General features: G+C 25.3%; 5 protein-coding genes and 7 long non-coding RNA genes across 18 annotated transcripts; 6 read left to right on the top strand and 6 right to left on the bottom strand.

Moving 5' to 3' along the window:
* Nucleotides 1-5,278: 5,278 nt before the first annotated feature.
* Nucleotides 5,279-6,586, bottom strand: LOC113551618. The gene is made up of 4 exons (XM_026954008.1): nt 6,293-6,586; nt 5,700-6,080; nt 5,515-5,583; nt 5,279-5,431 (listed from the first exon to the last, which is right to left on the bottom strand). The coding sequence occupies exons 1-4, from the start codon at nt 6,584-6,586 to the stop codon at nt 5,279-5,281; spliced, it is 897 nt and encodes a 298-aa protein (XP_026809809.1).
* A 2,778-nt stretch (nt 6,587-9,364) lies between these two features.
* Nucleotides 9,365-10,662, top strand: LOC113549786. The gene is made up of 3 exons (XR_003404962.1): nt 9,365-9,455; nt 9,536-9,683; nt 10,545-10,662. It is a non-coding gene; the product is annotated as an uncharacterized LOC113549786 (long non-coding RNA).
* Nucleotides 10,663-15,081: 4,419 nt separating this feature from the next.
* On the bottom strand, nt 15,082-16,526 carry LOC113549787. Its single transcript, XR_003404963.1, has 3 exons — nt 16,379-16,526; nt 16,162-16,308; nt 15,082-15,200 (listed from the first exon to the last, which is right to left on the bottom strand). It is a non-coding gene; the product is annotated as an uncharacterized LOC113549787 (long non-coding RNA).
* A 1,034-nt stretch (nt 16,527-17,560) lies between these two features.
* Nucleotides 17,561-18,562, top strand: LOC113551697. Its single transcript, XM_026954134.1, has 3 exons — nt 17,561-17,725; nt 17,794-17,940; nt 18,445-18,562. Exons 1-3 carry the CDS (start codon nt 17,561-17,563, stop codon nt 18,451-18,453), a joined length of 321 nt encoding a protein of 106 aa, XP_026809935.1. The 3' UTR covers nt 18,454-18,562.
* Nucleotides 18,563-21,321: 2,759 nt separating this feature from the next.
* Nucleotides 21,322-22,499, bottom strand: LOC113550235. The gene is made up of 3 exons (XR_003405008.1): nt 22,482-22,499; nt 22,242-22,396; nt 21,322-21,460 (listed from the first exon to the last, which is right to left on the bottom strand). It is a non-coding gene; the product is annotated as an uncharacterized LOC113550235 (long non-coding RNA).
* A 3,133-nt stretch (nt 22,500-25,632) lies between these two features.
* Nucleotides 25,633-26,449, top strand: LOC113549963. Its single transcript, XR_003404978.2, has 3 exons — nt 25,633-25,690; nt 25,769-25,916; nt 26,313-26,449. It is a non-coding gene; the product is annotated as an uncharacterized LOC113549963 (long non-coding RNA).
* Nucleotides 26,450-29,255: 2,806 nt separating this feature from the next.
* On the bottom strand, nt 29,256-30,351 carry LOC113550061. Its single transcript, XR_003404994.1, has 3 exons — nt 30,247-30,351; nt 30,028-30,175; nt 29,256-29,388 (listed from the first exon to the last, which is right to left on the bottom strand). It is a non-coding gene; the product is annotated as an uncharacterized LOC113550061 (long non-coding RNA).
* Nucleotides 30,352-31,753: 1,402 nt separating this feature from the next.
* On the top strand, nt 31,754-32,540 carry LOC113549678. The gene is made up of 3 exons (XR_003404943.1): nt 31,754-31,793; nt 31,873-32,020; nt 32,399-32,540. It is a non-coding gene; the product is annotated as an uncharacterized LOC113549678 (long non-coding RNA).
* A 5,967-nt stretch (nt 32,541-38,507) lies between these two features.
* Nucleotides 38,508-39,470, top strand: LOC113549677. Its single transcript, XR_003404942.1, has 3 exons — nt 38,508-38,581; nt 38,660-38,807; nt 39,345-39,470. It is a non-coding gene; the product is annotated as an uncharacterized LOC113549677 (long non-coding RNA).
* Nucleotides 39,471-51,480: 12,010 nt separating this feature from the next.
* On the bottom strand, nt 51,481-74,626 carry LOC113550062 (CCR4-NOT transcription complex subunit 1-like). 5 transcript variants are annotated; one of them, XM_026951672.1, is made up of 42 exons: nt 73,830-74,626; nt 67,852-68,067; nt 67,586-67,760; nt 67,393-67,497; nt 67,163-67,323; nt 65,931-66,227; nt 65,653-65,838; nt 65,461-65,588; nt 65,164-65,404; nt 64,991-65,101; nt 64,770-64,928; nt 64,585-64,700; nt 64,099-64,358; nt 63,813-64,028; nt 63,575-63,753; nt 62,677-62,801; nt 62,419-62,611; nt 62,086-62,295; nt 61,878-62,021; nt 61,611-61,790; nt 61,317-61,544; nt 61,103-61,237; nt 58,608-58,767; nt 56,304-56,572; nt 56,074-56,214; nt 55,858-56,013; nt 55,650-55,790; nt 55,306-55,521; nt 55,047-55,244; nt 54,822-54,973; nt 54,485-54,760; nt 54,281-54,395; nt 54,074-54,202; nt 53,763-53,999; nt 53,553-53,699; nt 53,274-53,408; nt 52,872-53,075; nt 52,658-52,813; nt 52,347-52,599; nt 52,128-52,260; nt 51,897-52,031; nt 51,481-51,709 (listed from the first exon to the last, which is right to left on the bottom strand). In XM_026951672.1, the coding sequence occupies exons 1-42, from the start codon at nt 73,929-73,931 to the stop codon at nt 51,625-51,627; spliced, it is 7,305 nt and encodes a 2,434-aa protein (XP_026807473.1). In that variant the 5' UTR covers nt 73,932-74,626; the 3' UTR covers nt 51,481-51,624. The 5 variants fall into 5 exon arrangements, with proteins under 5 accessions (XP_026807473.1, XP_026807471.1, XP_026807469.1 ...); XM_026951670.1 differs by having other exon boundaries at nt 52,872-53,117; XM_026951668.1 differs by having other exon boundaries at nt 52,872-53,117; nt 63,813-64,019; nt 67,586-67,781.
* On the top strand, nt 73,619-77,145 carry LOC113550064 (3-hydroxyacyl-CoA dehydrogenase type-2-like). 3 transcript variants are annotated; one of them, XM_026951675.1, is made up of 3 exons: nt 74,846-75,142; nt 76,229-76,506; nt 76,600-77,145. In XM_026951675.1, the coding sequence occupies exons 2-3, from the start codon at nt 76,248-76,250 to the stop codon at nt 77,010-77,012; spliced, it is 672 nt and encodes a 223-aa protein (XP_026807476.1). In that variant the 5' UTR covers nt 74,846-75,142; nt 76,229-76,247; the 3' UTR covers nt 77,013-77,145. The 3 variants fall into 3 exon arrangements, with proteins under 3 accessions (XP_026807475.1, XP_026807474.1, XP_026807476.1); XM_026951674.1 differs by lacking the exon at nt 74,846-75,142 and adding an exon at nt 73,619-73,641 and having other exon boundaries at nt 76,268-77,138; XM_026951673.1 differs by having other exon boundaries at nt 74,842-75,142; nt 76,229-77,122.
* Nucleotides 77,146-79,515: 2,370 nt separating this feature from the next.
* On the bottom strand, nt 79,516-104,567 carry LOC113549758 (lysosomal-trafficking regulator). Its single transcript, XM_026951223.1, has 46 exons — nt 104,436-104,567; nt 104,098-104,222; nt 103,862-103,950; nt 97,447-97,597; nt 96,411-96,685; nt 94,209-96,343; nt 94,043-94,138; nt 93,203-93,360; nt 92,982-93,115; nt 92,505-92,615; nt 92,266-92,429; nt 92,078-92,193; nt 91,843-92,008; nt 91,620-91,787; nt 91,296-91,549; nt 90,873-91,235; nt 90,699-90,777; nt 90,211-90,401; nt 89,964-90,137; nt 89,587-89,868; nt 89,260-89,515; nt 89,079-89,185; nt 88,707-88,925; nt 88,423-88,629; nt 88,039-88,356; nt 87,764-87,967; nt 87,486-87,690; nt 87,244-87,420; nt 87,008-87,164; nt 84,891-85,029; nt 83,894-84,141; nt 83,454-83,675; nt 83,265-83,377; nt 82,988-83,199; nt 82,784-82,927; nt 82,480-82,724; nt 82,301-82,367; nt 82,098-82,229; nt 81,787-82,028; nt 81,408-81,709; nt 81,169-81,338; nt 80,860-81,083; nt 80,293-80,494; nt 80,011-80,228; nt 79,871-79,942; nt 79,516-79,808 (listed from the first exon to the last, which is right to left on the bottom strand). Exons 1-46 carry the CDS (start codon nt 104,455-104,457, stop codon nt 79,682-79,684), a joined length of 10,182 nt encoding a protein of 3,393 aa, XP_026807024.1. The 5' UTR covers nt 104,458-104,567; the 3' UTR covers nt 79,516-79,681.
* Between the last annotated feature and the right edge of the window lie 2,484 nt (nt 104,568-107,051).

Genomic DNA, 107,051 nt, shown 5'->3' on the forward strand with positions numbered 1-107,051 from the left:
TAATACATTCAAACGATAATAGTGGTTTATCAGAATTCAATAAAATATAATCAAAGTTACATGAAATATTTTACATTTCGTTAATTAACATTTTCTATACATTGTGATTAGTGATATTTTCAAAATATTTAAAGTAATTAAATTATTGTTTACAATACAATCATATTCATCTGTAAAGTAGTAGTGACAAAACTCATTCGATCAATCTAAAAACCAAAAAGAATAATTTAAAATAAGATAAGCTCACAAATCAAACACAATTTTTAATTTTTAAAGCTCTAATCTAATGTTTGATCACTTTTTTCACCGTTAATGTTTAAATCTCATCAACAATGTTTAAATAAAATGAAAATCACAGTGTTATTAAATAAGTGTAAGGTAGTAAAATGATGGGACACATAAAAACATTAACTATTAATTTATTATTATTTACATACTATATATTGAATATTGGTAGAAAAGAACTTACAAAATTCTAAAAATAATTTTTAAAAACCTCTTTTTCCGTGACGTGACCAATTTCGTATAAAATTATAACATTTACTATTTTCATCAATAATAATATGATAGCACGTGCAAAATAATATTGATAATAAGAAAAACATTCCCTAAATAGTCCCTAGAGAATAAAATATGACTGTATATGGTTTTAATGATTTCACAAAATATATTTCCCACAATAAATGAAACATTTGCCGGCAAACCATAAATTGATCTATTGACATCGTTCTATTGACGAGCGTTCTATAACTTCCAAATACATATTTCTGAGTGTACCTACTTATTGTTGATTTTCTTTCCTGAATGTTTTCATTAATTATGTTCATCATCCACTGAATGTATAATATTAGTAGTATATATTCATAAAATGAACCATATTGGCAAACATATCATATCATATATATATATCATACATATCCATAAAACCTAAAATGTATAATATAACGTCACGACCGTGAAAGATGCAACAATCCCTATTTTTGTGTGCAGTAGTAAATGACAAATAGACGAAAAACGTTTATGTTTACTAGTTACAACCTTTAAAAAATGTTTGTCTAGATATGCTAAAAAATCGAAGTATGTAGCAAAATTGGCTGTAGTTTATACTACCAACACGGCAACACCGCATATCAAAAAACCACTAATAAAATTATTTAATACTGATCTCACACTCATAATCGCTTTATTTATATTTTAAAATTAAGTGGAAAAAAAATCTTATTTTTGACCAATGCTTAAATTAACTGAATTCAAACTACCATTTTGATTGATTTAATACACGGAATTGCTTAATATTTTGACAAGGAAATGAAAATGACTATTATGAAAAGTCGTTGAAATAAAAATCAAATATTTATGATAGTTTCATACTCATAGTTTGTTGTAATTATTTAAGACAAATAAAAAAAATATCAGTTTGAGTCCTTGTGGTTAATAATTTGTAATCGTTTTTGATTTTAACTAAATTAAAAATATTGTTTTAAAAAAATGAATGAATTTTCATAAATTTTATTGAAATTGATAACGAATAACATTTGCAAAACAATTATTGATTTATGTTTATGTGTCTACATTCATAAATAATTAACACTCGTTATAACAATTATACTTATAAGTTATTACTTAATATGTTTTATTAAATTATGTATAGTCGGGCTCATGAAAAGTAAGCGCAGGTGAAGTTTTGTGGTGGTATTAGAAATAAACGATATTCACTTATCAGAAAAAACAGTACCTAAATATAAACACAATTAATTCTATAACAGTAATATGTATAATGTAGGCCATATACCGTATGGTATCAACAAGGTCCATTCAAGAATCACCTTTCAAGTAATTCGATTTATGATTTTTCCTCAGATGAAAGGACTGGAACAAAGTGATTCACAAATATTTTCACACTTATAGTCTGTTATAACTCTTTATAAAACAAATAAAAAAAAAGTCATTTTGAGTCTTCATGTTTAATAATTTTTTACCGTTGCTGGTTTTAACTAAATTAAAAATATTGTTTTTAATAAATAGATATCATTACAATTGAAATTGACAATGAATATTATTTTTAAAACATATATTGATGTTTATTTATCTATATATTTGAGCATTGACACTCTACTATACGTCTTGATAAATTATATTATATTATTTATTTTTTTTTTATTTATTCTTCAAGAAGATATAGTAGGGGTTTACGAAAAGCGAGTGCTGTTGGAGTTCAAATATTGACAGAACTTAATTTGCCTGGGTTCCTATAATTTTGTGGTAGAATTTTTCTATTGTCGCGTGACGCCACGCCACGCCGTGCTGACCGTCTGTTAAATTCTTCCTGTAATATTTAAAATAATTTCATTATTTTTTTTTTTTTAATGTTCCATTTCCTATGTATTTTAATAAAATGCGAGGTTAACCGTAAAAATGATTCTACATTTCAATTTTAATAAAAGCACACCTGCGCAAGTGTCTGATAATCCGTAATTTAAAATTTAAATTGGGAACTCTTGAATCAGCACTGTTTTTTTGTGAAACCAGCCCATAGTTTATGATAAAAAAGCAATCTACAACCTAACAATCAGGCTAAGATTTGTGGGTTGGATTTGACCATAGCTGGTTACAGAATTGGCTCTGTGTATACCCTTGGTTAAAATTAGTAGAACATGCTAAGATTGTTTAGGTTTTGGGGGATAGACAATAATCTGCAGCACTGTGATCATATAAGAGTGAGTATTGTGAAATCGGAAAATAATCAATATTCCTCAAATCTACTCATATTCCTATTGCTTATATGTTTCCTAACCAGATACGAGTATGATATTGTTGTATATGATTTCTTAAGTTTTTTATATGCATGATTTTTAAGTTTATGTATTGTATGATTGTGTATTTCATGTTTTTTGTATTGGCAGATGTATGCTTTTAATTTATATGACTATTTTTATGAAAAATCTAGCTTAAATGATAGTGTCCACATTTCAACCCATAAAGTGATAACTGAAATTCAGGGACTGGAACCGTACTGAAAAGAACCGGTTTTGGAACCGGAACAACACCGAAATCCTAATTTAAATTAATTTAAAAACCGGAACCTTACCGGAACCGTTACTTTTTTGTAAAGGTTTTTTACGATTAATTTCGGTTTTTAATAGAGTAAATAGTATACTATAGATATATTATGTGGTGATAATAAATAAAAAGTTGGTGATATTTTAAAATTTCAAATACCGAATATTGATACAATAAGTGATAATTAGTAAATAATACATATATTACATAACATTTAAAGTATAAACTAGGTATAAAAATTAAGAAAACAAACAAAAAGGGTTATTTAAAACAGGATTATGTTTAATGTACATAACATAAATAGCGTTTAGTAATTGTTTTACTTATTTAATCTTTTTCTTTAACTTAAACAATTAGTAGGATATCTGGTTGAAAATTGGTATTGACCTATCATAATTGATGCCATTTGACACTACTAATATTTTATAATATTTTTTAAAATATCGACACAACAAAGTTTTTTTTAACAGAAGTATAAAACCAAAATAGGAAACGTATTTTTCTTTTTTTAGGAATCGAAAAAAACTTCGAAACTGAAATTTTAATTTTTTAGGAACCTAACCGAAACCGGAATCGTAAAATCATTAAGGGTCCAGTCCTTGAATTGAATACGCCATCTATCGACACGATGGGTAACACTGCCTTTTAGATTAGTATGTTTATTAATTCATATCACTAGTGGTGACAGTGTTTGTTATGCCTAAATGTAATAAACTACGATAGTTTGAATAATTTTATCGTTACAACATACCTAAGAAATGTAATTAATATTACCAAAATATTATACAAAGACAACAACAATCTCACATGGAAACATAATCTTATAAAATATCATATTACAAATAATTATTTTATTTAAATCATACAAAATGGGGGATAACAACCATCTCGACACTCTTTATGACAAGTCACGATGTAAATCCACGTAAATACACAAACTGATCAAGCTCTGCATAGTTTATACTGTTTATATAAACAAATTTTTGTTGGCGGTGGTTGAGTAATGCTAATGTGTCGGCCACCACATAATCAGTCATATACTCATATGTATGTCTGTTGTGGAATGAAAACTCATCATACACAAGTGGGACAACTTAGCTACTGACCAACGTTCTTAATATGAATAGACTCTATACAAAATTTTCAAAAATAGTAATAGTTATTCCGAGTTTAAAAAAAATATCTTAATGCAAAATCTAATTTAAAAAAATAAAAACCACGGCTGTCACACAGAGCTTAAAACTAATCTTACTACATAGTTTAATGCAGTAATCCCCCGTAATTCAGCCACTGCTCCTCTTTCGTTTAACATTTTCATCATAGACTCGACCGGAATATTTTTAGGGACATAGTAAAATTTTAAATTTGTGTGGGTATATATTTTGTTATCACAATATTCGAAATCATGATAATATAATTTGTTGTAATAGTGAAATTAAAAATATGTTTGTACCACTACAACAAATTTATTAATTTATTCATCTAACAAAAATTTGCTGCAAAATATAATATGTACTTTAATTATGGACATTAATAGTTTTATTATTTATAAATATATCATTTCATATGTATATACGTCGTGTTCATTCAATATTAAAATAAGCGGACCTGAACCAGCAGGCTCGTGAAAAAATATAGTCATTGACGAATTCAAAAATATGGGAAATAGAAGAATTCATTTATAATACTTTAATTAAAATTATTACATTATTAAGTTTATAAAATATAATATTATGTATATACAATTTTTTTTTTAATAAACAATGTTTTTTTTTTTTTATAAGTATTGCGTTTTTTTTATATATAGTTTTATTTATACCATTTTATTTTTACCTTCAAAAGTATATGTCTAGAAATTAGCACATAAATATTGTGTGCACATACAACTTGATTCTATTTAAATAGTTATTAATTTACAATAAGAATTTATATTAATGTGTTCAAAAAAAAAATGGTTAAAAATAAAAATATATTTTTAAAACTAGTGGCTGATACATGAATCTAAGATTCGAATTATGTTGGTATTGTATACAATTGATAATTTATTATTAAATTTAAATTTAAAATATAAATTATATTGACCAGCTCTGTAACTAAGTGAACTTGATATATACTATAGATACCGGTTATTATATTTATAAATGTTTCAATAGTCCGATAATTAAAAAAATATAGAAGTTAGCTACATTTTTACTATACTTATTAATTATAACTCTCCTTATTTTTTATTTAATTTGAACAGAGTTTGAATCACTAAGTATGCAAAAGCTTTGTTTGATAAAATAAGTAGTTGTCTTGGATTAATCTGACATATTCCATATAGCTCAAAGTGATAGTATTCGTGCAATCTTCGTAGTATAAAAAATTTTATCTTAATAAAAATAAAATTATCCTATATTAGTAATTTATTTAAGATGTATTAGTTCATAGTTGAAGTAAAAACATTAGTTATACCTGACGTTTTATTCGAGGATTGTTTTCTATAATGGATCGTTTATGTAAGACAAGACTCATACGATTTATCTGAAAACCAAAAAAAAATACTTTGAAATAAAATAAAAACACTAATTTTATTTACTTATTCATATAACATTATATGTGTTTAAACAAAATGAATAATAAAAATATTTTATAATTACCTCTTTTTCTGTGGCATGACCAATTCCATATAATACCATAATATTGATAAGCCTTGTCAATATTGATATGATGGCATATAAAAACTCACCTTCGATGTAAATGTTTCTCGAAAATATTACATGATAATAAAGTGTTAATATGATTTGACAGATGTTTGACGCGATAAAACTCACTACAGCTGATAAACCGTATATAGATCTATTTATATCTTTTAAGCATTCAACAACTTCCAAATGCATATCCCTTAATGTACATACACTTGACCCTTTTTCCAGAATTTGTTCATTTATCATGTATACCATCCACTGTATGTATAATATCAGTAGTATATATTCATAAAATGCAAAGCATTGACAAAAACTTGCGGCGACCATATTGACCTGAAAATATGCATTAGTTAATTAATAGAAGTTTTTTCCATGTTTTAAACATATTTTTTTTTAAATTAATAACTGTAAATAATAGTTTTAAACATTCAACAGATAAACAAGATACAATACTTACGTCAGACTAACAACAAACAATTTACTTAATGATTTATTTCGTCTGTAACATATTAGTATCTAATATTGTATAATATGTTTATAATTACCGGGGTTAACAATGATTGTACGACTTGAAAATAATTTCGTTTAATAGTTACGACCAAATGTATATTGAATCCTATACAATTTAAAATAATTCCAATAATGAAAAGCCAATTCATTTTTACTTTCATTGGTCTGACCACATTTAGTTGTATCAATATTTCGTGAATCGTTTCTAGTTTAGACAAAACCACAAACAGTTTATTATCAATAAATAAGCGCCACACGTGGGAAATGACTTGTCCAATGTATATTAATTCAAAACAACTGATCAGAACTACTGACGTAGTATCTAACATCTCAGGATCGAAACGCATCGCCTATAAAACATAATTTCATATTATTATTTATGTATTATTTTATCAGATAATAATAATAATGCACATTTATATTATTGACTAAATTATTCAAATTATTAATACTACCGGTGTGATTTAATAAATTTTCATTTTCACGTGGGATTTAAAAAATAACCTAAAAGGCTTACAAAAATGTCACCTAGTAGTGAAATCGACTGGACTTAAATGAAGTGTGTTATGTCCACATTCGAGGAAGATATATTATTTCGTTATTTCCACAGTATGAAAAAAAAAATCAAAATTGAATAAAATAATTTATAATAATTATACTAAAAAAAATATAGTATGGTATTCAACATTTAGAACAATCGGCTTATGTGTTATATAATAACACGTCCGCTGTAATATATTACTATCAAACTATTAAAATTACAATAAAGTTATGAATAATTATTTCTTACTATTTCATTTCCATCGTAGATTGTTTTTAAACCACAAAAAATAAATGTGCACCGCAATAAATAGAATAACACTATCGTCTTAAAATTTCTCTGATGGTAGTTAATACTACCTAAACCGCAAATCAAAAAAATCCGATTAAAATCATTTAATATATGACGCACACTCATAACTGGTCGTAATCTTCCAATTTTGCAATGCTAAATGTTAATTAATAATAATATATAACAGTATTATAAAATAATCTAATGTATATGACTGTTCCTGATTTTTACCGGTTAACATAGTTAACAGATTGACTGCCACGCTAAAACTATAAGATTATTATCGATATGTAAGTTCTAATTATCCGACTGTATACTATTACTATCAGGCCTTGGAGGGTCTTCAAACCCTACGATTTGAATTAAATTCTATTCCGCGTAGGGTTCTAAGAATCGTTAAAATACATAGTTTTATATAGAAAAATACTTGAAAATTCTTTGAAACGGTTTTATAAAACCAATATTGTCCTGTGATATTTTTAATGTAAATCAAAAATTTAAATACAAGAATTCATGAAAAATGATCATGGCGATCTCATGAAAGTTATTTTCAGGTCATTAAATTCATCCTAAATGACAGTCAACTTGTTAATACTATTTAACCAATATATTTACGCAATAATTCGACTTGGAAATAATAATGTATATTAAAAAAAATAAGTTTTAAGTGGATAAAAAATACATGCTATAATTGAGTAAATATATGTTTACCTCTCATACTTGGCTATATAAATTAATATAATGATATTATTATAGCACTTATTGTTGATCATTTTTAGTAGTATTATTGTTCATAATATTTCAATAGATTTTAATCATGACTCACGAGAACAAAATGTATAAACATAACTATGTAACTATTACTAAGTAACTATAATTTTAGTGTTAAACAAATATATTTTTATTCTAAAAAATATAAATTTAAGATAACACAATATAATTTAGAAAAATGTTTATAATTTAAATGAGAGGAAAATGTTTTATACAAACTAATATAACTCCAATGAGTAGTATTCTCTGTTTTAATATAAATGCATAAATAATTCAATCGTAAGTTCAACCAAACTATGTATCTGAACTTATATCTGTTTTCAACCTCATCTGTTCTCCTAATAATTCTAAAAAAAAACTCAATACATCGAATCTATCAAAAACTCTTTCTTTTGAATTATATTTTTTTTTAATTAAGAGTAAAAAGATAGCCTAGGCTCATACTGGTTATAATGGAATTTTATGTTTTTTTGTACATACTTACCATACAAAACCATAGAAACTATTTAAATTTAATTACTCACTAATATAATATATTGTGGCCCTTTATTTTAAAAAATCAATTTTTATATCAACCCAATTATAAAAAAGTAATATAATAATAATAATATTATAATTATACAATTTAATTTGTATGTGTAGTTAAATATACGTGTAATTTTGGGTAGGTAATCATGGTGTACCGATTTAAATTTATTAATTTATTAATTTACATATATATATATATATATATATTTCAAAGTTAGCAGATATTTTTAGGTAAAATTTTTAATTTTCAAATGTAGTTTCACTAAAATATATAATATAAATTTACTTCAGAAATAATTACCAAAATAAATTTTTTTACTTCAAAATTCAAAATTGAATTTCATTAAGTAATAAAAACATAAGAAACATTGTATTACAAATTTCAAGCATTCTGATATTACACACATTTTTATCCAGTTTTATAGAAAAAAATCTTATCAACAATTCTAAGCAAATCAAATTTGGTTATTATCCGATGGTTTTAACCATAGTTTAAATTAAAAAAATTTTCAAACTATAAAATTATAAAAATTTTTCTTAGTCGTTTTGATTTATGAAATTATTGGTATTGTATTAAGCTATATATTATATGTCTGTTAAAAATCACAAGTGTTTTATTACCATAAATAAAAGTTATTTAATAAAAGAAATTATAAGATTCAAAATCACTGAAAATTAGTACTTTTACAAATTGTATTTATCTTATTTTGTGTGCGGTTACTATATTGTGCACACATTTTTTTCACTATAATATATCATTTTAAGCAACGCTGAATAAAAAAAAATATAATATTATATAGGTACAGGATGTATGAAATTAAAAATTTAAATTACATGTATTTCATGAAACTCGAAAACTATGTACAATTCATGTTTTAATCTATATTCTGTACAGTGTATATTATAATATTTTAATTTTCAAATAAATGATCGACACAATATAACAATGATCCAATGATCACGCCACACTGTGGCCCCACTTTAGACTGATCGGCAGAAGTGTATATAAAGACGTCCGAGATCTCCATTCCGGCATAACACATCTTTTTGTGCACATTTATTCTTTGGTGAGTATACTAACAACGGTTATAGTTTTATTTTGATTTAAAACATATAATATTTTATTTTGTATTTTTTAACTTTGTAGTTTTCACTTTAATCCTCAAAAATCAAACAACAAATCAAAAATGGGCGCTGAAAAAGTATCCATGAACATCGTTGTCGTCGGACAAGTCCAATCTGCCAAGGCCGTCAAAACCGTCGCCAAGGCCACACCATCCACCAACCAACTCATTGTGAGTACATAATATTATAAGTATTTTATATAACTTTAAAATTCATTCTGATATCTATATATATATATACATATTGTTAAAAATTATTGGATATATTTTATCAATATTGTATTTATTTATATGTACATTGTTCTAATTAATGCATTTCAAAATAATTGTTGGAAATATAAACACGACAATTTATATTATAAGCTTTCGATATGATTTTGTTTAAATCTGATGAATTTAATAGCTTAAAATTTATTATCAAATAAACAGCAAATTTAAATGATTGAGTATATTAATTTTAAATTTATATTTATTTTGTCAATACCATCTTCATGTGCCTATATATTATAATGAGCAATATTATTAATTGTATTGTTAAAACGTAAACTTTTTCGTTTTAGAATAAATTTGATTTTTATTTTTTTATTTTTCAATTAATAATTCAAGAATTAATTTACTTATCTGTTGTACTTTTTATAAATAATTTTTTAAATAAATTATATAACTTTTTTTTAACTAAACTAATTACAACTATTACTATTTTATCAATTTTTTCCGTACAAAATAATTGATAAATTTGGTTTAAAAAAATATATTTAAAATAAAAAAATGTTTGAGTTATTCAAATACAATTAATTACAATTTTTTTTTTTTAAAGATATGTCTATTCAATTTAAATTTAAAAATTTTGATTAGAACAATTAAATTTTCATTTTATTTATTTATTATTTTTACCGCAGAAATGTTATTACTTTATTACACCTATATAATTTAAATTATAATTATATGATTTAAAATTATATATTATTTTTCTTGTATACAATGTTAATGAATATTATAATTGATTTGTATTTTTTTTTTGTTTTGTTTCAGAGCTGTTAATTTATGTAGTTCATACACCTCAAACTCAAAAATGTCATAGCCCTAACAATGTAATATGAAACAATCATTTTGATATTGACACCATAAAATAAAACAGTCTCTTCCAATATTTAATATTGCTATTTTTATTTTATCCATAGACCTTATACTTAATTTTATTTCAGCTATATTTATATAATTTTTAATGTTTCATTAATAATTACTTAACTGCACATTATATGTGTATTGAACTCGTATCTCAATCTGGTTCACTTTCAGACGTTTGATAACTTACATTGATTTTATTTCAATATTAATAATAAATTTGATCCTCGTGTTGTTCAAAAATAAATAATTGCCATATTTTTTGATAATAGATGCCAAATTAAAAACAATGAAAAATTTACTTAAAACCATCCATAGATCTATAATTTTATAAATTAGTTAAAAATCAGTATTTTTATTGCAATCTGTTAAATTCCATCGATCTGACTAAATTTAGACATATGTTGTTTACATTTTTCGTGAATTAATTTAAATTTTATCAATACTGTGAATAGTGTATAATCAAAATATATATACGCTAAAAACAAAAATAAATTAAAATATCGTAGGTATGTATAAAATATAATCTAATGGGTATAGCAATATTTATTTTACTAATATATCTAAAATTGTAAAGACACAATATTTCTCATAAGTTTTTCTATGCACGAGAACAAAAATAAAATTTACTGGAAAATCACACATTATTTTTTTATGACCACTTAATTCGTCAAAAACAAGAATATTTACAAATTATTTTGTTTTTTATTATATTTAAACAAACAAGACCCTATTCACATTTTTGTTACAAAATATGTATTTACAAAAAAAAATATTTTCGACAAAAATCAAACAAAATAATTTAATTACACCAAATGTGTAATGGATCATCGCTCGCTTGCATTGCTTTTTGTTTTGTTTTTGACATTCTTAATAATTTTAATACATTTAATTATTTTCAGGGGCGATCTAGCCAGGTGTGCTAGTGTCCCGCGACGGATTCCTAATTTAGCGGGACTCTCGTCTAATGATTTATCATTGAATTTAATTTATAAATTCAACTTAATTATATAATGATAGCTACACTCAACATTTATTATAATAGAGCAGGTTAAATTTCCAGATTTTATATATACATACATATAAGTAGATTTTCTTGAAATAATAATAATTTCAAGTGAAATCAGTGACTATTAACAGATTACAAATATTACAATTGAAGAATATTTCTGATACATTTTTTATTTAATTTAAACAGAATTTTTTCAGAATTATTAAATAAGCAAATGATTTGTTTAATAAAATAAGCAGTTGTCTTAGATTAATCTTACATATTCCATACAGCTCAAAACGATAGTGTTCATGCAATCTTCGTAATATAAAAAACTTGATCTTGATAAAAATAATTATTCTATATAATTAAAAAATCGAATACAAATCACGTATAGTAAATACATTAATTATACCTGACGTTTTATTTAGGGTTATCTAGGGTTTCTTTCAATTACGGACCGTTGATGTAAAACAAAACTCATTCGATTAATCTAAAAATCAAACCGAATATTTAATCTTTATAGCTATAATATCTATACATAAATCTCTTTAAAAATATGTATATAAGATTATGATCATAGTTTTATTAAATAAGTTGTAGGTAATAACATTATTGGTAACAATGGAAATATTTACTATTGATTAAACAAGTATTAAATATTAATCAAAAATTTAAAAAAAAAAAAATTTATTTTATAAAATTCTAATAATAATATTAAAAAACCTCTTTTTCCGTGATGTAACCAAATCCATATAACATTATTACATTGACTGTTTTCATTAATACTGCTATGATAACAAGTACAAAATAATAACGCTCCTTAATATTATAGTCTCTAGGAAATAACAAATGACTATATATGGTTTCAATGAATTATGGATCGTTTTTTATCGAAAAATACACGCCATATAATTGATATGAATTTTCCAATCATCATCAACTCGTAACAGCTAATAATTATTAACGATGTAACTTTTTTAATATCTATAAAATAAAATTGCATATATACATCTTATGGTTATCTGTACATTGCAATATTATGTAAATATTATAAATTAAATTTAAACATTTCATAAATGATCACTAATTATATTCATTCAACTATATGTATTTACGAGATTTTATATAATAATGTTGTGTCAAATAAATAATTGGTCTACTGAAATATAATTTATATAGCCTACTTACATACACTTCAAAAAGATATTGTGTAAAAATAAATATTGATATTAACATTATTTAAAATTTAGCTATAAAATATCAAGAATTTATAACAAATACTCTAAAAATAATGAATATAATAACATTATATTAGTGTTATACCTAACATAACGGAGTAAGAAATCAACATCCGTTAACAAATTTAATCTAATATTCTATTTGAAATTATAAACATTTTTTCAACGTATCGTCATATAAAACTATTTAAATAAAATTAATAATTGTCATTCCCATAAGTTGAAGTCATAGATTACATAGAAACCAACACAAATTAATAGATATCGTAAAAATCAGATTTGTCTTAAAATTTTGTTGGCTATAGTTTATACTACCAGCGCCGCATACCAAAAACCACTATTTAAATTATTTAATACTGATCTCAAACTCATAATTGCTTTATTTATATTTTAAAATTAAGTAAAAAAAAAATCTAGTTTGTGACTAATGTTTAAAGTAACTGAATTCAAACTACTATTTTAATTGATTTAATACATGGAAATGCTTAATATTCTGACAAGGAAATGAAAATGACTATTAAGAAAAGTCGTTGAAATAATAAAAATCAAATATTGATGAGTTAAATATATGCACAAATTAATTATGGCTATTATAGTTAGAATTGTTGTTTCACAGATAGTTTCACACTCAATCTGTTGAAATTATTTATAAGACAAATAAAAAAAATGTCATTTTGATTCCTTGTGATTAATAATTTGTAACTGTTGCTAATTTTAACTAAATTAAAAATATTGTTCTAAATTAATTAACATAATTTCACATGAAATTAATACTGAATATTATTTTCAAAACATATATTAATGTCAATTTATATATAAGTATTTATAATTGATACTCGTTGAACCCATTATACTTATTACTTAGCAAGTTATATTGCATTATGCAGTACTTCTAGTTGAATCATATATACTTAATAAATAATTCTATACTCAATACACAGCATGTATTCCTAAAAGTAAATTAAATGAATTTACTAGAAATATCAAAAAACATATCGTGAAATAGACAGACCGTCTCCGCTTATAACTATAGTAAATACTTAAAAAATGTAAAATTTTTATTTTTTCTGGCTCCAACGAACTCTTTCAATTTGTGAATGTGGTCCGAGAGTCCAAAAAGATAGCCGATCACTGATCTAGTAGAATAAATTGCTAGTTCATAATTTGATTCGCACGCACAGATAAATACTTGAAAAGTTTTTTATTATTTTTTTTTTAAGTGCATATTTATACAATTTTAAAGTTTGTTGAGTAAAATATGGTATAGTTAAGAAACATCAAATAGTTAAACGAATTTCTCAATTTTATACTACTAAAATGATATTTTTTTATTGATAAATTATTCACTATAATTAACCAGTTTATTCAATATAAAAATTAAATCTCTAAAATTAACCGTTCGCTCCTCTCCCCCCCTGTTATCTTAGTCTAGACCCACCCCTAACTATCAAGCTATGTAACATTGTCAAGTGATCGGGAAACCGTTGCTTTTAAGTTATAATCATTTTAAGTTTTAATTTTTTTTACAGCATAACTTAAATAGCTATATAATATATTATATTTATATAGTTTTACCACAGAAATAGTAGAAAAATATCTATGGAAATATTCATGTTTCGTTGCATTTGATCAATGTCTTCATTTTAATATTTTTGTTAACTTATTAATTATTATGTATAAATTATTTTTAAATCGTTGATACAAGAAAACAATAAAAAATAAAATATGTTAATATGTGAATATTCATTTTTTTACAACATCCTTTCGCAATTTTAGTCCTATAAAATACAAGCAACATTTCCAAAATACAAAACGCTTTGGAAGGTTAATTTCAAAGTATTCTCTAAACATTAAACATATTTTTCAATTGAATATTATTCAATTTAATAAACTGTAATATAGGTTATAGGTTGTTACTTATTACTTACGATACAACGTAATTTAATAATACCTACACAATTACAATTAGTTGTATAATTATTTTTAATTTCATAATGTGTGTCTTTTTTAAACTACGACTAAAATATAATCGTGTGCATTTGATTTCTTTTTCATTTTTTTTCTTATTTCAGGATTTTAAATTGTTTATACCTAAAGTTGTTAAAAACATAGCATATATATATAAATAAACCTTAAATTTAAAATGCAACAACACAATTTTCACTAAACTAAGATTCTAACATTTAAGGTTATAAATAATGAACCAAACAAGTTAAATATCAGGAAAGTCTTATTTATTTTGTTGTAGCAATACATATTATAAAAAATATGTTTTGTTTGGGCTATGGCATTTTTGAGTTTGTAACGGATGAACTACATAATTTAACAGTTCTGAAACAAAACAAATAATAATATATTAATACTTAATTAATAATTATTTTTTAATTGTCAACTGACGTAAAAAACAAATAAAATTTATATTAAAATTAATATTATACAGTAGCATAATATTTAATATATTATGTAATTATATTTATGATCCTAACTCCACTAAACTCTAAAATAATATACTTTTATGAAATTTTATTTTAATAATATGAAATTAAAAATAGGCTAATCGTAAATATATCCAAGCCCGTAACAAGCTACTATATGTATTATGTATAGCTAAACACATCGTACGTCACTAAAGTTATTATAATATAATTATTATTATTTCTTATAATATGTTGTATAAGATGTTATATTAATATGCCTTCAAAAATTTCATAAATAATTTATAATATTAAAGTGTATACAATATTTTTTATAAGCATATAGTATAGTACTAAAAATATTAATCAACGAGAATTCCGTTTAAAAAAGAAAAAATTAAAATCTATAATACAAATATTATATAATTGAAATTAAATATAGAATTATTTAAGAAGAGAGCAATGGAAATTGAAGAAACGTATGAAACAAATCAAAAGAAAGAATATTGCTATTATCGTATTTTTCAAAATATTCAATCAAATAATTTAAAATTACAGTAATAAAAAAATATAACGTGAAATACCTATGAATTTATAAATTTTAATTTTCCCATTTTGAATAAGTTATTTAGATATTCACCATCAATTGGCTAGTTGCTACACCAGGAAATTTATAAAATGTATAATATAAATTGTCATGTTTATATTTCCAATAATTTTTTTTTAAATGCATTAATTAAAACAGTATAAAAAAATGATCTAACGGAATCTTAAAGCTGTACGTATATCTGAATATATCCAATAATTTTAAACAATATACACAGGTATCAAACTGGATTTTAAAATTATATAAAATACTTATAATATTATGTACTCACCATGAGTTGGTTGGTGGCTGGTGTGGCCTTGGCGACGGATTTGACAGCCTTGGCAGATTGGACTTGTCCTACGACAACGATGTTCATGGATACTTTTTCAGCGCCCATTTTTGATTTTTATTTGGTATTCGTGGAGTTAAGTGAAGACTGAAATTAAATACATAAATTTTGTTAATTCCATATGAAACTAATTCACTTGTTATCGTTAAGTACTCACCAAATAATATATTTGCACAAAAAAATGTGTTATGCTTAGTCGAAGTTCTCAAACGTCTTTTATATACTAGTGATTACTGCTATAAAAATAGATGAGTTTAGTGGCATGATATTTTCACAGTCCTTGAATAATTATAGTTATAACCTAATACACCATAAATATTAAATACATTATGAGTGGAGTGGTACAAAGTGGCGTGATCGTATTAATCTGATAAAAAATTGTGTTTTTGTTTTTTTTGTTTACAAACAAAATATAGAAAATGATGTCCCACTCTATGTCGTAATCATATTGCAAGGATTAAAGTTTAAAATTGTACTTTAACTAATTTAATTATAGAAACATTGCCTAATGGTAAGATAATACATAATATAACTAATTATGGAAAAATGTTAACAACGAACGTAATATTAATAATTAATATTAAAAATATTAAAATTTTAATAGATTGGAATAAGCTGAATTAAACCGCTCATTGTTATAATAATAACTATTAATCTAGTATGCAATTTGCTTAATTTAAATGTATGTATAAGCTAATAGACAATTAATTATATTAAGCAAAATAAGAATCCATTGCAAAAATATTTTTGCTAAAATAAAAAACTAACAATTACAAATTCTTTTTATTGAAATGCGTATTTTTAATTTCAAATTGTTATTGCACTAGTATAGATTGCATTTACTTATATACAATTTTTATGTGTTGTTTAACATTATGATTGTATTAAGTATAGTTCTTCCCATCAAAATGGGTTATTATACGTTATATTCTAAATAAATAAGAATCTTTGATTGATATTTTATGCTTAAATAATAATATATAATTAAAATTTAATATAAATTAAAATAGACTAATACGTTAATGCAATAAATAATATAATTTTTGTATAGAAACGTGTTAATAAATGCCAATATGTCATGGTTATTGTGTATCTTTACAACAATCCTAATCGGTCATTTTTTTTTTTTTTTAATCTTATTATGCCTCTTCGTCAAAGCAAAATTAGGGTTAACATAAAAAACTAAGTATTTTACATATTATATTACTTCTAAAAATGCATTGTTAAAGGATAATCCCATTTTTAAGGGATATATTATATAGTAAAACGTTTTATAATAGTTTTCTTTTAGTTGAAAATATAGGAAAATGCATATAATAGTTCCATACAAAAGACGTTTATGCAAGTTTATCTTAACCGACTAATCAGCCAATCGCTGAAAGCGCGCACTGTGAAACGATCACGCCACTATATAGCCCCACTTTCGTCGTTAATCGAGTGTATAAAAAGGCGTCCGAATGCTTTAGTCCAACATAACACATTTTTTGTGCAATTCTATTCATTGGTAAGTACGAAATAACAATTATTCGTTTGAGTTATAATTAACTAAGTGTATATGTTTATTTTTTACAGTTTTCACTTTATTCAACAAAAACCAACCAAAAACCAAAAATGGGCGCTGAAAAAGTAACCATGAACATCGTTGTCGTAGGACAAGTCCAATCTGCCAAGGCTGTCAAATCCGTCGCCAAGGCCACACCAGCCACCAGCCAATTGATGGTGAGTACAACATTTAATTCAATTAATCTCGCATAGATATTTAATTTTAAACAATTATGATTCTAAAATATAATTGATTTGATGTAAATAATTTTTTTTATGTATACTTTCATCAACTTATTAATTAAAATTGTACATTGTTTACATTTTTTTTTTATATATTTTTATAAGTAGGTACAAGGGTGTAAAATAAGTAATTATATATAATAAATGTGACAATTGGTTTTGTTATTATTCAATAGAACTTTAATAAATTTTAAATTTTATTTCACCAATAATAAATTTAAATTATTGAACGTTCAAATTAAATAAAACCCTTGTACCTAACTATTTAAAAATTTTAAATAATGAATCACTATGAGTAAAATTAAAAACTAATATGTATGATGGATACATACTGATAGAACTAAAAAAAAAATTGTAAAACATATTATTATTGTTTATTACTTTAAAATTAAATTATACTCGTATATTTATTATCAGCTTCTTTTTGCATTGTTTCAGAACTGTTAATTCATCATGACTATCAATCTCAACTTCAATCATGCCATAGCTCAAACAGTACATTGTAATATGTATTGACATTGCAAAATAAATAAATAGATTCCGTTTTTTTTTTTAATTCGTTTATTTTTAATTTATACAACTATATTAATTCCTTCTTCACTAGCTAAAACTATATATTTTGAACTAAAAATATATGCATATGACGCACCATGCATACAAAATGTCAAGATTACTTGATAACCTAACTGAAAGAGTTAGGAATTACTAGTAACAAATGTAGATGGTAAGATAATTAAGCGTTTAAGTATTTATTGTATATATATTTATTAATTATACTATAAACATTCCTAACAAAAAACAAAACAACACAATACACTAGCTGTAGAATATATTTCCGTATAATTGGGCTCCCGACATTTTTGATACATAAAAATGTGCTTATATTTCACAGAAAATTGCACATTGAATTTTAGTACGTGCAAATAAATTTATTTTTAAAATTCTATTAGCCAAAATTGAAACCATGGGGTATAACTGAATGACGTTGGCCCTCTCTATAATTTTTTTTAACCTATAATATTTTATTAATAATATATAATATACCTATTAATATTTATATTATCAGGTATATTTAAACAACATTATAGATGCTGTTTATATTAAATATGAATTATTTCTATACTGAAATACCATTTTATAAACATATGATTGATATGATTGATGATAAATAATAACTTACTAATACCTAATACACAAAACATATTATTCATAAAAATAGTCTTAATTTAAGTCGATAAATTATTAACACATATACACCAACAGAACATTTTAGATATAAATATAATTTATATTGCATAATACATAGAATTCAAAACATTATTTATAGTGTACTTACCTCGGGTATTTGTACAAATATTTATTTAAAGCATTAATTTCAGTTTTCACAAATGTTTAATTAATAATTTTAACCCATCAATTTATAAATTAACTATAAACATTTTAATATTTTATCTATATAAGTAAATTATTAAAAATTATTATCACTATTTTATCATGACGATAATGCGAATAATATCATGTATGAACAAAAATTTGTGTATTAGATACTTAATTATTTAAAATGTACTATACTTTAGTACAAATATTTTGACAATAAAAAAAATTAAATGTGTATGGTGTTGACTTAAAAATAAATTAAACGATATTAGCATATATCTACTTCTTGGTCGAAAACGACCCAACCACATGTGAATCATATGAAGTGGATTTTATCGTCAAACACATCTCAACTGAATGAAAAAATTTAAAAACTTAAGAAATAAATACCACATACCAATATATGGCATAACCGTTAGAAGATAAAGTATTTTTATTAAATTGTTGTGGTGATAATACGTTTTCTATAGTATATGTTAGATACTAAACTTAAAAAATAAAAAAATCAACCGTGATTTTAAAGAATTATCTTAACCATAACATAACTAGGGCAAGAGCAGTAAAATAAGATATCGGTTATCAAAACCAAGATTGAAACCAACAATTATTTAAACAGTAATTAAAACCGAACTCGTTTCTATATTTTTATTTTTAATAGTAGTTCAGAGTCGTTATCTCAAGTTTTTTCGGATGTCTTAAATTTCAAGCAGGCCATTTGAAAATTTCACCAAGTCACATAAAAATAGATATACCTACGTACATTATCCTGCTTTCAACGTGTTTCATAGATCAATGACTGCATCATTATAAATAGTAAAAATTAATTTAAAAACAAAAATATAATAAAAGAATTTATTAATTTACCAGTGAAAACCAGTAATTGAAGCTTACGTATAAAGTTTGAAAAAGCCAATTGCAGCAGTAAAAATAAATAATAATTATAATATTTACATTTATATTTATAACTTCTGTATAAGCAAAATTTGAAAATTCTCATGAAAAAATAAATATTTTATTTTGAATTTTAATAAGCGAATATCTGCGATTTTTTAGATGAGTAAATACATCTACAGCTACTTCTATATTGATATTGTAAACTTCTTATTTTTCTAAATCAATTATCATAAGTAATAATTAGATAAATTAATAGATCGTTTAATATTTTATCATCCATGGTAGTGCGTACATTTTACTTTACTATTTTATGAAATTTAAAGGTGAAAATGTGAAATATTTTTACAAAATTATAACTAACATACTGCCATTAAAATTGTTAAAATAATATTTACCTAGTATTGGATTTAAATGGTCTTAAATTATGATAGTAATGAAAATCATAATAATTGTATAACTTATTAATGTCTGGGATTTGAATTTAAACTGCATTAATATTATTAATATTAAATTATTTAGCTTCAGTGTCTTTTCGGATTTTTGCATTAAGATAATTTTTAGTGAAATAGTAAGATATTTTTTTATATATATTTATGGAACAAACCTAGTAGGTACATGTAATACGTATATATAAACGAATATTCGGTTAAAAGATTATTTTTTAAATTTTGCCACAATTCAAACAAATTCAAATGTTTAGTTGAGGGTAGATATTGTTTTCTTACTGGTTACTAACATCAAACCTCTAGAGGTATTTACAAAATTTCCCTAATAAGATTTGATATTTAAACATTTTGTATGCGAAAGATAGTTTATAATAGTTAAATATGAATCCAAATAAAAAGACATAGCTGTAAAAGATATATGTTTTTAATAATCAGTTTTAAAAATTAGAAGACTTTTATTTTAGTATTTAAACCAGAGAACTAAATATAACATAACATTATTTTTTGTTTCTAACTTTTATTCTAAAATAAAATCGTAAAAAGTAAAATTTCTGATAAAAAAAATATATAAACCATTAGCTTAGTATAGAAAAATCTGATTTATTTTATGGTATTGAAATTAGTCCATGAATTATTTATAAGTAGGTACAATTATACATTGTATTATTATTTGTGTTGAATATGACATTTTTGAGTTTGTGAAGTTCAGTAGATGAATTTTACGTGACTTAACAGATCTGAAAAAAAATAAAATAAGTCAATCAATTTTCATCGATATGGTGCTTTGGTTTTAATATCAAATACTCCCAAATCAATAGAAGAGAATAATTATACAACGACTGCTAATCAAATGACAATTCAGCGTCAACATCGCTCAACCAACAGTCAAAATAACGCAAAATAAAAAATTTAATAATATCAGCCAAAATAATTAAAAACACAATAAAAAAGGTAGCTTTTTGAAAAAAAATAATAAAATAAATATTGTTATTATTTTTATAATTTAATGGAAGCACAACAAACAATATTAAAATAATTTGTTTATAATTTATAAGTTATTTATTATCGTTATATTTTTAATATTAATATGTTATCAAGTTAAATGTAATACATTTTAGAATATTTAAAAAAAATTATAGTTTTGGGACTCATCATAAATATTTCATGTTTAATGTATAAGCAGTTAAAATTGTTGATAAAAACTAAGACGTTATATTATATTATATTTAAATAAATTAAACTCAATAGAATATTATATTACAATTAAATGTTTTTGTAACAGCAATTATATTGTTATATACTTTCAAGTAACAAACTATTAATATTATTAAAGGCACAAAACTAAAATTTTAAATTAAAATAATTAAGCATAAACATTAATGAAACTAATTTAGTATGTAAAAAATTGACACTTATGGTAAATAAATATTAAAACACGATTGAAACATTATAATATAGATTTCAAAATTCTTTCCAATCAATTAAAAATTAAAGAAGTATATGCATGTAAGTACTCACTATCAATAACTGCAAGTTGGAAGCTGAAGTGGCATTGGCTACGGTTAAAACGGCCTTAGCAGATTGAACTTGTCCGACGACAACGATGTTCATGGATACTCTTTCAGCGCCCATTTTTGATTTGTTGCTTGGTATTTTTAAGAGTTTAGTGAAAACTGCAAATTAAAATGTTTATTAATCAAAAGTATATTAAATTAATATACTAAATGTTATCGTTAAATTGGTGTTATTCGTACTTACTGAAGAATATATCTGCACAATACAATGAGTTATGCCAGAGTCAAGCATTCGGATGCCTTTTTATACAATCACGATTACTGCATATGATATATTATGATGTGTGGCAATATGGTGGCGTGATAATATTTTAACGATTATTTGTGTACAAATCCACAGTAAACTTTTTATTAAGATAAAACAACAAAGGACAACGAGAAAAGTGTTTTTATCTAGTTGCCAAAAAAATATTCAATTTAAATATCAAAATTTTAGTCAATATACCATAATTTTAAACTTAAAACAATAAAAAGTTAAACAATAAATAAATTCATTGAGATGATTATTATTTTTATTTCTTTGAAACTTAATTAATGTGTAAATAAATTTAGATAAATTTAAAATGTAAATTTATTGTCATATCAAAATAACATAACATAATAACAAATATTGATATCGAAACTTATTTATATTTAAAATTTTATTTTAATAAAATTGCAAATTTATTTGATAGAAATCTAGAAAAGTTATTATGAATAACTTTTAACTTGTATGAAACTCTATTAAAAAATATTAACTAAATTATTCAATAAAGTTAGCGTCTGCCTATTGTTTTTTAATTAATTTTTTTTATTTGTAAAAAAATGTATCATAATTATACTTGCAATACTACAATAATTTATAACACTATAACAGTGATAACTGTCAGGAACAGAGATATTATGAGCTACAAAAAAATTGCAACCGCTTTCGCAGATATTAAATGATCATATTTAATTTTCTGCACCAATAATTTCCACTATGTATAAGACAGAAATCATTTTTTTATTCAGTATGTGTTCTTGATATTTTTATTGTATTATTATAAAATAATTATAAATACATTTAAAATTATGAAATAACTAATGACAAAAATATACATTGTATCTATTATCTATAATACGAATAGTTTATAGTTGACATGAATTACGAATTACATATTTAAACGCGTATAAAAATAATATACACAAAATAATAAAATAATATATTATATTTAAACATTCCAACATTCGACCACGTAAAATTCCATTGAGCTAAATAAATCAAATGTCACCAAGTTACATTCATATATATTTGTCATTATGCTTTTATAATTTTCTGTTAGATAAAATATGTCAGTTATTATTATACGTGACAAAACAATAAACCATAATTGCCATTCGGTTGTTTTACATTATATTTTGTTGTGTAAACCAAACAAAATAAAAAAAGTTTTCTCAAATTCTGCTGATTGGAAATTTAGAATTCCAATGAACTGCAAATCAAGCTTATATACTATATATATATAGAGTGTAATATACATACGAGTATACACTCTCCAAAGGTTAGGTATATTAATAATACTATGTAATATACTGTATAAACGCTGTTGTATTCTTATAGGTAAGATACCTAGTTCGTAATTATTGCACCGTTGGGGAAAAGTTATGCAAAATTGTTGAGTATTAATATTCCGTCGAACTTTGTGTAATAAACAAAACTTATTAATTGACTTTTAAATTGTTTTCATTTGCATTTTATTTATGTTCCGAACTGCTGCTCGTATTCGCGCATCGTCTTATTAAACACTTTAAAGTTTTCAACAGTTGTGTTTATTTTTATTTATATTGATAGTACAACGGACTCAAGTTTTCCCGGACTTAACATGCATTAGCGTTCAACTACAACGGGCTATCCACGGGTAATCGTGTAACATAATTCATGTTCAATTCACTTAATAGCTATATTTCAGTAGGGTATGTACTTCAGAAGGCTCCTCATATTCAACTTTTTTTAATGACTAGAAGAAAATTTGTTCCCGGACTATTATCCTAACAATACGAAAAGACACACGTCTTTTTTAGTTTGTATTCAAAAGTTTTAATGCCTAATAATAAAATATTATATAAATTGATAATAATAGTTAAGAGGACATCGTTCCCGCGTATATTGTATGGCATAATATGTCCACGGCTACTGGATATCACTTCAATATTATCCGATATTATAGAACATTATTTTAATTTTTTTCGTTTACGTTATCACAGACCATGGTTTAAACTAAAAGGTTCATAATGATATAGCGAACAATAACTCGTCAATTATCCGCGAATAATGTTGCGATGAAATAATAATAATAACTTAGTAGAAATAATAATAACTCTCTATCTTCGCCACAAGCTCCATAAGTTTACAGAGGGTAGGTTAATCAATCTGTAACTAATCATATAATATCTAATGTGTAATGATTGTTTATGTATACATTTTTCAATAAAAATTAAATAGATAAATTACGTGTGATATAACTGATATAAGGGGCAGTGTACGAACTTATGTAACCACATCGCCGGTTATTTGAAAATAGAATAAATACATTTTCCTGTTATGGTTATGTCATAGGATGCAGAATGCAAAAATTATAGTGAATTGATGCTGAATGTAGTCATTGTAATGGCAACAATAATCAATATGACTTTAAGTCTAAAAAATTGAAATTTAGATTTTGTTTTATAGATTTTAATAACTTTAATATTGTACTATAATAATAATGTATTATCTAATACTATTTAAATTCTTTACATAATAATGTAGGTAAATTAGTTGTTTAAAAAAATTACATTCTGCCAATATCAAAATAAAATTTAAATTTACATTAACACTCGATAGTAATATAAATAATATTTTACGTTTCACAAGCATGTTTAACTTTAAGAAGTAGATTACATATAATTTTTACTAAGTATTGTGTGTTTATAATGGTATTATAAGTTATTACAATTTTAAAACAATATGGGTGTTAGGGCCGAAAATAATTTAAAACCATGAATACATCACACACCAGTGATTGTACGCAACACAAAAAAACATTGTTACAAGTGTGTTATATTTGCACATAATCACGCATTACTACTACAGACCCTTTTTTAATTTTCAATTATAATCATTTATTTTCTGAAGTAATTTTGAAAGCTATTTATATTATTTATTTTCCAAGAATACTTTAAAAAGTCAAAATTTTAAATCAAAAAATGTTGAGAAGCTAAACACAATACGCGTATTAAATATAATAATTTGAAATTAAGCAATCGTCACAATATTATAATGATCACGCCACGTTACCGTCCCACTTTAAACTGGTCGGCGGGAGTGTATATAAAGGCGTCCGAGATCTCCATTCCGGCATAACACATCTTTTTGTGCACATTTATTCTTTGGTGAGTATACTAACAACGATTATAGTTTTAATTTGATTTAAAATTAATAATATTTTATTTTGTATTTTTAACTTGCAGTTTTCACTTTAATCTCCAAAAACCAACCAACAAATCAAAAATGGGCGCTGAAAAAGTATCCATGAACATCGTTGTCGTCGGACAAGTCCAATCTGCCAAAGCCGTCAAAACCGTCGCCAAAGCCACACCATCCACCAACCAACTCATGGTGAGTACATAATATTATATATATTTTATATAACTTTAAAATCCAGTCTGATACCTGTGTATATTGTTTAAAATTATTGAATATATTTTATCAATATCATAGATATTTATACGTACAGCTTTAAAACTCCGTTTGATAATTTTTGTTCAACTGTTTTAATTAATGCATTTCAAAAAAATTATTAGAAATATAAACATGTCAATTTATACACAGTATAGTAGTCCTCAGAGTCTTCTGAAGTATTTAAATGCAAATTCTTTTCATAGATAACAATATATAGTATAATATTTTTTCGTAATATTTTATACTCTACAAATTATACGATAATTATTATTAAATTATTATATTATTATTAAAATAATAATTTTAATTGATTTGTTTATTATTTTGTTTTAGAACTGTTAATTCATGTACTCCGTTCATCAAAAACTCAAAAATGCCATAGCCCAAGCAGTACAATAATATATTAATATATTAATATGTAATTCATATAAGTATTGATACCGGATAATAAATCAATCATTTCCGATATACATGACTGTTTTGTCTTATTTTTTTTAAACTTTACCTGTTTCAATTCCTTTACTGACTTTTAGTATTGATTTGTGATATTTTAATCATAAGGTGGTACCATATATAATCATATCATTATACCTAATATCCATTTTGTGTCATATTATTAATATGATCGACATGAATATTTGAGTAACAAGTTTATTACATATTTGATATAACACGATATCATCTTTTGAATTTTTTGGTATATAAATTATTATAATATTGAAGCAAAAAGGTTTTATACATTAAAATGACAAATGTATAATAGATCTAAATAAAGTATTTCTAACCAAAATATTTACATTACATTATTAAAATTTAAAGTATTTATTTATTTTACATAGTATTTGGTCATTAATTTGATGATCAGAGTTATATTTAGATAGTATTGGTTTGAAATCAATGAACTTTATTTTGAAATTAACTAAAACATTATATTATGTATTCTAAATTGTACATAAAGTTAGATTTTAATAACTGATGTTGTATTATAGAAAATACATCTTATTTTTTTCACAATTTTTGTAAGGTATTCTTATTATTTTTTACGTTACATATGAAAATTTGGAACATAGGTATTAAAATATCGATTCAATATATTAGCATTTGTGATGGTTACATTTTTACGATTCTAATATTTTAACATTATTTTCTTTAATAAGAATAAGGAGCAACTTTATTTATTTTTTTAATTAATATTTTAGTGTTAAAATATTAGTTTGTAAAGACATAAACAAAAATGACATTAGTCCACAGATCTTTATAACACTACCATATTGTTAATTTGATTGATATGAGTTTGCATGTAAATAGGAAAAGTTAACAGAAATAAAATTTAGTGTCAATCCGTAAACTATTATCGCGCATACAAATAATATCGTTTGTTATACACTAAGAACTAATATTTTTTTACCACAATAATAAATAACATAACTACGAAATCAACTTTGAGAGACTTGCCACATCCTCGGTCCATCGTGGAGTACGCTGCAGATTTTTAAATAATAAATATTATTGTATTGTGACAAACACTTGAAAAAACCGAGAAACAATTCTGTCGCACAATGTTGCCTCTGTAATCGTTTTCACGGTAATATTGAATTTATTCTACTTGAAACCTATCGACTCGGATGGGGTTACTTTTTCTACGTGTATAAGGAATGCCACGACACTTGCTAAGTAACACCTGATTAAGGTTATAGATACTAACGAATATTTTATTTGTGTTCAATGTCTGAATTTACCTATTCTTTATTTTGTTATAGTTTAATAACATTTTTTGCGAGGCCTTAAAACTTTTACATAATATTTCGTATATTATTATATTTTAATCACACAATAATGTTTTCAAATGCATTTTTTTCACAAAAATAAATTAATTTACTTAATAGCAATTTTAAAAAACATTAAATAAAAATATTTAATATGTTTTAGTGATACAATAATATATACCTAGGCTAATAGGTATTTTCCGCACAGAATTGTTTTTCGTATACAATGATATATCATTGATTTCAAATTGAATGCATTCACACAGTGATCCGCTCAAAATCTACCATACAGGCTTAGAGCAGAAGAATAGCCATTTTCCCAACTTGTTGAACAGTTATTTTATTCTCAAAAGCTTATAGGTAAAATAATAGAACTATTATTCTAAATAAATTAAAATATAATTTGAATTACATTAAATTTATTTTATAAAATATGAAGCCTAAATGAATTTATTCAAAAATATGCAAATAAGTAATAACATATAAGTGATAATTTTAACATTAGAATCTACACATTATGAAACATACAAAATATTCTTAGCAAATCAAATATATGAAAAAAATATTCTTAAATACAAGCATACAATCATTGCCCCCATGATAAGTATGCAATATTGTTGTATTTTGATTAGTATTGGTTTTTTGAAAAAAAAATTTTATTTTTTTTTTACAATAAGCTATTATTATTATTATTATTATTATTATTATTATGATTGTTTAATATTAAATAATATTAATTAAATAAAAGACCGAGTTCAGTCATAACCTAGAAGGCTAGAAATATTCAATTTGGAATATTATGTTATCAAATAGCCCTTGCATATTCTATGTCAGACACTCAGACGTTAATATTTAAGATAAAAATATACATGTCTTCAATACTTTATAAATAAATTACAAAAATTCATTACCTTGTTGAAAATGTTTAAGTATAGTTTAAGTAGATATTATAATTATAACTAAGGATTGGCCGGTTCTTATAAAGTTATCGCTTCCGGCTCCAATATCCCTTCAGTTCTCAATACCGGGTTCTTCTTTAAAATTAAGAATAGTAATTATTTAGTATATACTTTATAATACTAGAATTTATAAAGAATTTAAATTGTTATTAATTAAACCAGAATAATAATTAATATTTAAATGTATAACATTATTTTACCACGGTATTCAGTTCATTAAAAAATTAGAAATAATTAATAAATAATAATAAGTAATAACAATTAACAATGACAATATAAAGTTTATGAAAAACTTTATTGAAACATTGTCTAAGAACCGGTGCCGATAAAAATAAAGAACCGATGGAACCGAAGAACCGAGAACCGGAACCGGCCCATCCCAGGTTATAACTAAACAATACACATGTGTATATACCGCTATTACGATATGTATACAAAATACTGCACACTATTATATTTTTATAATTTTAATCGTTCATTAAAATGTTAACTATGGCTCATAAATTATGTTATGAACATACAATTTCTGAAGCGAAAAAAAAACAAACGAGTTAATTGACAGAAGAGACTGATTTATTTTTTAATGTCAATACACAATTTTATAACTTGTTATAGAACTCTGAACTGTTTGGGCTATGTCATTTTTGAGTTTAATATTGATGTAGGCTTTTAGAATTAACAGTTCTGAAACAAAACAAAATAAATTCAATTAATATAATATAACAGTAAATAATCTTGGTAGACTTGAATAATAAATTATATTATGATTAAGAAAGAAATAGCCTAGTATCAGTTTGATGAAGTACAAATTAGATATTTTTATAGTAAAAACTAAAAGGTTAATCTTATTAATCTATAGTGAAAAAAAATTTTATATTTATTTTGATAAATGTTCGTTTACTAAGTATGTTTAAGAATTTTTTTGAAAATTTTACTAGAAGATAAATCTTTTTAATAAGTATTATGATTAGAAATGTTATGAAACAGGTAGCTTATCTATATTAAACCGATATATATGCATTTGACAAACAATGTATCAGAAGAATATTTAAAAATATAAATACACTTATAATTAAACTATAATTGAACATTAAGAAATATAATAAAAAAACAATAAATTGTATATAGTGTACGATATACGCGAAACGATAATTATTTTGGCTAATGAATTGATAACATTGTCAAAAATTAAATAAATATACTAGTCTGCACATATACGCCACACTAAAATAGGTTTAAAATAGATTAGTAATATAAATTCGGAAAAAATTCAATTCAGCCGTATTTTGAATTATTTAAATCACAGAATATTATGAACTTTACCATCAATTGGTTGATGGCTGCGGTGGCTTTGGCGACCGATTTGATGGCCTTGGCAGATTGGACTTGTCCGACGACAACGATGTTCATTGTTACTTTTTCAGCGCCCATTTTTGGTTTTTTTATTTGTTTTCGTGAAACGAAGTGAAGGCTAAAAGTATAAATAAAAAATATAAAATACAATTAATTTATATTAAATTAAATAAATATTATCATACTCACTAAAGATTAGATTTTCACAAAACTTGAGTTATGCCAGATTGAAGCACTAGTACTGCCTTTTATACACTAGCGATTTCTATTTAACATGAAGCAGCGTGATGGTGGCGTGATTATTAAAAGCCTCGATTTTGGTGATTAACCGTTAAAACGCTTAGAGGTGATTCACGTACGCTACAATATATTGTACGTTAGAAATGTCATGATTATTTTAAATCTTAATATTTGACTTAAAATACATCAACTATTGTAAAAATGTGATCAAATAGAAATTTAATTACCATGAAAACTCTTATTTAAATCTAATTCTAAATGATACTAAATTATTGATAATTATTTTTGGAAATTGAGTTCTAATTATTGTAATATAAATTGTTTAATGTCTACTTGTTACTACCAAGTACCAATATTCGAAGTGGTTATCAAAAAATTATGATTTAAATTTTGAAGTATGGTTTCATTAAAAATTTGGCTCACCACCTATAAGTATTAATAAAATAATAACTAATAGTTCGTAACATAACAATTATTCTAATATTCTATTCAAAATTCAAACATATGTACAACTTAAGTAATATTATGTATTAATGTTTTTAATATTATTACAATTTAAGAATATTCCTACAATTCTGTACAATCAAATCAAAATGAATTAATCAGTTAAATTATTATACATAACTACATTTATATAAACTAATTATTGTGTATAACTACATCAACCATGTTCACTGCATGCAACAGCAGATAGCTTAAATTTTAAAAAATATTATTAATTCAAATAAATATAAACCTGTTTTCTGTACCATACTTTAATACTATACGTATCTGTCTATCATATTTATCAATTAAACTATTAATAGACAATAGTGCCTAGATGAAATACATTTTTGGAAAACTATTGTGATAGATTTTACCGTATTTATTACATACGAAAACGTGAAATACAGATATAACCTTCACCATTTTAAATAAACTTTAGAAAACCATAAAAATAACGAACAATTAAATTTTATTGGAATTAGATGATTTTAATATCATAGTTAGGTATTGATAAACAAAAATTTCAATAGATAGAATCACGATTTTAATTAGCATATTATTATATCATATTACAATTTTTGTGAAATTTTGTTCTATGATTAACAAATTGTATTGGATGTATTAATTATTTTATATACAAAGCATTTAAAGCCATAGAAATTTAAAAAAATATTTTATAAGAATGATGTACACTTTTAATTAAGTAATAATCTATTTTTGGATTGGATGTAATACCTTTATACCAAAGATAATTTATATATTATACTTAGGTTGAACTAGATTTAAATTTAAAAATTTTAATTTGACACATTCTATAAATTTTGAAAACTATGCGCAATACACATTTTGATCGTTCGGTATACAGTTATTTGCAAATTATTTATTTGAAATATCACAATTATCACGCCACGCTGCCGCCCCACTTTAAACTAGTCAGCGGGAGTGTATATAAAGGCGTCCGAGATCTCCATTCCGGCATAACACATCTTTTTGTGCACATTTATTCTTTGGTGAGTATACTAACAACGATTATAGTTTTAATTTGATTTAAAATTAATAATATTTTATTTTGTATTTTTAACCTTGTAGTTTTCACTTTAATCCTCAAAAACCAAACAACAAATCAAAAATGGGCGCTGAAAAAGTATCCATGAACATCGTTGTCGTCGGACAAGTCCAATCTGCCAAAGCCGTCAAAACCGTCGCCAAGGCCACACCATCCACCAACCAACTCATGGTGAGTACATAATATAATAAGTATTTTATATAACTTTAAAATCAATTCTGATACCTGTGTATATTGTTTAAAATTATTGAATATATTTTATCAATATCATAGATATTTATACGTACAGCTTTAAACTCCGTTTGATAATTTTTGTTCAACTGTTTTAATTAATGCATTTCAAAAAAATTAAATTTTTGTTATATTGTGTACTATATAACACAATAATAGTCTTTTGAAGTATTTAAATTTAAATTATTTTCATAGGTAACAATATATAGTATATTATATTTTTATAGTATTTATAATAAATTATGCGTTAGTTAATATTAAATTATTTTTATTATTAAAACAATGATTTTAATTAATTTGTTTATTACTTTGTTTCAGAACTGTTAATTCGTGTACTCCATTCATCTAAAACTTAAAAATGCCATAGCCCAAGCAGTACAATAGTATATTAATATATTAATATGTAAATCATATAAATATTGACACCGAATAATAAATCAATCATTTCCGATGTACATAACTGTTTGTCTTATTTTTTTAAATTTTACCCGTTTTCAATGACCTTAGTATTGATCTGTGATATTTTAATCATAAGGTTGTATCATATATAATTACATCGTTGTACCTAATATGACTGTGAAATCTTGAAGTTTGTTTTAGGTGCGACCTATATAATAATATAAAATTATAATAATTAAATGTATATACGTATATACGTAATATTCATATAATTGTTTTAAAGTTATAAGAACCGTTATAACAGAAGCATAACTATTATCATAATGCTTAATACTCTTTTTATGTTTTTTACATAAAGATTCGTCTTCGGAAACAATTTGTCCAATTTTACGTTTCACCTATATTTATAATAAAAAATTACAAAAAATGAATGTGTATCATGATATTATTATAGATGTTTTATATGAACTTGAAAAAGATGATTTGTGTGTGCTTCGGTGAAATCACTAACTTCATATTCTGTTTCCATCTCATCCTTCAAAACGCGATGAAGTAATCAATGTTTTAATAATTTAATACTGTAGAATATTTATTACGAATAATACATACATCGAATTCTAAATAAAAAATTGCTTCAAAAGAGTAATATTTTTGACAAACTGGTTCCTCGTCATAAATCAAAATCATATAATTGCTTCAAAAAAAGTACAAATTGCATTATAAAATATATTCTTAAAATATTAAAAAATGTATAATTGTTATTTATTTTATTACAAACATGATAGACATTTACAAATTATAAAATAAAAATTTTGTTTACAGTATCCAATAATTTAAATATATTATTTTTCTGAATTAAAATTTATAATTATGTACATTTCTAAATTGTGTTCCTTAAAATTATATCGTCGCTTACTTAAAATATGTTTATAGAAAGAAAATGATCTTTCAACATGGTTATTAGCTCATATTTAAAACAATTCAAAAAATATGGTGTTATGTTTATATCTAAATTAGGTAACATTGAAATTACCTACCTAACCTCAGAGTAACTGTTTTAAATCCATCATTTTTGTCTAATACATAAGTAAATTTATCTTTTATTATTTTTTCATAAGGACCGGGAATATTTATTAGTATATTTTCAATTTCACTAAATATTTTTAAACTATTGAGTAATTGGCTATTTGATTCTTCTAAATTTGTGAGTTATGTGGTTAACTCGGATAAATGTAACTTTAAAAATGCCAAACCACATTTCACTACATTATTATTTACTAACGATTTTAATTTACCAACACTAATGACATCATCGTCTAAATTTTCTACTAAATTTTTAAAAATGATTTGAAATTGATTTGTATATTTAATTACGTAAAGTATACAAAATTGCAAAAAATTGTAACATAAAATTAAATAGAAAGACTGTAATTAATACAAATTGTCTACATATTTGATCAGATTCGAATTATTTGATGATGCAAATAATTTGCAATATCAATTAAATCCGGTCTTTAATTATAATATATTGTTATTATATTATAATATAATAACAATAATGGAATGCATCGTACCATTTCTGTGCGTGTGTGTGTTCGGTATTACATATTTTGTGACCAGTAGGCGAAGAAAACAGTAACCACTTGTCCGTTTGTGCACGTTAAAAATGCATGCGTGTGGCTGAACATGGACCGAAAGAGACTTGTTACAGACAAACAGACAGACGTGTTCGATAGTCTATACGATATTATATTATTACATAATATGCATTATTGTTTTAATCCTCTAGAGCATTATAATACACATTACACTATATTATGTGTATATTATAATATTTAGTGTATATACTATAATACACATATAGACGTACCTAATATTTTGTGTGTGTGTGTGTGTGTGTGTGTGTGTACAGCAAAACGCCACGATCGTAAAATCAGCAGCATCACATAATATGCCACAGCTGTCCAAATTATTATTATTATTTATTTATTTCAGCCAAAAATGAATTACAATTATATGATAACAATAAGGAAATTATTACATTAATAATACATTAATAATAGCTGATACGTATACCAACTGAGCTAAGCTCGTATCTAATATACGGAGTTCTTATAATAGTAAAATTATTAAATAGGATATTTGTACAATTAAAGATACGAATTAATTAATAATATTATACAGTAATCAAAAATTTCATGAAACATATTTTAGTAACAAATTTAACATATACACATTCGGATAAGATATTGTAATTATTATACATATTCACTTTTTAATATTTAATTTATACACACATTCTCATCTAGTCCATTAACTATTATATTTATAGCCTTTTTTATTTGAATTTCATTAACTATATCATTGGTTTTCACATAAACTTGTTATTAGACTCTTCGCATCGTTACTTAAATCGTATAAATTGTGTAAAGAATGAATTATTAAGTGAGTTCACACCCCCATTTTAACATTTATCTACAGGTATTACACATTATTTTTTTCTAACCAATTTCGCATAACGGCACCGTTGCCTGTAGGCAATCAAATAAAAACATTTGAAATTGTACGTGGTAGTTGTTAAAATACGAAAGCGTAGGTACGACCTTGCCAGACGATTTCATTAAAGTTCTATAAGCGATGGCATGAGAACTAAATTACCTTTACGAATGAAAGTGACTCGAAAAGACTCGACAGTATATCTTATGCGAATAAGTAAATACACTTTTGTGTTTTATGAGTACAATAATCCGTATTCCATACACAACAACACATAAGTCTTAACAAAATGTAAAATTTTAGATGCAAAAATAATGTTTACCTGTCTAATAACATTGTTGTTAAAACTAGTCTAGTACGAATAGTTTTAAAAATAGGTGGAACTTATTGCTTTGAAACATGTACACATCAATAAAAAAAGAAATAAAAGTAATATAGAGTTGCACCTTGCATATTATTAAAGTATAATTTATCATAATATTATGGTCCATCAATCATACGATTCGATAACGGCGATAAGTACGATGCCGTAAATTAGAACATCGCCCACAACACATCAAAGCAATTAATGTACAATTATAATGGTACGAGACTCAAAGTCCGTTTCAATGGACGATAACAGTATTAATAAGTAATTTAATATAATTATATTATATTAATTTGTTTTTATTTTAGGCATATCATTTAACTATATAATTATATCTGATAACTGCATGTACCTAATAATATTTAATGATCATTAGTCTCACCTACCTATACACTTTTCAAATATAGTCCATGTAAATTGATAATTAGGTGTTTCGTTTTTAAATAACACTTTGAACATAATATCATTCGACCCATCCGAATCAAGTGCGGTAGATATAAATTACAAACCATAACAACCGAATAACACGCGAGATTTATTTTTGGTACACGCGAGTTACGTGCGAGCATTAATGATAAATTGATAACTATTATAATATTACAAGTTTTTATTTTATATCCTCATATATAATCGTATATTATTATGATGGAATTGTATAGTACAAACATAAAATTATTGTCATAAAAAATTACAAGACGCAATAGACAAAGAAAACTTCATAAGAGATGTCCTGATGGATAAATATAATAATATATAAAAATAATATAAACATTGCATTAACTTCTAAGAATAGTTATACATTTATTATTATTACTACAAAATATATTATGTTTGCTCAGCAAACAATTTGCATACTATAATCATTACACATCAATATAATATGTTATAATATACAGTATTATAATGTGTAAGATTTTCAAAAATTAACTTTATTAGCTGACAATCTTGACTCTTAAATCTGAAAAAGTTTGAAGCAAAATTTTATTATAGTATATTATAATATAAAAATCAAGCATGCCACACACAATTCAGTTGTTAATTTTAAAAACCAAGATTGCAATTTAGTTTCCAATAAAAAAATTTTCAGACAAATTTAAGTTTTAGCATGCTACTCAAATGCAGACATATAATCAGCAAACTTTTTCGATAGATATTTTATTATACTTCTGAGTTTTCCACGACATGGATATGCACAATTTAACTCATTATAAATCATAAAAATAATCCATTATTTTCTATGTATAATATAATCAATAACAATATTATTTAATTATCGTTATTCTGTATTCATAATCAAACACTATGTTTCTCTCCGTCTTGGTAAGAACATTTTCAAACAAAGATTTAAACCATTTTTATATAATATACTGTATGTTTGTATCAATATATTAATATCACAAAGTTCAATCCTGGTCACGTCAAATCGAGTGTCAGAGTTTGTTAAACTGCATAATATACATCTAAGCTTGAAAATCGTTTACACGGCTATTTAATATGCATATTGCATAATACGAAGTGTTAAGTGATAGTTATACTCTGAAGGCTAAGTGATGTTTAAAAATTGTCTGTGTACAAAAGAACCAAAAATCAGATTGCTATTGTTGTATATAAATGCAGTCTAAGCATAGGCAGAAATTTGTGCATCGAAAATTTGTGAGCTACATGTATATACCGTTCACATCATTGTTCTCTTCGATTGCGGCTTATAAAAAACCAGATACTGATATAATATTATAATATAATGCTTTGTACACGAAAATATTTAAAAAAAAAAAACTCGTAGGTAGTGTCATATTATAAATACTAAATTAAATATCTAATAATGACATATAAATACTTCGATCAAATTATATTTTATTAAAAAAAAAAATTTTTAGTTGCAATAACACTATTTATTCCTTTACAAGATAATTGATTTCATAATAATCATTTCAACAGTATAATATTATTAATTATTATATTTTCCACCAATTCCATGACAAGGGGTTATAATAACCCTTACACAAAATGGGCGCAATAATCAAAAAATGAAAAAATTTCCATTAGTTGATTTTTGCACTAAGCCGACAATAATATGTTTGAAAAATATATGTTCAATTGAATTTTTGCTCAAATAAATTTTTGTTTCAAATAATATAATTTATTATTAGAAAAATATATTATTATGTAAATTATTTAAATTATTTAAAAGTAAAAAAATGTTCGTATAAATTCATATCATCAAGTTAAAAGTTTAAATTGTATACAATGCCTCTTAAAAACTCAATGTTATTTCGATCACTATTTTTAAATCTTAAAACAATATTTTTGATTATTATTAGTGTTGTTTTCAAGATACCTTAATAATTTTTGTAATTCTGCCTTGAATAAATTGTTCGTTTAAGCTTTCGTTCTGGTTCTGAATTTTTTGAAGAAATGTTATGAATTTATGTTTAGATATCAACCTAGTGCAATATTATACTATAAAATATTAAGTTTATACGTTATATTAATTTTAAAATTACATATTTAAATGATTATGTCAAGATTCAATGATATAAGTAATGCGTGATAATTCTACGTGTCTTTCACTGTTTAACGGTCTAATAATCGGATATATACTAGGGAATACATTATGGATATCTTAATATCTATATCAATATAAAATTTGCAACTTTTCGAACAGTAATTTTATTTATTCGAACAAAAATTCATTCCAACACATTTTTGAACACAAACCGACAACTTTTTGAGTATGTAAGAATTCGCAATGCACATAACATAATAGACTCATGGATATTGGATATTATTCCGTATATTATTATAACAATAATTTATATTTTAACACAAGTATATTACTTTTAGTCAAAATTTTAATATATATATATATATCAATAAAAACTTTATAAATTATGAGTTATTAAATTGTGTGTACAAAGAAAAATAGTCCTCGATATTAGTTTTACACAAATCAAAGAGGCTATTACTTATTCTTATAAAATAAAATATGTTGAAAAATACTATAAATTGGATGTGTATTTAAATTAATGTTTAAATAAATTTTTAAATCATTATAAATCATCTCAAAGAGATATGCGTTTTGTATATTATAATGATTTGTAAATAAGCAATCGTCACAATATTATAGTGATCACGCCACGCTGCCGCCCCACTTTAAACTGGTCAGCGGGAGTGTATATAAAGGCGTCCGAGATCTCCATTCCGGCATAACACATCTTTTTGTGCACATTTATTCTTTGGTGAGTATACTAACAACGATTATAGTTTTAATTTTATTTAAAACTAATAATATTTTATTTTGTATTTTTAACTTGCAGTTTTCACTTTAATCTCCAAAAACCAACCAACAAATCAAAAATGGGCGCTGAAAAAGTATCCATGAACATCGTTGTTGTCGGACAAGTCCAATCTGCCAAGGCCGTCAAAACCGTCGCCAAGGCCACACCAGCAACCAACCAACTCATGGTGAGTACATATTATTATAAGTTATTAAATACAACTTTAAAAGTACAATTTTATTCAATTATTTTAATCAATACGTTTCAAAATTTGTTTGAAAATACAAATTTTTTATCTTACAAAGTAAATGACTAAAAATATTTTCACAATTATTTTTATTATATTAATTAATTTCATTTTCAAATAAAATAATAAAATCATTTTATTTTAAAAACAATGTTCACATGAAAATCTCATTATGACAATAAATTAACATTAGGTAACGTCAAACTATTTGAATATGAACTTATAACTTATAAATTATATAAATATTATAACTATTATATTTCAAATTATTATTTATTTTTTTGCTATATTGTACTTTAAAACACAATAATGTATTTAAATGTAAATTCTTTTCATAGGTAGCAATATAATGTAGTACCTATATTATCTTTTCGTAATATTTTATACTCTACAAATTATACGATAATTAATATTAAATTATTATTATTATAATAAATTATAATAATTTTAATTGATTTGTTTATTTTTTTGTTTCAGAACTGTTAATCCGTGTACTTCGTTCATTCCAAACTTAAAAATGCCATAGCTCAAACAGTACAATAATATGTAATTCATATAAGTATTGACACCGAAAAATAAATCAGTCATTTCCGATACACATAACTGTTTTGTTTTATTTTTTTAATCTTTACCTGTTTCAATGCCCTTAGAATTTATCTACGATAGTAACAAATTTATTACATACTTGATATCACACGATATCATCTTTTAATATTTTGTTGTATGTAGATTATTATAATAGTGACGCAAAAAGGTTTTATACATTAATGACAAATGTATAATAGATTCGACTAAAGTGTACCAGGTTTTTGGTTTTTTACCAAAATGTTTACATTACATTATTAACATTTTAAATATTATATTTATTTTACATATTATTCGGTCGTTAACCTTGATGATCAGTTATAATTAGACAATATTTGTCTGAGATCGATGAACTTTATTCTGAAACTAATTAAAATATTATTATGTTTTCAACTAGCATTTACAACCATTTGGCTTACTAAAAAATATTTTTCTCTAAAGATTTTAATTACTTATTTGTCATAATACAATAAAATATAAATCAAAGAAATATTTTGCCATAATATATATTTACACATTACACTGTAGTCTGCATGCTATGATAATTTCAAAATGGTTGAATCACTGCTATCTTAATCTACGATAAGTTGGTAGTTAAATACTAATTAAAAATAATATAATAATTAAGGTATTAATAAAATAACGGTTATAAATGAAACTTCGTTGTGGCTCAAAATCATTATTCATACATTAGAAAAAAATTGTATAATGATTTATCATTGAATGTGACACTATCATTAAACAGACCTACACGATTAAGAACTATGTGATAGTGTTCGTGCAATCTTCGTAGTATAAATCTCAATCTGAAAACTAAAAATGTTATTTAAAATAAGGTGAATATATACATCAAACACAATATTGTATTTTTATATTCAAATCTAATGTACAATCAACTGTTATATATTTTATTTCTTACCAAAAATGTTTATACAAAATATATTACATAATATTATAGTAAGTAAGCTTTTGATAATAACATTATGGTACCTATGACAACATTTAAAATTAATTTATTACTATGGCGCATACTTAAGTATCTAAGTTTTAAATATTGGTCGAAAAGAAGCGAAAAATAACTTCATAACTTAAATAATTCTAATAATATAATACATAAAAACTTATTTTCCGTGATATGGCCAATCCTGTATAATATAATAGGATTGGTTGTTTTGAATAATACAAATTTTATAGAAAGTACAAAATAACTATATCATTGGTATAGGTTCTAGGAAATAATATATAATATATTGAACTATTTATTTCACCAAAATTTGTTGTAATAAAAACAAAATAGCCGGTAAACCAAATATTGATCTATTGACTTCTTTTATGCATTCTACAAATTCTAAATACATAATATATCTGAATGTACATAAGCGTGATCTTCTTTCCGGAATTTTTTCGTTCATCATTCACGCCATTCAAGAAATGTATTTAAAAAAACAGTTGCAAACATTTGAAACCTAAAATTATATTATATTTGGTACATCACCGGCAGTCGTCAAACTACATACTTTTTAAAAAAAAGTCATCATTCAAATCCGTACACTTTTATACATCAATTCCGTACAGTTTTCTCAAAATCAAACCTAATCACACACGCTTATATATCAATAACGCACACGTTTATCTAAATTTACATTATATTTTAGTACCGCAAACCAGTTAATCATATTTTAATCTAAACCACAAAATCATAAAAATATAATTTTAAGGATTATCCGCAGATTGCTATACCTGCTACTACATTTTTTTTCTCGAAATCAATTTCCTAACTTTGCTAATTACATAATGGATAATTATACTGAGACCAATAATTTTTTACGAGTATTTAATCAAAAATGAATTTATCTAATATCAATCAAAAATATTTTTTGTTTTTAAAACAAATTTATTTTTTTGATTTTTTAATTTTTAATCGAACTATGGAATTTTAAATACTTAAAATGCCCACTATAAATCCCATTGAAAGCTTAAAAAAATATATATAAAATAGATAATATTCTTATCCTTAAGTTTCAGTATAAGTAAATATGATATTTCATTCGTATAATAGCCTTATAGCTAACAACACAAAATTGGTGTGCATTTGTGGCATGGGACCAACAAAATAAATTTATATTGCGTTTTTTTAAAGTATAGAAATGAATTACTATAATACATATAATAACATTTAACGTGTATATTTTATATTATTATTATTATTATTATTATTATTATTAAATTAATATTGGGTTAGAGAACTTTTAGTTTAAAACAAAATATGAGCATTGTCATAAAATATATAGGATTTATAGAATTATATTTTTATCCAAATTACGCCATACCACTCCATTTTATCCCAACTATCCTTACAAAAGACGTCTTATATAGATTTCCATTTTGACATAACAAATCTTTTTCAGCTGAGTCTTATTTTTTCGAGTATTAAAGAATGTGAACTGCTGTTTTCTCTACAGTTTTTTACTGCTAAATAATTTGCAACCATTAGTAATTTTGACAAAATTTTAACTACAAACGTTCATAAAAAATGAATGTGTACCAATAAATATTTTTTTTATCATAGGAAGAAAAACTTAAATTTTTAAATCTTAGAAATAATAACAAAATTACATGTATCTATATTTCAATACTTAATAAATTATATTACTAATCTAGCTACGTTTTTTTTCGTATAGGTATGTTTATTACCGTGGAACAAACTCGTACCAGTCGTATACCTGATTCAAATTCGATTTAAATGTTGGTAAAAACTGTTTGTTTAAAGATTCAAAACGTCAGTGACTCGTATTAGTGAAAATTCTAAAAATACTTCCAACTTTGGGCTGTCATCTTGTTGTTGATGCTGTTAATCGTTTTCTCCTATTTTTATTGTCCCTACACTTAAAATTAGTTTAACAAAGTATAATTACATATACGTTGTCACAATTATTTATTAAAGAATTTTCAAAAAACCACTCGTTTTTAAAATAAGATAAAGTCCAAGTATATTAAAAGATGTGTAATATGACATGCAAGAGTGATACGAAAGGCCTGTTAAAGTTAAAACCTCTCATCTTTTGCGTGCATGGTTTTCAGCATATTATAAATTTTAACTCGGACAATTATATTTTTTTTTGTGGTTATTTTTCAAGTTCTATTCTCATAATGTTATTTAATATTATTTTCATAGCATTGTGTGGTATACTTTTTTTAACTCGCCAATATTAACACTTTTAAGATTCCAATTGAAACCTTGACAAATATGATGTGCATTACTTTTTCAGGAATATTTGCTGTTACTTCAGATTTATTCGATAGTTAGAAATGTTTGAAAAGTTTTTAGTATATAGTATTTCACATCCAAAAGATTGTTTTTTAATTTCTTTATTGCTTTAAAACTTATAATTTGACATAAGTATTCAAAACTTATGACAAATTGTTACCTATACGTTAATTTTCCGGTATCAAATTTACTCATTTAGGAAAATACACAGAAAACCTAAATTATACAAACACATTTCAACAATGTATTGTAGAGTTACCGCAAAAAGTAATGATTGCCAATAATATACAGATTATAATATCATGACAATTATTATTATATAATTTATTTTACCAGCATAATATTTTCACAAAAACTTAAACTCCTAACTCAATGTAATCAGTTATCACTTATACCCTATTAATCTGAATATATGATGAATCACGCCTTACTACATCACTCGACTAATCTTATTAGCTTTTTTAAACATCTTTAAAGCAATTAGCAAACCTTTCTTTAATTCATCATAACACAATTTCGTGTAAGTCAACTATTTGGTAAGTGTCTACGTCAGTCAATAAAATATATCATTTTTTTTTTTTGATATACCGTTTATCAAATTTTTATCTTATGAACTTTAATAAATAAATCTTAAATATTTATAGAATAAAACTCCCGTTGTATTGACTAGTATTTTAATTTAATTTCATAAATTTTCTCTATTTTTCGTCTATCACAGTACAAGTTTTCAACACTTTTAAGTTCTAATATTTCCAAGTCAACAAAACGTTTGACATTAAAATATATTTTTTTTACACAATTCGTTAGACAGCGCATTGTATAGACAATATAGGTACATTACTGTGCAGAAAACATCAATTTTATACATTAAGACATAGTCCTGCCAATGTAAGGCTAGGTTAGGTTACTATAATCCTACCTTTCAGAACACCTACAATTAGTTATACTATTCAATATTTAAGTAATTTAAATAAGTGTTATCAGGTATTCCTCAAAGTAATCGTCTAGGACATCTACTGTTTCGTTTTATATATTTATAAATTCTGTCTGTTCAGTCATTTCTCCAGACCGGATTCTGGTATTTACTGATAACATATAAATATATATATATTTCATATAATGAATGCTGTAAAATAGATAAAACGGTACGACGCACTGTGAGTGAAATACGAATTCTATCTGGTCAAAAATAATAATTTTAACAATCGTTTTGATTGCTAATCTATACGAATATTCATACCCAGGTTCTCAGTGATAGTAAATACAGCACTATCGATATAACAGTCATTACTATCATTAAGTCTGCCAGCAATAAGCTCGGTTTAATGCCATTAGTTTTTTGAATTCTGTAAACTGTATTATTTATATTTGTACGTTCTAATGCGTTACACGCGTTGTAAGCATTAAATGCCGATCATTCAGAAAAATAATTTTCAAATATTTATTATTAAAATATATGAGTCTATGTGGACTGTAGAAAGTATGATAATCTTTATTTTGATTAAGACATAATATAAATATATAAACCTAAATATATGTAATTTACTATATGATATACTAATTATTACTTCCTGAACATCGCCAATAGAATAATTGATGTTTATTTTATACAAAAGTAAGCGCAAAAAGATAACACTATTACATGGAACGGAATGGGAAACAAATCGAAAAAAAATCGCTGATATACGTGACGATTATCGATAAATTCAGACGGCCTTACCGGATGGTGTTTCCGGTGTTAATAAGAGAAATGTGATCTTGTGGGTCAGCAGCAGAGCCGTTGACACTCGCCGTTCGGCGTATAGTGGTAAAATATACGTACGTGTCTGTGTTGTATATATAATACAGCCAAGAGGACGTGCAATACGCTTAAACGAAGACACGTAACGTTGATAAATGTTCTGCTGCAATGACCTTTGAATATTGTCCTCGTCATGAATTCTTTCACAGACCACTACGCGGGCATGATATATCTTCGCAGCCGATCGTCCGGGTCTTGCCACGCGTCCGTCGTATGTCCGTTGATTTATACCACAGTCTACTCGATGTATATGTGGTTATCGGATAATGTTATTTTATATCATCAGTCGTAGTGTGGTTGTATGCACTTAAACAAGCGATGCAGTTGCGTAAAGATTAGGAACTTTTTAGAGCATCGATAATAGCACTTACACATATTATTGTAAAAAGTATAAAAATCATGCTACAATAAGTTCGTTGTATATTATTTACAATTAATAATTCTATTATTTCGTCGAACTGTTTTTAAAGCATCTTCAAAATAAATTTAAAACCCAATTATTAGGTTCTTAAAATTAAAAATATACTCTAAAATATCCTTAAGATATTCTCTTTATAATCTATACACTGGTAAAATATGCTCATTTTTAATTAAATTTTAAACATTTATATTTGCATTTACCGTCCATTAATTCCATATAATAGAATAATACTTGAAAACAATAATTGCATATCAATATACCATTACTTTGGTAAATTATTTAAATTCAATCGCATTTAAAACAATGAAACAATCTAAAATTAATCTAAAATAACAAACAAATTATTGAGCAATTTATATTTTTTTTTTCATTTTTAAATTAAAACATGGTTTTTTACAACTTAAGAAATAAATAAGTATGCATGATTTTTATAAATAATAATACAACATATATACCAACTCAATATAAAATGAAGGCTAAATATTCTCAGTTCTTTAAAATATGATTTAATATACAAAATAAATTTTTCCTGATCTATTTATATACATATTAAACATTTCTGATTGAGATACACATATGATTGATAAACAGAGTACCTATGACCTATCACATTATTCTAATATTTTGGTGTTAAAAAATCATTATAATCTTAAAATATCCAAGATTGTTTGTGTCCAAATAGACATGATAAACTTATATTAAATAATCATTGAATCGTTGTATACGAAAAATTATTCTGAGCGGAGACAACGTATTAATCTCTATTCTCTACTATTCTCTTTAGAATATTATATCATTTGTTTGCATCATTGTTAATAATATAATAAGTTTAATTAATTTTAAAATAATGATTGAATATTATCAATCGTTTTAATAATAAAACAATATATTATAATATTATATTATTATCATTGACGTATAAACCAATACTAACTTAGATTAAAACTTACAATCAATTCAATTTAAACTAAATATTTTGAAAAACATAAATTGCGTATAAAATAATAATACACTTGGTCAATTATTGTAAAAATATTACAAGTCCCTATGACTAAAATGTATATTTTTTAATTATTTAATTTTAAATTTGAATTACTATTTACAAAAAAAAAAAAAATGAATACATACATGAAGGTATAAATTAAAATTCTATCACAATATAAATATTAGAATTTAATTGTTTATATTTTTTTTTTGAACATAACCTATATCAAGTTTAACATAATAGTTTACATTTTTCGTATTGGTATTGTATTATTTAGTCAATAATGGGTATACTATGTTTAACGCTATATAGTTCCGTAGTTCTGTTATGCGTCAAATAACGTTATACAAACAAGCCACTCGATATACCATTTCTTGATGAGAAATCGATTATTTAATTGTAGGTATGTATGATTTATTATAATGAGAGTATCTTTACGAACCACTCGATAATAGCGTATACTATAAGATATATATTATATGTACATAATAACGGAAAAAGGGAAAATAATTTAGATTTTTACGTGGAAGTTTTTTAGAGATATTATTGCATGTAATGGTATTGTTGAAAATAATGCGAAGTGTTTGTTTTTATATACACTTTTTATGGACATGACATGTAAATTCGGGGCATAACTGTTTTCCGTTGAAATAATGACCCTCGCCCGTTATCATCAAGACCGTTTTCCACCAAAGGTTATATTCTAATTTCCACAAAAAAAAAATAATAAATTATTTAAGATATTTTTTGATAAACCATTATATCAGTTATGTACAGTGGCGTACTCACGGGGGGAGTCATGGGGTTTAACCCCCCCACCATTGGCCGTATTTTTTTATATCTATTTCATATGTTTATCACAATATAATATTTTTTTACTAACAATATCACGATTATTGATTAAGTGATTAAATTAATATAATAAATAAAAATAAAATTAATAATTGATTATTGATTTTACTGATTATAATATAGTAAATTGGGTCTAATTTCTGGTGGTGCAGAGGCATATTGTCAACCTATAATTTCCACCACACCAATAATCCAACTTCCTAAGTAAAATCCTTCCCTATAAACTATATATTTTCCCATAATATATTTCTTTAAATAATAAATACATTTTGAATTATTTTAGCAGTAAAACCTTTATTATCATAATATTAATAAAAAAAATAGTCAAAAATGTTTTTATATTTATTTTAAGTTGATATTACATCCTCTTTCCGCAGTTCCCAAATCGAATTCATCAATTACATGGTCCAAATTAATATTATTCTTTTTTTTTTATCTGCAAAGTAACTAAGCTAATAAGCCTTTCTTGTCCCGTAGTCGTTCTAAAGTAAGTTTTTAACCTCTTTAGACAAGAAAAAGATCTTTCGCAACCTGCTGTATGAGTAGGTATTGTTAGGAATATTTTTAATGTCGCTGGAAAACCTTTTTGAATGTAATTTTGTTTTATGTATTCTATTTTTGATTCTAATTTGTCAGGTACTGAATTATTGCCATATTTTTGATTTTACTATTTTAGAATATAGATAGAATAATAATTTTGGTAATGCCTATTACATGCACGAAATTTATAATTTTGTATCTATTTATATATTATTATATATTTCAATGATTTTCTGCCTTCTGGTGGTGCAAAAACATACCTTTGCACAACCACATTTTAGATGTGGTGGTGCAAGTGCTGCATTTGCACCACCCAGCTTATGCCACTGACGTTCAAAATTATACTATTTACGAAATAAACTAGTATCCGTACATGGATAACTAAGTACTTTTTACATTTAAACTTAGATATCACACTATTGCTATTTGCTTTAACCGCATTTACCACAGAATAGGTGAAATAGTATAGATGTGTTTCTTGTTGCTTTGCTTTTCTTTATTTCAGTTAGACATGTTAGAATGTAATGCACCTGTTGAAGTTGGACCAACAAATGATATAGGTTTCTTTATAAATCGAAGCTTATCTGATATTTAAAAAAACATAGTGAGTGCATTTGTCACTGATAAATTTAATCACATATTATTTTCAAATGTTTTTATTTAAAAAAATTAAATAAATTAAAAATCTGTATAACTTAATTTAAGTTACTTAATGTACATAACATTTTTTAAGGTTTTAAATAACTTATGGACACACTACCAGTAAATTATGATTTTCCAATATTAAATATGAACTCTAAAAGAAACCTGAAATCTGTTAAATTATTTTAGAGCCGTCTTAATACAAGATCTATAAAGAAGATCTTTATAGATTTTGGTCTTAATGGACTCACAATGCTATCAATTCATGGAGATGTGCCTCTAACAGCTGAGGAAGTGGTGGACGATCTGGCAAAAAAGCCCAGAAAATTAGACTTTTTTTTATAATGTGGTGCTAATAAATATATAATTTTTTTTAAATAGTACAAAATTTATAATTAGTATGACTACAGGGAGTGTGGGGGCAGAGCCCCCCACTTTTGTATTCTAGTAAATTTTCAGAGCCCCCCCCATTGAAAATTCCTGAGAACGCTACTGGTTATATATCCCACGTAATTTATTTTTTTTTTTTTTTTTAAAAATCATACATAAATTATTACAGATTAGATATTATGATAACATGATTAGTTACTGCAGATTTGATTAACCTACCTCCTGTAAGCTTATGCAACTTGTGGCGGAGATGGAGTTATTACTACTAAATTATTATTATTTCATCGCAACGTTATCCACGGATAATTGATGAGTTGGCATTGTTCGCTATATCAGTCTGAACCTGTCAATTTATACCACCCGTCTGGAAAAATGCTCAAGCACCTACCTACCTACATAATATAGTGTTTAAGCAAACTTAACGTTCATTTCTATTATTTTTTTTTCATTTCTTTTAATCTAAATAATAGACAATAGTCCTATAATCCCTCTATTATTTAATATTTTTATGAATACCACAGTATGCATGTCCTCATATATCGACCACATTCGTAGTAAAGCTTTAGATGTAAGATAATTTAAGGTTTATTAAGCAAATTCAACAAACTTCGATTTATCTGGTTGTCTTCTTAAATCCGCTCAGTTCTCGAAGATGATGCTGTTATGTGGTCACCATATGTACAGGGGTACAGCCATCGATATACGTCAGAACGGTTGGGTCTAAAACCGATTTTTGGACTTTATCAGTTACCGTCTAAAAATCATCATCCGCAACATGACTACAGTCCGATTAGTCAGGTTTTTAAACTTAATTCTTTGAATGATAGACAAAGAATATTTGGAAATATTCAAAAATTAATTGAAGGCAATGCTGAATATTGATGTCCCGGGAATATTTGATGATTTATTAGCAGCATCCGATCGCTTTGCTAATGATAACAATACTTTTATTTGATTTTTTTACTACTGACAAAATTTAGTCAGTAAATTCAATACATTTACTTCTTTATATAATTATTAATTTTGGTTTTAGTGGGCAATCTAAACTAAATATGTTATTATGTTAAATTATATCCGATAAGCTAGGTACTATAATGAGGAAGTATATAGTAATCAAAAGTTGCAAAACTTTATTCTAAACTACAGTGGAATACAAAAGAAAATTCTCAGCAATTCCTTTTATACAAGTTGTATAATTAAGTAATATTCAAAACAATCACACATGGGATAGCTAGGAATATATTTCTTAAAGTTGGAAATCAACTCAATAATGTTTAAAATAAAACGGAGATGGGTAAATTGAGTCCGTGATAATTTTTGTCCATTTTGAAAGCGGTAAGTTGGGTCCCGGCTATAAAAAGGTAGTAAGTTGGGTCCCAGCTATAAGCCAGTGGTGCAACTAGGTCTAAAATATACAAACTTGAAACTTTAATTTTTTTAATAATTCTGTTACAATAATACGTCATATTGCATATAATGGAACACCACCCGGACACCCAATTAATTCTACGCATCATGTTAGTGTATGTTTATAGACAGCTATTCTCAGAGCCGTGCTGTGGAGGTGGGGCCTAAGAGACATACGCCCCGAGCGCATGATTAAAAGGGATGCCAAAATTTTTTTTATAGTATATAAAAGGGGTGGTCAAATCGCGGCTTGCATCATACTTTTACGGCTCGTATCTTATCGTAACATTTTTACATAAAAAATTTTTTAATATGAATTTATGTATGAGTATGTATGACTTTTTTTTTTACATTTTGACTCTCCCATATTTATTAATATATTTGGTGACTTGCGAGTCTCTTCTCGCTGGCCATCCCTGGCATATAATATAAACGATAAATAAAAAAGGGGGCAAATATTTTTAATTTTGCCCTGGGCACCAAATCTTGACGACACTGCTTTGGCTATTCTTATCGTAGATATATTATATTAACATTTTTATTGGAACACAATTGTTTGATTATTTATACCATTATTATTTATTTAGAACATGATATTATAAGAACCACATATATTTTAATTTATATTTTTTTTCTACCCTATTAATATAATATATGAACTAGACAACATTTTTATCCAATGAATTAAAAAATATGAGAAACAAATTGTGAAATTAATTTACAAGAACTTTTAAAATTCAAATATTAACACAACATACGATTTAGAAATTATTTACAAATGAGTAAACGATGGAAGCAGGCAAGCAGCAGTGAATAAGCGCAATATGACCAAAAAATATTCAATTGAGAATGATGCATTCGACATTGATTTACCTATTTTTATTTTCAATTGTCCCGTTAGAGCTTCACCGTTCGTAAAAAATGTTGATGACAAAATTATACTATGGAAAAATTCACGACCTTCGTGAATAATATTTCATCATCAGCATTCAAAAGTACGTTCGTGTATAAAATATAAGCTGTGTAGAAGTAACCAGAAAGTTAAATATTTTGAAATGTGCTAGTCGACGGTCTAGTTTATGACGCAAATTTTTATAGCAATGGATGTGTGTAATGTATAACACTACAATATTGAGTAAATAATTTATATATACTAGTGTTTAGCAATCATGATTATTTTATAAGCAAGGTGTAAATGCGCTATAAAATATGTAAAATAAAATGGCGGCGGCAACACTAATGGTTTTAGGCTCGTGTATTTCACATTTTCTGCACGAGTAAATAAAAACACTTGCATTTAAAAACTAAAAAGTGAATTCAGAATATAAACAAACTAATTTCAATTTGATGATCAGATCAAATCAAATAAATAAATTATTGAAATTAAACTTCTCTACAAATCTAAGTAATTCTTAATGTGAAACTTATGTGAATATACACAAGGTTAAATGAAAACAAACTCACTGAAAATATAGGGATGGATAATATGAAGAACACAGGATTATAGTAAAATAAACCCATAATATTATTTAAATACTATTTATAATTATTATTATTATTATTATAGGTAATACTAATATTTTACATAATTAAAAATTCACTACCCTTTAATATATTTGGTGACTAATCTTTACATTTAATAAATATGTATACTTCATATGTTACATGCATAAACAATATAAAAAGGAAAATAATTATACATTAATATATATATTTGTTTTGTTTTTTGCTGATTTGATCTTACTTTAATACAATATATTCTTAATTACTTAAAAACTTGTTTCTTATATTTCCTTACATTATAAAACATAAAAAAATTATATGACTTCATTATTCAACTAAACCTATTCAATAAAAGTTGAATGCTTATAAATCTGGTAAATCTCCACTATCTGTTGAAGTGTTGGGTTGTTTGTGTACCATGCAAGAACGGGCAACAGATTCAAATAACCTATAGATTCATTTTTAAACAAATTATTAAATTAAATTTAATAATAATTTTGATATAAATTAACTTTAAACAACATAATAGAATAGTAGTAGCCAATAATGAACTAAAAATCATAATATTATTAAAGACTCTATAAAAATATAAACAAACAGCAATTATTACATATAAATAACAAAGTATTGCTTACTTTTCAATTTCTGGAGCGCAATGTACAAATTCGTGGTTCCAAAACTTGTATGCTGGATTTTTTATTAGCTCAATAAATGTGATCAATAAGCCCCAAGGATGAGGTCTGTTAACAATCAACCTTTCCAAAAGAACTCTGTAATAAAATTAAGAATTAAGTAACAATTTTATTAACCAATTGAATTATATAGCCAAATAAAATTCTTAAATTATATTTACAATAGGTACTAACCTTGTTATTTGTTCTTGAATAGCTTCACTGTTAGCCTCAGCGAATAGATACAAAAGAGTACAGCTAAAGTAATGTGTGTGACTATTAGGAAAACGTAATTGGTTTGCAATAGCATTTAAAAACAAATAGCGACCTAAAATAATATTAAGATATATGTTTTAAAAATTACATAATATTATTATTCATATATAATTAAACTAAAACTATAATTTGTTATACCTTCTGTGTCAAGGTCCACAGATAAATTTTGGAAAATATCCATGTGCGCAGAATGAGCAATAGTAGAAGTATTTGGAACTAAACCCTTGCTGCGAATATGCTGAATAGCTTGGGTACCAACATACAGAACAATTGCGTTTAAAAGTGAAAGATTATAACGCATTCCTGGTTCACAACAACTCTGTTGCATCGTAGTACGGATCTCCGACAAAAATGTAACTGGAGCTCGAGTTTTCAAATATAAATCTAAATCCTAAACAAAAAAATATCAATAATATTACTTTGCCATTAAATATTTATTTTTTTATTACTTTTTTAAAGCTAGCTGGTTGGATGTAACATTGAAAATCTGGACTAATTTTTGGAGCCAAAGATATTTCTTGAAGCACGTCAACTTTTAAGTTTGGTGTAAATGGATCTGGTAAACGCATGTTACGTGGGAATGCAGATAATATCAAATTTCTCATCTAAAATCAAATGAATAACAATAATATGTTTAATATTTATTAAATAACAAATACAAACCTGAATGCAATTTGGAGGTATCACATCACAAAAGCCATAGTGGAACTCGCACAAGAATTCGGGAAAATCATGTAGCAAAATGAGGAGCACTCGCAATGTTCCCTTATATAACAAATGAACAGGCTTGGCAAGTTCAGCATTTCTTAAGAATGGAGCCAGGTATTTGAACAGGTCAATGAGTAATTGAGCATAGAAATTCCAACCCTGAACATCAGTAACCGGAGTTTGATCGTAAGCACGCTGTCGCTAAATCGATGTAATTATTTACATATAGAAAAGCAAATAATGAAAGGCTCCACACCCCTCAAAAATATTTTAAATTAAAAATGCAATGTAGAATTAACTAATTGCATAACTATTTTAGCCTTTCATTAAATAGCTAATACTATCATTAAAGCTTACTTTTTGTTGTGGAGTTAATCCCAAAAGACGACCAATGAATATCCTGTGAGATATAAGTTCCAGCCACGCATATGCAAAGCCTGGAACTTTTCTTGGTCGAAGTAGATGAAAAGTATGACAAAATGCAGCAAGTATCTAATAATAAGAATAAAACAATAATTAAAACAAAATATATCATATGGCTTTATCATACATCATAATATTAATATTAATATTGTATATAACAAGCATTAATTTTTTTACTATTATCCATAGCTTATTGATATTAAAAAACCTTACAGGATAATTGATTGATTCTAATACTGGATCAGGTGCATTCAAATCAAGGAAAAGAGTGATTAAAATCCTATGGTATGGTAATTGGTGAAAGTCAGTGGCTTGGACGTCATGATCTTGAAGCAAAACACCAACAACAATTCCAAGAACCTAAACATTGTTTATATTTAGTTATAGAAGTACCTGTACTTTAGAAGTCAAAAAAAGAATTACTTTATTCAAAAGATTTGTTTTAGTAGTTATGGCAGTTGCATCACCAGAATGTTTAACTAGTAGCACGATGAGTTTAACATAGGCATCAATTGTATGGAAAAGTTTAGCACGGACAGTGGAAGGAGACTGAGTTTGATCAGGTATCTGTCTATAACATAGTTCAACCATCATCTGTGTACTGAGGCGGAAAAATCGAGTTATGATGTCATCAGATTTTAAAATTCCTTGGACATTCATCTATATTTGCATAAGAAAATTTAAATAAAATAGTTTAATAAATATATTAGTACCGTAAGTACATTACAACTAACTTGATGAATGTATACACTAAAAGTTTTTCCTGGATCTCTATTGGGTGCTGAACTATAAATGGTCAACCATTCCTTAAGTAAAAACTCAGTTTTTTCCAACAATCCAGGAGGATCATCAAAGTCTCTACCCTAAAAATTGACTCATGTTAATAAGTTTTATCTTCACAAATTTAAAATTATTAAAATTGTATAGTTGATAGACCTTACCTGTAGCATTCCATGTTGAATGTGTGCTGAAGAACTACTACTGCCACTAGCCATTCTTTCTGAAGCATTATTTTCTGTTTGTGGTGATCTAATTGCTTCCAGAAGTGCTGTCAACCTAAAAAATAAATAATTAAGTTAAATATTAATAAAGATTTTTCATTTCAAATTACAGAATATCATTAAAGAAATAATTCAATCACTAACCCATCAGGAACAGGGCGACCACTAAGCACAATGCCATTCAATGCATCAATAGTAGCTTGGAGATGATGTTCAGTTATAGGTGAATTAGAACGATTATCTATCAAATAGTTTTGTAAAAATTGTTTTATGTATGCCATGGCTACATAATTTGCACCATTATCCATAGACATAGCCAAGTGCATGTCATACATGCTAATATTCACCATTCCAGCACGTATTAAAACATCAATAGCATCAATGTTAAAACGTAACTCATCTCTAGATTCCATGAGAGCTCTAGGAATCAACAAATATAAATATTACTTTTATGTAAAATAAATAATTTCAAATAATATACTTGGTCAGAGTTTTATTAGTCCATTGTAAATTGTAAGCACGAGGATCTTGAAAAGCTCTAAATATATTGAGATGTATATCACGGTATCTGATACTCATATCCAAATCATGGTTTGCTGATGAACTAAGACCGTCTAAATAACTTTCTACGGTCTAATAATAAAATGTAAAAAATGTAAATAATACAATTTCATAGAAGGAACATTAATCTAAGTAGTTAATTTACTTTATTAACAACATTTCCTGCAGTAACAATATCACGTGATCTTCTTAATGTTGTCATTGCTTCCATAACACTATGTAAATTTGATGGTTGTGTTGTGTTAGAAAGTATTCGTTGGTTGCCAATATATAATTGTAAAAGTGACTCAATGTCACTAATGAGTTTTTCATAAACTACTGTCATCTCATCAGGTGGAAAACCCTAAAAAATCACAAACAAACAAGTTGAGCACAAAAAATTAAATAACATTAAAAATAATTACAGATTTGGGAATGAACAACGAAACAGCCTCCCGATCTAATGGTTGAAAACCAGGTATGTTCCTTGCAAATTCCTCATACACTCCAATCATCTGAGGTGGTGGTAAACCAACTTTATTACGTAGAGTTTCTGGCAGATATTCTGCTTGGCCACCTAATACTAGTGGATCACAATAACGACGACCTTCCATTCTTGACATACTGCGCCTATCATATTCCTAAATATTAAAATGAATAAGCAAAAAATTACACAAAAATTTAAAGCAACATGAATTTGAAATAGTTACACTCTAATTACTGAGACCATAAATAATACAAATTTTAAATAATAATAAATATTACTTACAATTTTTAAGTATTTGTCAATTTCTATTACGGCTTTTTCAGTTGCAGTTTTTTGGACAAATGCACATGCTAATTCTAAATTATCATTCGCACACATGGTACAAGCTTGATCAATCATTTCCTTTTGAGATTGTGATGGAGACTAATTGGGAAAATTTAAATATTATAAAATCTCCTTATTATGGAAAAATAACATTATTAATACATACAATCAAAACGCTCATAAAATGTTGCTTCAGATTAGTTGTCAATGTTTGAATGACTTGTTCTCGACATGTAATCATTGCCAAACCAGAAGTTAAATTTCTTACCATACAATGCGCTGCTTTACGTAAATGGGTGTCATCTGGGTCCATACCAAAATCCTAAATATTTGAATTCATGAATTGCTTAAGTTAAACATTTATAATAAATAATAAACTTACTTTTTTAACAATGTGTTCTGTGGTAATTACTGCAATTTTTACTGATCTCTCGACAACAGGATTTATCCATTCTTGGATTGACCGTTCTATGGCATTTCGTACATAAGTCTTTAATGTTGGTTGACTATGAAACAGCGGAATCTAAAATTAAATATTTATAATAGAACAATGAATTAAAAATAATTATTCAATGCATAAAAAAAATCAACATTACTAAAAAAATAATTTACTTGAGAGTTAATAACAATCATAGACATTATCTGTGATGAATTAGTAGTATTGAATGTAACATAATTAAACTTAGGCTCAACCAAAGGTAGTGGTGGAGACATGCCTGGTGTACCACTAATGCCCATACTACCAGTAGATGTTAAAGTTGTAACTCCACCAGCAGCCACTACATGGCCAACAAGTTCATCATTGAATCGAGTATTAGAATTTACTGATGGAACTGTTGCATTATTATTCTGTTGTTGCTGAGCTTGGGAAGCAACGATTGCTAAAAAAAAAAACCATATATTATTAATACAACAATTTTTTATAAATTTTAAATTTAAATAACAAATATATTAAATAACTCAAAACATTACACACAATAACAAGTAAATATAATATTTTTATGTATTTGAAATGAGTAAGAAAAAAACATTAAAAGTCTCCAAATTATATAAATCATTTATGAGTCCTAACAAAAGTAACAATAAATACAACCAATAACTAAATATACTAAACTACAATAAACAAAAGGTTGCTAAAGAAAATATGGAAATATTAAAATTATTAGTTAATTTTTATACTAATAAAACAATTACATACTTAAATATAGGTAACACATGAAAATACAATTGCCATATAAAACTCCAATAATTTGTTAGGTATTTTTATCAATAATCTACTATACCAGTGGTCGGTAATTAGCGGCTCGCTTTAAATTCTACGACAACAAAGTGTAATTAAATATTAAAATTTTTTATTTTTGTCTGGCCTGCAAACTCTTATTATCTTATGAATGTAGCCCGGGAGTCCAAAAAAGTTGCCGACCGCTGTACTATACCTTTAGTAGCTACTATTATTATACTGTAAGGAAATAATATGGAAAACATTGCTGTAAATTTTTAAATAATTGAATACAAATTTGGTGTTCTATGTAAAAAGAGCTTGACTGTTTATAATGATTAGTATAATAGCAATTTATTTTGAACATGAGCCAGCATAAAATTATAAACATAAAGCTACATATAACTAATCATAACTTAAAAAAAAATCATACCATATTATTATATATCAAAATAGTCAAACTTAAGATTAATCTGTAAAAGACATCTTATCAAAAAAAATCTAAATCAATTCATAGAACTCAAATTAGACTTGTCACTTATAGTTTTTTTATGCTAACTAAATTGGTTTCTATTCCTATATTATAGGAGCAACACAGTTTCCTCAAAACTATTCATAATTAAATAAAATATAAATTATAATAGATTCCAAAACTTATTTAATAAAATATATAAATTAAAAGATCTTCAGTGTTGTTATTTTAATTGAAAATATTTGAATTCAGCTTGTAGGTGAATAATTTGTTATCACTTTGTTAACACAAATTGAATAATTATTTATAAAGATAATAAAATGCACTTATTATGGTTACATGGGTAGAATTTTAGAAAAATTAAAAACATACTAATTAATTTTGAATAAAGAACTTTTATCAAGAGCCGAGGATGCCAGTGCACTGTTTGTTTTATCTCTTTCTGGCCCATGTGCAACATAAAAAAAACACATTCACGCAGAATCATTTTTTGAGTGATCTTAATCCTCCATTACAAAAACGATAGAGAATAATATTATTATTTAACGGGTATTTCCCTTTTTACAATGTATAACAATTATTACAATATAATTAATTACAACAAAAAAATAAGATAAACTTAAAGGTATTTAAGGTAAAAGAAAATCAGGGTTCGTACAGCTTAAGACGCCTCTATAGTTCATTAGATAAATAGTTGGTTGAGCAATTTGGAACATGAGATCTGGTGTGTTTATGAGAAACTTAAAAATTTAACTGTGATAAAAGGTATGGAGAATCAGATTTACCACTCAACAACCCATGCAGGAACTTAACTAAAGGTCAAGTGTAACTCTATAATCAGCTATCGAGTTTAATTTAAGGAAATCAGAAATAGGTGTAATCGTGAGGTCCATGAGGAACTCTTAATAAAAAGCCAACAAATCTCAAAAACCTACGTTGGACTCTTTCAATTAAGTAAGCGTCATAAGCAGTATGCAGGTTCCAGATAACAGAACCGTACTCGAGAATTGGACGAATTAACGCACAATAGAGTGCTTTTAAAGATTTTTCTAATTTAAAATCAGAAGCCGTTCTCATCACAAAACCAAGTATTTTAAAAGCTCTACAATATTTTTGATTGTATGACATATTTGTAAAAAAAACGATTTTATGTATGTTATTTAAATAAATCAAGCAAATGAGCATTAAGTAAAGCCAACATTTAATCATTTAAAATATGTATTACTTTGAATAATTGGTGTTTGGCGTTGGGGTGTAGGAACAGACATTTTTGGAGGCTCTGGAGCACTTTGAGGTCGAGGTTTAGATTTTTCTGCATTAGATAATTGAGGTTCTAATTTCTTTGCTATTTCTGGATCTTTAAGAACATATCCAGCAGTCAAATCCTAAAATATAAAATAATTATTAGTGATATTAGTGGATATTAACTGTACAATATTTATAACACAAATGTTTTTAATAAGCTAAATAAAAAGTAATTTAACATACACATTAGATGCTGACATTTTAGGTCGGTAAAAAGTCTAAAAATATATACATTATATAAAATTATTACATATAATAAAACCTGTTATTACAGAAATCTTCAAACATAATACTTCTTATATTATTATTAATTTGAATCATTTTTATATTAAAATTACGTTTTAAAATATGAAAAAATAAGAACAATTTATTGACAATCTATCAATAAAAACCAGAGAACTTGTTTCAACCGAAAAGTCTATTTAGACTTAGAATAATACTTATACACTTGTGTAGAGTAATGAATGTAATAATTGTGAATTAAATAATAAATCATTAAATATAAAAACAAATCTAAACAAAGAACAAATGGAGCATTTATTTCTAAGGATAGTAATCATGGGCGCGGACTATTGAGGTGCTGTGATGGTCAAAAACCCTTTAGTTATAAATACAACATTAACAATTAATATGTTAATATTATACACATGGAAATAATAATTTTTAATTTATATATGGTTTTTTTTAAAGTCATTTTGACCTTAAAAGGCTCTAAAACCAAAATTGACTGAATGACAACAAGCAAGTGTTTTAATTTAAATCATTGAATTTTTCAACAATTATCCTATGATTTTACAAATTTTCGTGCGATTTCAAATAATTTAAATATAAAATTGTAAATACTTGTACAGGAATTCAAAGAGAACACATTTTAGCAACTACCCAAATGGAAATAATGTGTCGTCTGCTATCGTGCATGGAGAATGATGGGCTAAATTTTGAAGAATTTGTAAGATAAGTATTGATATTAATTCAGTTTTTAAATAAATAGAAGTTACAAATGCTGTGTCAATTTGTTTACACTATTCCTAGTATATAAAACAAAATTTGAAGTAAACGTATACTTCAAGTCAAATTAAGTCTTAAAATCAATTTATTTAATTTCTAAATATTCCGAGTGAAAAAATACATGGATCGCATAAAAATTTGTAAAATCATAGGATAATCATCAAAAAATTCAATGATTTAAACTAAAACATTTGTACATTGTCATTCAATCAATTTTGGTTTTGGTCTTAAGTTAAAAGGTCAAAATGACTTAAAAAAATTTAATTTTAATTTTGTTTATTTTTGTTGTATTGCTCACACACACCACAATGAAAGATATAAAAACTTTAAAATCATCAAAAAATGTATATTTAGGTATTCCTTATTTCTTTCTGAAAACCGTAATCAATCTGAAACCACAGTACTGAAAAATATTTTGTTACCTTTAAAAGGAAACATACTCTATATATAAAAATACTGTACATTGTAAATTTAATTATTAGTATATACGTTAAAATGTATTTACCTTGTTATAAAAATATACAAAAATAAAGCCAATAAACGAGTAATGTTTGTTGATTTTTTTTTTATTACAAATAAAATAATTTTAGGATTTTGAGTACTCTATGAAAATAGGAAAACCCGGCACCCATGATAGAAATTGTTATATTATAATCAACTAAATCAAATTTGATAGTGGTTAGAGAAAGTAACCCGGATATTGAATTAAATTTTCATTTGATTGTCTTTTAAATCCTTCTAATGCACTTCACACATTTTACATTATTACCATACTGTGCTGCAGACATTTTTATATTTTATTTTTCAACTTTTATATACATGCTAGACTTTTGAAATCATTCTAAGGCAAGTTCAAAAATTTTTTTTAAAAAATCAATTTCGACTTAAATATTTAATCGATTAAATAGATAATATATTTATAATATTTCATACTACAAAAGCACTTTAAGGATTAACTAGATAAAATAGACTATACTTCATTCAGTTTAAGAATGCTCAATTTTATGCATACATACTAAACTATTGTCACAATTAGATCCCCTCTAGGAAAAATCAAGTATACTTTAGATATTTGCCAGTTGTTAAATGCTACCATTTATAAAATCATCATATTTATATTATAATAAGTCTTATTTTAGGGCTAGCACACAGGTATAATATTTTTATATTTATTGTTGGGTAATTGGATTCATACATAATTTTAATACACATTATTAGTGTAAGCTGATAGTGTCAATGTATTGTGAAAAAAAATGTATTTTAGTTCATTACGTGTACAACTTGTTGCACGTAGATGGAGTGTCTTACTGACATGTGCGAACACTAACAGTTTTAGTCGCGTGGGCATTCTTATACTAATGTAATATGTGCAAAAATGAATTTCATAAAATAAATCAAAAAATTCACCTTAAGTTCTATGTTTAAAGCTTTACATAATACTTCAACTTCAAATTTCAAAGTTAATTTCAAATCTGGTTCTTCATGAAGTTCAGCTAAACAGTTCATTACAGACATTGTCCATGGATTTCTTGGTCTAAATACCTTAATGTAATAGAAATTAATGTATAAGAATATTATTTTTAAATTCATCAGAAGAAAAAAATATTAATACAAGACATACTTTGCTTTTAGCACATGATTCTAGTATCTTAGCAATAAATGGCACAGTAAATAGTAATTCTTGATGTCCCTTATTATATGCTTCTACCAATAACATTTTTAGGTCAATATCGTCCAATAGTATAGGTTTATTTTTTGCTAATGTTATCATTCCCAACCAATGACCTAAATTCTTTAATAGTGACCTATCAGAAAAATTGGCCATTCCTTTGTCACTTTTTAACAAAACCTAAAAGTAAAAGAAATATGTTATTGATTAATTAATTTTGAAGATTTAAATAACATCATTACTAACTCTTATATTCCTGAATGTTTCCAATATTATTAATGAATTCAAGGCTTCATTATTCAAACAATCCAAAAAGTTAGAGTACAAAGTATGGAAATTCAATTCAATACTGACACGTTTCATAACCAAATATTGTGATAACCATGGTAAACATTCATGGGTGATAATTTCTCTAATTTCATCACACTATTATGAAAAAATAATTAAAATAAGTTATGATAATGTAACAAAAATATTCTGTAAATGCTTTTAAAAAAATTATTATTTTTGAACCTTAGTTTGCAGATTCACTTGACTTAAGTTGTTAAAGATAAAAGCAATTTTATCTTGAACATTTTCAGCAGGTGCAATCATTTTGTCCTCTTGTTCTGTGGCCACTAACAAAGTATCGATGTTTGTTGTGTTTGCAATTGATGGCTAAAAATACATTACATGAAAAATATTAACAATGAAACATAATTAATAAAATGTTTTTGCTAACCCTGGATGGTAACACAGCATTAGTAGTAGTAAGTTTAGAAGATGAAGATGATACTGTAGTAGTAGCTGTGGTAGTAGTGATACTTTGGGCTTTGAAAGCATTAAGAGAATTTGGCATGAATGATCCTTGTGATATAATATTACTACTTGCTCCAGCTAAATCTGTTACTCTAGATGGTGGTTCATTTGAAGTTTTACCATACTCAACATACTGAAATTAATAATGATAATTTAAAAAATGAGTAGTTTTTATAGTAAAATTGCTAGTGTCCTTGAAGTATTTTTCAAAATATGTCTACAAATTTAAAGTAAATAACATAAAAAAATAATATACCTCTATAAGATGTTGTGGGAACTGTTGGAAATGAGGAATTGCATAAATGTGAGAACAATATTGATGATAATCCTTCAAACGATGTTTAAAACGATCCAATGCAGTTATACCAAAATTATACATTTTAGAACTTGGACTCTTCTTTAATGCATCCAAAATAAAACGTAACGCAAGACCCAAAGCTTTATAATTTCTATAAACATAAAAATTATAATATATAATGCTTATAACATATGAACTTTAAAAAATATTACTTACGAAACAAGACCATGCTCTATAATACCACCAAAAAGATGAGCTGTTGTTATTAATTCTTTTTCAGGATATGCTGGGAAAAATCTATACTCTTCAAACAAGTTTCTCAACATACAACAAAAAACTTCCTATAAAATTAAAAATATTTTAAATTATTTAAAAATAGACTGTATATATTAGATTTATTTAGTTAAAAAAATAAATAATATACAAAATATTTTATAACATATATTTGATTAAGCATTTAAATAAAATAACTAAAATTAGCTAAAAGACTATTATTATAGCTATAATAATTATTATTTGAAAGATACTGTCTAATAAACATATTTAAATGAAATAACCCCTTTTGAAATATTGTCATAGGAATACAAGATCTAGATCAGCAATATGTATTAATTTATTTCTCTAAGTGAGTTAACAACTACTAAATCATGTATAATAAGACTAGAATTGTAGACATTTTGTAAAATGTGTTTAAATGTATAAAATATTTATTATATTAGTGTGATATCTTTCATGCAACTATAATTTTAGTAGCGGCCAAATGTATTTGAGATTGGTGACACTGCTGGAAATATTACTTATATTACACAACAAAGAGCGCACATTTCAATTGTAAATGATTAAATTAAATAATTTTTTTCTGACTCCACGTAAGTGATACTACCTTGTGGGATTTAAAAAAAGATGTTAAAACAATTAAATAAGATATTTATTTTCTAATATCACGCTAACAGCTGTTAGTATGTGAAAACTATCCTGTGTAATATCGCTTCAAGGTAAGTGGTCACCAACTACATTTACGATTGACTGCTACTAAAATGAAATGTTTCTTCTCATATGACAACCACAGTAACATAAGTTTTGTTACACATTACATGTATATAACATCAATTACCCTTTCACGTTTAACTGGAGATTCTTGAAATCTTTTTAACATTTCTAGTACTTCATCAATTGATAGTGAATGATGGGGTGCCAAATTATAAATACGTTGGAAATAACTATTTGCTTCATCTTCTATGTCTTTAGGTACAGAGACTGGCATGTTACCATCAACAAATAAACTGTTGTCGACTAAAAATAAAAAATTCTTGTTTTATTACTTTTTTTTTTTTTTTTTATGCAATACTGACTAGGATGATTAGCTTTCACTATTGCTGATGGATTGATCTGGTGAGGTGGTAATCGGCCAAGCATATTAGATGGTCCAGATAATTGACTGGAAACTGCAGGACCTGGAGCATTTGAAGATGAAGGGGTCATAATAGAGAAACCTCCATGTCCAGATGTATTACCGATATTATTACGAGATGGCGATCCAGGTGTTTGAACTAACTGCCCTAAGGAGCCTAAGTTATAAAATTGTATATTTATATGATTTTAATTTAAACAAGCAATTTATAAATATATAATACAAACCAGGTAAACTAAATGTAGAACTTGATTGTGCTGAAGAATTTAATCCAAGACTAGCAAGACTAGTAGCCAACCCAGTAAGTTGGTCAACTAATACTTGTGATGATGGCCCTTCATTTAGTCGATGATGTTGTGAAGCACGGAGGATAGCTGGTGGCGGAGCTGTTGAATTAATACGTGCTGATACTACTTTTGACATATACATATTGGTACAATTTGTTACCATTTGCAAAATAGCATCTGAGAGTTCTTGTGAAATAGTTCTGTAATTAAATTTCATAACAGATTTAAATGGCATTTATAAAAATAAATAAAACTATTCTATCACCTTTATTTAAATTTTCACTCAATTTTATATAATATGGATTAACATATTAATTATTAATTAATTAAAAATTAAGTACAACATTTTAATATCAATAATCCAAAATTTTAGGTTTAATTTCCTGTTAATAAAAATTAACTAAATTCAAAAAAAGTTCAACTTACCCAGTAACATTGCGTAGACAATTTAAGATTGTTAGAACAGTCTCAGATGACAAAGGAGTGTATTTAGACAAATGTTCATCTTTGGTTGAAGATCCAGCTAACTGAGGGCATCTTTTCTAATAATATCAATAAACAATAAATTTAAAAATGTATAATTCTTGAATATGTAAATAAAAATTACATACTTGCAAAAATTTAACACAAGCAGAAACAAAATTTTCGCCATGTTCACGAATTTTATCTGATAACCATTTATCAAGCTTCAAGTATTCTCGTCGTGAAGCTAAACAAGCTAAATCAATGACAAATACAAACTGCTGAACACTTAACAATAGAGATAATGCCTGAATAAAATAAATTAATAATTAATAATCAAATTCAATCAAATTAAAATAATTATTCTTACCTTTAAATCTTGAGCTATATCTAAAATGCGGGAAAGTTTTACATGGTCATGATCACTACGCACATACCAATCACTCATGGCTTGCACTAAAGTATGTCTGAGCCCGACATTCTAAATTATAAATAATAAGATAACAATAAACTATAAAAGATATTTATGAAATCAAATGATACCTGGTGATTCCATGCATGGTGCAATATGACACCTGCATTGCTGTGATTTCCAAGAAATATTGGTATAAGACCACTTATCATTTCATGCCTGACCATACTCAAAGGACCATTAGACTGAATTAGAGCAAGGGCCAATAAATCGGGACATTTTTGAGCTGGAAACTTTAAACACTCTTGCACTTGATAATAAAGACCACGTTCAGCCAAATACAACATTAAATCAACAAGCTCAATTGAACGCCTAAAAAAAAATTGACAACTAAATAATAACAATGAGAAATAAATTTACGATTTTACCAATTATTAATATCTTTATTATCTGCTTCTGGGGTTACTTTCAGCAAATCGATTGATACAGAACGGTATGGATAATCAGCAAAACAAAAAACATCAGAATTTTGTAATATAAGTTGGACAAGTGACATCTAAAATATTTTAAAAGAAATTTAATATTATATAAATTAATTTTAATTTAGGATAAAAAATTACCTGTGCTTCAGAATTTGACCAATGTCGATAAATCATTTCAACGGGAAAGTTATCTGCATGATATCCTTGGGCTTTTAAGCCAAGTCGCAAAGCAGTAAAAAGAAGAACTAAACCTTGTCTATCTTTAATAATAAAATCATTATGGTCAAGTTCTTTGATAACATCTGACCAAGACAATGATGGATTCTATAATATATACATAATAATATCATAATATCAATGTAATAAGTTATAATAATTGTGAAGGAACATAAAATATTAAAGTAAAAAATTAATACCAAGTCTTTGATTGTATGAACAAAAACTTCAACATTCCATGTTGTACAATTAATAGAGCTTTTCTCTAGATCATGGTTTGCATTGTCGCCAGGCCAGTATGTCAAATTTGATTGAGTGTCAAGCCCAGTATGTGTTCGTATCATCATTGATAACACTTTTGCAATTGATGAAGGGCCAAAAATGACTGAAGAACCATTTCCACTAATTACCGATAACAAATTTCGACGGCATTCTTCTAGAGATGAACAAATAGAATAGCCCATTTCCATAACTAAATCAGCTAGTGATGGATCCAACTGTAACATAAAATAACATTTTAAAATAATGTAAATACAGTGAAACATGTAAATAGTGGACATTAATGGTCAGCAAAATTTTTTCTGCTATCGGTGTGAGTAAATTTTTGAAATTCATAAAAGGTAAATGTTTTTTAAAGGAAAAAATATTAAATTGAATTAATGTTTTAACAATTTACAAATTAGTCAAATAAAATATTAAATTAATATTATAGTTAACATTTAAAATATAATATCAATGCCAAACAAGGTGAGCATGTGTCAAATGGACCATTGTAATGGATATTTTCAATTTAAATTCATTGTTATATCATTATAAATTAAATTTTGATAAATGCACAACTTATAAAGAATCTTATATTCAGTTTTAAGCATTCTGAACAAAAAAAAAATGTTATCAACATTTAAAAATATAAAAATCCAAAATTGTCTATAAATAGCTAAAAAAATTAAATACTTAGAAAATTATTTTAAATTTTGGAAATGCTAAAAGAAATATTTTGTGAAAATTTGAATTACTATACTCTGGCCCACGAGAGAGCACTACTCCTTCGTTCATACAAATGATTAAGTTTTGTATCCACATTTCTCCCACTCTACCACCTAGTACCGCTGTAAATACGTGGGATGCGCAAGAACAGACAAATTTTAGTCACCGCCCAGCAGTGATCTCTCGTGGGCCGGAGTATACTACAGTTATTTGTTTTTGAGTTGTACTAAAAAACAAAATCGATCATGTCTAATACTGGCTTTGTGTAAAAATCCCCATTATTCCTAGATTTTTTTAAATATAGACTTCCTTAATTAAAAGGTTTTTACATAGAAAAAATATTAAAAATTTCCCAGCCCCCAAGAAATACACTATTGGGAGGTGTCTGTTAAGGGGAGGTATAACTGTATAATGAATTGTCAATTTAAAAATGAAATGTTATTACCATTGAATTGGAAATAGATGACATATCTTGATTTATTTTATCCATTGGGCGATCTGGATTATCAGAATATATTAAAGGAGCCAATAATACAGGAGCAACTTCGAGCGGAAAATCACGGCGTAAATTTTTTAATAAAACTTCTTTGACTTCTTTGCTTATGCCTAAAATTAAGAAAAAACAATTTAAAAAAAATTTAAATTAATAAGTAGCTTCAATATTTTTAAACATACCAAATATTTGATCATCAACAGCAAATACGTGACTTAATATTAAATGTAATACTTCAGGACTAGAATCATGCAATCCTCCTCCAGTAACTTGCTCAGTATTAATATCTAAGTAAATAAAATAAATAAGTAAATATAATTAAGTGTATAACAAGTTAGGTATGGAAAACTAAATAAATAAATTGTACTTTTTTACCTGAGTTAATATAAGATTTGATTAATTCTGGCAATTTTTGTTTTACAAATTGTAATGCAAATGTTGAATAGTTTGCTGATTCCAAACAAACGAGTCCAAAAACAACTTCTTGAACGAGACTAAGATGCAATATCCTACTCAGCTGGACAAATAGCTGTATTGATGGTTTTAATGGCTGTATTGATGATTTAAGAGGCTATCAATTACATTTCATAAAAGTAAATATCTAAAACTCAATATATCATATAATAATTTAATTTAATTACCTTTTGTATATTAAGTGGATTGTCAAGTGCAAAACACAAAATCGAAGTGAGGGAAGGCTTATTTAAAAGAGTTGTACACTGTTGTGCCAACAATTGAACTTGGTAGTAATCCTTATGCGATATATTCCGCGGTCCTTCAATCTCTTTAAGATCTATGTGAGAAAGAAGACAGCGCAATAAATGTCGATCTGCTTCGAATCCTTGCAATTGGATTGCCTATAGATAGAAAAAAATAAATATAAAAACTAAATAAAAACTGATCTTATTTTGTTGAGTTAATTTAGTATCAATTAAATTTCATAATAGAATTTTAAGTGCTTATAAACTTTAAATACTAATTAAATATTTCTAAGTTATTCCATGCAGTTATATCTATTTTTAATAAGAATGTTGTTTGAAAAATAAACATAACTTTGTTGTAATTACATACTCTATATTATTTTAAAAAAAGTCTGGTAATTATAATATTGGTTATTATCACAAATGCCTTAATCTTCCAATACATAGCTGCTGTCACTATTCAGTTATAGTAACTAGTACATATGTTATAACTTTCTTATATCTAGAATTATTATTTTATTTATTTAAACATATTGTTATATTATAAAAAAATTATAAATTAAAAAACAAAATTGTATCATGAAAAACATATAAATAAAATAAAATATAGTGAAAGGAATTACCCAATAATTCACTCAGGGAAAATACTTTATAATACACAATAAAACCCAAAAATAGATCTGTATGAATTTGATACCACATTACTTCACAAAATAACTATCAAGAGGTTGACAAGCTGTTCCCCGATGTTTTTTTTAGTTTATTTAGCCATCATTTAGCACATTCCTACAAGTCACAAGCAATATAGAATTAAAACGTTTTATCCGTTTTTGTTATTGCTTATTGATTTAAAAAATATAATTTTGTTTAACGTTTTCAAAAATGTTATTTTTTTATATTGTTTCCAAATAATGTTTTTGAAATTTTTTTTTTTTTTTTTATTCTTATAAATTATTATAGTAGTACGACACAATATAGGTAAAATAAAATCATAAAATTCAAAATTTCAAATAAAAATACTTTTAAATTTTAAAAGTGCATGGGTAAACTGAAACACTTTTAAGTAAATAATAAAAATAATCCTGAACTCCTAAAAGTTTAACATACAGTTGTAGGTATAAAATATATCTAAACATCAAAATTAAAAATTTGCTCTTTCGAATTAAACAAAAATACTAAATAGTAAATAGTAAGTACAGAAGATAAACATTGATGAAAAATAAAAATAAAATAAAATGTTTTTTATTTAATAAATAATAATGATTTAATATTTTGGTATAATATTAATATTTAATAACAAGTTACAACCAAGAATGACTTTTTCTTATAAATTATAACCTAATGTTTATCATACATTTTGTAAACATGATTATTTGTATTTTTTTTATTATAACAGAAATGTAATTCTTATATTTTTTTTTCATGGTATAATTTATTTTTGTTTTCGTTTTTTATTTTGTTATAACATTATTTTTGTTTTTCAGGATCTTTTCATTATTGTTTTAGTTTTTTTTTTGTTTAATAACGTTTTTTAAGAATGCTTTCCATCCTTGATTAAAAGTATTAAGTGTTTCCTACTTGCTGGGAAGCTAGACATTCATAAATATATCATTTTTGCATTAAAGGAAAGATATAATTGGAGCTATACAATCATTAACATACTTAAGTTTATCAAGAAATTAAGTTGATGTAAATCATATTTCAATAAATAAAAAAAAATAATAGAATCTTTCAAATATTTACTCATGTTATGTTTGTTTGAACAAGTATAACGTGCTTTGCATGTCTCTAAGCTTTTGTAGCAGTAAGCAGTGCCAGATTAACGTAAAGGACAATCAGGCCCGAGCTTAGGGATGCCTTAATTTTAAATCATATAAAGGGCGCTATCTATCATCTATGACGTCCAGTACAATCAAGAAAATAACAAATTTACATTACTTTAATTAATATTTAATATTACAATAGTTACAATAAATTGTAATTTTTAATTATAACACAAATAGGCAGCATGTTATATCCGTTCCACAAATCACTATTTTCCCAAAAATGTAGGTAATTATCAACAATTATATTATTGAAGATATATTTATGTTAATCAAAATTCATCTAAGTTATTCATTATTTAATTTTAATTGAAATATTATATTTTTATGGCTTTGCAAGCATTGTGCATCGTATTTTAGTATAGGAATATGAACACAATGAGCCTTAAAATTCTAAAAATTTAATTATAACCGTTTTTCTGAATTTTATATAATTTTTAATTTAACTAAATCATGTTAAAAAAATAAATTTTACAAACAAATTGTATAAGAAGTTTATTATAAGTATATTAGGGCAAAATGTCCTTATCACTTGTTGATAAACAAAAATGTTTTTTTAAGAGCATTATGTTATACGGGCCTAGGGACACCAAATCTCTTAATCCGGCACTGGCAGTAAGACATTAACCTCTAGAAAATATTAAATAGATTAACTGATGCCTATACTTGTATACAGCTACTAAGGAACAACTATTGTAGTATAATTGAAAATACAAACAGCTTGGCAATTAAATCGAGTATTTCGAGAAACAATAAAGGCTCGCCAAAAATAAGCAAGACTTTTTTTATGATGTAGATGGTGGGTGATAGAAAGATAAATACCGCACAAAAAAATTTTAAAATATAAGTAATTTTCCAATTGTTGACACAATAATATGTCAACTTAAATATCAATTTAAAAACTTACATAATGTTTGTAATATTTTTAATTTTTTAAAACCTTAATCACTTTTGAGACCAGATGAAATTACTGTTAAAGGATTATCAACCAGATATAAGTTCTGATTTAACAAACCAATTACTATCAATCAATAAAATTAAAATAGTATCCAAGCATTGACCTCATTTATTCTTGAAAATGGCTGTTACAAGTTGTTCTGATATATTAGGAGCATGTATAATTTATTTGGCGTTGTCGGTTGGTTAGCAACTTCATAATGGTCTTTCAAAACTTAATACTTAAGATAATAAAAAAACTATTTAAAGAACTCAATTAGATAAGAGCGACTGATCAATATTTCAATTTTAAATATTGAACAGGGTCATACAAACAACAAAACATAAATATAGAAAAAATTGTAACAAATTTTTCAAACATGAAAGCAAGAAGAATGAACTTTGATTGAATATTAATATATTTTTATTATAATTATTTTTTAAATTGTCAATTTTTACATGAAATGTTGTTCAAGTTTATTCTAATTATCCAAATATAGATAAATATAAATACAGATATTATTTCAATGATATCGAATATAATAATTAAATAATAAATAACCATTTATCATACCTTTTAGTTTTTTCAACAACAAAAAAAATGTCAATATAGCAAGCATTATAGATTATATACTCTATAGTTATAGGACTCATAATTTAATTTTATCTTGGGGCCCTAAATAAGTTGCAGCACTAGATTAACCTTGATTTCATGTTATTTTGATTGTGTTTTTGAGCGTACATTGATTCCAATTTTTAAGCTCAACTAAACAAATTTCTTAGTTTCTCTATAAATTCCTCCAAAAATCCAATAAATATGTAGCCAAAGTATAATAATCTAGATTAAAATATTAGTTACTGCCATGGAAATATAATAAAAATGTAGTAATCTTACATAAAATAATGAATACGCTTAAATAAATGTCTGGTAATGGCTTAATATGCAATACACACATGTATCAATCGACCAACAAAATAATGTTTCACTATGGATATATAATGAAAACCATTTTTCATCGTAGAAGAAACTGAGAACCCTATTGCCAAATTATATAAAATTAAATGAAACCTGGAACAATATGTTTCCATCAAATATAGGTATTCATAATTAAATAATCATAGATAAATTCACCAAATGGTTTATCCCTCTGAATTGTGTATTAATCCAGAAATAGAAGCATAGATATTGAAGAATTATAGATGGTTGTAAAATCCAAGAACAAAATGAGGCATTTCCTTAACTTGATCAACAATTCTAAGTAAAATGGTAGAGATCTTGCCATAAAACTCAAAAACTGCTTTAGAAGAGTTTTTGGCTGATGTAAATAAGATATTAACTGCAAAAACTAACAATTAATAACAACATCTGAGTAGATGAATAGAAAATTTTATAAATCAATTTAATTAAGATTGAAGAAATATATTTTGATATTAAATTATAGATCGAGTAATTAATCATAAATGAATGTGTAGATAGCTTATTGAACTATATTGATGAATAGACCTTATAATAAGGCCATTATCAAGTCTCTATTATTCTTTAAAAACAACAAACCAATTTTTTTATATATATTTGGTTAAGTTTAAAAAAGTTTAAAATATTATTCTTGTATGTACAGTAAACTCTATAGTTATCCTAAAACCCATAATAGAGAAAATTATATAAAGCTTAAATTGTATATCTTTGCATTTAATGCATTTTGATATAACATTCTTACATACTAACTCAATTTAAAAATCAAATAAAAACTGTTAAGTATTTAATAACAAAAATTACATATAGCACATCAAATATTTAATACTAATAATAGGCTCTATATTAAAAGTAAATATGTTTATGGCAGATAATGCAAATTGTCATCTTTTATTACCAATCACACACACAAAAAGACACCATGTATTTTATTATTCAATGCACTATTAATGATATTAAAACAATTTAGGGCTTATTTATGCAAGTCAACCATAACAATTATTTCATATGTGCATGCAAGTACATTTTATTTCGCATGTCAACAAATATTATGTTATAAAATTAACGTTCTAACTAAAAACTTTTAAATCTATTGATGATAAATATAGTGATAAAACATCTATTAATGTTTGTTTAAATAAACACCAACAAAAAAGAAAAATAACACTATCAACACATTCTAAATTCTTACATACTAATGTTATTCATATACCAAACATTAATAATACAAGTTTTAGTTTATATACATTCATTGAATGTTGGTTAATATGTGAAAAGATTGTATGTTGTATTTATATGTAAAAAAGTGATTCAATTACAAATGTATATACCACTTTTTATAAAAGAAAAACTTAGTTATTACACTAAGCTCACTTATTTTTTTAGATACAATTGAATAACAAGCAAATCAAGATTTTTTTGGTTTAATTATTAAACATAAAATAAATAAACACAGTTTTTTATCCAAAAGTATATAATTATTCAAAATCGCTCATAGTAACTTTAGGTAGGTAAATGTAGAGTAAATTGGTAATTAGTATATTTGAACCTCAAATATATCTTTAAAAAAGTAAATAGGTAATAACTATTAAAAGACTTAATTTGTATAAGTAATTGTTTAAGTTATAATAACTAAACTTGCACAATACTTCAATTTTCTTAATATTTCAATTAATTTATTATATCTTTTAACAGTGAGTTAATTTCCTGAATCCCCACCACAAAATAACCATTCTTACACAATGTGTAATTAAAGAAAATTAAACCATAAAACAATGGATTAAACTGATATATACTATGATTGTCATTAAGTAGAAAAATATAATTGGTTAGCATTAAAAACAATTACACTAATAAGCTTATATTTCACATATTGTGATATAATTGTTGATAATTTTAATAAAATATATTCAATATCAATAAAAAGACAAAAGTTTTAAACATCAAGATAAAATATGATATTATTTTCATATTCATGTCACTGACTAATGGCTACCTGTGGGGAATTATTTACAATGTGAATCCAGATGATAGTTGTCTTTAAACCCAATATTAGGTACCTACCTAATTTATACATTTATAAGATAACTATGCAATACACCCTAGCTGGCTATCAATATACAATACATAAATAAGTTATTTTAGGTAAACATGATAAATCTAAACGTTGTCTACTTAGTACTTACATCCACTAATTCTTGAACGCTTGACTTATAATTCTTTTTCGACAAATTAGCAACGAGATAGCTGATTTGCGACAACGTATATGACAATGAATCCAGGTTCATAGTTCCATGAATGCCGATTCGAAAGCTTCAATAGGGTTTGAAGCTTTCTTCTTTGGGCGGAGAAGACCGTACCGACAACAAATTAGTGTCGATGGTGTACCTATCGTTAAGTGCGACAGACGTGCAGAAGAGGACGACCGGACCACGAACAGATGAGTTTTGACGTAGGGACTCGAAGTGTACGTATGGAGACAACGGGTGTCCAGTCAAGTCTTTATTCCGGTTCACTTAGAAGGCGCAAGCGTGGGTTCGCTTAGACCAAGATAGAAATCCTACGGCGGCGGTCGGGCCGGTGTCCGTTTCGACGACAAAGGCCGAAAACGGGGCGACACCGGTCCAGTCGGACGGGGACGACCGTTGTCCCGAGACCGAATATCACATTTTTACTAAGATTTATGTGAAGTAAACCGCATAAGACATTACTGGTTGGCGATGGCGACGCAACAAATGGTGAACGAAAAAAAAACTAAAAAAGAGCACGACAGTTAAAAAAACGCAAAAGTACTAATCACGAGATTCTATTCAATAACGGAGAAAAGAAAACTAAGACGATGTAATATTGTACAAAATAAATCAAATTTAATAATAATAAAAGAAAATAATAATAGTAATAATAATAATAAATAATAACAATAGTCAACCAGGCACAGGCCGCAGAGGGAAGACGAAGAAACGACGAATCACGAACAGCCGTCGACAAAAACGAAAACGAATAATGTTTTGCCGTTTCCGTGAATACAGAAAATATTTTCCAAGCGTCGGCAACCGAATCGTCGCGAACACGCGCAGTGTGGCATGTCGCAGCGGACGATAGTCGTACGTACCAACCTAAATCCAATCGGTCCGTCAGTCAGTGGGTCAAAAAAAATGTCATCTGATTGATCTGATTTTATCATCGAATTTATACTTTTCTTATCGTTTCCCAGTACCGGCGATCATAAATAATTTTTATTTCATTTGGGTATTATATAGATATATATGAGATAGTTTACTGTTTAGCACCTCAGCGGGGCCGGTAGTGGTCACATGCGTCGAATCCTAATGGCTAATACATAGAATAAAGTTTAATACTCGGTAACGATAATAAATTGAAATTTAATTTATGATAATCCCGAATTATCCAATTCGTTCTAGTAATTTACTAATTTACCTGTTACCGCACAAATATGATGACCGTTTTTTAATTATTACACCGACGTTTTTCCCACTAAGTGAGTACCAATTTAAACATTTGAATGTTTGATAAAGTACACATGAGTGTGCGAAGATCGAATTTTCTAAAAACCTAAATGTACAGAGCATGGTTTAAAATTATAACAACGATTTATATAACACTAAAGTACTTTCTATTATAAATTAAATAATCCTCTCAACAGCAGTACACTTTCATGCCCAACAGACAATAATGAATTAACCTATCGTTTTTAGACATATTAATAAATTTCAATTCAAATTTGAATCAAATTCCATTTTATATTTATAACTTTGTTAGTATCTATTTTTTACTTTGTATATCTTTCTTCTCGATTCCCAAAACATAATATTGAAACAACTAGACACTACATATTTTTTTGATCATTTATAAAAACAAAGCTATTTTTATTTGATGTACAAGATACGATAATTGGTATTTTCAATTTTGCTGTGGAAATTCCAAATTATAAATTGCTACAATAACATGATCATTTAAAGTCAAATCTAATCAAATAGAACCTGTTTATATAACAAACCTTTTTTTATATTTCACTACCTACTTAGAGTTTTTAGTAAGATAATAGATATAATAATTTAATATAACTTGAGTAAAAACCGGATATAAGATTCATTTACTATAAATATTTAGTTTTTATAGGTATATAATCAAGTTAGTTTTTTTTTTTAATGAAATGTTTTTTGCCTGTTTTGTTTAATTTATATTTAGGTGCCTTGTGTTTCCATTTTTTGCCATGCTTAGTTTGAATGATGGTAGTTTCTTTCTCTAGTTGCTTACCCAAAAAGAGATGCTGCTCATGGCCAGATTTAAATTGAGGATGATACATATAAAAACCGTTGCTTTAATTCATTCGACCCCACTCCGTCCCAAGCATTACCTTTTAAATGAATATATTCAACTCTATATGCCACAATGTAGTAGTGTAAACCTAGTATTGTATAAATCAATATTAGTAACCTATTGAAACATTATACACAACAATTGCTAACTGTACAAGTGTTAAAATCAATGTTCATATGTGTAGGATATATAACATTTGATATTAATATAATATTATATTATAAAAGATTTATTTGTATTTCAGATTATTATTAAATTCAATCATGTCTAAGGCTCTTGTAAGTTTAGTCACAGGAGCTGCTTCCGGATTAGGAAAAGCCACTGTTGAACGACTGGTAAAAGATGGATACAAAGTAATAATGTGTGACTTACAATCATCAAAAGGAAAAAGTGTTGCTGAAACAATTGGTCCCAACACTAATTTTGTTCCTACTGATGTACGATCTGAAATTGATGTTCAGAATGCTATTGACACATGTAAACAACTCCATGGAAAATTAGACTTGATTGTCAATTGTGCCGGTATAAGTATTGCACGCAAAGTATTTAATTTCAACAAAAGCAGTGCCCATAGCTTAGAAGAATTTACTGATGTACTTATGGTAAATACTGTAGGCAGTTTCAATGTTATCAGATTGGGTGCCGCCTTGATGGGAAATAATGAAACTGACGAAAATGGTCAACGAGGAGTAGTGATCAATACATCAGGATATTCTGCTTATGATGGGCAAATGGGCCAAGTTGCTTTTGCAGCCAGTAAAGGAGCTATTGCTGCAATGACATTACCTCTTGCAAGGGATTTGGCTTCACATGGCATTAGACATTGTTCGATTGCTCCAGGACTGTTTGACACTCCATTATTAAATCATTTACCAGACAAAGTTAAAAACTATTTTGCTGATATGACTCCATGTCCCAAAAGATTAGGACAACCAGAAGAATTTGCAAATCTTGTTTTAAGCATTGTTAATAATCCGTTTCTAAATGGAGAAGTTATTAGGATAGATGGTGGAATCCGATTTATTTAAACCATTTGTAGTTTTCATCATAATATATTTTAAGTTTATACTTCTATATGTTATAATATTTTTTATGTTTAATTTTAGTAGTCATCAATAAATAGTTGATAAAATAAAATATATTTATAATTTATAATTCAGTATTTTCCTTTATTTAATACAAATTACTGCATTTTCTCATTGCCATACCACAAGACATATTATAAGCATGTGCATAGTTAATCAATGTAGGCTACTAACTATCATTTTTAATGGTTTGAGAAGGGACGTTTATAGTTGAATAGAGATTTTGAGTACAGTATTAATATTTTTGAATTAAAATTGGTCACTTCAAACTTTAAACCTTAGTGTAAACCACAGTATAACATAAAAATATAATGTAATATTCCATTATACATTAAATAAGTAAACATTTTTTTTCATAATATATAAAAAAAATTGAAAAGCAGAAGCCGTAGTATTATTATAATAAAATATGTTGAGTAGATCATTGTAATAGATGTGTTTAATTTAAATTCATTGATATATCATTAGATACAATATACAAAAAATGATTCTTAACTAAGACCATCATTAACTTATATCACTAAATACATTTCATGAGATGTTTTTTTTTGATATTACTACTTAAAGTAATTTATTTTACTATTAGTATTATAGTAGATTGATTCTATTGGAAAATATTGCATTTATTATATTATTGTATTTCACCTTAGAGTCGATATCGCCTTATTACAAAATATAGTAAACAGACTCATGGTATATGTGAAATTATTTTTAAACATTAATCTACATACTTTGAAAATGTGATAACTTATACACTTATAAAATACATACAAAATTGAAGTCCCTACAAATATTTTTTAACTATAACAAAATAATTATCATTGTTATGTAATTATAATTAAAAATGTGATTTTGTCCAAATTTGAATTTCAATGTTTAAAAAATAATAATATTTATATATTTTTAGATTTTTTAGTTCCAAAAAAAATTACTCTCATGAATTGTATTAATTTTTCATACCTTATATATTCAAATTGAAGATTTTTTAAAACAAAAAACTTGTAATTCATAGTTTTTGTGATTTTGACAAATTGTGTTAACATTTTACTTCAAATGCAAATAAAAAAAAAAAAATTTTGGGTATGTTTTTAATATTTTTTTTTTAGATATAAAATCAACTAATGTGGGTGGGATGATATTATATTAGATTTTCAAGAATTTTGACTAAATGAATAATTTTTTAACGACATATATAGAAAAAAGTTTCATATTATATGCCTATAAATAACTTAGTCGAAATATTTTTTAAATTATATCTTATTATATAGAAAATGATTGAATAAAAAATTGGAAAAAATTTCATGGTTCTAATTATTTATCTAGTTATTTATTTCTGAATTATAAAAAAAATACAAGTGAATATGCAATGTCGAAAAAATTTAAACTTTAAATGTTCATAAAAAATTTGACTTATCACGATTTTGATAATTCATTTTCTGTGGATAAAATTTCTATTTCTCCTTAATTTTTTTGCTTCCCCAATTATTAAGAAAAATAATGAGAATTTTTTACTTTTGACTCCTCAAAGTATAAAATATATGCAATTTCTTCCAAAATGGAAAATCAAACATTTTACTGATCCAAAAGATGATGACAGGCATAAAAAAAACATACACATCATTGTAAAATCAAAAATATTCATACCTATTTAATGAAGACTAACGTTACAATTATATTGACTTAAAATAAGTATAATTTATTATTTTTAAAATTTTTTTTTTTTCAATAATAATTACAACATAGATGCTTAAAACATTTAATTGTTTCCCTGTAAATGTTGTACATAAACATTTTTAGATAAAATTAAGAATAAAACTCAAATAAAAATAATTTAATTCTGGAATGCAACTATAAATTATTACATAAAATTAACCCTTAGAAATGTATTTATTTTTAAATAAGATAACTTAATTAAATATGACCTAATTTAAAATCAGATACTATATATAATAATAATTTTGATGTACATGTTTAGATACATTTAACAAGTACACATAGAAACCATTTTAATAACCTTTAATATTATACAGTTTGGTATAATATTGTTAAAGAATTGATTTGTACAGATGAGTTCTAAACAGAAATTAAACTACATTCATTTATGAATTATGGTTTGTTTGTAAAAACACAAGACAATAATTTCTATCATTACATTGGATTTCTTATGTACAAGTATACAAACAAATGATTCAGATTTATACATTTGAAAACTTTAACAAATTAACCACAGGATACATAAAATACTCTGGAAACATTAATAATGTAATATATATATATTAATACTTTATAAAAAAAACAAGATGTAAATTTTGTAAACATTATAAATCATAAGTAAAAAAAAGTTAAAATATTTACTAATAAATTATTTTAAACATTCTTGAATATTAACATATACATTTAAATCTATAGTTCAATTGTGTATTAACAATAATATAAAATAGGATAATTGATAAAAAAAAAAAAAACCAATATAAATATGTTAACTTTAAATTGTAATCTTTTTGCTTGAAAAATATTTATTATATTATACTTATTTTTACTTTTTTCCAGTCTTATTATAATACTATTTTGAAAAGCTTCTGACCACAAAACACATAAAACATCTTGTGTTATTATATGCTAAGATTTAAAAATTTGGGCGTTTTACTAATTTGTTTAGCACCAGCAGACTCCCAAATTGTTACTGTTCCGTCTTCTGTTGATATATATAAATGTTGAGAGTCACTTGAATAGATAATACTGAAAGTTTGTAAAAATTCAAGTTAATCAATTAAAAAGTTAAAGGTTTATTTATAACTTACGCTATGACTGCTCCATCAAAATGAATAATTGGTATTTCGTTAACAAAAGACAAATCCCATGTGCTCCATAATCTGGTTAGGGATAAAAACATATTATTATACCATATATTATAAAATCTATTTATTTCAGCTGTAATTACTTGACACTTCCATCTTCTAATCCCGTCGCAATAATGTTAACTGATATTCCTTCAGGTGCATTGGAAAAGCAAACTGCTGTAATTTTTTTATCACTTTCTATGCTGCCAATATGTGAAGCGTTTATAGTTTGAAGTGTCAAAATTGATTTCCCACTGTTATAGTTGTAGGCAATCGTAACAATGTCACCAAGAATTTCATTGATAGAAACTAAATTAATCTAAATAAAATTATAGTATTGATTGAATTAAATTATAAAATACAATTTTTAATTTATTTATTACTGGAGACATCATGGGCTCCAATGATCTCACGTATGCAATATCATTTAAGTCCCAAATAATTGCAGTTCCTTCGTTATCACAACTAACAGCAATACTAAATGCTGGACTCAAAGCTATACAAGATATTTTTGCTCGATGGCCAACAAGAACAGTTGGTTCTTTAAAAATCTCTACATTACCAACGATAATGTCAAAATAAAATCTGAAATAGATTAAATATTATAGCGATTAAATGTTTATATTAAAAATTATTAAATGTTAGATAAAAGTTATATTATCGCTACGGCTCAATTTTGTGTACTCATACCCGAGTGCTAATCAAATTTAGGTTTTTATTTTTTAATGATGCCTATTGGCGTTTGAAAATTTGAGATACGGATCTCACATACTAATACAATAATATACACTAAATAACGTTGACAAAAAAAAAAACTCAAACGCAACACTGACCAAATTAAAAATAGTTGAAAATAAATGTATAAATGACGCCTTATGGCATCATCTCGCAGCAAACTTGTTAATAAACAGGATCTATGCAAATAAAACATAAGTCAAGTATTTTATTACTTATATACGTGTATGATTCCAGATTCAAAACCAATCCAAACATAAGGGCAGTGTGGTGCAGTGACTATAGTGCTGATGTTGTCGGTAGAAAAAAATTTGAATGCTGGTTTGGAGGGAGCTTCTTTGCGCTGTTTAATTCTAACCACATTATCAAATTCACTCCAAGTAAGTATCGCTGCAGCCATTACAGTAACCCCTTCATTTAATAATGTCAATGATTTTTCCTAAAATATAGTAAATAAAAATTAAATTCTAAAATCAAAAGTTTTACAAATAAAACATAAACTTAATAATAGTCATTATAATTACTTTTGAATATGTTAAAAGTAAAGCAGAGTTGTTTGAAAGTCCAAATACATCATTGGTAAGTAAGGGTACAAAATTAGTAACCAGAGTCTTGTGTTTTCTCTTCCAAATATACATGGGGACATTTTCCTCTGGTGATCCAACATAATTTCCCCATTTTAAATTTTTTAAGCCTACAAGAGTAAATTATTTGAAATTAAAATTATAAAAAGAACATGATTGAAGTCAAAGAAACATTTTACCTTTGATAACATTTCGACAATTAGTATTTTTTGTCACATTTTTTGGAGAGTAGTCATTGACTATCATTGGGTGTGGAAAACGAAATAATTGTCTTGGAGTCTGTCCATAAGTGCTGACCATAGTTTTAAAAGCAGATCTTGCAACTGGATCTTCTGTCTCTTCTATATGTGATCCATAATAAGTAGCTGGATGAAACACATTGATTGCATCAATTGCTGCTTTACCAGTCTGTTTGAAGCCAAATATTAAGTCTATCCAATGTGGTAAATTTTCAGTAACTATTTCAGATTCCAGAAGTTGCCTTTCAATAAACATTAGTTAGTATCTCAATAATATTAAATCAATTTTTTTATAAATATTTTATTTTATTTTATTTACCTTTGAATAAGTACAAATAATCTTGGATTGTTTTGAGCCCATATTGGTAGTTTAACAGAATCAACAATTTCTCCAGATTGCTTAACTCCAAAATTTAATTGCTCAAAGTTCATAAACATTTCAGGTAAATAGTAAAACTCGGGTATAAGTTCCTTTAAGTCAGTTGTTGATTCGTCAGATGACAAACGCCAGGTGATTTCCATTGAATGAAATGATCGATCTGGTACATCAAAGTTATTATCCTATAATAAGACATAATAAGACATGTTAGGATTAATTACATTTTTATTGAGAAAGTTGTAGTGTATTACTTGATATTTAATAAACATTTGGGTGTATGGTGGGACTCTTATCAAGAAATGTAATATTGTACCAGAATTACTGTAATGTGAACTATAGTGATGTGGATCTGTTCCAAAATGATGGATATCTTCTTTCAAATACTAAAATGAAATAAATTACACATAGATTTAGGGACACACCCAAAATTAAGAATGAAAATCAAAAATATTACATTATAATGTTGAATATAATGAGCTTCTTTCTTTTTATTTTGAATTGCCATAGGTCGTCTCAAATCTCTAATATTAAAAAACAAATATATTGTTTGGTTTAAATTATTTATGATAAATGTTATCAATTTTTAAATATTTACAAAAATATCAACATAATTTTTAGTATTTTATAGTTTACCTGTATGTGGATAATTGATTCAAATCTAATTCCATAGTATTATAACTAGCTAAAACAAATGGCATAACAGGATATTGCATTAAATCGTTATAAGATCGTGCAGCCATTTTATTCAGAATTGATAAATATTCCATGTTGGTGATTTGACGTGTCCTCCATAAATCAACTGTTTCACTTAGTATTTCATTAGTAATACGATTTGGCAATGGAAAATTCAATAAATAACTTCCAAATTCATCTCTTTCCTGAGTACAAATACCAGTTTTACATGATGAAGTATGTAAAAAGAAAAAAATGAAGGTACCTTTTGAGAATGAAAAGCAATTAAAAAAGTTTTTCCATTAGTAAGAAATATTTCTACAGCTTTTTCCTTTAGTGAGTATCTGCGGTTATGTATCTCTTTGATTTCATCAAATTTAAGAACATGTGAATAATCATTTTGTAGAAACTGTAATAATATAAACAATAATTAAATATCTATAGATTTATTAATTTTGAAAAATTTTACATTTGATATGTTTTCAGTAGGAACAATATAAATTGCATTTTCACTGATAAGAATTTCACATTTAATTTTTTGCCATGGGTGTACTAGTTTTGCAGTACACATATACGATATTTTTTCTTGAGACAATAAGCTTTCAACAACAGCAGAAGAAACAGGAACTTCCATATCATCTGATACTAAATAGTCCAGAGGTCCTTTGATATTATTTTTTTCTTTAAATAAATAAAAGTTTTAGCACTAATTAAAATTCAATAATATGTGACAATACAACACTAACCAGCTTTTTTTGAATGTTCAGGTTTAAAGAATTTTTTTAATATATTTAAATGGCACCTTTGAAGGCGAATTCTCACTCTACTAGGTCCTTCTGTTGGATTAAGTTCCCACGACCTAAAAATATATGTTATATGAACATAAACTTTAGAAAAATTATATCAAAGTATTATTTACGAGATATACTGTTTACGTTGGATATGACTCTGGAAAATACCACGGTGCCTTTTCGTGGGACATTTGATTAATAATAGATTTCCATCGTATTGTTGCTTGTATAGTATTTCTATAATTTTGTTTAGTTTTTTCTAGTACAAGTTTCCTATGGGAATTTTGTTCATCTGACACAATCGATGTAATTGCAATAGCAGAGTTGCAAATCAATTTTATTGTGTTGTCCCATTTACAAATACTTCTATAAAAAATATTATACAGTTTCAAATATTAAAATTTATCATTTTTTTTTGGTATGAATTAAATCTTGAATAAAGTTATATTGTATAACAGAATCAAAGCAGTTAATCTATTTAAATTGAATCATTTTTAACATTGCTGCATGAGCAAACATTTTACAACAAGAATAATGTAGAGCTAAGCGTTTTCAAAAAATTAAAATATTAAATAAAAACATACTTTATAATATTATCACTTTGGCTAATATCCATTCCATTTAATTCTATATTCATTTGACCTAAAACTTGATTTATCTGATTCTTCCATTCATTTTCGTAGACAATTCCATTACTGTCAGCAGTTAATAATTCTAATTCAATCAGGTGTTCTTTTAATGCTTCACATGTGCACATTTCTTCTTCAGTAAGAGCTACTGTCAAATCAGCATTCATCAATGAATACAAATAAACATAAAACCTTTGTTCAATCTAAAAATGTAAAATATAGTTTATATAATGAAAATTCTTTAAAACTGTTATTAATTTGTACATGTATTAGTGAAATCATTGACTAGATAACACTGATTATTATATTTTATTTTATTAATTACTGGTTTGAATTTAATTATTTCACTCAAGTAAAAAATATATATAAATTATAAAGTAGGCAGATCACTTATGGATTTGCTTTTTTTATATTATTAGAGAATGAAAATAGGAAATTAGAATCTATATTTGTTATGTTATTACTTTATTCTGAAGATATTTTATTTTGTTATACATATTTCAATTTTAAGGGCATATTTTTAATGTGCTAATTTTTATACTCATGATATATTATTAATACACTCATTATAAAATCAAAACCACATATTTTATGTAATAGTCATATATTCCTGTACTCTGATTACAAAAAACTAAAAATATTTTAGAAACTTCTAAGAAGTATATCATTAAATTATTATCCCTCATATATTACAACAAAGAAAACAAGTTAATCATTACCTATTGAAATAATAAACTATCCAAGTGAAATTATTTAATTAATACACTCCATTTGTATGTTTATTTTATGTACATAATAATAATTAATTTAAAAACAAATTGAAAGATAAATTAAAAATAAAACTAATCGCCAATAATTTAGCGATCTAGGCTTTAATAAAAATAAATAAAATAAATAATCTTATTGTTAAAAAAAAAAAAAGAATGCAGGATAAAAAAAAAATATAACATACCTGAGGATTTATATATATTAAGTTTTTGAACAATTCTTTAGATCTAGGTTCATTTAATAATGATTTTACAGCAAAAATACGTATCCTTGTTGTTTGATGTGGACTTAGAAGCCATACTAATAAATTGGCACCTTGCGATCTAAAAAAGTAGATAATTTTTATTTACACTAACATTTGTTTTTTGTAATTAACTTTTAAAGAACTTCAGAAATTTAACCATAGCTAAAATAATTGAAATTTATTTTAACTGCAAAAACTTAAATTGGAGGGTATAAGAATAAGAGAACGTTATACCCACATATGTTGTCTCTGTCTTACTAATATACATTATACCAAATTTACATTCAACAGAACACATTTCATGTTATTAGCTTCAATATTGAAGTCAATTTGCCTATTATCAAACTTAAAAATTATTAATGTAAGTATTATTTAGGACATGTCATACCTATGCTTTTATTGATAATATCATTTTAAAGTGAGTTATAGCCTAACCCACATTAAATGATAATATCAATAAAAGCAAATGACATATCTTAGAAAAAAATCTTACCTTTAACTTTGATAATAGGCAAATAGACTTCAATATTAAAGCTAATAACATAAAATGTGTTTTGCTGAATGCAAATTTGCTATGATGTATCATGTATGTCAGTAACACAGAGACAATACATGCGGATAACAGGTATAATGTCTCCTTAATGCAATTGTTAGAAACTTCTAGTATTCACAAATAATATATTATCAATGTATGTTGTAAAATAAGTAAAAAGATAAAAATGTTGAAATATATTGATGATGTATTGCAATGTTTGATACATAAACATATGATTTAGGACCAATGGAGTTAGCCGGTTGGACGTCAAAAACAAAATATAATAATAATAAATACATGTAAATATTGATGAAAATGAAAAGTTATTTATGTTATTTATATATTAATTCATTTTTTTTTTTAAATATTTATATATTGATCTATTTTATCATATTATAGAAAATAACTTTTTTAGATTCTGAACAAATCAATGAATATATTGATTTTACAATATGGTTTTTTAAATTTTTTTTATGTCTATTTATACAATAAGTAGTCGATAAAATGATTAAATTTTCATTATGAAAGTTTCAGGTAGCAAATTGGATCTAGTTTATTCTTTAGAGGTCAAGATTAAAAATTACCAATACTTTTTAATATAATCGGGAAAAACAAAAAAATAAAAATTAAGAAAAAACAGGAATTTTAACGCAAGTCTAACTATAATTTTTGACAAAATCAATTATATTTTTTGTTGTAACTGAAAAACTATTAACAGTAAATACATGAATTTTTCTCAACAAATGTTTGAATTGTCATTTTCTAATCACGATATTTCAAATTTTTGTCTAGAAATGTTAATTAAAAATTATTCACTAGGTAGACATGCTTAAGAATTTAATACAAAACTCTAGATAAATTTTCTATTTCTCAATTAAAAATATCAAAAATTGTTATCACAAAAATTTTTTGTAAACGTTTAAAGTTAAAATTTTAACAAAATTGGTCAAAGTCTCAAAATGTACAATTACTTTGTAGTTAAAAATCCATAAAAAAAATTTTGTTTATACTTAAGATTTGAAAATTGTACAAAAGGGTTTTATACTTTTAGCAACTTATTACCTATATCAATAAAAAAAAAACTTCTCTCAGAAAGCTAAATTAATTACCATATATATTTCATGATACATGCTTATAGACTGTTTTGGCTCAGAATAATTTTTTATTTGTAAATAATGATACATATTTGTAATCAAATTGAATACGCCCATAATAGTGACCCATTCTAAACCTAATACACAGCAGAATGGTATCCACTTGCCTACCTTAATTTTTATTGTTATTATTTAAATGGATTTTTTTAAGTTCAATTATCCCAACATCCAAATAGCTATGTCCATGTGCCCCTATTCAAAGAAAATATTATTATAATATTATATAAGACTATTTGTTCCAAGAAAATGTATGTAAAAAATAATGGCTTACACTGAGTTTTTAAATTTTATGTCTATCATAATATAATCACATAAATAGTGATTCTATGGTTAGAAAACAATTGACAATTTATACTAAATTCTTGTACCTTATAACATCACGAGCAGCTCCATAAATAGATACCCATGGATGCTGTCTTTGTTCTCTCGTGTTTTGTATAATACTAGTGAGATTATACAAAAGAATTGTGAATAAATGGCATCCAAATGCAACTTCAGGAGTAACTTCATCACTTGTGTTCTCATCTAAGAAATATTCATTTATATTATAAAATGAAAAACTAGCTATCTTTTTATATAGGCTTATTAACATTGTTTGACATACTTAAAGCAAAAATAAACTCAACAGATCGAATAATTATATTTTTGTATCTATCAATTAATTCTGCTTTTGATAAAGATTTTTGACGATTACTATTAGATACAATACTAAATAGGCTTGATTCACTGTTTGATATGGATTGTATGTCATTTGTTTCTTTAGGGTTGTTCAACGATAAGACTAAAAATATATATATACATAATAAAATCAACTCATGACAATTAAACATTTAATAAGTAAAATACCAGAACTCAAATTCTTCTTCAGCCGAGACAATGCAGGAACTAAAGGTGGTTGAGTCTGTATGAGGTCTTGAATTGTGTCCATTCCAGATTCTAAAATAAAACGTTGCGTTTCTCTTAGGGTTAAATTAGACCTGATGCCTTCTTTGGATGTTTGTATTTCTGTTTTTTGTAAATAACGACATTGGTAAACAGAATCATTTAAAATCTGAAAAATAATAAAAATAAGTTAGTTTAAATTATTAAGTTGATAATAATTAGATAAAAATATTGATACCAACTTGAATATTTTGTATACCAGGAGTATGAATAGCTGAAGTAATCAATGTTATTAATAATGAATTTATATCATCAACAAGTATCTCTTGTTTATTTAAGTCTATATGACTCTGAGATGTTGGGTAAATACTAGCTATTACTGATAATGTTTTTAATAGACATTCAACCAAACCATATTCTAAAATAGTATGCAAACACTGCGGAACCTAAAAAATATATAGAAATAGAACCATTGATTTTTTTTTCAATTTAACTGTGATGATACTGAAATTCTTACCTTGGTAACGAGTTTGAGAAAGAAGTTAACTATATTTGTACATAATGCCAAATTAAATGTAGATTTTGGCAATAGTGAGAGTAATAATGGAACTGCAGAAAAATTAAAAGAACCCATTTCAACAGATTGGTCCCACAGCAGTTGTTGATCCAAAGGAAGCCAATAACTACCAGTAAATATTGAAGCGCAAGTGTCAACTAAATTCACTGTAGTTTGATGTAATGACAATATGTTTGCCATTTGATAAAATCCTTTAAATTTAGTGACAAATTTCTTAGCGTACGATTGACTGCATCGTTGTAAGAATACACATATTATCTAGAACAAGAAAAATTTTAAATTTTTTAAATGAATATAATAAAACAAAATTAACTTCAAACTTACTTTTAAAATGATAATTTTAACTGAAGAACTAGGATTGTTAAGTAAAACTACCAGTTTCTCTGCGTCAAACATTTTGTCAATGATATTATCAGGAACACAATTTGAAATATTAATTAAAACATTTCTTAGTATAGATAATAAACCTTCAATCATCTCACCATGACTTTCAGAATCAGAATATTTAAATTGTTTTTCATTTAATTTTTCCTAAAATAAACATCATTATTTGTTAATAATAGTACTAAAAAATTTAAATTAATAATATTTATAAATGATAGATTTACTTGGGCCCCAAAGTACACTTCTGCTTCGCAAGCATTACCATAGTCCAATGACACATTTTTTTCATTATTTCTCATCGCTATGGCAACATCTTTTATACTACCATCTATACCAGAATCCTGACCAGTCTCTTCTGGAACAAAATGTTCACTACTTTCTGATGTTTCTTCACTAGCTTTGGATGAATATATTTGATTATTTTTTAATAACTCTTGTCGTACCTACAAGAAAAAATAACATAAGTTGATATAACAAATTAAATATATATATATATATATATATATTTATAATGAAATTAATTGAAAAAATATAAAACATTTTATTAACAGTTCATTGAAGAATTAGTAAAAAATATAATTAATTAATTATTTTACCTGGAGTTTTAATAATTCTGTATTTAACTTTTGAGTATCGATAGAACCAGAAAAATCAGTTTCTGAGTACTCATTTAAATTTAATTTACTATCAGACTCTTCAGATTCTAAAAATAATACGTAAAAAAAACTAGAATTAAAATTTAATAACCAAATTTAAGTATAAAAATTAAATAAATACCTGACGATATATGTATGTGAAAATCAGGTGATATATACATTCTAGATTGAGGCGATAGAACAAAATAAACGGATGCTTTTAAATGAGGCAAATATAAATTTTTACTTGGATGCACAGCAATCAAAAAGTCTAATATCAAAGTAATATAACTCTTATTTGTTCGTAAATCAAAAATACTTTGTACAAAATCCACTAAATCTTTTTGAACACATCCTATTAATGTGGTTTCATTTGAATCTTCTAACAATAATTGACACTATTCACAAAACAATAATACAAATGTTTTAAAATATGACATATTACATTACTTATTTCATAAAAATCTACCTTAATTTGTAACAAAATTGATTCTAATAATTCAGATGACTGAATTTGTTTCAAATTAAATTTTCTATGTGGATGATTCAATGATAAAAGATGTTTACAAAATTTGAAAAGATACTGAATAATCTGTTGATTTTTGGTAGTCCATATCTTCCAACATGGCAAAATTACTTCTTTTATAAAACAAGTATTCAATAAAACACCTTCATAAAACATATTGACAATCCATTCATCATTTACATAAACAAATGCTCCCTTTTTATTACAACCTGCTTCCAAGAGAACCTGCACATCAAATAAAATATAAATATAATTATTTAGTACTTACTACTAATCTATTATAATTATAAAAATATTATAATAATATCATATATAAATACCATAAGCATTGAACAACTAGGTTGAATTTTTGATGAAGTCAAAGCTTTTGTTAATAGTTTATAACCATCAAGTGTAATAAATTCTGAATATAATTTAGAATCAGATTGTACAAAATGTAACAGAATTTGTAATGCTTTTACTTGATCATTAGAAGATGAATGAAATTCTATAACCTGATTAATACACAATAAATTAAAATATAATTAAGTATTTATGCTATATAACATTAAATTTTTGTTTATTTACCCTTGCAAATAAAAATAATATTAAAGGCATGCCTCCTATTTTATTGACTACAGTCAGTAATCCATTTGGTTCAAGTACTTTAATAGAACTAACAATAACTGTAGATATCACCTGAGGTGGGCTCTGACATGCGCGTAAATCATATGCAGTCATCTTGAACATTAATGGTTGAGTAGGAGGAAATAAAGAACCTAAATAATACACAAAACATTATTAAATACTCAAAATGTACACATTATTCGTAATTTATATCTTAATACTTATCATATTGTTTTTTAATGTGCCTACTAAAAATTAAGTATATTTTTAATGATTTTTCTATTCTACAAAAATTATTTAAACATAACTATCGGTCATATTCTATAAAAAAAAACTGTTATAATTTGTCTATTAAATAAATTGGTATAATGAATTCAACAGCATGAATTAATTTTTCTAATATTCTTAACAGTTTATTAAACAAAAGTTAAGTAGAAAAAAAATGTTACCTGTAGGATTTGGAAGAGTCAAAGAATACAAACAAACTGTGAGTGGTTGTCTTGGAGTAAAACTCAATAATATAACGTCCTAAACCAAATACCAACAATTTTACAAATAAATTATCTCTCGGTTAAATATTTTAATAAAATCACAAATTTATTGTTCTAGTAAATTTAAGTTACCTGCAAAGGTTTAATGATTTCAAAACTTTGTTTCATTATTTGATTCCAGTCCAAATTAGAATTCAAAGATGTATTTAAATTAAAAACTGAATCATTGAATAGCATGCTAAAATTTGGTTTTAATGGATTGTTTGAACAATCAGCTAAATTTTCTAAATCAGGTCCAAAAGCTGCAAGAGTGCTAGCACATTCTTTTGTTAGAACCGGCAATCTAAACATTAAAATGTTTCCAATTGAAATAAGTGAAGTATTATCTCTTGTATCGCCTAAGAGAACATTAGATGGTCGAGGTTTTTTAATAAGAAATCCATTAAACAAGAGATTGGCTTTATTTTCACACAGTCCATCTATTATAAGAGTTATCTAAAGAAAAGAAGAATTAGTGATGATTAAATAGATTAAAATTACATTTTGAATAATTACCTCAATAAATTTGTCGCCTTTTTTAATACCATTTACATTGATAGCAACATGATGCCAGGCCATCAAACCCAAACAGTTGTTAAAATTTACTTCAGAGAGTAATTCAAATTTATTTTCATTTGGCCTTGTGAGTCTTACAACAAAACCATCGGTTAAAGGGTTCAACCAAAATTCTATAAGCATCGCATCAAATCCAATTGAAAATACATGGGTTAGATCATCTAAATTATTTATTTCTTTTTGTAAATTTTGAGCTAAAGAACATTTTATACATTAATAAACTATATCTATATTATTAAAGGTAATACTAAGTTATATCAATACTTTTTCCAATAGATTCTGCAGAATTGTTTCTCTTGATGTTTACACATTTATGCACATGATCTAAACATAACCACATTGATAATGAAAATCCTGTTGATAATACAGACCATCCTAGATCTGTATTTATAGGTAAGCTTAGAGCAAATACAGACCATGGTGTCAGCAATCCTAAAATAAAATAAATTAATAATATTTATTCAAAACATTATTTGTTCTTTCATACTCATTTCTTTGTGATTTTCTCGAATTAAAATTGCTAATGCTTCTGCAGGTCTATCACTAATAGGTAAATCTGAAATTACTTTTGCAGGAAACTGAATACTGTAATATGGTCGCCATGCGATTGGTATATGGTCAGTCAAATAAACTAATGGCAAGAGTAATAACCTCTAAAGTAAAATATATTAATAATAGACTATAAACTATTTCACATTAATTTTAATAATAAATTATCTTACAAGAGGTGGATTATGCGTTTTAAACAAGTTTAAATACATCTCAAGTTCAAAAGTTTCTATATAATGACAAGCCATTAGAGCAATAAGTTCCATCATATAAATATAAATTTTATCATCTATATTAAAACAAAATATTTGTAAGTTAGTAAAACGAACGGTTAGCAAAATCAAATCATGAATATACTCACAAATTTCAGATCGTTCATTATTATTAACATGTTCTTTAATACAGTTTAACAATTTTGAAATAAGTCCTTCTTTAGCAAGTTTTATACAACTTTCGTCATTGTCTTTGCAAATAGCAATTAATCTTTGTAAACAGTAAACTATTCCATCTATATTATCAAGATTTCTAGATTTAAAAAAATTAAAGTATACATTTCATTAAATAAAAATATGATATATTTTAAATCAATTTTCAATGTACCTGGAAAAAGTCATTAGGTCTATAGCCAATGTACACAATGCTGGGTGCATAATATTCAATTTTTTTGTATCTGCATGAATATTTTTATGGGAAATTGACTCATCTGCAGTTCTATAAAGATTAATGTAATGCATTTATAACTTTTAAATATTGAAGTAAATTATAACAAATTTTAACTCATAGCCAAGATTAAAAATATAAGACATAAACAAGTTCCTACTTTCCTTTACATACAAATACTATTGCGACATATATTAGTAATTGATAATATTTGTTATTATTTTAGTCACCGTTATGAATGAAAAGTGATGGCCTACCCGACATTAGGGTCCAAAAATGATTTTCAACAAAATAATTGATGGGCAATTACCATAATCATTACCAAGTTATTATTAATGTATATCTAACACCTACTCTTCTGGATGTGCAACTGAACTTAATTAAAACAATCTAAACAGTTTTAAAAAATGTACTCACTTGTCAGATGAGTCAATATTTATCCAACTTTGAAACTCAATATCTGCTTCATAACCTTCGTCACCAGAGATAAAATCATCATCATCGTCAAATGGAAGCCATTCAGCTTTACCTGGTGTTTCTATTTCCAATAACTATTTAGAAAAATCATAATTGTATTATATAAAAACTCAATCAATTGCTTAAAAAAATATATGTAAATTTATGTAATCAAAATATACCGTAGTTAATGATTGATCAGTTGTCATGGAATTTAAGGCCTGTCGATTATAAGATACTGTAGCACATTTTATTAAAGAGCTACAAACTTGTTTAATTCCAATGTGTCCTTTAGACAAAGCTTCAATCAACAAATCTTTTATGTGAGAATCCAATGTAACTACATACAAACATGTTAAGAATAATTAACAATATATTAGAAATAATAACTCATATAGATACCTAAAGTCAGGACTTTGCAACCAAATTAACCCAATACCATTAAGATACTTAAAATAATGTTAATACTAGTGGCAGTATCAAAAGAGACAATAAGACAATATATACCCACTTAGAATACAAACAAATTATTCGGTTTTATTATATTTGAATGTAATAATATACAATACAAATGAATTATTTATAAAGTATTCTTAGAGTAGACTAATTACGGGCTGACCTTACTTAATGTGGTAGATCAATTCTGTAAATATCCAAATACCTACAGTATAAAAATTAATATGAGACAATGTCGAAGTTGTCTCATTCTGTTAAGTACTGTGATCAAGTTAATTTTAAAATAAGCAGAGGTTACCAATGTACTATGAAAAATGTTTCACTGTCCATATTTTTGCTTTATTTTATTTATAAGCAATCGTTATTAACTCAGTTATACTCAATTTATTTTTTTTTTTTTTAAACTTTTCCTGACCTAAACTCACTCCTTGCCATTGGAGAAAACTTAATAAAACGTTAAATAAAAATATTTTCAAAAATAATACCCTAGGTATGATGCTTACAAAACATCCTAAACTAGAATTGTATGATAAAGATACTAAGCACGTTCTAAAACCTTTACTTACTTTTATCCTCAAAAATTGATAAATTCAAGACTAGTAAACATTCAATAAGCTTTAAATTTATAATATTTTTGTCTTCAATTGTAACTACATTCATACCTGAAAATATAGCATAAAAAACGAATATAATAAACTAAATAGGTAAAGAAAAACAGCAATATCAACTGACCTTCCACACTGATTGGCCTGGTTAATAATAAAGATACAACAGATAGTAGAGTGTCATAATGATATACAACAGATGAAACTTGTAAATAACTTCTAATTCTAGGACATGTCAATGAAAGTCTAGCTAAACATTGAAATAAATCACCCAATCTTGTTATGACACTATTATAGTCATTGTACTGATCTACAGTTTTGAATGTCATATCTTCTCTTAAAAAATCTGACAAAGCTGATAAACTGTACTTAAATTTCAAATTAATTTTTATTGGTTGTGGTTTCATTACATAACCACAAAATAATTCAACTAAATTAAACACTGCAGTTACAATAATATTTAAATCTTCTGCTTGACTATCTGTAATTAAAATTGGAGTTGTTTTAATTTGATTTAAGGTCCACATTTTTGACATAATTTTTGTTTCCAACACATTGCAAGACAATTTTGTAAAAATTGGATCAGTTATTAAAACTTTTAAATATTTAACACCGTTTAGAGAATCAAATTCTGATGTGAAATCAAGAGAAGCTAATAATATGTTAAATATATTTAATGAAACATTTATTAGAAAACGATCAGAATCGTTCTTATTTTCCCTGTATGATTTTTCACTCGTTTTAAATACAGGATAAAATATACGAAACAACATCACATGTTGAACATCCTTTATAAATACTGAAGCATTTTTAGATAAATGTAATCCAATTGTATATGACAGTTTAATACTTGAACCAGTCAATAACTTTCTAAACAATTCAAAGGTAATCCATTTTTGTTCTTTTTTTTTCTTATTTTTTTCATATGAATTCATATTATTTTGTGAAGTGTTATCATCATCACAACATACCTTACAAGTATTATCTTTGTATGCAACACCTGTATCTCGATACAAAGTTTTTTCCATCAGTTGTAATATCATGTAACTCTTTTTATAGTCATGGTCACCAACCATTTTTAATAACTTTGGTAAAATTAAAGACAATGGCACACAACAACATATTCCGATGACTCCGATAGTCTTAGCCAAATAAAACCATAACTCTTTATCTTGGTTATCTAAGTTGATCATTAGTCGAATAAGAATCATTGACAATGAAGTAACACAACAATTTTGGCTAGTATCTTGAGATGGAACTATACTACTTACATATACTTCCCCAAAGAGATTGTTATGATGGTGCAACATAGATTTAATACAATGTCGATGTCTGGTTTTATTGCAATGCTGTAGATGTACCATACGTTGTCTTATTTTCTTCATGTTCAACACTAATAAACCAAGTAAATTTATAATAATTTTAACATGGTTAGTGGAGAGTTCTGCATCTTGATCGCGTACACTAAGTATTAATGAAATACATTTTTCAATTAGTTTACCACGTTGACAATCAAGCATTACTCGAATTTGTTTTAAAAAATGGAAATGACTATTATACGAATGACACTCAAATAACATCAATGAGAATAACATCAGTAGTGCACACACAACACCAAAAAGAGTTTTTTGACGTAAAGGATATTCTTTTAATTCGTTTATTCTTGATTTGTTCAATAAGTTTTCTAAAATTTGCAACAATAATGGTACAATACCTTCTTGAGTAATTGTTTCACTGATATTTTGATACTGATAAAGTTTTTTAACGGCCAAAACCATGTTGTATAACATTTTTGATTGTATTATATCATCATCTTTATTGCTAACATCAAACTGAGAAACACATATGCTATCTAATGAAAACTTCATAACTATAAATGGCACAAACTGATGACTGCTTTTTAAATTATATTTTAAAGGGTTCTGAGTACCAAATAATAAAATTTGTGTTAATAAATCTAATACTAATAACTTTATTTGACTTGGAGTTGAAGTGTGACTGGTAATAGATTTAATATTTTCATCATAAAAATAACCAGGATACAAATTTCTTCTTTTGGCCAAGTTGGTTTCTTCGTCATCTGATTCATTATGTTCATCTTCACTACGTACAATATTTGTAAAGTAATCAAAGTCCATTGGGTTAAATCGAATACGCAGTGTGCTAGGCGACTTCATCATATCTAATGCAGTTTGAGACTCTGATTCGCTAGATTCTTCAACCATTTTTGATTTATCACCTTCCAATGAGTGAGTTTTTATCCTATAAAAAAATGTAATACAATTTTAAAATTTTAAAGTTATAAATAAAAAATAAACAAATAACATACCTATTTGCTGATACAGAGCTTACTCGGCGAGATCTAGGTATACTAGGACTTGATCTATCATATATAGAATTAAGTTGAGTTTTTGATTTTGATTTCATACCTTGAAATTTTGTTAACTTAATTAAATCATCAAGTTTCAAATTTGTTTCATCCGTTGGAGAAATATAAGGATTAATCTTTTTGGTATCATAACTTGTTTTACCATCAGCATCATCATTGAATATTGAAAAAATTGATACTAGGACATTAGCCAATTCCTTTAGTTGTCGGACTTCCTAAAATGAACCATATTAAATTTTAGAATTTCATGTATTTAATTTAAAAAAATTAATCTTTTTTAAAAATTATTTTATTATACATAAAAAATTTCAAAATTAATCCATATTAATCTCAACAGAACTTTATTTATGATCAATATTTATTTTTTTTATGAGAAAAAAATATTATTTAATATTTATATAAATTAAATGATTTTATAAAAATTAAAACGTTGGTGCAGGGATTTATTAAATCCCCGACTATAATACCGCATGAGTTCTGTTACTGGACAGCCTCCCTCATCATACTTTATTATTATCTAAATATTTTTCCACATAATTAAATCCTATTTGCTTATTGTACATATATTACAGATTGTAAATTTTCTATTTTATTAAAAAAAAAATTAATGAATATTTTATTTAAAATTTAAATTTGTTTGTTGTAACTATAAAAAATTGTTTAAAAGTCATAAAGTGATACCTTTCTTTAAATTTAATAATATTTTGAACATTTTTAGTTTCATAAAAATGTTTTAATTTATTCTTAAGCTATGTCCTAAAGTCCTGACCTAAATCCTCTGCAAACACAATAGAAAAATGTATTTTTGATATTGTTTCCAACAATGTTTCTGATATCACATCATAAGCAATATGTTATTGAAGTTTAATGAATGATTTATTCTAGTTTGGAGTCCAGATGCAACTTTAAAGAACTGATATAATACTATTGTATTTTATAAATAAACATGAATTAATAAAAAATATTGTCATTTTACTTGAGTGCCAAATAAATGTAAAACTGTTAGACATCTCCATCCTCGTTCAATTAAAATATATTTCTTCAAACTAGATAAATCTTCTTCACCAGACACAGAACATACATGATCAATATCCAAAAGTAATTGATCTACTATTGCATTAGATATACTGAAAATACAAATTTGTTTATTAAAAAAAATACATAAAATTTCATATATTATTATTTATTATAATATAGCCCAACTATTTTCAAATAAAAATGTTATTTTAACAGTATTTTTAAATTTCTTTTGATGATTCTCAATTGTATGCATAATTCAAACTAATTAAAATTGATAATATATAAAAAAAAAATATATTTTCTTTAATCCAGAAATAAATTCTAATGAAATATCTTATACTATTTATATCTGCTATTTATACATCATACACGTTTAGAAATGATCCAGGTAATGAACAGTTTTTGTCAATGGTGTACTGGTCACACACATAACTGTTTCCTCTACTGAATCAATCACAATTAATACAAAACAATATCACACCCATATGAAGAAGTTGGCCACTTAGGTCTCTTCTAAACATGAATGGAGTATATTATATACTTAATGTTGTATAATTTTTATTTTTTATTTAGCCAAGTTTTTAGTAATATTTTTAATATCAAGGATTGCCAATGTATTTAGTCTTCTCTCTTTTATATTCCATCTTAAGTATGGTTTTATTTATTTTTTGATTCCGAAAAAGACCATTTGAAATAATTATCAGGAGTACATACAAAGATTCTTAATGCAACAATAACAATATAAGGATAAATATTTAAAAAAAAAATCATTATTTTTTTATAAAAATAAGCATTTGGAGAATTTTACCGCTCGTATATTGGAATAAATTTTGATTTACATTTCACAGTATTTATATCATAAATAGTAACAAACTTTAAATTATTTACCAATCAATTTTACATGTTGAAACTAAAAAAAAATGTTCAAGTTTTTTTTAGCTGGTATCTAGTGACTAGCATAATACAAATGTATAGTTTTTTTTTATAAAACTATTCTATACATATATCATCTATATATTATTTTATAATTTAATAAATATAAAATAAATTGCCACCCTTATTTCCTATTCATAAATGTATCCCTAACTATAAAATGTATTAGTAGCCAGTAGGCAACTTAACTTGCATCATTTTACCCCAAATGTTGTTAATGTCAACAACATTTTTCTCAATATTTTTGTATTTTAATTAACTTAAAAAGTTATGGATAAATAAATTTAAATGGGTAGCTTTAACTACTATCTAAGTATGTCACAACAATTTAAAATTTAAATTTGTTAAGATAAAAAACAAAACAAAACTCAAAATAATTTGGAGAAAACTTTAAAAATAAAGGTTTTGATCGGTTTCTCTGTTTTTTTCTTCTATTATGTATAATTAAAAATAACATAATACTGATAACTGAAGTTTATAGCATAAATATTAAAATTAAAGTTGGTATTTCTGAAAGAGCTTTATAAAAATTAAATTAATTTAAAGACGCAAATTCACAATACATTATTTTGTACTACATTTAAGCAGAAAATGTAACAACATAGATAAATAGTATGATTTGTATTAATGGTCATCTTTGGACTTTTGATTGTTATTCGCAAAAACTTGATAAAAATTAAAAATATAACAAAATTATTAATTTATTTAACATACCTACAATTTAAATAATGCTGATTCAATAATACAATCTGACTACATCAGTTTATAGCATAAAATATGTAGTATTTAATTGAAATATTAATTATTAATAATGGGATAAATTATCTCTATAATAATTACAGGATGTTTATGTAATTAGAAATAAGAGATACAATAAAAACAAAGATTAATCTAATATAAAATTAAAAGGTACTATACTTAGTATATCACTTTCAGTGATCAGTGTTATCAAATGATAATATCTAAAGTAAAACGGCAAATGGTGTCGTGACCTAAACAACTAAAATCAACCACTCAACGCAATAAAATTCCATGGATGATTTCTTCATTCAAAACTTCTGACGATATAATATAATTACATTTATTGTAAGATGGTTATTTTAAGATTGTTCAATACGTATAATATATAATAAACAAAAAATAAAAGTTTCTAAAACATTAATTTATACAAATTGTAAGCAACAAACTATTTTTAAAACACTGATAATTTAATTTGAAACAATAGTGAATTTGTTTTGATTATTTTTATAATTTTAATACAAAATTAATATCAAAATATTTTTATTTCAGAAGATTATGATTGCAATAGATGGTTTATCTAACAATAATATTTATATTGCTACTTATACAAAAAAAACATTTGAAAAAACCCAATGTTTTGTAACATAACAGACAAATGCTTAATATGTTTTTATACATATACTAATCAACAGGAATAATTTGTAAAAACATTATAAATTAACTTTCTATTTATTCTTAAAAGGACATACAATGGGAATGACCTTAAGAAATTTTATCTTTTTTTATATCATTCTATATGCAAAATTATTAATTATTCTACTATAAAACCACGTTTTCTATCTAAATACATACACTAATTTTTAATAAGTTTTATTCACAAGCATTTTTAAAGTGATTAATTTTAAACATACTGAAATAATAATTATAGATCAATAATTTTTTTTTTCAGTAAATACTTTTTTTTTATTTAATAGTATTTAAACACTTTACGCTAATTTAATAAACATTACATATATTTTTAGTTCAACATAAATTATGTTATTTAGTTATACATAAGAACGTTTAGTATGTTATCTAAAAAATAAGTTAAATTTTTCTCCGGTAAAATTATATTGCTGTCTAAAAAATTAAAAAAATTCATATTCTGTAATCAGTTGATGGTAAAAAGAAGCTATTTCTTGATTGACTTGATTATTTATTCATGTAACTGCAGTGAAATCTTCTTTAGCGAACTTCATTGAGAATTAAAATAAATACACTATTTGCAATAGGGAGTTTATAAGTATTTATTATTGAGTATTATGCTGTTTGAATATTTTTTCTGAGTTACAGGTTAATTAACATTAGAATTTTAGCTTCACTTTCTCTCAAGTCTTCTAGTTAAATTTCTTATATTAATAGTATCAGAATGAATATATATAATTTTGAAGATCACTAGGTGATTTTTTGTTGCAGTTATATAATTTATTAATTGTCTAGATCAGTGATTCCCAAAGTGGTGCACTTTTCTTGGGAGACACAAATACTTAACAGAGGAAGGGCGATGTAAATATTAATACTGTACCTATACCGTACAAATACTAATATAGTACTATACAATAATAAAAATGTTTCATTTATACAAGGAAGGTGCGATTAAATTTTTATATTTTTTGGGGATATGTAAACCAAAGAAGTTTGGGAACCGCTGTTATAGATTATTTGTTTCATAAATTAATTATTTATTCTACAATATTTTAATTTATTATATGATAAGAAATACATATTATAGTATGTTTATTATTTAGAGTAGAGAACATTTTATACAATAACTATGAGTAACGAATAAAATATTCCTAACATATGATAAGATAAAACAGAAAGAACCTTAAAATGATTTCAAATTAATTATAAATATAAAGGCTTAATTATAAAAACTAAACTCTTAAACTATTTCTGTTCCAATATCATTCAAATTAAATCATAAAATATTGTAAAAATTGATAACAGTTATAAATTAATAAAAGTTAATTAAGAATAAATTGTTTTATAATCAATTAATCACCAAAACTTTAATTATTAAAAATGAATATTTAATATCTGTATTCAATAAGTAATATAGGCATATAAAAAAGGATACATTGACAAGATAACATAAGTAAAGAAGGTATACCAGTGGCAGATTTTATGTAGGGTGATCATGGCAGGAAAAGCCTCCCCCTCCCTTGGACTTGGTTAATTCCCTTTATAATTTTAAATATGTGAATGTTTATGTATCTACATTAAAAGTAAACAATAAATATTTTATTTCCAAGACATCCCAAAAATATTGCTTAAATTATAAGATTACATTATACGTCATTAATTATAAATAAAAAAATATCTTAGTATATATGAAAAAAAAATGTTTGTTCTTTGATATGTATATTTGTATACATATATTTATATGTTATACACAATATATATTATAAAAATAATAATTATTATCATAGCTATTGAATAAAGTTGCTTAATATTGGTACTTGCCATAACAAATAACACATTTAATCTTTAAAAGTTAAAAATAAAAAACTAATTTGGACTTTCAAAGTAAGAATTATGATATACACAAATACTTTTAGTAATTCATTGGTCTAGATAAAGATAAATTATACATTTTACTAACACAAAAATTAAATAAAAAAAGACTTACAAATATTTTGTATAATTTTAATTATCTATATCTTTTAAAGTTAATTAGTATTTCATTTTGTAATTTGTTTAAATATTTATAATGGTTGTATTATTTTTCTTTCGAGCCCATTTTGAAATATATTTCATTGATTTTGTAGTTTTTACTAAAAATGTGCTATGACCTCTACTGATTACCATAAAATATTGTACCTACTTATTTCTTAATTTTTGATCAGGGATACTCATAATAGCGCATAAATGAGATGGAAATTTAATATTATTATATACACGGAACTATAATTTATTGTTATAAATTTATGAACCATTGATTTGAGCAGAAATTATCACTGGATACGCTCTAACAGAGTTGCATCTGATGTATATTATTGTTAACATTTATCATAAACATTATATAATGAATTTTAAAACTTAAAATTATAGGAGGACAATATGAATTACAACAATCACTATATCACTCGTTATATAGCAATATTATTTATGATATAAAAAAATATATTTATCACATCTCCAATGGTCTAATACTTTAATGCTATTCGATCAACTACCAAAATAACCACAAAATTTTGTATAAATTAATCAAATACAATATTACATTGCATTTGTTAGTTATAAAATCTAATACTAGTACTAATACTTTTTATTTTAAATGGAACAACTCTATTTTATTGTTTCATACATCATAATAATGGTTATAACCTGAATGATAATAATTTATTCTCTAGAGAATCACCTGGCAAATATTACTAATAGAGCAAACTGTAATTATTATGTTATAATAATGTGAAAATGTTTAGATAATGTTTAGATAATCTATGATAATTTTACTTTATTTAACTGTATTATTTTCTTAATATTACACATTTAGGTAATGTAACCTCCCGTCCAGACTTTCATGCAAATATTACTAAATTGTATAGTCAAATCAAGATTGTAAAATGTAAACCAAATTTCACTTGACTGAAATCATCAAAATTGATTAATTAATCTATTAAGATTAATTATGTAAAGAGTATCTTGATTAGAGTAAATATTTAAGTTAAAAATATCTGTTAGATACCTAGGATAATAATTACATTAAAAAAGTTAAAGGTATGCTATTTTAAATAAATTGTAATAAAAATATATCTACTGACTATTTACAAATTTTAAGTTTAATATTATACAATAGGTACATGTGCTGTTAAAATAATATATAATTTAACATTTCTACATAAATACAATTTATAAAAAATTATTAATCAAATTTGATATTAAATTATTCTCTTCATTAATCAGAATTAAAAACATTAAAATTACTATTAAAAATAAAGTTATATTTTTTGTACATTTTACATGTTTTGATAATAAAAAAAAAAAAAATACTAGTGCTCAACATGTGATCCTCAAAATAAAAATATCTTTAGAGTACATTACATAATATGTTGTAATGTTTATTAATATGACATAATATATTAGCAAAATTTGTAGTAGTTACAGTAAAAAAAAAAAATTCAATAAGGTTTCTAATAATGACATTTTATTTTTTATGCACAGGAATACACAATTTGATGATAATGTAACAGCAACTAATTATATAACAATACTTAACAGACACGTATTTATTTATACCATAAAGGCATAAAATAAAATTAAGAATTTTATAAAAATAAATGATATATTTTCATACAAATTTTAAAAAATGTAGATGCCTATAGGATTCAAATTATACTTACTTATACAAGAAATTTTAATCTAAAAATGTAAGTATTAAGAACTTAATAGAAAAAAATAATGTAGCTGATCTCTAAACATAACAAATAAGAATAACTACCATACTATCTCACAACTAAAAAACCCTCTCCTCTACCACCCAATAAGAAATAAGAAAATATAACAATAAAAACATATGTTTTACTTCCCTACTTGCAAAAACTATTATTTTATTTACTTCTATGATCGCTTATCACTTATTTTAATTTAGGTCTAAACACTCTAAACAGAATATGTTTACTTTAAAGCCCAGAAATGTTGGTACAAAGACTTACTTTGCTTTTGGAATATCGTCAGGAACTTTCTTAATTTTTTCATGTACTAACAGTATTTCAGATAGCAGTAAATCAAACCATGCAATTTTCTAAAATAAAAAATATTTATATAGGACAATTTTCTTTCATTTTAAGACCATGATTATAATTTAATGTCTCACCATCCAACAAATCTAATAGTGTTCAAGAAAACATTAAATATTATAATACAATTTGTGTCGGTAGGAGGTACTTACAAAATCATTTTTAAGTACGTTTTCCACGATGGTGTTGCATTTTAAATAAGCCTCCCAGAAAATAAGTATTTTTGAAGGTTTTATAGGTGTTGAATGATCCATAGGTTTGCAATTACTGTGATAATCTGTATAATAATAATTAAAAAACCTTTAATACATTGGACCGACACTATAGGAAACGTAGTGTGCCCACTGCCCACTCACGAAAGTCTACCAAACAATCTGAAGATACGTTTAAAAAACATAATAAAAACAAGTATGACCGCCAACCGGTCTTGGTCTCTTACATAACATTATAATATCAATTATCAGCTATAGCCCCTATAGACACAACGTACCTCGGGACGACCGACGGGACATTGAAAAATATATGTAAATTACTGAAATTCCAGTTATTGGCGCGCACTATCACCCATCGGTCATCACGTGACCAAAGTTTTATCAACACTACCGTCTAACGTCTACGATCACAGCATACTAGTGATCTGGAAATCTCGTCTCGTTCTCGCTTTATTTTTCGACCGAATAAATCGATATTATATTTTAAACGAAATCGATTTATCGACGGTGTTGTATGTTTAATCGGGTTATAACTTGTAATGTTATACTGCGATAACCTGCCGCCAGCAGCTCGTAGACGGTCTAATTATTTCTATTTATTAAAATAAATGTAATAAACGTAATAAACGTAATAAACGTAATTGGAACCAGATGTAGGTATCTATCTAATCATTAATCAGTACAAGACCCGTCATAGGTTTATAGTCCAATTAGTCAGTATACAATATTATGCATTTCATTCTACAGTAATGTAGTTAAAAGTATAAATTCGTAATTTTTAAAATTATGACATCTATTGCTTTTTGGTATTTAAATTAAAAAATATGCGTTACGTTTTATAAATAAATTGTAAAATATATATTATATAGGTAGTAGGGGCCTAAGTCAATATTGAATACACTATAATATATACTATCTTTGTTGATTAATAGTGAATTCTATAATATGCCTACTACGAAAAACCCTCATTTAAAAAAATTGATATTATAATCTTTCAAATACAATACAATTTTATCAAGTTACGGTCACGTACAGACCTCGAAGATATCTATCGATTATTATAACTAAATATCAATACTTTATATATGGCTTTAGAACAGAGGTCAAAATAAAATACAAAGTACGAATGTACGACGATACGGAAACCTTATATTATAAATCATATACCTTGTGTACTTGTATTCATATTATTTGATACTTACATTTAATATACTGCAATATAGGTAGGTATACGTATGATTATATAATAAAAAATAATTTAATATAATTTTAATGAACAAAATATAAATACCTATAAATCAATATTAAGCTCATACGTAAATAAACTTTATCTGTATCTTTATTCTAAGGCAGTAATTCAATTTTGAATACTTAAAATATTTTAAATTGTCATGGTACAACTTATTATGATTATAACAGCTAGATTTTATTGACTGCAAAAATAAAAATAATAAATAAAATATATTGCAATTATCTTGAAAATAGATTTTAGATCCAACTATCTAATGAAATATTATTTAACTTGCTACTAGTAATACTACTGATTAATATGTGATATAATTTAAGTTATGTTTATTCAGGCATTATAATTTATTAAAATATGTACTATGCACAAATGCTAATACTATGTCTTGTTAAGAGAGGGCCCAAATTAAGAAAAGGGCCCGAAAAAATTATAAGCACCCCCCGAAATTCAGGTCTGCGCACGCCTATGATGTGGGTATATCTGTTTAAAGATTTCTCATAATCTTGAATATGTAACCTCGTTATTCGTTATTGTTTAGTTATGTAATTTGGTTTAAAATAGAACTTCAAATGTCTATACAAATAATTATCCTGAACTACTTATGAAGATTATAATATTACATTTTTAGAACTTAGCTTTACAATTACAAATTGAATATTTTATAGAATTTTTAGTGCAAAATACAAAATAGTTGTAGTTTTTGTGATTTTGACGAAGATTATAAACACTTTAAATTTGAACAAGTATAACAAAAATAATACACCTATATATTATTAATATTTCTATACAAATATAAGATATTAAGATAAACTTATATCAACCCACCTAATAATTTATTGACATTTTAAAAAAATCAGAAATTTCTCATGCTTACAAATGACTCGAAAATAATTACAATAATTTGACAATTTTCTCAGATAAATCTTCAACCATTTGGAGAAAATGTCAAACTTCTACATTTACTCATTGAATTAAAGAAAAATAATGAAATCAGTTTTGTTAAAAACTAGTTTAGCATAAAAATTCTCGTTTAATCCTTAATTTTTTTATTCGTGATTATTAGGAAAAGTACTGGGAATTTTTTATTTTTCTAACCCTTTAAGTACCATTAAGATCCAATTTGTTACCAGAAACAACGAATCAACAAACGTTTGAACAACGAATCATTTTTACTGCCCTAAAAGGTGAAATTTTAAAATTAATATATTTATAGATAACTCTGCTCGGCGCTCAACATTTAAAATAATTTATGTAGGTGGCCATGTAGGTACGTGAGTATATTATAGTTTACAAGAATATTATAATATTTGTAATAGGTCGTCAATCGCAATACGTCACATATCACTACCACAGATTGAATAGATAATACCGGATATACCGCCTAAACGTCTTGAACCTTACAGTACATACTACATAGCCTATATTCTATAAGTAATTAAACATATATATAATACGTATAATAAATAAATACATAGCCACATAGGTATACCGATATACTGTGTATGATATTCTAATACGCCTAATCACATTAAAATAAAGTAAAAAGCATAATAATTACACTAACACTAACAATTAACAACATGCTGTTGTTTTAAAATAAGTCAAGGTAAACAAACACCGAGATTATAATTTAAATACCTACCTAAAG

The sequence above is a fragment of the Rhopalosiphum maidis genome, chromosome 1 (assembly GCF_003676215.2).
Source record: "Rhopalosiphum maidis isolate BTI-1 chromosome 1, ASM367621v3, whole genome shotgun sequence".
In the NCBI taxonomy this organism is placed as follows: Eukaryota; Metazoa; Arthropoda; class Insecta; order Hemiptera; family Aphididae; genus Rhopalosiphum; species Rhopalosiphum maidis.

Bases quoted from the DNA above. Each gene is read 5' to 3' on its own strand.
- LOC113551697 (XM_026954134.1), top strand. From the start codon at position 17,561: ATGCAAGTTTATCTTAACCGACTAATCAGCCAATCGCTGAAAGCGCGC. The intron at 17,726-17,793 runs GTAAGTACGAAA...TATTTTTTACAG, and splicing joins TTGTGCAATTCTATTCATTG to TTTTCACTTTATTCAACAAA.
- LOC113550064 (XM_026951674.1), top strand. From the start codon at position 73,619: ATGTCACTGACTAATGGCTACCT. The intron at 73,642-76,267 runs GTGGGGAATTAT...GGCTCTTGTAAG, and splicing joins TCACTGACTAATGGCTACCT to TTTAGTCACAGGAGCTGCTT.
- LOC113550062 (XM_026951667.1), bottom strand. From the start codon at position 73,931: ATGAACCTGGATTCATTGTCATATACGTTGTCGCAAATCAGCTATCTC. The intron at 54,203-54,280 runs GTAAGGTCTATC...GTCAATTTTTAG, and splicing joins TTCAACATGGAATGCTACAG to GGTAGAGACTTTGATGATCC. The intron at 52,814-52,871 runs GTTTGTATTTGT...ATTTGATTTTAG, and splicing joins TACCTCCAAATTGCATTCAG to ATGAGAAATTTGATATTATC.
- LOC113549758 (XM_026951223.1), bottom strand. From the start codon at position 104,457: ATGTCCCGTCGGTCGTCCCGAG. The intron at 91,550-91,619 runs GTATTGATATAA...AATGTTCTTTAG, and splicing joins TGCAGAATCTATTGGAAAAA to CTCAAAATTTACAAAAAGAA. The intron at 82,928-82,987 runs GTAAAATTTTTC...ATATTATTACAG, and splicing joins CTACTGAAAACATATCAAAT to TTTCTACAAAATGATTATTC.
- LOC113551618 (XM_026954008.1), bottom strand. From the start codon at position 6,586: ATGTTAGATACTACGTCAGTAGTTCTGATCAGTTGTTTTGAATTAATA. The intron at 6,081-6,292 runs GTAATTATAAAC...GCATATTTTCAG, and splicing joins TACAATCATTGTTAACCCCG to GTCAATATGGTCGCCGCAAG. The intron at 5,432-5,514 runs GTATAACTAATG...ATTTTTATTAAG, and splicing joins ATCCTCGAATAAAACGTCAG to ATAAAATTTTTTATACTACG.